This window comes from Anomaloglossus baeobatrachus (assembly GCF_048569485.1).
Source record: "Anomaloglossus baeobatrachus isolate aAnoBae1 chromosome 5 unlocalized genomic scaffold, aAnoBae1.hap1 SUPER_5_unloc_14, whole genome shotgun sequence".
NCBI lineage: Eukaryota > Metazoa > Chordata > Amphibia > Anura > Aromobatidae > Anomaloglossus > Anomaloglossus baeobatrachus.
In genome coordinates this window covers 449,116-593,294 of record NW_027441789.1, presented here as the reverse complement: position 1 = coordinate 593,294, position 144,179 = coordinate 449,116, and the positions used below count along the sequence as shown (strand labels likewise).

Here is a 144,179-nt window from a genome sequence, read left to right as displayed (position 1 = left end):
TTTCCTGCCAGGGGTGCCTATGGACCATCCATTTCTGGGGTAGACTTGTTCAGCCACAGTCATCCAGGCTCTCTCCACCATCAACCTGTCGTGGTATCCATCCACACGTGTGTCCCACAGCTCTGGATGCCTCTCTACTTCCCCAATCAGCCTCTCTGTATCGATCCTTGGCGCCATGCTCAGTACCTGTGGTGTTGAAGCTGCTAATTGTTCCCCTGCAGAGAGGACAGGTGCCCAGCTGCTGTCTGGCGTGCAAATGAGACAGGATATGACTGTTTGGCGCCAGAATTAATGGCCTTCAATTGACCTGATAGATTAGCAACAAGTGTTTCTAATTTTTTAATGAAAAACGGACACGGACAAAACCGAAACGTGCTGAACACGGACATGCTCCGTGTGCGGTCCGTGCAGGCACGGACCCATAGACTTTAGCGGGTCCGTGCCTGCGTGCTGACTGCCAAAAACGGACATGTCGTCCGTGCAGGAAAACGTAAACACGTACTTATCACACGGACACACGTTCCGTGTGATATTACGCGTGTGGCCATCACCCATTGAATAACATGGGTCTCTGTGTCTCCGCTACGTGCAAAAACGTACCAAACTCGTACCGGAAACACGGATGTATGTTGCGGGCCTAAGATATACCAGTTCTCGAAATGCTCCTGTGTATAACCTCACCCACACCACTGATTGACAGCTGTGTACAATGAGCATAGACAGAAAGCTGCCAATCAGTTGCGGGCGGGGTTATGCAGAGCTAATGGAGATGGAGGGTACATGGCAGCAGTTTTTCTAGCTCTGTAGTGATAATCCCCTAGTGATAGTACAGTAATTTTATCAAAACTACAGCAAGCAGTAAATGACACATCATTGGAATCAGTCACTGTCTGTCACGGATAACAGACAGTCCTGCGGTGTCCGACAATAGAAGGTCACAGTGTTTGGCTGCGCAAAATGCTCCCTGACTTTCTATTATTTCTGCTGTTAGTATTCAGTGTACTCGTATCTCCTCTGCTGGGTTTTCATCCTTTTTTCTTTAGGACCCAGGGGAGCTCCTCTTTACTTCAGCTGCTAATAATCTTTATTTCCCATTGGGCTTAAATACTCTCATTTTCCCTGGACTTGTGCTGGTGATATTCAGTTCTTTCACAAGCTGTGGATGCAAGCAGGCAGCTTATACACACCAGTAGGATCTTTGATGCCCTGTGTGTCCTTTAGTACCTAGTGGTATTGACGAAGAGCTCATCCCATCCGCTCCCTACCTAGGGCCCAGATCATGGTCAGCCTAGGGTCAGTTATCTGGCTCGGCTAAGAACCTATCTAAGGCCCGCAACACACATCCGTGCCTCCGGTACGTGTTTGTTACGTTTTTGGAGACACGGAGACCCATGTTATTCTATGGGTGATGGCACACACGCATAAAATCACACGGAACGTGTGCCCATGTGATAAGTACGTGTGTGCGTTTTCCCGCACGGACATATCCGTTTTTGGCGGTCAGCACGCAGGCACGGACCCGCTAAAGTCAATGGGACACAGAGCATGTCCGTGTTCAGCACGTTTTGTCCGTGTGCGTTTTTAAACGAGCGATTTTTTTTTTTTATTATTAAAGTCAGTCTACTTACATTTTTTTCTGCTGTTCTCAGTCATACTTACATTGGCGCTCGGTCTGTTTCTTCCCCCGGCTCATACTTACCAATCCCCGATCACCAGCGCGGCGAGGAACAGCTGTGCCAAAAATACGCGGCTTCAATTCATTTGAAAATGCCGGCTGCTCATTAATCAATCTCGTATTCCCTGATTCCCCCGCCCACAGGCGCCTATGATTGGTTGCAGTCAGACACGCCCCCACGCTGAGTGACAGCTTTCACTGCACCCAATCACAGCAGCCGGTGGGCGGGTCTATACTGTGCAGTGAAATAAATAAAAAAAAGGCGTGCGGTCCTCCCCCCCCATTTTGATTCCAGCCAAGATAAAGCCATACGGCTGAAGGCTGGTATTCTCAGGATGGGGAGCCCCATGTTATGGGGAGCCCCCCAGCCTAACAATATCAGCCAGCAGCCGCCCAGAATTGCCGCATATAATAGATGCGACAGTTCTGAGACTCTACCCGGCTCTTCCCGATTTGCCCTTGTGCGTTGGCAATTGGGGTATTAAGGAGTTATTGGCAGCCCATAGCTGCCAATAAGTCCAAGATTAATCATTGCAGGCGTCTATGAGACACCCCCAATGATTAACCTGCAAGTTAAAGTTAATAAACACACACAGTGAAAAAATCCTTTATTTGAAATAATAAACAATAACAAATACTCTCGTTCACCAATTTTTTAAGCCCCAAATACCCATCCATGTCCGGTGTAATCCACAGAGGTCCCGCGACGCTTCCAGCTCTGCTACATGAAGGTGACAGGAGCAGCAGAAGAACACCGCCGCTCCTGTCACCTCCACGCAACAACTGAGGTGAGTAGCGCGATCAGCTGAGCTGTCACTGAGGTTACTTGCGGCCACCGCTGGATCCTCCAACTGTGACAGCAAGTCGCCCAAGTGACAGCAAAGAAGTCACAGGTGAGTTGCGGTCACGGGGGGAGGATCCAGCTGGCCGCGGGTAACCGGAGTGACGGCAGCGCTAATCTCGCTGCTCAATTCAGTCACTCAGGGGATTAGCGGTCACCGGTGAGTCCTTCACAGGTGACCACTAATCAGTACGCGACACAGACAGAGCCGCGACAGAGCCGCGGTATGACAATGAAGACAGGTGAAGTTCACCCGAGTTCATTCTCATCGCGCAACTCTGTCTGCTGTCAGCCGACATGTAGCAAACGACATTTTACCACACACACGGACATTTCACACGGACATTTCACATACACATACAGTTAGGTCCAGAAATATTTGGACAGTGACACAATTTTCGCGAGTTGGGCTCTGCATGCCACCACATTGGATTTGAAATGAAACCTCTACAACAGAATTCAAGTGCAGATTGTAACGTTTAATTTGAAGGTTTGAACAAAAATATCTGATAGAAATTGTAGGAATTGTACACATTTCTTTACAAACACTCCACATTTTAGGAGGTCAAAAGTAATTGGACAAATAAACCAAACCCAAACAAAATATTTTTATTTTCAATATTTTGTTGCGAATCCTTTGGAGGCAATCACTGCCTTAAGTCTGGAACCCATGGACATCACCAAACTCTGGGTTTCCTCCTTCTTAATGCTTTGCCAGGCCTTTACAGCCGCAGCCTTCAGGTCTTGCTTGTTTGTGGGTCTTTCCGTCTTAAGTCTGGATTTGAGCAAGTGAAATGCATGCTCAATTGGGTTAAGATCTGGTGATTGACTTGGCCATTGCAGAATGTTCCACTTTTTTGCACTCATGAACTCCTGGGTAGCTTTGGCTGTATGCTTGGGGGTCATTGTCCATCTGTACTATGAAGCGCCGTCCGATCAACTTTGCGGCATTTGGCTGAATCTGGGCTGAAAGTATATCCCGGTACACTTCAGAATTCATCCGGCTACTCTTGTCTGCTGTTATGTCATCAATAAACACAAGTGACCCTTTGAAAGCCATGCATGCCCATGACATCACGTTGCCTCCACCATGTTTTACAGAGGATGTGGTGTGCCTTGTATCATGTGCCGTTCCCTTTCTTCTCCAAACTTTTTTCTTCCCATCATTCTGGTACAGGTTGATCTTTGTCTCATCTGTCCATAGAATACTTTTCCAGAACTGAGCTGGCTTCATGAGGTGTTTTTCAGCAAATTTAACTCTGGCCTGTCTATTTTTGGAATTGATGAATGGCTTGCATCTAGATGTGAACCCTTTGTATTTACTTTCATGGAGTCTGCTCTTTACTGTTGACTTAGAGACAGATACACCTACTTCACTGAGAGTGTTCTGGACTTCAGTTGATGTTGTGAACGGGTTCTTCTTCACCAAAGAAAGTATGCGGCGATCATCCACCACTGTTGTCATCCGTGGACGCCCAGGCCTTTTTGAGTTCCCAAGCTCACCAGTCAATTCCTTTTTTCTCAGAATGTACCCGACTGTTGATTTTGCTACTCCAAGCATGTCTGCTATCTCTCTGATGGATTTTTTCTTTTTTTTCAGCCTCAGGATGTTCTGCTTCACCTCAATTGAGAGTTCCTTAGACCGCATGTTGTCTGGTCACAGCAACAGCTTCCAAATGCAAAACCAAACACCTGTAATCAACCCAGACCTTTTAACTACTTCATTGATTACAGGTTAACGAGGGAGACGCCTTCAGAATTAATTGCAGCCCTTAGAGTCCCTTGTCCAATTACTTTTGGTCCCTTTAAAAAGAGGAGGCTATGCATTACAGAGCTATGATTCCTAAACCCTTTCTCCGATTTGGATGTGAAAACTCTCATATTGCAGCTGGGAGTGTGCACTTTCAGCCCATATTATATATATAATTGTATTTCTGAACATGTTTTTGTAAACAGCTAAAATAACAAAACTTGTGTCACTGTCCAAATATTTCTGGACCTAACTGTACACCGACATTCCACACGCACACACAGATAGCATACGCCATCACATGAATGTCATACGTACCGGAGAAACGCCCCAAAAAAAGGAACACAGACCCGAAAAACGGACCGTGTCACTCGTTCGTTTTTTATGCGGAAGTGTGTTTTTGGCCTAAGGCGGTGAGGGAACCCAGGACTCAGCGGTAAGCTTGATCAGAGGTCACCATCTCCCCCTTTGCTACACACAGGGTTTCCCTTTCGCCATTCACTTGGTATTTCCCCGTACCTAGTGTGACACTGTCTTTATATTATCTTGATTTTTAATTAAGGGGTAAACACTTAGTGACAGAATCCCATAAAATTCACAAAACCCCAGCATAGGTATCATAAATGTTACTTGCTTTTCACAAAGAGATAGACCCCTTTTAAGTTCTGGTCTCTTCTACACCCATAATATAAACTGTAATAAAGGTTTGTGGGCAGAGGTGAATGAATCTAAATAATAAAATTCGGTGTTTGTACCAAATACAGACTTTATACAAAAAATCAGTGTTAGAGTTTGGAGTTCGGGTGCTTCATGTATCCTAACCACTTGATCTAGCATCGCTGTGCTCGGGTACGCTCAGTGCTCAGCGCGAGCCGCTTGCAGTGTGTGAATGGCTTTCACGGGGAGGTAAAAACATCGTTATAGGATGTACTATATTGTGTACAAGGAAAAAACTCTGTCATCCCTCCCAAGATACTAAATACTCTGTTTAGGGCTAGTTGCATGTCGGCGGAGACCCGAGCTGCCCAATCAGTGACTTCCAATGGGGTTCAGGACAAGTCCGGTTCCTGAACTAAAACTTTATCTAAAGTCCGACTGAAAAAGATGAACCCGAACTTCAACGGGTCCGCTCATCTCCATTTGTTGCTATCCCCCCCAAAAAAAACAAACCCTTGAATATCAGACATATTAAATCCTTTAGTTTCTTTATTACAACAATTATCCTTTGTAAAGGGATCATTTTTATAACATAAATGGCCTAATTTATGCGGGGGCCACTCCTGGTTCATGAAGTGGTGCATGACTCTTCATGAATCTGGAGCGTTTGACGAGTGGCATGTGCCTCCTTGTGCCATGCTAGAAACATTACTTCCTTCAGAGACTGGAGTGAGATTTCTGGCATAGGGAATGCCACAGCTCATCATGAATTAAAGAACTTTTGTTGTCATGACCCTGTCCAATCCAAACGTTGCCAATTTTGGAGTGAAAATGCAAAAAGCCGCCACACGCCACACGCTGACACAACTTTCCGTATTTGTGAGACTTTTCAGAGCTTTTGTGACAAATTTTTTGACATAAAAGCTTTGATGAATTCTGACCAGAGTATCTTAACAACTTCCACATATCTAGGATGCATAATCTGATTCAATTCTCCCCTCACTATTTTTGTGTGAAATGCCTACAGGTCTGCGCCAACTCCAGAGGTTCTGAGGCAAAATCATCACATCTAGACAATAGAGAAAGCTAGGCAAGAAGAATATATATATATTTTACAAGCATTTATTAACAAAACAAGTTTTGAAATGCAATTATATACAATGTGATATACTTCAGAGTTCCTATCTCCAATCTGGGGCTGCACTTTTTAGTAAATAAAGCAGTGGGCAACCAGGGATTAGTGAATTATCTAAATATAATCCAGTATCAAAACTATTCAAAAATATTCCTAAAGGCTCTCAAAAGGGCTAACAGTGTGCCAGCTAAAAAAGAAACTGAATATTCACAGCTCCCCACGCCATAATCCCGCCCACCTCTAGGCAATGAAGCCAGTGCCAACCAAGAGATGGGCGGTATTATTTGTGTGGGGAGCAGTGAATATTCATTCTCTTTAATATTGGGTACACATGATCACCCAGCCGCCGGCTTACTGCTGTGACTGGGCGATCACTTGTGTCTATTAGAGAATGAATATTCACTGTTCTTCAAGCACATAATCCCGGCTGTGGGGAGCAGTGAATATTCCGGCAGCTGATGTCCGCGTGTAACTTGGGGCACATGGCAGTAATGTCATGTGCTGCTTACATGCTAAAGTCACTTACCAGCATCAGAAGAGAACACTGTGCACAGGGAGAGCGGAGGGATGGTGAGTATAATCATTTATTTTCTTATGTGTGCAGCGTGATGGGGAAATATATACAAGAAAGGGCCGGAGATGAGGGCCATTTATACAAGGATGGGGACATATATACTAGGACAAGAGCCATATATACCAGGATGGGGATCATATATACCAGGATGGGATAAAGATAGGCGACATATATACCAGGATGAAAGACATATAAAAGAGTATGGGAGACACATAAACCTTGAAGGGGTCCAGTATGGGGGACATTAGTACAGAATTGGGGGATTTTATCCCCATAACAATGTCAGCAGCAGATCCCCCTCCATAACAGTGCTTCATGACCACATTTTTTGCATTATTTTTTTCTCTATATTCCTCCTTCAAAACATAGGTGTGTCTTATGGTCTAAAAAATACAATACTTTCTAAAAAGAAAGAAAATGGTTCTTTATCTCACAAATTCTTACTTAAGGAACTGTAGCCGATTTTATGATAAAACCCTTTGAATTATGGTACATCATGATGGCTTCTCCCGTGTGACTCATCTGACAACAGAACCTGATTAATGATAAAAACATTTGGCAAATTCTGAAAGCAAGAATGGCTGCTCCGCTCTGCTGGTTTTCTGATATTGGCAAGACTTGATTTACCAGTTAAACATTTCAATTATTCACGTGATAAAGGTTCCTTCCCTGTGCGGCTTCTTCAGATGTTTAACAAGATCTGATTTCTGAGAATTACATTTTCCACATTCAGAACATAAAAATGGTTTATTTTGTGTGATTTTTTTTGGTGGTAAACAAGACTTAATTTCTTAGTAAAACATTTCTCACATTCTCAGGATAAAAATGGCTTCACCCCTGTATGAGATCTTTGATGAACAGCAAGATCTGATTTCTGAATAAAACATTTCCCACACTTTGAACATGAAAATGGCTTCTCTTCTGTGTGAAGTTTTCCATGGTCAACAAAATTTGATTTCCTAGTAAAACATTTACCACATTCCAAGCATGAAAATGGCTTCTCTTTAAACCAAATTATCCCAATAAAGATAATAAGTTAATACAACGTTTTTTTATTGATGGTATATTAAAAACATAAACACAGACATAAGTTAAAAATCAAGGCAGGGGGAGCAGTACTAACCCACAGTGGGAACCATATACATTAAATAACCTTAGTCCCAGCAGGTCACATGCAGCTATAATATATAACAAGAGCATTAATTAGGCAGCTGAAATCATCCCCATATAATAATAACAATAGTCTCCATTAGATCGCTGCCCATTAAAGTACTCAATTCAAAATAATACCAGACCTGCTGTCATATCAATAGTACAAAGACCTGCTCCCCTGCCAGCCACTCCAACACGTGTTTCACACCGCTTCCTCAGGGAGTGATCATCATTGAATTGAGTACTTTAATGGGCAGCGATCTAATGGAGACTATTGTTATTATTATATGGGGATGATTTCAGCTGCCTAATTAATGCTCTTGTTATATATTATAGCTGCATGTGACCTGCTGGGACTAAGGTTATTTAATGTATATGGTTCCCACTGTGGGTTAGTACTGCTCCCCCTGCCTTGATTTTTAACTTATGTCTGTGTTTATGTTTTTAATATACCATCAATAAAAAAACGTTGTATTAACTTATTATCTTTATTGGGATAATTTGGTTTAAATAGCTGTTGGTTTATCCCAGTTGAATCTTGAATATTTGTGATTTATGGTCAACTCTTCTAATTTTGGGTTTATGAAAATGGCTTCTCCCCTGTGTGAGATCTTTGATGCCTAACAAGATTTCTGAGTACAACATTTCCCACACTCTGAACATGAAAATGGCTTTTCCCCTGTGTGAATTTTCTGATGTCTAACAAGGTCTGATTTCTGAATAAAACATTTCCCACATTTTGCACATGAAAATGGTTTCTCCCTTGTAGAAGCCGTTTCATGTTCCCCATCCCTTCTTTAACTATTATTTTGCATACAGTTCTGTGATAAATTGGAATTTTGGACTTGTATGAAAAGATCAGATGATAGAGCTTTCCGAGGAAGGACTGGAGGTATATCTGGGACAACAGAATGATCTTCATATGTTTCATGTGGGATACTTTCATCGTCTGTTTTAAATTCTGAAGATATTAGATTTCCATCTGAAGTCCCAATACAGTCATCTGCGAAAAATAAGCACAATCTTAATATTTTTTTTAGATATTATCTTGAAAGTACATTTATTTTTTTAAACCATAACATCAAAAATTAAATTAGGAAAAAATGTATTGTGAATCTGTTGTCCAATTTCGACATCTACGAGTTACATCTTCATTACTTCGGATCTCCCATTCCTAGCACCAGTTCTCTGGAATGTGGTATAGTAAATAATCTGATTGATTGTCACAATGTGACTGCAGGATAATGAGGGACACCTAAACTGTCCCTCATGCTAGGGGACCCTAAGCTATTCCTAACCTCTGGATTACCCCTGAAGGTGGAGATGACCGAGTCATGTGCCTTACTATTCTCCTGACCAAATCTATTCTGTTATCCCCCCAGGGAAGGAAGGGGCAGAAATATGATGGAAACACAGATTAACACAGATGGGAAACAGAGATTAAGACAGATGGGACACATTGCAAATTCACAGAAATAAACAGTGAGAGACTAAGGAGAAAAGCAAGAGCAGGAAGGCAGCAACAAAAAGACAACAAGGGTTAACACCACAACAGCTCACAATAATAATGCACAACCACCCGTAAGTCTGGATCACAACACGTCACCAGACTAGTATAGGTAAACTATAGCTGGCATTAATGAGACAATTTTCAAAGAGATTTTTTTCAAGGATGAACATAAAATAGTTACAGACAGATGCCAGATATTTAATAGGGTTGTCCGGGACTGTAAAATTTATGGCCCATCCTTAGGCTTTGAAACCAAAGCAGGTAGCAGCGTCTTGCAGTCTGTGCAGATAAACATTAGTTCTCCAATTCATCAAGACTGGTGATGGACACTGAAAAATTATGTCAGGGACTGGAGTGAGATTCTGGCATAGGGAACGCGGCAGTTTGTTATGAATAAGAGAAGCGGTGGCATCACACCCTTCTTCTGGCCAAGCTCTGCCCATTTTTGCAAATTGGTTCAAATTGGCATAAAACCTACAAAAGTCACAATTTTTTTTCACAACTCTGTGTTGCACAAAAATTATTGAGAACTTTTGAAGTGATTTTTGCCAGAATTCTGCCATAATTGCTCTGATAAATCAGGGTCTAGGTGTCAAATCTCCTTCTGTAGGGGTCTCCATTCCTTCCAGGGTAGTTCTCTAGTAGTTCACATTCTCTAAAGCAATTACTTTATTACATCTTCTTTAGTAGTTGAAAACGTTTGCATTTCAGTGTGCGGCTGTAACTCTGCCCATTTTGGCAAATCTGGTTAAAATTGGTGTTAACACACACACACACCAGCCTGTCTCCTCTTCAGCTGTAGACTCCTGCAATTGAGACCTTTGGTCACATGACGTGTCAAAAAGGTCCTTAACCAGTCCTATAATCGGTTTATATAAACACTGGGCCCCTAGGAAAATGGGGGCCCTGTGAAATTGTCCAGTTTGCTCTCCCTTTCCCCTAATACCAGTCCTGCATGCCAGCCTGTGTCCTGTTCAGTTCTTTTAGACTGATGTAATTAAGAGACCTTTGGTTACATCATGTCACATGGCTTTGAAGTCATCATTGTCCTTAAACAATCAACCTTAGAATACAACTGATGGGGACCTTAAGAGAGTGGGGTTCCTGAGAAATTGCGCAATTTGACTCCTCCTAACGCTGGCCCTGACTGTAACTAGGGCTTATTTTTGGTGTAGGGCTTATATTTCAAGCATTCTCCAGAAATCCTATAAAATCATGTTAGGGCTTATTTCTGGTGTAGGTCGTATTTTCGGGGAAACAGGGTATTCATGAACCCTCTGCAGGTTTTTGAGTTTCCTTCATAACAACATAGAGAAGGCACTAGAAATAAACAGCAGAAGAAGCGGAAGGAAAAAAAAACACAGCTCAAAAAAACAGCAGAAAGCCTAAAAATGTAAACACAAAATGAGTGCAGAAAGTACATGAGTAGATATCTCTTACTGGATAGAACTGGAGGAAACACATCCTGAGGAACATCGGGGTCTTCTTGGTTACAGTCCTGTGGGAGAAGAGGACGGGGACATCTCTCTGGTGTTGTCCTCTTACTGGATAGAACTGGAGGAGACACATACAGGGACTGAATTCATTGCTTACATACAGATAATTATAGGCCGTGTGTATTTAGTCCTGTCTATTACCTGGTGATGTGAGGGGCTGGGGATCCTTCATCATGACGTCCTTGTACAGATCTTTGTGTCCTTCTAAATACTCCCACTCCTCCATGGAGAAATAGACGGTGACGTCCTGACACCTTATAGGAACCTGACACATACAATGATACCGTCACCCCCGATCCCTTCATAGCGTTACTGTATAATGTCCCAGCATTCCCAGCAGTGTCACCTCTCCAGTCAGCAGCTCCATCATCTTGTAGGTAGGTTCTAGGATCTTCTGGTCATTGATGTCCTCATGTATCGGGGGGTGAGGTGGAGGCCCCGTGATTGGGCTCAGGGGTCTTCCCCATCCCTCAGACACAGGGGCCTGACAGCGGTCACTAGAGGTCTTCTTCACTACTGTGTAATCCTGGTTATGGAGAGACACAGTAATAAATCTCACTCCAGACATTTCCAGAGTCCTCACCTCTCCAGTTCTGTCCATCTGTTATTCCCATAGATAAGAATGATGTAATGTGACGTCATCAGAATCTCTCACCTCTCCAGTAAGCCGGAAGAGGATCTCTAGGGTGAGGTGTAATATCCTCTCCGCCATCTTGTCCCTGTCCATATCCATCCTTCACGGGGCAATCAGGAGAATTCTCTTCTATAGAGCGATTGTTCTCCCCAGAATCTAATGTGTATGGAGCCTGAGCCCAGTAATGGGGAATCTCCACACACCTCCACCTGCAGAGCCGCACACTAGATATATAATACCCTGCACCTACCTCCACCTGCAGAGCCGCACACTAGATATATAATACCCTGCACCTACCTCCACCTGCAGAGCCGCACACTAGATATAATACCCTGCACCTACCTCCACCTGCAGAGCCGCACACTAGATATATAATACCCTGCACCTACCTCCACCTGCAGAGCCGCACACTAGATATATAATACCCTGCACCTACCTCCACCTGCAGAGCCGCACACTAGATATATAATACCCTGCACCTACCTCCACCTGCAGAGCCGCACACTAGATATATAATACCCTGCACCTACCTCCACCTGCAGAGCCGCACACTAGATATATAATACCCTGCACCTACCTCCACCTGCAGAGCCGCACACTAGATATATAATACCCTGCACCTACCTCCACCTGCAGAGCCGCACACTAGATATATAATACCCTGCACCTACCTCCACCTGCAGAGCCGCACACTAGATATATAATACCCTGCACCTACCTCCACCTGCAGAGCCGCACACTAGATATATGGCTGCTCTGTGCTTACAAGACCTGTGATGATGTCACGTGGAGGGGAGGAGTCAGGGGTCACATGGTCAGCTCCTCAGTGTATGCACGATAGTGATGGGTAAAATGCGTTTTTTTGGTGAGCCGGGTCTTTTGGCTCCGAAAACGGCTCTTCATTTCCTTTTACCTTTGGCTTTAAATTTGAAGCCAAATTCTGATATGTTTTAACCCATGATTGTACCTTTTAGTAAAAATCTACACGTGCCACTTTATGACATAAAACAGAATAGTTTCCAGAATATCCGGATTTTATATTATTTGCTGTAAAAACTTTAACAAACACAAAATGAACATGCAAAATAGCAACAAGATCCTAATTCTCAGCGCCACATTGTAGAGCCCCATTCACACTTGGCGAGTTCGCTGTGGGCTGTGTCTGCTGCAAACAGTCTGCAGCAAATCTGCAGCGTCAGATGTGGCCTCTGCATCCAGGCGGATTTAGAGAAGGAATCTGCTGCGGAAGTCCCCCGTCCATTGACTGCAATGAATGTGGCATATCGGATACTCTGCACATAGTGACGCTGCTGAAGCCAGTTTCACACCTCACGTCAGATTCTGAAGTTTTCCATGAAGTGAGAATGTGTTTTGGATAAAAACCATTGCCGCTGTCGGCTTCTGTAAATGCCATGGAATTTCCACGCTGATGATCTGCATGGAAACTCCGCTGCAAATCCACAAAGTGTGAAGGCAGCCGAAAATTGTCTTTAGGGCCCATTGGATAGATAAACTAAGTGCCATAGCCTGGATGGGCGGATTCAGTTTATTTCCTCTGTTATTATCTGTTTTGGAAAAGACTGTTTTTTTGGTGTCCCATCAAGGACCAATTAAAGGGGTTGGATCACATGGGCACGTGCCATTAATTGAAGAGAACTTTTTAAAATAGGTATATTCTCCATATACTTATTTTAACAATTCTGCTTCAATCCTGCTGGTATTCCATAAAAACCTATGTAACTGTTTACATGGGTTTCCATGGAAGTTTTCCTGTGCCGGAGCCCTATTCAGCAAAAGACACACAGGATGTGACCATGTTGTCGGCCAGCGCTCGCTGACTGACCGCATGTGTCGCGGGCGGAGGAGGGGACGCTGCGCTCTCCCACTGCTCGGGTCCGGCTGCCGCTGCTGCAGCCGCTGCTGCTCAGTGGTGGCTCGAGCGATGGGCCGGATCCCGGGGACTCGAGCGGCGCTCCTCGCCCGTGAGTGAAAAGGGGATTGGTTTTGGAGATTTATTGTCCGTGACGCCACCCACGGTTGTGGTGATTGTGTGGACACCACCGCTGCTCTGTATGGGGATCCCGGGAGCGGTGACAGGGAGCAGCTTTGTTGTTATTTCTCCCCTCCGTGGGTAGGGGGTTGGTTGTCCCGGGGCCCGGTGATGGGGTAGGGGTGGATGGCAGGCCGGGTGCGGGGCCTGGTGAGGTTCAGGGTCGCGGGGGCAGCGCTGTGCCGTACGGCACGGTGGTACTCACTCAGCCTGAGACGTTGACACAGTTCTCGGTAAAACACACGGCTGGAAAGACAGTTCCCACGGACGGTTGCTGTTGCTTTTCCCTGGTAGTTAACGGTGACTGTCTCTTTCCCTGCACCTAGTACTTCTATTGGTTGCAATGGGTTCCCACCGGTAACCCGCTCCCCGACTTGGATATGGGCCGGAGGAGCCCCTCTTTGTCCGCAGGCGCTGGCCCTGAGAAACTGGTGCCTTGGCGGTGGCGGTGTCTCTCTCATACGGTTGGACTGTTGCCTTCAATCGGGACTTAGTTGTTTGGAGACCCGGAGGTCCCCTTCACTGACGGATTTGGCAAATTTACGGCGACTCCTAGCCTTGCCGGGATCCGAAAGGCCCCTGCCAATGGTGCTGGCTTCTCCTTGTGTACCGGTCCGGTACCGCCGGGTCACCACCCGTCCACGGTCCTCACGGCAACTCCGATAGGCCACTCCTGCAGATGGTCACCGCCGTTCAACTACTTTACTACTTTCCTCCTTCTACTTCAACCTCCACAACTAATCTGCCTGGTTTTCCCGCCTCCAGGACTGTGAACTCCTCGGTGGGCGGGGCCAACCGCCTGGCCCACCCCCTGGTGTGGAAATCAGTCCCTGGAGGAAGGCAACAAGGGTTTCTGGTCTAGCTTAGATGTACCTATCCGGGGTGTAGGGTGTGGTGATGTCATTACCTGTGACCCCTGGCTTGTCCAGGGCGTCACACATGGACCATGCAGCACCCGTTGTGGGCCGGGCGGTGACAGCACAGAGCTGTGCGATCGGTCCCCGGAGGCCAATTACGGAGTTCTGTGCGCATGTCATGCGTGCGCACAGAACTGCCTGTCGCATCTCCGGCCCCAACCCCTGAGGCAGGGGCATAAGAGAAAATGCAGCGCTGGAGCCGGGAAAGGTAAGAATTGAGCCTACCCCTTTAAACTTGATAATTTCCAAAATAACATTTTGTGTACTCTGTTTAGTATGATAACATTAACAAATATAAAATGTGCAAAAATATAACAAATGCTCAAAACAGCAGCAGAAAACCATTTTTAAAAGTGCAACATGTTAAGATTGTCATTAGGGCAGATTGGCATTAAGAAAGACCAAGTGCTGGAGCTTGGATGGGCTGATCCGATTTCTTCTCTCTGTTATTATTTGTCCTGCTTTGGAGAAAATCCTCTCTGAAGGGACTGATGTGGCTACGATGCACAGTCTTCTGGTCATCACCTTGACAAGCCGTGGGTATATTGAAGCCTTGCTCTCCCACCACGTCAATGGGTCTGCTGCTCTTTGGATCAAGGGTTCCTCAAGATATGATCTTACTTCTAGCAATGCATCTGCTTAGGGGTTTCTTCTTGCAGCATCTCCTGTTGCCAGGGCTGTATTTTGCCTTCATGCTGCCCTAGGCACTTTAAGTGGTCGCGCCCCTTAGTGACAACGTAACACTATGAGTTTTCGCACACGACATCTGTTTAAGGCAAATCTACTCTGTAAAACATTTGAAAAAGTATCAAGGAGAAACGAAGGGCAATAACCCCCCGCAATGGGGATCACCACAGGCACATCAAAACATAGCATGAGTATAAAATATTCCCACCATCCCCACTTATATACTGTGACTGTCACACTGCCCCTAATAAACTACACACTGCCCTCCCTTATAAATTATACCCACCACACCTTCCTCAATTATGAAATATGATCTTCACATTGACCTCACATCATGCTGCCCCCTCCTCACAATGTCCCATGCATGCTGCCCCCTCCTCACAATGTCCCATGCATGCTGCCCCCTCCTCACAATGTCCCATGCATGCTGCCCCCTCCTCACAATGTCCCATGCATGCTGCCCCCTCCTCACAGTGTCCCATGCATGCTGCTCCCTCCTCACAATGTCCCATTCATGCTGCCCACTCCTCACAATGTCCCATGCATGCTGCCCCCTCCTCACAGTTTCCCATGCATGCTGCCCCCTCCTCACAATGTCCCATACATGCTGCTCCCTCCTCACAATGTCCCATGCATGCTGCCCCCTTCTCACAATGTCCCATGCATGCTGCTCCCTCCTCACAATGTCCCATGCATTCTGCCCCCTCCTCACAGTGTCCCATGCATGCTGCCCCCTCCTCACAGTGTCCCATGCATGCTGCCCCCTCCTCACAGTGTCCCATGCATGCTGCCCCCTCCTCACAATGTCCCATGCATGCTGCCCCTCTCCATGAGCTCCTAATGCTGCCTTCCTCTTTTCCATAATGACACCTCCATGCTGCCCCATTCATCATACTAAGACCACCACATTAACGCTTATGCTGAGACACCCCCCCCACACACACACTACCCCACTCTTGATATTGACTCCTCTACGTTGCTCCACTCCATACTGAGCCCACACATGCTGCCCCTTCTCCATAATGAGCTCCCAATGCTGCCCCCCTCTCATTCTGAGTCCTTACACTCCCCCCATCGATTTTGTCATTGCACTATCCCTCAACCCTTGTCCTCTGTCTCTAGCATTGGCCCCTCTCTCCCATTCCCCCAGCAGCAGCCTCTCTCCCCCGCCTTCAGCAGCAGCCTCTCCCCCAGCATCAGCCTCTCTTCCCCAGCCCCCCCAGCAACAACCTCTCTCCCCCCAGCGTCCCCCAGCATCAGCCTCTCCCCCCCAGCTTTACCCAGCATCAGCCTCTCTCCCCCAGCTTCCCCCAGCATCAGCCTCTATCCCCCAGCTTCCCCCAGCATCAGCCTCTCTGCCCCCAGCATCAGCCTCTCTGCCCCCAATATCAGCCTCTCTCCTCCCAGCCTCCCCCAGCATCAGCCTCTCTCCTCCCAGCCTCCCCCAGCATCAGCCTCCCTCCTCCCAGCCTCCACCAGCATCAGCCTCCCCCAGCATCAGCCTCTTTCCTCCCAGCCTCCCCCAGCATCCGCCTCCCTCAGCATCAGCCTCCCTCCTCCCAGCCTCCCCCCTCCCAGCCTCCCCTAGCATCAGCCTCCCCCCTCCTAGCCTCCCCCAGCATCAGCCTCCCTTCTCCTAGCCTCCCCCAGCATCAGCCTCCCCCAGCATCAGTCTCCCTCCTCCCAGCCTTTCCCAGCATCAGCCTCCCTCCTCCCAGCCTCCCCCAGCATCAGCCTCCCTCCTCCCAGCCTCCCCCAGCATCAGCCTCCCCCAGCATCAGCCTCTCTCCTCCCAGCCTCCCCCAGCATCAGCCTCTCTCCTCCCAGCCTCTCTCCTCCCAGCCTCCCCCAGCATCAGCCTCCCTCCTCCCAGCCTCCCTCAGCATCAGCCTCCCCCAGCATCAGCCTCTTGCCTCCCAGCCTCCCCCAGCATCAGCCTCCCTCAGCATCAGCCTCCCTCCTCCCAGCCTCCCCCAGCATCAGCCTCCCCCCTCCCAGCCTCCCCCAGCATCAGCCTCCCTTCTCCTAGCCTCCCCCAGCATCAGCCTCCCTCCTCCCAGCCTCCCCCAGCATCAGCCTCCCGCAAGACCCTCGAAACAGCAGACATTTATGGTTGTTGTACTTGTGGAGCCCCTGCTCCCACTTCATCTTCTGGGCCTCCTGATGGAGGTGGCTGGCTGGTGAGGCTGCATCTCGCTGCTGCTGTTATTCTTTGCAGTGCCTCATCAACAGCTCTATTATCACTAAAGGTCAGCTTTTTGAACCTCGGGTCAAGTAGTGTAGTTTCTGACAGTATAGTGTTATATTCCATTCTTTGGAACTTTCTTTCCATAGAGGCACACAGGGCAGCTACCAACTCTTTTACTTTCTCTGTATTTATTGCTCCATCTCTCTGGTTGGCTGTCACTCTCTGCAAACCCCTGCACAGCAGCAGCATTTTAGAGGCTGTAACATAGCTGCAAATGGATAAAACAGTTACTAAAAAATTTGTAATGTGAACTTTATTTCTTATGTAGTATTACTGCCATTGACCTCTACCATACAGTCAGTTATATGATGATAATCTGCAGTATTGCATTGACAAAACAGGTTATGAAACTTGGGGTCATTCAGTCTGGAAAAAAGAGAATTTTGTTTACTTACCGTAAATTCTTTTTCTTATAGTTCCGTAATGGGAGACCCAGACCATGGGTGTATAGCTTCTGCCTCCGGAGGACACACAAAGTACTACACTAAAAAGTGTAGCCCCTCCCTCCGAGCATATACACCCCCTGGTTAACCAAATATAGCCAGTTTAGTGCAAAAGCTGAAGGAGAGTAGCCACCCACAAGTAGAGATAGAGCAAGAACCGGAACAACCGGAGCCTCTGTCTACAACAACAGCCGGTGATAACACGCGGAACAAGAAACTGCCAACAGGGAGGGTGCTGGGTCTCCCATTATGGAACTATAAGAAAAAGAATTTACGGTAAGTAAACAAAATTCTCTTTTTCTTCATCGTTCCTATGGGAGACCCAGACCATGGGACGTCTCAAAGCAGTCCATGGGTGGGAATAAACAGAAAACTGAGAAGTAGGCGAAACCTAACTTCGCAAAAATGGGCGACAGCCGCCAGAAGGGTGCGTCTGCCCAAGCTCGCATCTGCCGAAGCATGAGCATGCACTTGTAGTGCTTCGAAAAGGCATGCAGACTAGTCCAAGTGGCAGTCTGACAGACCTGCTGAGCCGTAGCCTGGTGCCTGAAACCCAAGAGGCACCGACAGCTCTGGTCGAGTGTGCCTTGATCCCCCGGCGGGGGGAGGCACTTGAGTACACTGGTAGGCATCGGAAATGGCCGACATAATCCAACGAGCTAGGGTCGGCTTAGAGCCGAGAGGCCCTTACGCCGACCTGTGGTCAGCACAAAAAGAGAGGTGCACCGCCTAAGAACAGCGGTGCGAGACACATAGATCCGGAGCGCCCGCACCAGATCCAGGATATGCAACGCTTTTTCAAAGCGATGAACAGGAGCCGGACAAAAGGAAGGCAGGGAAATGTCCTGGTTAAGGTGGAAGGAGAAACCACCTTAGGGAGGAAGTCCGGAGTCGGACAGAGAACCACCTTGTTTTGATGAAAAACCAAAAGAGGTGACTCCGAGGAGAGTGCAGCCAAATCAGAGACTCTCCCGAGGGAAGTTATGGCCACTAGAAAGACCACTTTCTGTGAAAGACGAGACAAAGAAACCTCCCTAAGAGGCTCAAAAGGGGGGTTTCTGGAAGCCGTGAGGACCAGATTAAGGTCCCAGGGATCCAAAGGCCGCCGGTAAGGTGGAATGATGTGAGATGCGCCCTGTATGAAGGAGCGCACCTGAGCCAGCCGGGCGATACGCCGCTGGAAACACACTGGCAGAGCCGAGACCGGTCCCTTGAGGGAATTGAGGGATAGTCCTAGCTGCAGACCGGACTGTAGAAAGGACCGGAGGGTCGGCAAGGAAAAAAGGCCAAGAAGCATGGCCGGAAGGGCGACACCAGGACAGGAAAATTCTCCAGGTCCTGTGATAGATTTTGGCCAAGGAATACTTCCGAGCCCGAGTCATAGTGGAGATGACTTCAGGAGGGATACCAGAAGTCGTCAAGATCCAGGACTCAAGAGCCACGCCGTCAATCTGAGAGCCGCAGAATTCTGGCGGAAAGACGGACCTTGTGAGAGAAGGTCTGGACGGTCCGGGAGATGCCACAGCACCTCAACGGACAGATGGAGCAGGTCAGGGTACCAAGCTCGCCTGTGCCAGTCTGGCAATGAGAATGACCCGACGGCCCCCCATTCTGAACTTGCGCGGGTCTCTGGGCAAGAGCTAGAGGGGGAAACGCGTAAGACAGACGAAACTGGGACCAATCTTGAACCAGCACGTCTGCTGCAAAGGCCTGAGGATCGTGGGAGAGAAGATCCACTTCCGGAGTGCCCCACTTGCGGCAGATTAAACGAAACACTGCCGGATGCAGAGCCCACTTGCCGCTGTCCACGGTTTGACGGCTGAGACAATCTGCCTCCCAGTTTTCCACGCCTGGGTTGTGGACTGCGGATGTGGTGGACCTGGAATCCTCCGTCCACTGAAGGATACCAACAGTGCCAGGCGGCTGAGTGTCACGCCCTGGTGTTAATGTAGGCAACCGCTGTGGCGTTGTCTGACTGGACTCGAATGTTCTTGCCCGCCAACAGGTGGTGAAAGGCCAAGAGAGCTAGAAGCACAGCTCTGATTTCCAGCACAGTGATCGAGAGGGCTGATTCGGACGGAGTCCAAGTGCCCTGCGCTCTGTGGTAGAGATATACCGCTCCCCAGCCGGATAGACTGGCATCCGTGGTGCGGATCACCCAGGACGGGGCCAGGAAGGAGCGTCCCTGAAGAGAGAGGGGCCGAAGCCACCACTGAAGGAAGTCCCTGGTATGTGGCGACAGAGCCACTAACCTGTGCAAGAAGGAAGTCCGCTTGTCCCACAGCGGAGAATGTCCAGCTGCAGTACGCAGATGGAACTGGGCAAGGGAACCGCTTCCATTGACGCCACCATCTGACCCAGCAGCTGCATTAGGTGCCTGATGGAATGACGGTGGGGCCTCAGCAAAGAGCGCACCGCTAGTGGAGGGACTGCTGTTCGACTAAAGGCAGCTTCACAAGTGCCGGCAGAGTCTCGAATTGCATCCCTAGGTACGTGAGCTTCTGGGTCGTAGTCAGAGTGGACTTGGGCAGAATGACAAGCCACCCGAATTGGACTAGAGTGGCGAGAGTGAGCGAGGCACTCCGCTGACGGTCTGCACAGGATGAAGCCTTGACTAGAAGGCCGTCCAGGAAAAGGGATGCCAACCCTTGGAGGTGCAGAACCGCAACCACTGCTGCCATGACCCTGATGAATACTCGAGGGGCCATGGCTAACCCGAAGGGAAGAGCCATGAATCGGAAATGTTCCTCTCTGATTGCAAAACGTTGCCAACGCTGGTGCGAAACTGCAATTGGCACATGCAGATAGACATCTCTGATGTCGAGGATGCAAGGAATCTCCTTCGGTCATTGAGGCAATGACTGATCGGAGAGACTCCATGCGAAAAAGCCGCACCTGAACATGCTTGTTGAGAAGCCTGAGATCCAGGATGGGCCAGAAGGAACCGTCCCTTTAGGGGACTAGGTAGAGATTTGAGTAGAAACCTCTGAACCGTTCCCAGGCGGAAACCGGTACAATTACTCCGTTGGCCTGCAAGGATGCCACGGCCTGAGAGAAGGCGGCGGCCTTGGAGCAGGGGGGAGTTGACAGAAAAAAATCTGTTTGGCGGGCTGGATAGAATTCTATCCTGTAGCCGTGGGAGATGATATCCCGCACCCACTGATCGGAGACGTGTTGAAACCACATGTCGCCAAGCGGGAGAGCCTACCACCGACCAAGGACGTTGCTAGCGCGGCCAGATAGTCAAGAGGAGGCTGCCTCAGTGGCAGCAGCTCCTGCGGTCTTCTGAGGACGCGGCTTCGTGCGCCAGTTGGGTTTTTGGTCCTTGGCTGAGTTAGTGGACGAGGCCGAGGGCTTAGAGGACGACCAGTTGGAGGAACGAAAGGAACGAAACCTCGACTGGTTCCTGCCCTGTACAGGTTCCTGGTTTTGGCTTGTGGCGTGGAAGTACTCTTCCCGCCAGTAGCTTCCTGAATAATTTCATCCAGTTATACACCGAACAGCCTGGGCCCAGCAAATGGGAGCCCAGCAAGGAACTTCTTTGAAGAAGCGTCTGCCTTCCACTCTCGAAGCCACAGGATCCTATGGATAGCGAGAGAATTGGCCGAAGCCACCGCAGTGCGGAGCCTCCAGCATGGCAGACATGGCATAGGATGAAAAGGCTGAAGACCTGGAAGTTAAGGCAACCATCTCGGGCATAGAGTCCCTGGTGAGGGAATGCATCTCCTCTAGAGAAGCAGAGATGGCTCTGAAGCCCACACTGCTGCAAAAGATGGGGAGAACGAGGCCCCTGCCGCCTCATATACAGATGGCGGACAGTGGAATCCTTAAGGGAGTTGCCATCAGCCACTGATACAACTTTCCGGGCTGAGAGTCTAGACACCGGAGGGTCTACCTTTGGTGAATGAGCCCACTCCTTGACCACCTCTGGTGGAAACGGAAAACGGTCATCAGAACCACGCTTTGGGAAGCGTCTGTCAGGACAGGCTCTGGGCTTGGTCACAGTGGCCTGAAAAGCTGGAGTGGATAAGGAACACACTCCTTGTTCTCTTAGGCAAGGTATACTGATGCTTTTCTGCCAGAGAGGGTTGCTCCCCTGATACAGGCGGATTGAGGTCCAGTACAAATATAATGGACGCAATTAAATCATTAGCATCTGCGTCAGTTTCGGACAGATCAATGAGGTACATGGAGTAGCGTCCGAGCCCCCAGTAAAGGCATCCTCCTTGTCCTGCGAGTCAGCTCGTGAACCAGAGCCGCGGGACGAGGAAGGAAAGGGGACCCTGCGTCTCCATTTTAGGAGGACGGGGTCTGAGACCAGATGAAGAATCCTCTGTGAGCTTTGCTGAGCGAGCCGTAGCAGCAGAAGCGCCCTGAGAAGGGGGCTGATGCATGCTCAGCAGTGTCCGGGACAGCTGTCCCCTGGAGAGAGGGATTCTACCCAAGCCGGGGGTTCAGCCACCGGAGCCGGAGCAGCCGGAGGGACCACTGGGGATGAGCCTCCAGGCTGAGGCACCACTATGTTAGAGCAGGCATCACAATGTGGTTATGTGCTCGGTACAGGCAGTACGAGCCTACATGCAGTGCATATTAAGTACAGCCTTGCAGCCTTGCTCTGATGTGAGACATGCTGCTGAAGTGGGGGCTCTGGCCAGAATGACCCCCAGCAGAGTATATAAACAGTGTATATAAGCAGGTCCACAACCGGAGGTTGTGGCTTGCCAGACCGTTTGACATAGAGACATCTCTGTGCCCTCCAGATCCCACAGCCCGGACCCCCAGAGAGATGGCCAGCGCCGATCGCTGTCACAATGTGGTTATGCAGACATGCATGAGAACGCTGATAAAATGGCGCCGGAGCGAGGAGAGGGGGCGGGGCCAACTCTAAGAGCGGGATCGGAGGGCCAAGGAGGTATACAGGGGAGGGAATCTTTCCTCAGAGAGGAGTGTCCCTCCCCTGTTCTGAACAGTCGCTGGGCGGAGCCGCACTGTCCCTCTGCATGATTGGCATGCAGGGGCAGTGAAAACGAAACTAGGCCTCAGGCGAAGCCGGGGCCTAAATTTAACGATGCGGCCGGCGAGCAGGCACCATCGGCGCGGTTCTCAGGTAAAAACCAGAGAACCGGCCGGAAATGTCACAATAGATACACAGCACACTCTCCCCAACAATAAAGTACAAGGGACCCCCCGATAATAACGTCTCAGATACTTAGCTTGTGAGACGCAGGGCCAGGTCCCTGAGGGATGAGTGCTCCGTCCGGCGGGATCCTGAAAGGGCTGCGGATGGAGACCGTCTCCTGCAAGGCAGGGAGAACCGTGCTGGCTCCCAGTTCAAGCCAGAGCCCCGGAGGGATGGTGAAGGAGCGCGGCATGTAAGGCTCCAGCCCTGAAATCAACCTTAACAACACCACCGACACAGTGGGGTGAGAAGGGACATGCCGGGAGTCCAGGCTTGGACCCGCTTTTCTTCAAACTCTTTCCAAAAATCAAAATCAGATGAGAATGCATGTGTGGATGTATGCCTCCTGAACACAAAGCATTGAACTGGCTATATTTGGTTAACCAGGGGGTGTATATGCTCGGAGGGAGGGGCTACACTTTTTAGTGTAGTACTTTGTGTGTCCTCCGGAGGCAGAAGCTATACACCCATGGTCTGGGTCTCCCATAGGAACGATGAAGAAAAAGATGTACACCTATATGTACAGATATATAAATAGACAGTACAGAAGAGATTTTCCTACTGATCTTTTGCCTTCTACTCCTGTACTAGTGGCATTGTCATCCTATACTTCTAGAGAAAAAATGCTTCACCATCATCAGGGGATTCTTTACTGTAAGAGCAGTGAGATTATAGATCACTCTGCCACACAATGTGCTAACTAATTCATTATCACCCGCCTAGACTACTGCAACACCCTCCTCGGCGGTCTTCCTTCCAACGCTCTAATCACCCCTTCAATCTATCCTCAACTCCGCTGCCCGGCTAATCCATGAGCAGAGAAATCATTTGTGCAATAATTTCTCCCATCGTTTGCTTCTAAAGGGAACCTGTCATCGGAAATTTTGCTTTAAACCTAAAAGTTTCTCCCTCTGCAGCTCCTGGGCTGCATTCTAGCAAGGTTCCTGTACTTTTTGTGGCCCCTTTTAAACCAAATTAAATACTTTATAAACTTGTACCTTTTGCTATGTAAATTTTGTAAATGGTCCATGGGGGCGGGCTCTCTGGTGACCGTTGCTGTTCCTCCAGCAGATTTACGCCGCCCCCCAACGCTGAATTTCATATCTCAGGACGCCGCCCCTGGGCGCCCGTGGTCCCGCGCATGCGCTGTGCGACTGTAGCGGGACTGTGCACTGTGTGCACGTGTCAGGGCAGGGAGGACTGGTAAGCCCAGAAGGTGGATCCACTGGACCGAGTATCCCACCGGAGGGCAGGGTACACGGCAGCCGGAGCACTGGCGTGGCCGGGACAGGTATAACCAGGTCAGCAGAGTCACAAAGTTCTTCAGGACGGTAAGGAAGACAGGCACAGGTACCAGGGAGCAAAGACAAGAAGTCTACAGGACACGGCACCAGGGGGCCTGAGCACCTAGCACAAAAGACAAAGCTTCTAGACACGTTGATCAGGCAACGCCCCTATGGAAAGGCCAGTCTTATATATCCAGCACAGCCGTATGTCACATCCTGCTTCAGGTGTGCTGGGTCCATAAAACCAGGAGAGTGGGCGCGGCCTGGTCCTATACAGAGGCATGAGGCTAATACTCAGAGTCAGACTCATGAGACCAGGAGCAGGACACAGGAGAGCACGAGCGGCAGCCATGACCGGTGGACACGTGGAGTGGATCAGTGGGTAAGGAGCAGTGCAATGACGGTGAGGCCGGATCGGTGGGTACGGAGCGGTGGTGCGATGCAGGTGCGACTGGATCAGTGGGTACAGAGCGGTGGTGCGATGCAGGAACCGGCTCAGTGGGTAAGGAGGGCTGCTGGGACACCGGGAGCGTGACAGCACGTGTGACCGCTGCTGACGTTTTGCGCAGGCACGAGGTTATGGGCGGCGCTGTGTGTCATCAGCAAGTGCCGCCCATAACCTCGTGATCGCACTTTCCCCTCTTCCTCCAGCGTTCTGCGCAAGCACTTGCTGGCCAGATGACCCGACGTCACCTATTTCCCATCTTGTCCTGCTGCACGAGATTATGGGCGGGCACTTGCGATGCAATCACAGCGCCGCCCATAATCTCGTGCTTGTGACACACGTCTGTTATGATCCGGAACCATGGAAGACCACCACAAATCATTGTCAAAAGGTGACAAGAGCATTGGCAACTAATCTGGCCGCCATCCCCTTACTAACCATCACAACTAGAAGTAGCCGAGGGGTGAACTAACATCCTGTACACCGCGAACCCAGCCGGAGAAGCTAGCTATCCTAAAGGTAGGAAAGATGAATAACTCTCTGCCTCAGAAAATAGACAAGAATAGCTAGCCCCCCACATTCAAAGACTGCGGTGATATAGGAAAAACACAATACACAGGTAGATGACAGGATTAGCAAAAGGTGAGGCCCCCGCTGACTAAAATAGGAAAGGACAGGAAAGGGACTGATGGTGGCCAGAGAAAAACCCTGCAAAATTCCAACTTCCTGATAGTACAAAAAGGCCCTCAGATCGCACGATTTGAACTCCGTCCTATACCAGGTGCCCTTGTCATACCAATGAACAGAAAACAAGAATCATAACAAAGTCAACAAGCCACAAACACATGGACCCAAAGGAGCTATACTCCACACAGAACTGCAGGGAGTTCCTCAAAAATCCACTAAGGGGGAAAATCCCTGCAAGCAAATAAACTGAAACCAACCACAGCAAATGACAAACCCAGATAAACAAAAGAACCAGACAATAAATAAAGAGCAAACACGTATCTGGGGAAGATGTGGTGTAGAGCAGGATGAAGCAGGCTGGAGATACAAAGAACAACTAACATCCGGCAACAGCCTGCAATCAGACCAGGATTTAAATAAGCAGATAGTTAGCAAAGGAAACACCCACTGCACAACACACCTGGTCCAAGTCCAAACCATTCCCGGCCACCAGAGGGAGCCTCCCAGCAGCCAAAACATAACTAACATTCACAACAGTATCCCCCCCTTGAGGAGGGGTCAACGAACCCTCACCCACGCCACCGGGTCGCTCGGGATGAGCATGATGGAAGGCGCGAACCAACCTGTCCGCATGAATGTCAGAAGCCACAACCCAAGAGTTATCCTCCTGTCCATAACCCTTCCATTTCACAAGGTACTGAAGCTGATGCCTACTGCGACGGGAATCCAGAATTTTTTCAACCTCATACTCCAGATCCCCTTGTACCAAAACAGGGTCAGGAGGCGCTGCTGCAGGAACTGCTGGCTCCACATGTTTCTTCAACAAGGACTTATGGAAGACATTGTGAATCTTAAATGATGCAGGCAGAGTCAAACGGAAAGATGCCCAAAGACTCCAGTTCAAAACAGTAACCATGACATACAAAGCCATCCACAACCTGTCTCCTCTTTACATCTGTGACCTAGTCTCCCGATACCTACCTGCACGCAACCTCAGATCCTCACAAGATCTCCTTCTCTACTCCACTCTTATTTCCTCTTCCCACAATCGCATACAAGATTTCTCCTGCGCTTCCCCCATACTCTGGAATGTTCTACCCCAGCATATCAGACTCTCACCTACTGTGGAAAGCTTCAAAAGGAACCTGAAGACCCACCTATTCCGAAAAGCCTACAACCTACAATAACCCTCAGGCTAGTACACCAGTGCGCAACCAGCTTTGGCCTCACCTATTGTACCCTCGCCCATTCCCTGTAGACTGTGAGTCCTCGCGAGCAGAGTCCTCTCTCCTCCTGTACCAGTCTGTTTTTGTAATGTTCATGATTATTGTACTTGTTTTTTATCTATAAACTTTTCACTTGTAAAGCGCCATGGAATGAATGGCGCTATAATAATACATAATAATACTGTAGTAATAACATAGGATTGCCTGATTAAAGACTCTGACTAACGAGGGGGCTAGAAGATATTAATACTTTTTATAGTAATCATTTGACAAACCGTCCAAGCCAGGAGATTTACCAAACTTTAGTTCATCAATAGCCCTTATGACTTATTCTGCTGCGAAAGGCGCATAGAGCGAGGCTAATTGACATTTGGTGACAGTTGGAAGGTTTATTTAAAAGGAGCGAAACTACCTTGGTGGTCCAAATGTAATGCTTCATGTTCTTTTATTGTGTGTTTTATAAATGGACCTAGGTCATTTTTTATCGTTGAATTTATTAAAAGTTACATTTTAGGACTTTTTTATTGTTCTATTCCTTATGCTATGTGATATCACTCTATTCTGGTGTTAAGGATTTTTTTCCACGTTATGGTATCTTGCTATGTAGTTTATATCACATTACCGGGCCATTTGTGCTTATTCCCCTTGTGATAATTGGATATCTGTAGTGTTAATATGCTCACTGCACCTCTCGATGAATTCATAGAGGGGTTAAGTTTGTAAAATGGGGCCATTTGTGGGGGGGTTTCTGCTTTTCTGGCACCTCAGGGGCTTTGCCAATGTGACCTGGCACCTGCAAACCATTCCAACTAAATCTGAACTCAAATATGGCGCTCCTTCTCTGCCGAGCACTGCCACATGCGCCTTAACAGTAGATTTCTGCCACATATGTAGTATTAGCGTACTTAGGAGAAATTCTGCAACACTTTGTAATAATGTTATGGCTAAAGTAACATTTTTGTGGGAAAAAGTACAATTTTAATTTTTTCCTTCCATATTGCTTTGGTTCCTGTGAAGCACCTAAAGGGTTAATAAACTTCTTGGAAGTGGTTTTGAGCAGTTTGAGGGGTGCAGTTGTTAGAATGGAGTCACTTTGTGGAATTTTATGTCACCTAGGCCTCTCAAAATCACTTCAAATGGGATGTTGGTCCCTAAAAAATGGTTTTGTAAATTTTGGTGGAAAAATTAGAAATTGCTGATGAACTTTGAACCCTTCCTAACAAAAAAAAAGGGAATTTTGTTTACTTACGGTAAATTCCTTTTCTTCTAGCTCCTATTGGGAGACCCAGACAATTGGGTGTATAGCTTCTGCCTCTGGAGGCCACACAAAGTATTACACTTTAAAAAGTGTAACCCCTCCCCTCTGCCTATACACCCTCCCGTGCATCACGGGCTCCTCAGTTTTGGTGCAAAAGCAGGAAGGAGAAAACTTATAAATTGGTCTAGGGTAAATTCAATCCGAAGGATGTTCGGAGAACTGAAGACCATGAACCAAAAGAACAATTCAACATCAACAACATGTGTACACAAAAGAACAACCAGCCCAAAGGGCACAGGGGTGGGTGCTGGGTCTCCCAATAGGAGCTAGAAGAAAAGGAATTTACGGTAAGTAAACAAAATTCCCTTTTTCTTTGTCGCTCCATTGGGAGACCCAGACAATTGGGGCGTCCAAGAGCAGTCCCTGGCTGGGTAAAAGAATACCTCAATCAAAAGAGCCGAAAACGGCCCCCTCTTACAGGTGGGCAACCGCCGCCTGAAGGACTCGCCTACCTAGACTGGCGTCTGCCGAAGCATAGGTATGCACTTGATAGTGCTTCGTGAAAGTGTGCAGACTAGACCACGTAGCTGCCTGACACACCTGCTGAGCCGTCGCCCGATGCCGCAATGCCCAGGAAGCACCTACGGCTCTGGTAGAATGGGCTTTCAGCCCTGAAGGGAGCGGAAGCCCAGAAGAACGGTAGGGCTCGAGAATCGGTTCCTTGATCTACCGAGCCAAGGTTGACTTGGAGGCCTGAGAGCCCTTACGCTGGCCAGCGACAAGGACAAAGAGCGCATCTGAATGGCGCAGGGGCGCCGTGCGAGACACGTAGAACCGGAGTGCTCTCACTAGATCCAAAGAGTGCAAATCCTTTTCACACTGGTGAATTGGATTAGGGCAAAAGGAAGGCAAGGAGATATCCTGATTTAGATGAAAAGGGGATACCACCTTAGGGAGAAATTCCGGGACAGGACGCAGAACCACCTTATCCTGGTGAAAAACCAGGAAGGGGGCTTTGCATGACAGCGCTGCAAGCTCAGACACTCTCCGAAGTGATGTGACTGCCACCAGGAAGGCCACCTTCTGCGAAAGACGGGAGAGAGAGACATCCCGCAGCGGCTCAAAAGGCGGCTTTTGAAGAGCCGTCAGGACCCTGTTAAGATCCCAACGGACGTTCCAACGGACGTTTGTAAGGTGGGACCATGTGGCAGACCCCCTGCAGGAACGTGCGGACCTGCGGAAGCCTGGCTAGACGCTTTTGAAAAAACACGGATAGCGCCGATACTTGGCCCTTGAGAGAGCCGAGGGACAAACCCTTGTCCATTCCAGATTGTAGGAATGAAAGGAATGTGGGTAAGGCAAACGGCCATGGCGGAAAGCCGTTATCAGCGCACCAGGATAGGAAGATTTGCCAAGACCTGTAATAGATCTTGGCGGACGTTGGCTTCCTGGCTTGTCTCATGGTGGCAATGACATCCTGAGATAACCCTGAAGACGCTAGGAGCCAGGACTCAATAGCCACACAGTCAGGTTGAGGGCCACAGAATTCAGATGGAAAAACGGGCCTTGTGACAGCAAGTCTGGGCGGTCTGGAAGTGCCCACGGTTGACCCACCGTGAGATACCACAGATCCAGATACCACGACCGCCTCGGCCAGTCTGGAGCGACGAGAATGGCGCGACGGCAGTCGGACCTGATCTTGCGTAGTACCCTGGGCAGCATCGCCAGAGGGGGAAACACATAAGGCAGTCGAAACTGCAACCAATCCTGGACTAAAGCGTCCGCTGCCAGAGCTCTGTGATCCTGAGACCGTACCATGAAGGCCGGGACCTTGTTGTTGTGTCGCGACGCCATGAGATCGACGTCCGGCGTTCCCCAGCGGCGACAGATCTCTCGAAACACGTCTGGATGCAGAGACCATTCCCCCGCGTCCATGCCCTGACGACTGAGAAAATCTGCTTCCCAGTTTTCTACGCCCGGGATGTGAACTGCGGAGATGGTGGAGCCTGTGGCTTCCACCCACTGCAGAATCCGCCGGACTTCCTGGAAGGCTTGACGACTGCGAGTGCCGCCTTGGTGGTTGATGTAGGCAACGGCAGTGGCGTTGTCCGACTGGATTCGGATCTGTCTGCCCTCCAGCCACCGATGGAAAGCCAATAGGGCTAGATATACTGCCCTTATCTCCAGGATATTGATCTGAAGGGACGATTCTATCAGAGTCCAGGTTCCTTGAGCCCTGTGGTGGAGAAAAACCGCTCCCCAACCTGACAGGCTCGCGTCCGTGGTGACCACGGCCCAGGTTGGGGGTAGGAAGGATTTTCCCCGAGACAGAGATGTGGGTAGGAGCCACCACTGAAGTGATGTTTTGGTTGCAAGGGAAAGAGAGATGTTCTTGTCGAGGGAAGTCGCACTCTTGTCCCATTTGCGAAGAATGTCCCATTGGAGTGGCCGTAGATGGAATTGCGCGAACGGCACTGCCTCCATAGCTGCAATCATCTTCCCCAGGAAGTGCATGAGGCGCCTTAAGGGGTGTGACTGACTCCGAAGAAGTGATTGCACCCCCGCCTGCAGAGAAAGCTGTTTGTCCCGCGGTAGCTTGACTAACGCTGGCTGGGTATGAAACTCCATCCCGAGGTAAGTCAGTGATTGGGTCGGTGTCAACTTGGATTTTGGGAAATTGATGATCCACCCGAACTGCTGGAGAGTCGCCAGAGTGACGGTAAGGCTTTGTTGACACGCCACCCAAGAAGGGGCCCTGACTAGGAGATCGTCTAAGTAGGGGATCACCGAGTAGCCCTGAGAGTGCAGGACCGCCACGACGGATGCCATGACTTTGGTGAAAACCCGTGGGGCTGTCGCCAGGCCGAAAGGCAATGCCACGAACTAGAGGTGTTTGTCCCCGATGGCGAAACGCAGGAAACGTTGATGTTCGGGTGCGATCGGCACATGGAGATAAGCATCCTTGATGTCGATCGATGCTAGGAAGTCTCCTTGTGACATCGAGGCGATGACCGAGCGGAGAGATTCCATCCGAAACCGTCTGGTTCTCACATGTCTGTTGAGTAGCTTGAGGTCCAGAACGGGACGGAATGACCCGTCCTTTTTTGGCACCACAAACAAGTTGGAGTAAAATCCGCGACCACGTTCCTGAAGGGGAACGGGAATCACAACTCCTTCGATCTTTAGAGCGTCCACTGCCTGAAAAAGTGCTTCGGCCTGTGCGGGGGGTGGAGAGGTTCTGAAGAAACGAGCCGTAGGTCGGGAGCTGAACTCTATCCTGTAACCATGAGACAGAATGTCTCTCACCCATCGGTCTTGAACATGTGGCCACCAGGCATCGCCAAAGCGGGAGAGCCTGCCACCGACCGAGGATGTGGCTAGGTGAGGCCGAGAGTCATGAGGAGGCCGTCTTGGAGGCAGTGCCTCCTGCGGCCTTTTGGGGGCGTGACTTGGACCGCCACGCATAGAAGTTCCTCTGGCCTTTCTCCGGCCGGTTGGACGAAGAGGATTGGGGCTTGGCGGAGGGACGAAAGGACCGAAACCTCGATTGGATTTTTCTCTGCTGAGGTCTCTTAGGTTTGGACTGGGGTAAGGAGGAGTCCTTTCCCGAGGATTCCTTAATAATCTCATCCAATCGTTCGCCAAATAAACGTTCGCCAGAAAAAGGCAAACCAGTTAAGAACCTTTTGGAAGCAGAGTCTGCTTTCCATTCGCGCAGCCACATGGCCCTGCGGACTGCCACGGAGTTAGCAGATGCTACAGCCGTACGGCTAGTGGAGTCCAGGACGGCGTTCATGGCGTAGGACGAAAAAGCTGATGCCTGAGAGGTCAAGGAAGAAACATGCGGAGCAGAATTCCGTGTGACAGCATTAATCTCAGTCAGACAAGCCGAGATTGCTTGGAGAGCCCACACAGCCGCAAAGGCCGGGGAGAAAGACGCGCCCATGGCCTCATAGATAGACTTCACCAAGAGCTCTATCTGTCTGTCAGTGGCATCCTTCAGGGATGAGCCATCGGCAACAGACACAACGGACCTAGCAGCCAATCTAGAGACTGGAGGATCCACCTTGGAAGAGTGTGCCCAGCCCTTAACGACTTCAGGTGGAAAGGGATAACGCGTGTCAGAGTGCCTTTTAGCAAAACGCTTGTCCGGGACCGCTCTGGGCTTCTGGACAGCGTCCCTGAAGTTAGAGTGATCAAAAAACGTATTGCGCGTACGTTTGGGGAATCGAAATTGGTGTTTCTCCTGCTGAGAAGCCGACTCCTCTACAGGTGGAGGCGGGGGAGAGAGATCCAACCCCTGGTTGATGGACGAAATAAGATCATTTACTAAGGCGTCCCCCTCAGGGGTATCAAGGTTGAGGGCGAAGTCAGGGTCAGAGCCCTGAGCTCCCACGTCCGCCTCGTCATCCTGAGAGTCCTCAAGCTGAGATCCAGAGCAGCGTGAGGAGGCCGGGGAAGAGTCCCAGCGAGGCCGCTTAGCCGGTCTGGGACTGCGATCCGGGCAGGAGTCCTCCGCCTGGGACCTAGGGGCTATCCTGGGAGCGCTCTGCGGCGCGGACCGAGAAGGCCCTGGAGGAGACAAACTAACAGGGGCCGGTGCCTGTGAAGAGCCCGGTCTGGACTGCAATGCCTCAAGGAGCTTAGATGACCATTTGTCCATAGACTGTGCAATGGATTGAGAAAGTGACTGAGAGAGTTTCTCAGCGAAAGAGGCCAATGACGGTGACTCTGTCCCTGCAGCCTGCTCAGGAGGAGCAGGGGGATCTACATGAGCCGAGGGGCCCACAAGTGTCCTAGGCTCCGGCTGAGCAAGCGTGGCAGGAGTCGAGCATTGATCACAGTGAGGGTAGGTGGATCCCGCAGGCAACATAGCCCCACAAGAGGTACAGGCTGCGAAAAAAACCTGTGCCTTAGGGGCTTTGCTCCTTGTGGACGACATGCTGTAAGCAATAAGTGTCCCTCAGGAGAGCGACCACTGAGGGTATATGGGAAAGGGTTATACAGCCGTTCCGAATATATATAATATATATATATATATATATATCTCACGGCACCCTAGGGGAACCAGCACCGGGTGATCGGTGCGGCTTACCAACCGCTGGTGTCCTCCAGATTCCCTGTCGTGGGTCCCCCGGAGCTGTAGAGCTGTGCAGCTGCAGCATACACCGGCAGAATGCCAAACATGGCCGCCGGAGCTCTCAAGGGGGGAGTGGAGCCATGGGCGGCGCCGGCCAAAGGCGGGAATCTGGAGGCCCCATAGTGGTCCATTAGAGGGGAGGGGAGACATGCAAAGATGCTCCAGCCCTCTGTCGGTAATCCCGCCCTTACCCCTGACAGGCAGGCCCGGGGCGGGATTTTTCGCGACTAGGCCGCGATGAAGCCGGGGACTAAATTTAAGGCCGTGCCCGGCCAGCAGGCACGGTCGGCGCGGAAGTCCGATGAAAAAACAACGGACGGCGCTACTGGGGAGAAAGGCGACCTCTCTCCCCGTACCGTCCCCACTTGGGGACACAGAGTACCTTCAAGGTGCAGGGCCCGGTGCCTGGGGATGAAAACGCTCCGGTCCAGCAGGTTCCACCAGGGGCTGCGGATGGAGCACGGTCTCAGCAGGTGAATGACCGGTGAGGCTCCTACTTCTCCCAGAGCCGCATAAGGGATGGCGAAGGAGACGGCATGTGGCTCCAGCCTTTGTACCCGCAATGGGTACCTCAACCTTAACAACACCGCCGACATAGTGGGGTGAGAAGGGAGCATGCAGGGGACCCCATAGGGAACCTCTTTTCTTCCATCCGTCATACTATGTATGAGAAATCTTTTTTTTTTTTCTATGAGTGGATGTGTGCCTCCTTCCACACAAAGCATAAAACTGAGGAGCCCGTGGTCCACGGGAGGCTGTATAGGCAGAGGGGAGGGGTTACACTTTTTAAAGTGTAATATTTTGTGTGGCCTCCAGAGGCAGAAGCTATACACCCAATTGTCTGGGTCTCCCAATGGAGCAACAAAGAAAAATGTGTTTCACAAATTCCGCTGATGTAAAGTAGAGATGTGGGAAATGTTATTTATTAACTAATTTTTTACATAAGTTTCTGGTTTAATAGAATAAAAATGAAAAGTTTGAAAATTGCGAAATTTTACAAATTTGACCAAATTTACGATATTTTCACAAATAAATGCAAAAAAAAAAAATTGTCCTGAATTTACAAATGTCATGAAGTACAATATATTTCGAAAAGAGGATCTCAGAAGCAGTGAGATCTCTTGAAGCTCCAGAGTTATAACCTCATAAAGTAATACTGGTCAGAATTGCAAGAAAAGGCCGGTCACAAAGGTGAAAACAGGCTGGGGATGAAGGGGTTAAAATCATAGAAAATGTCATCAAGGACCTTGTGTGGTGAAATAAACAGCCGAGGAAAGGAAGGAAAACAACGAGGAGGTCATATTATCTAAAAAGAACAAAAACAAAAAGGCCAAGAGAATAGGCTTACATTATTATGTCAGGCCTTACAGAGGAATAATGGATATACTTGTGGAAAAATTAGTGAACACTTAAAGCTTTGTTAGTGAGAAATTGTAGTAATAAGAGTATTGTATCCAAGATATATAATGCCATAATGAGGGAACAGGTTAGGCGACCAAAAAGTAAATGGAGGATCAGAAATGAAGAACATTAGTTTAGATACTCAGACTTTATTGGGAAAAAAATGTTTTGGATGTCAGGTTATTGGGGCAATTTAGTAAGTATGAGGGGCTGCTGATAAGTCTTTGCTTTTCCCAGAAAGAAACGAGATAGGATGATGAACTTTACATTCATTCCACACACTCTCCACTGATGTCAACACACTTCTTACATCGGTATTCCAAGTTCTGTAAGCCAAGCAAAAAGAAGAATTTTAGTTGTGCCTCAAACCAGGCATCCGTAGCAGCCATGGCATCAGAAATGGTGTGACCTTTGGTACCCATGAGGTGTTTCTTTAGGTTTTTAAACAGATGAGTTGGAGGGAGCTAGATCTGGTGAATAAGGTGGGTAGTCAACCAGCTGAAAGCCCAGCTCTGCCAGTTTTGCCGTGGTCGCTTGTGCAGTGTGAGCGGAGGCGGTGTCTTGCAGGAACAAGATTACTTTGGATAGTTTGCCACGCCTTTGGCCTTCAGAGCTGCCTTAAAAGGAAGGTGTCATAAAAAAAAATTTTTTAAATAACTGATAAAAAGGAAAGTATTAATGTTTTGTTTAAATAGTATTATTTGTTGTTAATTGAGCAAAATATAAATAAAAAAATAAATGATATTTTCCACTCTTAAACACTAGGGGGAGCAGCTGCTGAAATCCTACAGAAATCCCACTGTAGAAATATCTCACATTACAGCTGCAGTAAAGTGGGCAGAATCTGCTCTCCTGTGTGTGATGTCACCTCCCCCTCCCAACCTTGGGGTTTCCAAAAGGATAAGAGAAGGTAATTTAGGATCACAGTGCGGAGCCATTTTGCTTGTGAGCAGAAATGTCTAAAGTGTCACCACAAAGGCAAGGAACCTGTGGGAAAAAAAGCACATAGGGTCTTACCCTGATAAACAGGGGGTATAATGAGAAGTAATCCTACTCACCGATTGGGGTTGTGAAAGGCACAACTCCTGTAACCGCATATATAGATCAACGGCAGCAGTACCCCGATTTGGCAGATAACAGAGAGAGATAGCGGAGAGGGGTTTTAGATAACCGCGCCAGAGATCCCAGATGTAAGCTTGAATCAATGTACTCTTTATTTCAGCATAGGTCTACGTGTTTCAGGGGTCTCAGCCCCCTTCCTCAGGACCAGCAAGCACAAGATACACAAGATTGATGTATCTTGTGCTTGCTGGTCCTGAGGAAGGGGGCTGAGACCCCTGAAACGCGTAGACCTATGCTGAAATAAAGAGTACATTGATTCAAGCTTACATCTGGGATCTCTGGCGCGGTTATCTAAAACCCCTCTCCGCTATCTCTCTCTGTTAAAGTGTCACCAAGGATAGCATTAGATACACAGCTCAGCAGACAGTATCACACAGGATAGGATTAGATACAGCAACTCGGCAGACAGTACCACACAGGACAGGATTATATACACAGCTCAGAAGACAGTATCAGACAGGATAAGTTTAGATACAGCAACTCAGCAGACAGTATCACATAAGAGAGGATTAGATACACAGTGGCAAGGGAGGGGCAACGGTACTCACGCACTGCTTTGCATGCACGCTAGTAGTGGCTGCAGTAAGGAGAGTGGGGGGATGTCATTGGAGACGGTAGCAGCGGCACTGGGGGGAGGGGCACCGGTACTCACATGCTCTGCATACGCGCACACAAACACACACACAGCTCTGCTGCATGCACGCCAGCGTCGGGGAGAGAGCGGGGCTAGGTAGAGTGAGGGGGAGGGGGTGTCATTGGAGAGGGTAATCCACTACTGCATGCCGCTCCTTAACCGCTGCACGCCGCTCCAGCTGTCAGTAACGGCACTGTTCTAGGATCTGTTAGGATGGTACTGCTTGCTCTTTCAGATCCTGGCTGTAGGGGAAAAATGCGGCCCAGCCCAAAGCGTGAGCTATGGAAAAACGTTGGCTGAACACACCCACGGCTGTGAATTGGGCAGCCCACATATGCGTTACCGTTTCACAGCAGGACAGTTGTAATAGAACTAATAGGATCGGAATCTGACCACTTTCGCCTATGTCCATGAGGTGCTGTAAATCGAGCCTGCACTGTCGTGCTAGAACTTGGAATGTAAAATGGCAGCCCCCATTGCCAGCTTTCCCGGATTATAAAAACGGAAAGACATCTTTATTTAAAGCAAGATAACATTATAACTGCATGTTACCTTACAAGTAATCATTGTTTGGATTATATAAATCCGCGACACCTTACCTTTAAATTTAACCAAAAGTTCAATGTAATACCTTGGATTGATGGTGGAACCCTTTTGAAGGTAGTCCACTAGCAGCACACCCTCTTTATCCCAGAACACAGACGCTATCACCTTAGTGGCTGATTTGTGCCCCTTGAACTTCTTTGGACGAGGAGAACCACTGTGCCCCCACTCTTTTGATTGCTGCTTGTTTTCAGGGTCATACAAATAAATCCAGGTCTCATCCATAGTAACCAGTCGATCAAGGAAGTTCTTATTAGTCCGGAAACACTGACAAATGGACCGGGAAGTTTTCACTCGCATGCTTCCCTGATTTCTTGTCAAACATTTGGGGCCCACTTTGCAGATAGCATGCATTATGGGGATTTCCCGTGAACATGTTTGTCTCATTATCCATGAACATTTGGACATGAGGAAGCTCTTACTTTAGCTGAAATTTGTTGATTCTCCAGTATGAGATTGTGCACAGCATCGATGATCTCCGGAACAACAACCAGTCTCGGTCGTCCAGGACGTTCCTCATTATTGGTGCTGAAGTGGCCAGTTTTAAATTTGGCAACCCAGTTCGTAACTGTGGAATATGAAGGGTATTGATTCCTCAATGTCTGCGACATATCACCATGAATATCCTTTTTGGACTTTCCTTGCAGAAACAAGAATTTTATCACTCCTCTGCTCTCAGTTACTGAGAATATTGCATTAGACTCCGCCATTTTGTTTTCCCTCGTGTGTAAACACTGTTGCCATAGGCAACAAACACAAAAGTTTGAAAACATATATTAGACATCTAAGGCTTTCATGTGATGTAACATTCGTTACCATAGAAACAAAAAAAATCACAAAGTCAAAGACTTATCAGCAGCCCTTCGCATTTACAATTAAAGTCCCCTTAGAACCTATAATATGTGTATTGGGGAATAGAGAAAGGAGTCAGTTCCCAATGATGAGGAAAAAACTACTAAACTTAGTGGAAAGTGATTATAAAACTCGATCACATCAGATGTTCCCACAAAGAAGGAATGGATTGTAGATGGAAATAGTAATTTGTAATATGAACATGTTTATTATTGTAGTATAGAGAAGTTACAGACATTGTTCAGACATGGAGATTATGCGCTGAAAGTAATGCGGGCTTTACACGATGCGATCTATCGTGCGATTGCACGAGTGATCGTACCCGCCCCCGTCGTTTGTGCGTCACTGGCAAATCGCTGCCCGTGTCGCACAAAGTCATGAAACCCCCATCACACGGACTTACCTGCTGAGCGTCCTCGCTGTGGGCAGTGAACATCCTCTTCCTGAAGGGGGAGGGACGTTCTGCGTCACAGCGATGTCACACAGCCGCCGGCCAATAGAAGCGGAGGGGCGGACATGAGAGGGACGTAAACATCCCGCCCACCTCCTTCCTTCCGCATAGCCGGCGGGTGCCGCGGGATGCAGGTAAGCTGTGTTCATCGTCCCCGGCGTGTCACATGGAGCAATGTGTGTTACCACGGGAATGATGAATAACCGGCGCCATGTTAAATAAACAATATTTTAAAATTAAATGACGAGTACACGACTCACGATTTGTGAGCGATACTGCGTCGCTCGGAGGTGTCACACGAGACGTCGTGAACGATGCCGGATGTGCGTCACGAAAACCGTGACCCAGACGACGCATCGCACAATAGATCGTCTCGTGTAAAGCCCGCATTACTGTAATGAATGGCAGATCACTAAGATTGGGAGTTAGGAAGAAGAGGGAGGAGGAATGTTTGGTATTTTGGGGGGAGGGTTATAATACTCTTGCCAAGAAAGAGAATATATAAATATATAACAATGTGAAATGTTTGATGCATATGGAATATTGCGTTTTATTAGATTTTTAGAAAAGACGTTTATTAGTAACTGTATATATTATAATTCTAATGTAACTGCTAACATGCTTTCCCTTTCTCGTTTACTTACTTGCCTTTACTCTGACTGTTTCTGTTGTGTTTTCTTGTTCAATTTATGAAATATATATTTTCGCCCTGTGTGAATTTTTCTTAGTGGTCGATTAATTAAATTTGAGTAAAACATTTCTCTCCTTCTATGTATGATAATGGCTTCTACCCTTGTGAGTTTTGTGATGTTGAAAAAGATTGGATTTTTGTGCAAAACATTTCCCACATTCTGAACATGAAAAAGGCTTCTCCCCTGTGTGAGTTCTCTGATGTGTAACAAGACACGATTTTTGACTAAAACATTTCCTACATTCTAAACATGAATATGGCTTCTGCCCTGTGTGAGATCTTTGATGTGTAACCAGATATGATTTATGTGCAAAACATATCCCACATTCTGAACATGAAAAAGGCTTCTCCCCTGTGTGAGTTATCTGATGTGTAACAAGACACGATTTTTGACTAAAACATTTTCCACATTCTGAACATGAATATGGCTTCTGCCCTGTGTGAGATCTTTGATGTGCAACCAGATATGATTTATGTGCAAAACATATCCCACATTCTGAACATAAAAAAGGCTTCTCCCCTGTGTGAGTTCTATAATGTATAACAAGATTTGTTTGATCTGCAAAGCATTTCCCACATTCAGGACATGAAAAAGGCTTCTCCCCTGTGTGAATTCTCTGATGTGCAACAAGATTTGATTTACGGGCAAAACATCTTCCACATTCTGAACATGAAAAAGGCTTCTCCCCTGTGTGAGTTCTCTGATGTTCAAAACATGTTGATTTACGGGTAAAACATTTCCCACATTCTGAACATGAAAAAGGCTTCTCCTCTGTATGAGTTTTCTGGTAACTAACAGACTCTGAAGAAAATCTTCTCTCCCCTGTGTTAATTTTTTTATGGATTTTTCGATATTCTGAAGTTGAAAACTGCTTCTTTGCTGTAAGAACATTTTGATTTTTAATGCCCGTTTTGTGAGATTTATTTTTCTTAATAGCCTGTGATGAATCAGAAGGTAGGACTTGTTTAAAAGAAACTGATGATAGATCTTTGCTGTGAAGGAATGATGGTATATCTGGAATAGTGGCATTCACTTCAGTTATATCTTGTGTGATATCAAGGCCATGTGATTGAAAAATTGAAGATGTCATTTGTGCCTCTATTCTCCTGGTACACTCATCTGCCAACAATAAAAAAAATATTGTAATATATACAAATTTAAGGATATCATTGATAAAATAGCTTGTAACACATTTACCGGCGTCCCCACAAGGTCCTGCACCCTTTCCCTGCTGGGGACTCCAGCACACTTACCCTCCTAGTCACTCAGTGGGGACTTCCGTGACCCTGGTCACTGCTGCCATCTCCCAGGGCCTGCACACATGTTAAAAAATATACTCTTAAATATATTTTTCTTCAAATACGTAAAGGCGCATGAAAGAAAAAAGTTCAAAAATGTAAAAAATAAATGTATTTTATCTATTTAAAAATGGTTGTCAGGGTTCAGTTACAGAAAGGAAAAATAATATACTTTGTTAGCTTAGGTAAAAAGAGTTCATTTAGTCCATACTGATCAATGGGAAGTCTTTACCCATCTCTCTTTGGTTCCTGAATGGCAAGGCAGGGGGTGTCATCTCTTAGGCCGGACAGCGTGTCTCATCTTGCAGCACTCCAGTCTTCTGACAGCAGGCAATGTGGAGGAGCGAGCACTAACCCCCTCCATCGTGTGTTATATGGCAACTGTCCAAACCATATAGGGTGTTTTAACTGAACACAGTTCCATGACATAATCTTCTAGAAGCTTCTGGAAGAATATAAATATATCCTTCCATGCTCAGCACATATATATACAGTTAGGTCCAGAAATATTTGGACAGTGACACAAGTTTTGTTATTTTAGCTGTTTACAAAAACATGTTCAGAAATACAATTATATATATAATATGGGCTGAAAGTGCACACTCCCAGCTGCAATATGAGAGTTTTCACATCCAAATCGGAGAAAGGGTTTAGGAATCATAGCTCTGTAATGCATAGCCTCCTCTTTTTCAAGGGACCAAAAGTAATTGGACAAGGGACTCTAAGGGCTGCAATTAACTCTGAAGGCGTCTCCCTCATTAACCTGTAATCAATGAAGTAGTTAAAAGGTCTGGGGTTGATTACAGGTGTGTGGTTTTGCATTTGGAAGCTGTTGCTGTGACCAGACAACATGCGGTCTAAGGAACTCTCAATTGAGGTGAAGCAGAACATCCTGAGGCTGAAAAAAAAGAAAAAATCCATCAGAGAGATAGCAGACATGCTTGGAGTAGCAAAAGCAACAGTCGGGTACATTCTGAGAAAAAAGGAATTGACTGGTGAGCTTGGGAACTCAAAAAGGCCTGGGCGTCCACGGATGACAACAGTGGTGGATGATCGCCGCATACTTTCTTTGGTGAAGAAGAACCCGTTCACAACATCAACTGAAGTCCAGAACACTCTCAGTGAAGTAGGTGTATCTGTCTCTAAGTCAACAGTAAAGAGAAGACTCCATGAAAGTAAATACAAAGGGTTCACATCTAGATGCAAACCATTCATCAATTCCAAAAATAGACAGACCAGAGTTAAATTTGCTGAAAAACACCTCATGAAGCCAGCTCAGTTCTGGAAAAGTATTCTATGGACAGATGAGACAAAGATCAACCTGAAAAAGAATGATGGGAAGAAAAAAGTTTGGAGAAGAAAGGGAACGGCACATGATCCAAGGCACACCACATCCTCTGTAAAACATGGTGGAGGCAACGTGATGGCATGGGCATGCATGGCTTTCAATGGCACTGGGTCACTTGTGTTTATTGATGACATAACAGCAGACAAGAGTAGCCGGATGAATTCTGAAGTGTACCGGGATATACTTTCAGCCCAGATTCAGCCAAATGCCACAAAGTTGATCGGTCGGCGCTTCATAGTACAGATGGACAATGACCCCAAGCATACAGCCAAAGCTACTCAGGAGTTCATGAGTGCAAAAAAGTGGAACCTTCTGCAATGGCCAAGTCAATCACCAGATCTTAACCCAATTGAGCATGCATTTCACTTGCTCAAATCCAGACTTAAGACGGAAAGACCCACAAACAAGCAAGACCTGAAGGCTGCGGCTGTAAAGGCCTGGCAAAGCATTAAGAAGGAGGAAACCCAGCGTTTGGTGATGTCCATGGGTTCCAGACTTAAGGCAGTGATTGCCTCCAAAGGATTCGCAACAAAATATTGAAAATAAAAATATTTTGTTTGGGTTTGGTTTATTTGTCCAATTACTTTTGACCTCCTAAAATGTGGAGTGTTTGTAAAGAAATGTGTACAATTCCTACAATTTCTGTCAGATTTTTTTGTTCAAACCTTCAAATTAAACGTTACAATCTGCACTTGAATTCTGTTGTAGAGGTTTCATTTCAAATCCAATGTGGTGGCATGCAGAGCCCAACTCGCGAAAATTGTGTCACTGTCCAAATATTTCTGGACCTAACTGTATATATATTCAATATGGGCATTTTAATACTTCTCCTTATAATAACTTAATTAATTAACTATGCCCTCCAACATAAACAGAACTATGAACTTATATGTCCTACTATAAAATATTTGATAACTAGATGTATTAATTTTAATGTTTTTACAAACCCCCCTTGAAGCGGGTGGAGTAACCCCGAAAATTAATTAATACATCATTAAAACAACAAATCTTCTTTCCTTATTTGGTGATAACGGATTAATATTAATAATAATGATGAATAATAATTAATTTGCATTATTCATGTTGTAAGTTCAATAATATAATAATGTTGATTCCTGTTATGATAGGCCATGACTGATCAATCATATAAAAATATATAACTATACTTTGCTAGACCTAAAAAGAAATGCAAAAAAACAAATCCGGTCACCATATGATGTCCTCTGAGTTGATGTCTTCTTATCTCCGATGTAATCCGGCATAAACACAGTCTCTTAGAAATAAATCCTTTGATAAAAATGGATGGTTACCAATTTATACAGTCCCATATTGCGTTTATCATCGTTAGATCGAGTCCATAAACTTTATTCTTTATTACAAAGTCCATAGCCAATGTTGATAAACCACAGTTCATGAGTGTAGAAGAATAGCAAAAGTCTTTGATGTATGTGCAGTGTAATTTGCATTAGTCACCTTTTATCCTTCATGCTGCCTGTTGTCAAATCTGGAACAGATGTTAAGACGTTCTTGGTCAGCACGACAGGGGTTAACTTTAACACGTCATTGTTCTTCTTAGTATCTGTAGGGAGGTCTTAATGCACAGACCATGTGTCATTGTCCATCCTTGAACCATAGGACTATTGTGTTTCTGAAGTGCAAACGCGGTAAGTGTATTTTGTATGTTTCACAGTCTTATTTGAGACGTTACCTTTTGGACCTTTTTGCAGAATCCCTTTTAACTTTAGGAAAATTATAAAGTCTTTTTATCTTCTGTAATCTTGATTGAAGACTGATTCATTCCCTAATCTAGATACCAAATATGGCAATAACTATCACTAATAAATGTCACAGCGTATCATAACTCTAATACTATAATACCATGTCATTATTATTATCGTAGAAGTATTAATATAATTGATACTTAGAATGATAAAATACTGCATAATGGTATAGACAATAGTATTTTCTTGTAATGACCTTTTTGTCGTTGGTGCATTACCCTTACAAACCCATAGGTGGCAATGTGTTGAATGTAACCAAAATATAATATAAAATATGAAACAATATAATGTGTACCTATAACATGTATCATATTATAAATATGAAAGGCAACAATGTGGCTTTTTAGTTAGATCATTTGTAAAATTATAAACCAAAGCAAATAACCTTTTGGAAAAGACTGGATGATTTCATCAAAACACAATAATACCCATTATAAATTATTATTGATTGAAAATATAATATATATAGGAAGGTAAACCTAGATGTACCTTGATCTTCCATCTTTATTACTTTAATTTAATTTATTTGATTTGTCTATTATTTATTAAATAACCTACTATAAGGAAATGTGTAACTATAAGTAATATTTCATCCTTATTGTGTTAACATACTAATATAAAAATAATGTATTACTAGGAAGTAGACAATTGTATATATTGATGAAGGAAGTATATTTTCTTCCAAAAAATGGAACTTTTCCCTTTTAATATGATTCATATTTAATAAAGTAATATTCTTATATTAGATATTACTGAACTAAATATTGAAGTGTTTTCTCAATTGAGATATTTAAAATCTGAAGAAAAAGTAAAAATTGTAAAATTAAGATTTTGATTAAAAATGTGAATATTAAATAATAATTAATATAAAAAAATAGGAATCAAAAGAAAAAATGAAAATCGGAATAAAAAATAAAAATTGAAATAAAAATAAGGCCTTCTATGTATATAACACCTATGTCTTTAATAATACATAACCTTAATGTTACCAGTATCTTATAGGATTACCATACCCATCAGTAACCTATAAAAATAATTAAGTCATGTAACCTTGCAAATAATACACTTCTCTTAGTATATAAATGCATTATGACATACTTCAAATATATTTTTTTATTCCCAATTCTTCCTTTGTACTTGAAATATTAATTATTAAAGTATCCTGTAAACACATATATTATCAAATATAAATGGGTGTGATTGAGACCAAACCTCTCCCTTTCAATATCATGAAATATGATATTATAAAAATTAATATATGTTTAGATTAAATTAAATTAAAATTTGTGTGATATATCTTCAAGACCATATTATAAATATCACTTCCATATTTGAAAAGAAAAATGTTACCAATTTATGTATCAGTAAAAGAAGTGACTAACACAAAAGATCCTAACATCTCTATATTAAAGAAATATGTCTAAGAATAATATATATATCCGGTATAAATTCCTTCATTTATACTTATGTACTATAACTTATTATCTAATAGTATACATACATATATTATAACCTCGAAGTTAAAACAAAAATTCCCTTTTTTTTTTTTTTTCTGGATCCAAGTACTCTGACTTTAGCAGCTGCTCAGACAATCAATCATTCATAGACACATCTATGCACACAAGACTGCCATGGTTCTTTAACATATACTTCTACAGAGAAACTGACAAACACATATCCCTTTTTTTTCCCCAATATTCTATGCGCATTTCAAAAATTATGTTACTAATTTGAAGTACTTCTTGAAAAATACAAATTCCAATGTATTACATACTGTACATTTGACCATGGAACCGACAGACATTTATTATTAGCTTTAGTAATTCAAAAGTCACATGCTCTGGTACGCGCAAAGAACACCATTCCAAAACAGCAAGCAGTTTTACTACACTCCAAAGCTCAGATTACATTTCTAATAACTCTAAAGAAGATATATATTCATAAAAGAAACGTTAAAGTAATAATACTCTGGCAATTGGTACCTGAGAAAATATTAATTATTATTAATCGTTCTTTCGCGATTATCCTTACCCAATAAAATATATGTTACCTGATTGAGGACAAGAACAAATGTATAAATAAAAAGTTAATACTTCATCAATCTGCTTTACTGATAAATTCTGAGGGAAATAAAAAGAATAAAATTATTATCATATTTATGATAAAAATGAAACACTTAAAATCTGTTACTTTCTCTTATTACTTTATTTTAAAAATTATTATTCATATACAGAGATCAAATTATTAATTTATAACATTAAACTATCATTTTACTAAATGAAAATATGACCTTCATTTACTATCACTACCTTTAATATATATATATATATATATATATATATACATATATATATATATATATATATACAGAAATTCACTGTATATGAATAAACATATTTATCAAACAATAAAATTAATTTACCCAGAAATCCACTTTATCTTGCTGAAGACCAAACCTAATTTTTTCTTCAAAGATTCGCTTTATTAAATTCACTTTGAACTTATAGGAATCTCGGAACTTATGTAATTTAAGGTTTTCTGTTATATGAGAAAGAATGTCTCTCCCTGAAAGACCACCCAGCTGTCGCGGACTATCAAATCCTAACCCAGGGAGAGGATCTCCACAAGACACCTGTTTCTGTCTTTCAAAGCTTTTACTCAGAATTTGTCTGGAATCCTCAATCCCAGTGACCGATCCCGTCACTGGTGACAAGGGTTTTTCCTGTGGAAAAAGACTTTTAGATGACAAAAATTGGGGTGGATTGTATGATTTGTAACACGTATGCATCTTCCTGCGAATTTCATACACCCTGTCACAAAAATATCTGGATCTGGGAGACACTGTTGGTTTTTCACGGAAACTCTCCCTTTTTTGTGTTGGTTTTTCAGAATTAATTAATTTCTGTTTTGATTGACTTTGGCGATTTCTAACAAAATCGATAAATGTCGTACATTCGAATAGGGACTTTTTATTTAATGCCACCGCACAGGCGGCATTGTCAAGGAAATTAAATTTCTTGATGAATAAACGTATCATTCCATCCAATCTGACATTTGGAATAACCGCCCTATACAAACGTTCAAAAACGGACATAAATGAGAACGTACTCTCATTCTGTTCAATTTGTAATTCCTTCATCATCTCATAATTTGGATCAGATTCATTCCTTGTACAGAAGATGAGATTTTTCAGCCTTATGATATCATTATCATTTGAACAATCAAATGTCTCATTGTCAGAAGACTTTTTTAATGCCAAATGTCTAAAGAAATGCTGAGGTATCCACATACGGAATAACTGATTCGTCTCACTATTGGTTAAATTTAACTTCTCAACGGAACTTTCAAATATCTCTGAATTTCTGCAAACATGTATTTTAGGATTATATGCGGGAATTTATTTGCATATGTCCAATAAATTTTTTCTAAGTTTAATCCCTAACTTAGCCTGTTCTATTTTTAGAAACTGATCATCGCCATTTTCTCTCTCCACGTGTCCTTTCTGCACGTGTCCCACTCTGGCTCCTCCCCCTTCTGGCTTCTCTACGTCATTTCCTGCTTCTTTCCCAGTGTCCTGAAAATGACCTTGATTACGTAGCACATGTCTGCCGCCATTATCAAAATTCTGATTTGCAAAATTACAGCCAACATTACAGTCAGAATTCACAATATCACTGACTGACATTCCAAGTTCTAAGCAGTCTTCGGATTTCTCTATCACTGACTCTCCTGACAATTCAGGTTGTCTATTTCCACCATTTTTACATTTTTCTACGATTAACTTGTGAAAATCATAGACTAAATGACAGACATTTCTGATTTTCTGTTTCTCTCTATTAAAAGACCTTAGACATTCTATACGTGAATTCTCAAGTTCACACTCCTCATAAAAGCGTAACCAAATCTCTTCCACATTAGAAATATCTGGATAAGTGAACTGAAGTTTACTTTGCTTAACATATGAAGAGATAAAATCCATTTTCTTACCTGAAATGATCAGATGATCTGATGGATGATCCTGTAAGACTTGATTCACCTTGTTCAGCACGTCCAATACTTCTTATGGACTGACTTTATCTTTCTTGCTCAAAAATACGTCAAAAGTTAACTTCTGTGGCTTTGTAAAAACTTTAAAGTTCATTAAAAAAAAAACTTTCATGCAACTTGACTTATACGTATTTCCTAGGTTCTGCGTGATTTTTTATAAATTGTCGATTCCTGATCCTTTGCAGGAGATACTTGACCCCCCTTATGCAAAGTGAAGGAACAACAAAAAATGCAAAAAAATTACGAATGGGTGGCTCACCAAATGTTAAAAAATATACTCTTAAATATATTTTTCTTCAAATACGTAAAGGCGCATGAAAGAAAGAAGTTCAAAAATGTAAAAAATAAATGTATTTTATCTATTTAAAAATGGTTGCCAGGGTTCAGTTACAGAAAGGAAAAATAATATACTTTGTTAGCTTAGGTAAAAAGAGTTCATTTAGTCCATACTGATCAATGGGAAGTCTTTACCCATCTCTCTTTGGTTCCTGAATGGCAAGGCAGGGGGTGTCATCTCTTAGGCCGGACAGCGTGTCTCATCTTGCAGCACTCCAGTCTTCTGACAGCAGGCAATGTGGAGGAGCGAGCACTAACCCCCTCCATCGTGTGTTATATGGCAACTGTCCAAACCATATAGGGTGTTTTAACTGAACACAGTTCCATGACATAATCTTCTAGAAGCTTCTGGAAGAATATAAATATATCCTTCCATGCTCAGCACATATATGTATATTCAATATGGGCATTTTAATACTTCTCCTTATAATAACTTAATTAATTAACTATGCCCTCCAACATAAACAGAACTATGAACTTATATGTCCTACTATAAAATATTTGATAACTAGATGTATTAATTTTAATGTTTTTACAACACACCATGCAGAACTCTTGGGAGAGTGCTTAGGGCGCGAGCACCTATTTTTAAAAGGCCAACGTGCCCTAACCAGGTAGTCAACCTATGACTGAGAGGCACTGGGTATTTAAGGCATCCTTCCCCTATGGGAAGTGCCAGGGCAACATGGTCTATCCTTAGAGATGTGTTGCTAGTTGTCAGCTCCGTTTCCTGAGTGTTACATTGTGGGTGTGAACACGTGTCTGTATCCTAGTATCCGATGTTTACAATCTAACAGTAGACCTCAGAGCAGGAACCAGTAGACCATGATGTTCAACCCTCTATGTTCATTTTGCCTCCCGTATATTTTATTAAGCCATCAAATAATGTTTTGTAGGCCAGGTTATACCAAACTGCTACTCCGACAGTTGAAAAATGGAGGGTTTCCACAATGGTTGTAGCTGAAAGACTCTTGATTATAAAGAGATATGGCTTCTGTCATTTAGACTAAAGCAGAATACGGTAAATGCTATTTAATTACTATATTTTGCGGTATTTTTTTTGTTTTAAGAGCATTGAAATGCAATGTTTGATCATTTCTAATTCTTTTACATTTTTGGCAAATTTCAGGTTTGTTTGTTGTTTTTTTAATAAATGCAAAACAAATTAACCTAACAGTACAAGTAAGATAAAGTACAAATCTCAGAAACACTGAGATCAGATTAAAAGTAACTCATCACCAGATTTGGCCCCTATAAGCTGCAGCCACTACCAATAGGCTCTTAAATTCAGCATTCTAGAATACTGTATATAAGAGTCTATGCTGCACTGTATAACATAAAAAAGCACTTTTATAATACTCACCTAGAGGCGGTCCGGTCTAATGGTGTTGATAGTCTCCGGTCAAGTAAATTCTGCCCAGCTTCATGTGGACTACGCGTCCTACGTCATCCACACAGGGCGGTATTGCAGTCCTGCGCAAGTGCACTTTGATCTGCCCTGCGGATGCTAGTTCAAAGTAATGTAATAGCGCATGCACGGGCAGTCTTAAACCTTTCCTTTCACCTGCGCATGCCATTACTTTGACCTGCCGTTAGCAGGGCAGATCAAACTGCACCTGCACAGGACTGAAATACCGGCCTGTGTGGATGACATAGGACACATCATCCATACGGGCCTGAGAACAAGGAGAACGCACATCTTAGTAGAGGAGGCACCGGACTGGAAAGCAGCAACACTCATCGGACCAGACTACCCCGTAGGTGAGTATAATAAAAGTGTTTTTTACATTATACAGAACGGCCTGGGCTCTTACATACAACATACTAGAATACTGTATATAAGAGCCAACATGTGATGGCCGCAACTAATAGTGACCAAATCTGGTGACAGGTTCCCTTTAACATTACAAAGGTGTCATCATGTAAAGTGAGAGATGTCAGATTGGAAAAATGGGGCCTGGATAGGAGCAGAAAACTGGCTGCAGTGGAAAGCCATGAAATAAGAGCGGCTTTGGTACTAACTATTATAGAGGAAACTGTGACTATAGACAATAACACATCTACTAAAATGACCACTCTCCACCGCGACAGCCTTCACCGTCAGTGATTTAGTAACTAGAGGGGACACATCTGGAGTAATTACAGTATGTGGCTCGGGGGCTCTCGGCAATCCAAACTATTGTAGGGGCCAATATCTTCTGTCAGATGAGTTTTTTGAAGAAATATTAGACATTTACTTTCTGCCTCTCGGACTCCACAATGGACGGCTCCAGTACAAGTTCTTATATAATGGACCATTTGTAGAATTCAGAGAAAATATCTTTCAGGCTCTTGAAGATAAAATTTCAGATCTTTATGTGTTAATTACTTTCCTTTTTTTTTCTAATTACATTTTGGAAATCATATGGGTGGGCTGCCCGGCCTCAGTGTACCCACTGTGGAATAATCCTAACCTCCCTCATATGTTACAGTTACCCTGTGCCAAACTTTGGATATAAACGCCCCTATCAGCACATTCATCAGAAGGGAGAGAAGGAAGATCCATCAATAAGATGCCGAGATTCTAGGAAGATGGAGTCATTGCTCTCAGTGGAGAAACAATAAGAATCTTGTAGTTATGATACTTATTAATCGTGAATAAAGATAAAATAAATGATGTTACAACAGAAGGCTTTCCAGACTACTGAGGTCTCTTCATCAACTACAAGATTATTATTTTGTTTCTCCCACTGAGAGCAATCAATCTTTATTCACCTGGTGAACACGGCACCAAACTAAGAATCTAGGACGTCACCAGCATCATTACTCTCCGCTTTCTCTTAGTGGTCCACCATACTGATTAGATTGTTCTTTGCAGATTAGAGATCTGGGCAGCTAAGGGTCAACGTCTTCTAATTTTAGTGGATAGGATGGATCCTACCTGTAAGATCTGGCTGATCTGATACAGATCTCACTCCAACGGAAGAGCGTCCAATGCCCAAAATAATGGGGACAGTTTTGGGTGGAGGAGCATGTGGTGGTCTAGCAGCAGAATGGTGACCATTTGATATGGCCGGACTACAACCCTGATAAAGCAGCCACAGCCGGTGACTGAGAAGAATCTGTGACTTCTCTGCATTTAGTGTTCACTACTCACCTGGGCGGTTATCTGTAGAAATCTCCTCTTTACTCCGCTCATCACCCCTCACATATGTCTCTGTAGTATTAATATGGGGCAGATCTTTCCCCTGAAACAAATATTGTAAAAGTCACAGACAGATGGAGAAGTCCCATCTATGATCAGCTCTAATCCTGCCATCTCCACCGCTCTCATTACACAAGTAAAACACATATAATACTGGAGGATAAAACAAGACTGAGCACAAGACCTTCACAGCGTCTACACATCATAGGGAGATTTCATGGCACCTTCTCTCCATCTACCTGATGATCCTGAGGAACATCGGGATCTTCTTGTTTACAGTCCTGTGGGAGAAGAGGACGGGGACATCTGTGGCGCCCCTGACCTGGTCAGGCACCACTGAGTACTGCACCCATGCTGGGGACAGTACAATACAGGTAATCCAGAAGGCTGACTGGGGTGTGGAACACAGGCGCATAGTGACCAGGTCTCACACATGTACCCATGAGAGGACCCCTGGGGATCCCAGGAGGGGGCAAGCCTTCACCTTCACTGGAATAGTGGAGGGGGTAGAGCCTCCATCTCCTCTCAAGGGGTGTGGTGGAGAGTCTGGTTGCTAGGTGGCGTAGGCAAGAACAGGAGAGGAGGAGCAGTGAGCCAGTTCAGTGTAGAGTCCAGGGAGCTCAAGTGAGGAGCAGATCCCTGGAGCTGTGCAATCTGACAGCGTCCGCGCAGTGGCTACAGACGGGGGAGAACGGTCAACTAGGAGTGCTACCTGAAAGCCAGCTTCAGCTAGGGAGTGCAACGGAGTGGGAAGTAAGGAGACTGCTAGAGAGCACCAGGCCCAACCGGGCGGCAGATCCCGAAGCGAAGATAGATCCAGCTTTCTTCTGCTAAACCTGCCGGTGTGGGGCTCTCAAAGCCCACACCACAACACCACAAAAGCCGCAGCCACGTAACCGCAGTGAGGGCCCATAGGTCACAGGAGGCAAGCAGCTGGAGTGGCCTGGTCCGGGGAACAAGCATACGGCGAACGAAGGGGAGAGAGAGGCTGCAGCATCTTCCCTGGGTGACCCCCATAGGGACTAAAAGTCGGGGTCACCCCAAACCACCAAGGGCTAAGGAAGGCGAGTCAGTAGTCACCCTCATAAAGTCAGCCTGAAGGATACCTGGTTCCCACCTGGTTCACCCCAGCTACGCCCGGGTTACTCACCCTGCCATCTAATGTGAGTAAAAACCCTAAAAGACATCCTGCCTGTGTGGTCATTCTGCGACTTGTGGTACTACGCACCTATACAGGGCCCTGGGGCTTGCCTCACTCTCAGGAGGCTACTACATCCGACTGCACCCACCATCAGCCCCAGGCGTCCCCTAACCTGCAGTGGCGGTCCCCACTGACCGCAATACTGAGAGTGGCGTCACGATCAAAACAGAAGATTTCCTACCAGTGACGGAGATCCAGCCGAGTGGAGTCCCTGAAGGTAATGCACCGACACCGACACTACACCTGCGGGGCTTCACACATCTCTCTGGTGTTGTCTTCTTACTGGATAGACCTGGAGGAGACACATACAGGGGCTGAATTCATTCCTTACATACAGATAATTATAGGCCGTGTGTATTTAGTCCTGTCTATTACCTAGTGATGTGAGGGGCTGAGGAACCACCATCATGACGTCCTTGTACAGATCTTTGTGTCCTTCTAAATACTCCCACTCCTCCATGGAGAAATAGACGGTGACGTCCTGACACCTTATAGGAACCTGACACATACAATGATACCGTCACCCCCGATCCCTTCATAGCGTTACTGTATAATGTCCCAGAATTCCCAGCAGTGTTACCTCTCCAGTCAGCAGCTCAATCATCTTGTAGGTGAGTTCTAGGATCCTCTGGTCATTGATGTCCTCATGTATCGGGGAGTGAGGTGGAGGCCCCATGATTGGGCTCAGGGGTCTTCCCCATCCCTCAGACACAGGGTACTGACAGCGCTCACTAGAGGTCTTCTTCACTACTGTGTAATCCTGGTTATGGAGAGACACAGTAATAAATCTCACTCCAGACATTTCCAGAGTCCTCACCTCTCCAGTTCTGTCCATCTGTTATTCCCATAGATAAGAATGATGTAATGTGACTGTCACAAACCACCGGGGGGGGGTCACTCAGAAATCCCCCGCGCTGGCTACCAGTACGTCACAATCGGGGGGTAACAAGTGGGGGTCACCCCTCCTTTATACCTCCCGACCGACAGACAGAGCACGTGACGCGCTCTCTAGCGCCCCTCTTATAGTCAGGCCAATTATGGAATTGCCCGACAATAAGCAAGGAGGCCGCTATACTACTTATGCCGATTATTGAAGGGTCCCCGGTGAGAGTAGGGTATATATTCCCCCGACCTCCACGGGCGGAATATATAAAATCTCCCCGAATCTCACTGGCCTCCCCACAATAATCCTTGGCACAAACTCGCTGCCACCAACCGCTTCACGGTAACTATTAGCCGAACACACAGACGTGGGATTCAAGATCGAGATAACAGAACAGCCCAAGATTAATTATATAATTTAATCAGCCTAAAGCACACTAGAAACTACAATATATACAATAGGGAATCTACAGAATATACATATGTCAGAGTACAGTTACAATCAAAGCATGGGTTACAAACAGGCATACACAGTTCCAGCAGTTACCTTGTTGCGTCTGGCCACAGGGGGGCGCTGTACCCAGGTTTCTAGGATCCTTCCCACAGATGTTTCCTGCACGTGCCCCCAGCGAAAGAACGCTGGAAAATGGCCGAAGTAGGGTTATCAACCTGGGCAGATCCAGGTCCCCTCCTACCTTAGTGACCTCACAGGGAAGCACTGCTCCACCCCTGGCTTGAGTTATGGACAATATCCCAACATGGAATATGGGCCATAACTTTGCCTGGGAGCGTCGTAGGCGGACGCCAATGCTCTCATTGTGACAGTTATGAATTTAGCTACAGAACGAGGGGACTCATGACCTGTCTGCCAGTTCCCCATTGGCTGATATCACGCCTGGGGCATTTCCCAATGTCCTGCTCCCATAAAAAGGGTGTGCCGGCATCGTCCACATGCGGAGACACCATTTTTACGGTTGCCATATTTATCGGAAATATGGCTTGCGAGATATGAACCATTTTTTACTGGAGTCGTTCTGTCTGGCTATTTCCATAGCCTTGCTAATGAGATACAACTCTTGTTACAGGGTGGCGGCAGGGAGTCATCCTGTGTCCATTGTTCCCACACCACCTCATTTCCATATCACAGGACATGGCCATGGAGGTGTAAGTGGAACACTGAGAACAAGAAGGGAGGGGGCACTGCCAGGGAGTGATGAGGGATTATGACTGGAGTCATAATTCATCTTCATATCCCGGGATTTGCCTCACACCTCCCCCCTTTTGAGGGCGCTAGGGGGCAGCACACTCCGGTGTTCCCCCGTGCGCCCGTCCGCGACCTCTCCTTGTCGGGACAGCCCGTCTGCGTTACCGTGGTCACGGCCCCTTTTGTGGCGAATGGTGAAGTTGTATTGCTGGAGCGCAAGGCTCCATCGCAACAATCGCCCATTCGTCCCAGAGACGGTGTGCAACCAGCTGAGGGGATTGTGGTCCGTCTCCACGATGAAGTGGCGCCCGTATAGATAGGGTTGCAGACGCTGCAGGGCCCACACTATGGCCAGGCACTCCTTCTCCATCGTGGAATAGGCAACTTCCCTTGGTAACAGCTTCCTGCTCAGGTACAAGACCGGGTGCTCTTGGCTCGCAGAGTCCACCTGGCTGAGCACCGCACCGAGGCCGAAGTCACTGGCGTCGGTCTGTACTACAAACGGCCGCGTGAAGTCGGCTGCCTGTAGCACGGGCGGGCTGGACAGGGCGTCCTTTAGGGCCCGGAAGGCTGTCTCGCAGTCCATTGTCCAATCGACTGCAGAGGGCAGCTTCTTCTTGGTGAGGTCCGTCAAGGGCTTTGCCAGGCTACTATAGCATGGAACAAACCTCCTATAGTACCCAGCGGTCCCCAAGAAGGACATCACCTGCTTCTTGGTCCTGGGGGTGGGCCAGGATGCGATGGCTTCCACTTTCTCAGGCTCGGGCTTCAGTGTTCTCCCACCTACCCGGTGACCGAGGTACTGGACCTCGCTCATGGCCAGCTGACACTTTCCCGGCTTGATGGTCAAACCTGCCCGGTGGATCCGCCTGAGCACCTGTGCTAGATGCTCTAGGTGGTCCTCCCAGGTGGGACTGAAGACGGCAATGTCATCCAGGTACGCGGCCGCGTACCCTTCAAGTCCCTTGAGCAGGGTGTTGACCATCCGCTGGAAAGTGGCAGGGGCATTCCTCATCCCGAATGGCATCACCGTGGACTCATACAGTCCAAATGGGGTAATAAAGGCAGAGCGTTCCCTGGCCTTGCGAGTCAGGGGGATCTGCCAATATCCCCGGCTCAGATCCATGATGGTCAGGTACTGAGCCCCGGCCAACTGATCGAGCAGGTCATCGATGCGTGGCATTGGGTACGCATCGGCGACCGTGACCGCATTGAGCCCCCTGTAGTCCACGCAGAACCGAGTGGTTCGGTCCTTCTTAGGGACGAGGACTACAGGTGAGGCCCAAGCGCTGTTGGATGCCTGGATCACCCCCAGCTTCAGCATCTCGTCAATCTCCTGGCGCATGTGTTGCTGCACCTCCAGGGAGACCCGATATGCTGAACGCCGGATCGGGGGATGATCCCCAGTGTCCACGTGATGGACAGCCAAGTCAGTCCTTCCGGGCTGGTTGGTAAACAACCCCCGGAAGGGGAGGAGGGTGGCCCACAGCTGGGACCGTTGGTCTTCCAAGAGCTGGTGGCCAACCTCCACATCCTCAATGGATCCGCCTGCCCTAACCTGGGCTAGCATATCCAAGAGGGTTTCCGCTTCTCCCTCCTCGGGCAGGTTGCACACGGGAGCGCACTTGCCTCCCGCTCATGATGTGCCTTCATCATGTTCACATGGAAGGGCTTCCGCCTTCCACGGGCAGGGTCCAGGGTGACCAGGTACGTTACAGGGTTGAGCTGCTGGTACACGAGGTATGGGCCTTCCCAGGCTGCCTGAAGCTTGTCCTGTGGTACGGGGACCAGTACCCACACCTTTTGACCCACTTGGTAGGTCCTCTCACAAGCGTTCTGGTCGTACCAACGCTTCTGATCGGCCTGGGCTTGAGCCATATTGTCGTGTACCAGTTGCGTCAAGGCCTGCATTTTGTCCCGGAAGCGCATGATATACTCGATAACCGACACTCCAGGGGTGGCCAAATCCCCTTCCCAAGCCTCTTTCACCAGAGCCAGGGGGCCCCGCACACGTCGCCCGTACAGGAGCTCAAACGGTGAGAATCCTGTTGAGGCCTGTGGAACCTCCCGGTAAGCAAATAACAGGTGTGGGAGATACCGCTCCCAGTCACACCCATGGGAGTCGACCACCATCTTAAGCATCTGCTTTAAGGTGCCATTGAACCGCTCGCACAGGCCATTAGTCTGTGGATGGTACGGGCTGGCCACCAGATGTCGCACCTGGACTTGCTTACAGAGGGCCTCCATCAGCTGGGACATGAATTGGGTCCCCCGGTCAGTGAGCATTTCCTGGGGAAAACCCACTCGGGAGAAAATCTCCAGCAATGCGGTGGCCACCTTGTCAGCCCGAATGGACGACAAGGCCACTGCTTCTGGGTACCAGGTGGCATAGTCCACTACCGTCAGTATGAAGCGTTTCCCGGAGCTGCTGGGGATGGCCAGCGGGCCGACCAGATCCACAGCCACCCTCCTGAAAGGCTCATCGATGATGGGCAGAGATACCAGTGGGGCTTTGGGGCGTGGCCCCGCCTTCCCCACTCTCTGACAGGTTTCACACGAACGGCAGTAGGCAGCCACATCGGCCCCCATTTTTGGCCAGTAGAAATGCTGGTTTAACCTGGCCTTGGTCTTAGCGATCCCTAGGTGTCCGGCCATCGGAATCTCATGTGCGATCCGCAACAACTCCGTCCGGAACGGATAGGGTACCACTAACTGTCGGTCCCTGGGCCACGCCTCCGGTGAACCCTGCTGGACCGTGGCCCGGTACAGCCGTCCTTGGTCCCAGACCACTCGCTCCGGGTCCGAGTCCGAGGGAGGCTGTGCCGCCTGCTCCTTAAGAGCTTTCAGGCTGTCGTCAGCTTCTAACGCTGCCTGAAACCCCTGACTAGATGTGGCCAGAATCGACGAGACTGTCACATCTTCAGTCAGTACCCCGGGACCTGTGTCCTGGCCTCCACCTGACTCGGCTGCCACTTGGTCAGAAGGGGAAGAGCTATCGGACCTCCGGGAGGCCCCTTGGCTTCCAGCACTCCCACTGCGGGTGACAGCGGCCACAGCCGCTGCGACCGTGGGTCGTGCCTGCTCCTCCTCCGTTCCTGACCAAGTCGCCGGTTCAGGCAGACCTACCTGGCTTCCTGACACCCCGGTTGTGGGGGAACCATGCACCGAGATCTTACCTGGGAGCACTTCCGCTCCTGGACCGGCCCCAATCTCACCTGCCTGTTCCCCTCCTGCAGCAACAGAACCCCGCTGTGAAATCTCTGGGGACCCCACATTTGCTGTGGTAGCCCCCACCCCACACACTGGTCCTCCCCCTGCAGCACCCTGCTCTCTGCTTATCCCTGCAGAGGGCAACAGATCCCAGCTCACAGGCTGGTTACTTGTAGAGGCATTGTCACACCTTTCTCTGACCCCCTCCCCTCCTGTCACAGCTGCAGCTGAGTGTGTGTCTATGGTGTCTATGCAAGCAGAAATATCAGAGTTCACTCCCTCCTCCCTTACATCATTCATAGATAACACATTAACATTGTCCGGAGGCATGTCAGTACTGGCTGAAGGTTCAGCCCTTGGTTGGGGCCCAAACTGGGAGGTTATCTGCCCCAAATCTGTCCCAAGTAGCACGTTTGCAGGGATCCGATCAGTTACCCCCACCTCCCTCACCCCCCGCCCTGCGCCCCAGTCCACATAAATGTCAGCAACAGGCAGCGCCGGGTCAGTGCCTCCAATCCCGGAGACAGCGAGGGTTTTTCCAGGGATCAAGTCTTGGGGGGACACCATCTCAGGCCGCACCAGAGTCACCTCCGAGGCGCTGTCTCGCAGTCCTATGGTCACAGACCGGCCGACGGTGACAGGTTGGAAGCTGTCCAGGGACCTACCACCATCCCCACCCACACAATACACCTTGGGCGGCCCTTGGGACGGGGACGGAGCCGGGGCCTTGGGACGCTGAGGGCACATGGCCTTGAAGTGTCCAGGTAGGTTGCACTGGTGGCACCGTCTTGGCTCTGCCACGGGCCTGGAGAGGGGAGTTGAGGGGGACACCCCCTGCAGTCTAGGGGCAGGTGGGGCAGTCGCAGAATTCATCTTACCCCCTCTCCAGGTGCTGCTGGTGGCTGCTGTCCTGGCTTCAGGAGCCCGATTGTTGGTGTAGTCATCGGCCAGGGCAGCTGTAGCCGTGGACCCCTTTGGCTTCTGGTCTCTGATGAACTGGCGGAGATCCTCAGGGCAGTTCCACAAGAGTTGCTCCGTGATGAACAAGTCCAGGATCTCCGGTCCGGTGGAAAGCTGCAGGCCTTGGGTCCAGTGGTCGGCAGCTCGGGCAAGTGCCCGCCTGTGGTCAGCCCAGGAGTCCTTTGGTCCCTTCTGTAGGCTCCGGAACTTCTTGCGGTAGGACTCTGGGGTGAGGTTGTACTGTTGGATCAGGGCCCGCTTGATGGTGTCGTAGCCCTGATCTGCCTCAGCAGGCAAGTCCCCAAGGATATCGAGGGCCTTACCCCTTAAACGGGGGGTCAGGTATTTGGCCCACTGCTCCTTGTCCAGATGGTGCTGCAAGCAAGTCCGTTCAAAAGCAGTCAAGAAAGAGTCCAAGTCTCCATCCTTCTCCAGCACTGGGAAGTCCTCAACACGGACCTTTGGAAGTTTGGTGTCTTGAAGGTCACGTGTGGCTGATGAGGGCTGGAGCTTGGCTAGATGCAGCTGGTAGTCACGGTCTGCCTGTCGCTCCGCAGCCTCACGCTCTGCCTGGCGCTCTTCACGCGCTGCTTGCCGCTCCGCAGCCTCAGCATCACGCGCTGCCTGCCGCTCTGCCCTGCGCTCTGCCAGGAGTTCCTTGTAGCCCTTCTGGTCTCCAGCCTGGAGAAGGGCCATAGCCATTTGAAGAAGGCTATCCGAGCCTCCCAGGCTCGGTGGAATGGCACGTGGTGATCTGCGGCCCGCTGCGGAGCCTGGTGCTTCACTGTCCCTTTCAGAGCGGAGGGCTGGCATCTGGCTCGTTGAGGAACCTTGGGTGAGCTCCTCCTCATCTTGTCCAGCAGTGCCAGGTTGCGCAATGTCCTCGGCAGAACGGTTTTCTGGCGTCGAGCTCCTGGAGGACTCGTGGGCAACCTCCTCATTGCTGTCCACAGCACCGTCCTCCCTCTCTTCGGCTCCTGCCTTAGCATTGGCCAGTTGCATAGCTCTGCTCCTGGTGCCATCAGCCATTCTTGCAGACTTTTGGTCACTGACACAGAACTGACACCTGATGCCTCCACACACCTTACAGTATCTGCACTCTGACACTCTAGTGTTGAGCTAGTCTGAAGACCCCAGCAGCCACAGCTGCTGCAGGCAGTCTTTAGTGTCTGGGAGTATGGGTCTCACACTCACACACACTATTATCTCGATCCCACCGCTATGCCACCAATATGTCACAAACCACCGGGGGGGTCACTCAGAAATCCCCCGCGCTGGCTACCAGTACGTCACAATCGGGGGGTAACAAGTGGGGGTCACCCCTCCTTTATACCTCCCGACCGACAGACAGAGCACGTGACGCGCTCTCTAGCGCCCCTCTTATAGTCAGGCCAATTATGGAATTGCCCGACAATAAGCAAGGAGGCCGCTATACTACTTATGCCGATTATTGAAGGGTCCCCGGTGAGAGTAGGGTATATATTCCCCCGACCTCCACGGGCGGAATATATAAAATCTCCCTGAATCTCACTGGCCTCCCCACAATAATCCTTGGCACAAACTCGCTGCCACCAACCGCTTCACGGTAACTATTAGCCGAACACACAGACGTGGGATTCAAGATCGAGATAACAGAACAGCCCAAGATTAATTATATAATTTAATCAGCCTAAAGCACACTAGAAACTACAATATATACAATAGGGAATCTACAGAATATACATATGTCAGAGTACAGTTACAATCAAAGCATGGGTTACAAACAGGCATACACAGTTCCAGCAGTTACCTTGTTGCGTCTGGCCACAGGGGGGCGCTGTACCCAGGTTTCTAGGATCCTTCCCACAGATGTTTCCTACACGTGCCCCCAGCGAAAGAACGCTGGAAAATGGCCGAAGTAGGGTTATCAACCTGGGCAGATCCAGGTCCCCTCCTACCTTAGTGACCTCACAGGGAAGCACTGCTCCACCCCTGGCTTGAGTTATGGACAATATCCCAACATGGAATATGGGCCATAACTTTGCCTGGGAGCGTCGTAGGCGGACGCCAATGCTCTCATTGTGACAGTTATGAATTTAGCTACAGAACGAGGGGATTCATGACCTGTCTGCCAGTTCCCCATTGGCTGATATCACGCCTGGGGCATTTCCCAATGTCCTGCTCCCATAAAAAGGGTGTGTCGGCATCGTCCACATGCGGAGACACCATTTTTACGGTTGCCATATTTATCGGAAATATGGCTTGCGAGATATGAACCATTTTTTACTGGAGTCGTTCTGTCTGGCTATTTCCATAGCCTTGCTAATGAGATACAACTCTTGTTACAGGGTGGCGGCAGGGAGTCATCCTGTGTCCATTGTTCCCACACCACCTCATTTCCATATCACAGGACATGGCCATGGAGGTGTAAGTGGAACACTGAGAACAAGAAGGGAGGGGGCACTGCCAGGGAGTGATGAGGGATTATGACTGGAGTCATAATTCATCTTCATATCCCGGGATTTGCCTCACAGTGACGTCATCAGAATCTCTCACCTCTCCAGTAAGCCGGAAGAGGATCTCTAGGGTGAGGTGTAATATCCTCTCCGCCATCTTGTCCCTGTCCATATCCATCCTCCATGGGGCAATCAGGAAAATTCTCTTCTATAGAAGATCTCCACTGAGAGGATCCGATATTATAAGGCCCTGAATGGGAAGGAGATGAGCCGATATATAACATTAACCCCTTAGTGACGGAGCTAATTTTCACCTTAATGACCAGACTAAATTTTGCAATTCTGACCAGTGTCACTTCATGAGGTTATAACTCTGGAACGCTTCAACGGATCCCGGTGATTCTGAGATTGTTTTTTTGTCACATATTGGACTTCATGTTAGTACCAAATTTAGGACAATATTTTTTGCGTTTATTTATGAAAAAAATTGAATTTTGGCAAAAATTTTAAAAATTTAGCAATTTTCAACTTTTGAATTTTTATACCGTTAAACCAGAGATTTCTGTGGCACAAAATAGTTAATAAATAACATTTCCCACTTGTCTACTTTACATAAGCACAATTTTGGAAACAAAATTTTTTTTGTTAGGAAGTTAGAGGGGTTCAAAGTTTATCAGCGATTCATCATTTTTACATCAAAATTTACAAAAACCATTTTTTTAGGGACCACAATCACGTTTGAAGTGACTTCAATATGCCTAGATGACAGAAAATACCCAAAAGTAACACCATTCTAAAAACTGCACCCCCCAAAGTACTCAAAACCACATTCAAGAAGTTTATTTACCCTTCAGGTGCTTCACATGAACAAAAGCAATGTGGAATGAAAAAAAGCAAAAATTAAATTTTACCTAAAAATGTTGCTCTAACCCAAATTTATTCACTTTTAGAAGAAATAACACAACAATATGGACCCCAAAACTTGTTCCCCACTTTCTTATGAGCACGCCGATATGTGGTCAGAAACCTCTGTTTGAACAAATGGGAGGGCTCGAAACAGAAGGAGCAATATTTGAATTTTGGAAAGCAAATTTGGCTGAAACAGATTGCGGGCACCATGTTGCATTTACAGGTCCGCTAAGGTACCTAAACAGAAGAAACTGCTCACAAGTGACGCCATTTTGGAAACTAGACCCCTCAAGGCTTCTGTCTAGGGGTATAGTGAGCATTTTGGATCCACAGGTACTTCACAGATTTTGTTAACGTTACGTTGTCATATTGAAAATTTTAATAATTTTCTCAAAAATGTTGCTTTAGCATACATTTTCTCACTTTTTCAAGAGGTAATTCCAAAAATGTGACCTAAAGGTTTGTTACCCACTTTTTTATGAACGTGGTGATACCTCACATGTGGTCTGAAACCTTTGTTTGGACAAATGGGAGGGCTTGGAACGAAAGGAGCAATATTTGAATTTTGGAAAGGAAATTTGGCTGAAAAAGATTGCGTGCACCATGTCGCATTTGGAGGTCCCCTAAGGTACCTAAACATCAGAAACCCTGCACAAGTGACCCCATTTTGGAAACTTGGCCCCTCAAGGAATTTATCTAGATGTTTGGTGAGTACCCTAAACCCCCAGGTGCTTCACAGAATTTTATAACGTTGAGCCATGAAAATAAAAAAATAAAATTTTACCACAAAATTGTTATTTCAACAAGGTAGCTTTTTTTCACAAGGGTAACAGGAAAAAAATCACCATGAAATTTATTGTGCAATTTCTCCTGAGTTTGGCGATACCTTATATGTGGTGGAAATCAACTGTTTGGGCACACGGCGGGGCTCGGAAGGGAAGGAGTGCCATTTGACTGCAAAATTGTCTGGAATCAATAGCGGACGCCATGTTGCATTAGGAGAGCCCCTAAGGTGCCTAAACAGTGAAGCTCCTCAACATGTGTCCACATTTTGGAAAATAGACCCCACAAGGAATTTATCTAGATGTTTGGTGAGTATCCTGAACCCCCAGGTGCTTCACAGAAGTTTATAATGTTGAGCTGTGAAAATAAAAAAATACATTTTTACCACAAAATTGTTATTTCAACCATGTAGCTTTTTTTTTTTACAAGAGTAAAAGGAAAAAATTCAGCATAAAATTTATTGTGCAATTTCTCCTGAGTTTGGCGATACCTTATATGTGGTGGAAATCAACTGTTTGGGCGCATGACAGGGCTCGGAAGGGAAGGAGTGCCATTTGACTGCAAAATTGTCTGGAATCAATAGTGGACGCCATGTTGCATTAGGAGAGCCCCTGAGGTGCCTATACAGTGAAGCTCCCAAACATGTGGCCCCATTTTGGAAAATAGACCCCTGAAGGAATTCATCTAGATGTTTGGTGAGTAGCCTGAACCCTCAGGTGCTTCACAGAAGTTTATAATGTTGAGCTGTGAAAATAAAAAAATACATTTTTACCACAAAATTGTTACTTCAACCAGGTAGCCTTTTTTTTTACAAGTGTAAAAGGAAAAAATTCAGCATAAGATTTATTGTGCAATTTTTCCTGAGTATGCTGATAACTTATGTGTGATGAAAATAAACTGTTTGGGTGCACATCAGGGCTCGGAAGGGAAGGAGCGCCATTTGACTGCACAATTGGCTGGAATCATTAGCGGACGCTATGTTGCATTTGGAAAGCCCCTAAGGTGGAGGTCCCCCACAAGTGACCCCATTCTGGAAACAAGACACCTCAAGGCTTTTATCTAGGTGTATAGTGAGCAGTTTTAATCCAAGAGTACTTCACAGAATTTGATAAGCTTAGGTTGCCATATTGAAAATTTTCATTTTTTTCACAAAAATGTTGCTTTAGCATCAAATTTCTTACTTTTTCAAGAGGCAACAACAAACCGTGGACCCAACAGGTTGTTATCCAATGTCTTATGAGCACAGGGATACCCCACATGTGGCCAAAAACCTCTGTTTGGATAAATGGGAGGGCTCTTGGAATGGAAGGAGCACCATTTGAATTCTGGAAAAGTTGAAATAAATTGCGCGCACCATGTCACATTTGCAGGGCCCCTTGGGTACCTATACAGCAGAAACCCCCCATAAGTGACTCCATTTTGGAAACTGGATTTTATTCAGGAGTATAGTAAGCATTTTGAATCCACAAGTACTTCACAAAAATGTTGCTGTAGCAACAAATTTCTCACTTTTAAGCTATGTGGCCATGATCCAGCGACACGGCGTCTAGTACACAGTGTCAGCCTTCCTGCAGAGATGTGAGTGTTGTCCACGGGAGAACGCAGCTGCCCATGCTCACGATTTGGGTTCAGGCTGCTGTGGAGCTCTATGCTACCTGCAGAGAACACTCTTGTCTCCGCAGCATAAATTGACATGCTGAGGCTCGGGAAGCTGCACCACAGGTCAGTGTATGCTGCAGAGAAGAGAAGCACAGTGGGCACGGGATTTCTAAAAATCCTTCCACTGTGCTTCTACTGCACAACGCAGCATTATGGACGCAGGGAAAACACTCTGCGCCCAAAACGCTGCAAACCCCGATTGTGGGCGCACAGCCTAAAATGCTACAATGGATGAATGGATAGATGTCAAACAAATATAACGTCCCACCACCTGCATATTCTAAGCTGGCGCACTTTAGTGCCTTTTATGTGGCACTAAAGGGTGCCTAGCCTTGTATTTAGCCCCCCCAAAAAATTAATAATTAAAATAAACGACATGGGGTCCCCCCTATTTTTGGTAGCCAGCTAGGGTAAAGCAGACAGCTGTAGCCTGCAAACCACAGCTGACAGCTTCACCTTGGCTGGTGATCAATTTGGAGGGCTCCCCAGGCGTTTTTTTAAAAAAAACCCAAACAAACGTGGGGTCCCCCCCAAATTAGATCACCAGCCAAGGTGAAGCGGACAGCTGGGGTCTGGTATTCTCAGGGTGGGAAGAGCCATGGTTATTTGACTCTTCCCAGTCTAAAAATAGCAGACCGCAGCCGCCCCAGAAGTGACGCATCCATTAGATGCGCCAATCCTGGCGCTTCGCCCCAGCTCATCCCGCGCCCTGGGGCGGTGGCAAACGGGGTGATATACGGGGTTGATACCAGCTGTAATGTCACCTGGCATCAATCCCTGGGGTTAGTGATGTCACGGCATCTAAACAGATACCCGACATCACTAACCCAGTCAGTAATAGAAAAAAATAAAGACAAAAAAAAAAATTATTTCAAAAAACACTTCCCGAAACATTCCCTCTTTCACCAATTTATTGAAAATAAACAAATTCCGGTCGCTGTAATCCATTTTGGAGGTCCCACGACGACTCTGGACCTTCTAGAATATGGGGGGCACGTTCAGGGAACGTATCCCCCATTTTCTGGAAGAGCAAGCTCTCCATGAGCAGTGTGGGTGCAGTAATCTGAGAATACTGCACTCACACTGCCCCGGTCCAACCTAGGGCAGAGTGACCTGCAGTAACCTCATTCCAGAATATGAGGGGCACACTCACAGAACGTACCCCCCATTTTCTAGAACAGCAGGCTCTTCATGTGAGGAGTGTGGCTGCAGATTACTGCACTCACGCTCCCCTGGTCAACAGTACAGCAGCATGTGCAGCAACGAGGTCAGCGTCCCTGCTTGCAAGGATCCAGCTGACAGCCGCTGTCTGCACATGCGCCGCCAGCTTTCCAGAAGGAGGCGGAGTGATCGCGGGGACGGAACAGCAGCCAGGTAACGGGGAAGACCGGGGGCTGATGGGGGGTGATGGCGGGAGACCTGGCGGGACCTGGGGACAACTTTTCTGTCGCATGTGACGTGTCACATGCGGCAGAAAGAGCAGGATGAATGTGGCCACGCGCTACTGTGCGCTGCGCGCCGCCATCTTGCATGCTCCAGAGGGGAGAAGGGGGGCGGCTCTGGAGAACCGGAGGGGGCTCTGGGGGACCAGAGTGCTCCGGTGTCCCGGAAGAGGGGTCAGGGGGAGGACATTTCCCTGCGATCTGAAATGTTTGATCATTTCAGATCGAGGTAAATGAATGCAGAGCCGGCGGCAGTTTTCGGTGCACTTCGGTGCCATTTTGAATGTTCCGGAGGAGGGGTAGGGGTGGGGGGGAATCTCAGGTACCGGGGGCCTTGGGGGCACTAGGGGCTTATATTTCTTTATCATCTGACATGTTTGATCATGTCAGATGAGAAAGAAATCAGTATTATTTGCCTTTTTTTTTATGTGATTGGCGGTATACGGTGTATACCGGCGATCACATTATCGGGGTCCAAAGAAAAACACCCAAAAAAAACACCCCGATTCATAATCTTAGGGGTGTCAGCTAGCTCCGTTAGCTGAAACCCCCAAGATTTTCCGTCACTGGGGGGGCGCTACAAGCTTTTTCCGGCCTGACGTCTCAAAGCGTCGGAACAGAATAAGTACCCTGTTTTTCCGACGTCTTGAGACGTTAGGCCGTCGCTATGGGGTTAAACTAGGATTTGGGGGGAGGGAGTGTAGTGGAACAAATAAGGGAATAGATAGAGCATATAGAGACAGTGAAACAGTAGGGGTCAATGAAGGATTAGGGGGGTCTGGGACATGCAAGGAAAGTTGGGAGGCAAGGAGTGAGGAATGTGTTAATACTATTAAATGTCTACTGGCAAATGCAATAAGTCTTGCAAAGAAAATGAATGAATTGGAGACTAATGTCATGCATGGATTATGATGTGGTGGGCATTATGGAAACCGGATGAGAGCCATGACTGGGTGACAAACGTAGAGGGTTATACTACATTCATGAAAGACAGGAAAGACAAAAATGGTGGAGGGGTGTGTATATTTATAAAATCTAACCTAAGACCTGTGCTCAATGATGACATTGGTGGGAACTGCAACAATGCAGAATCAGTATGGGAAAATGTACATGGGGAGGGGAATAACGGAAAGCTACTAATTGGAGTTTGCTATAAGCCTCCTAACATACCTGAAAGGTAGAGGGTGAAATACTGCAACAAATTGAAAAGTCATCAAATAATAATAATAATAATCGGGTCCTTTTTATGGGGGATTTTAACTATCCAGACATTCAGTGGGACATAGAATCTTCTGGTTGTGCTAAAAGTTGTAAGTTCTTATCTACTATTCAAGACAATCTCCTCTCTCAGATGGTAGATGAACCGACAAAGGGAGATAATTTGGTAGATCTGGTCCTGTCAAATAGACCGGATACAATTTCAGATCTACAGGTCCGAGAGCACTTGGGAACCAGAGATCATAATATGGTAAGCTTTAAAGTAGTATTCAATAGAACATTTAAAAGGGGAAATCCTAAAACCTAGAATTTTGGGAAAGCTGATTTAACAAATTAAAGGAAGAGCTTCATTGTGTAGATTGGGACAAAGTCATAGTAACTGGGGATACTGAACATAAATGGGGTAAGTTTAAGGATATACTACTAGAGTCCTCTAAAATACCGTATTTTTCGAACCATAAGACGCACTTTTTTTCCCCCAAATGTTGGGGGAAAGTTGGGGGTGCGTCTTATGGTCTGACTATAGGGCTGCGGCCGGGAATGAGCGTGCTGCGGTGGAGCGGGTCATCGGGGGCACGAGCAGGCTGTAGCAGCCTGCTGTGACCACGTGGGCCCGCTCATTACATATACACGCCCATCCTCCCGCCCATTTCTCAGCGCAGAAGCCGACACTGACAGGTGGGCGGGAGGACGAGCGGGGACGCGCGCATAGTAAAGAGCCGGTCCGCATGATCACCCCTGGCAAATACAGCCTGGAGTGATCATGTGCGGCTGTATTCACTGCCCTCCGCGCGTCATCATCAGTGCGGGGTGCAGTTAATCAGTGCACTCACCTGTCCCCGTGTGTGGAGCCGTCCCCCTGCAGCACGCGATGTCTTCCTGTCTGTGCCGATCAGCTGATCTGTGCTGATCAGCTGATCGGCACAGACAGGAAGACATCGCGTGCTGCAGGGGAACGGCTCCACACACACAGATCAGTGGCGCAGATATGAAGATAATCGGTGCTGGATGGAGTGAGGAACAGGTGAGTATAAACGTTTGGTTTTTTTTTTTTTTCCAATTTAAAATTTCATTAATTTTCAAAAGAATACAGTATTAGAACACACATCCATGTTGTATCAATGATGCTAATCAAAAGTCAATGCAATGCTAAGCCTTCGCGGGCTTTGTAATATTCTATGGATGGCAGAAATGGTACACAGATAATCATTTAAGGCCTTAGATAATGATAAAACAACAAGAGGAGGTTAAGGCAAGTAAAGTCATAGAATCCAGAGAAGAAGGGGTAGTTCAGAAGAGGAGGAGGAGAGATAAAAAGCAGAATGAGAGTAAGGTGAAGCGACCGGGACTGATACAATGTCTATTGAGCTAAGATTTGTTGAAAGTGTGGCGTAAGCTGTCTGAAAGATAGAAAAAAAAAAAAAAAGAAACAAACCAGAGTGCCCCCCTTCCGGAGATCAAATTAGGTCCAGAAATTTTTTACTAGATAGGAAAGATTCCCACTGGAACCACTTAGTGGCTGTCTCCACCGTTTGCCCACGTGACTGGGCCATCACCATTTCCATGCGGTGAATCACATTTACTTCAGTTACCCACTCGTCAAACGTCGGAGGGTTAGAATCTTTCCAGCGCCGAGGAATCACTGTCTTAGCGGCCTGGAGAAGGTGGCCCAAGATAGATTTCTTAAAAACCCTTTCCGCTATGCTACAGATGTACAATAAGACTGCCTCCGGGCGACTGGGGACTACGATCCCTGTGGCCTCCTGTATGGCTGCCAGTACTTTGCTCCAAAAGGCCGACAGGCTCGGACAGTGCCACCAGATGTGAGACATGGTGCCACCTTGGGCTCCACAGCGCCAGCAAGTGTCAGGTATTTCGGGGCACCATGCATGAAGAGACGCCGGAACCCTGTACCACCTGGAAAGTATTTTATAGCTGGTTTCTTGCATCCTAGTGGCAACCACGGACCTGTGGGTCAGGCGGAAACACCGCTCCCATTGATTCTTGGAGATCATTTGATTGAGCTCTGACTCCCATGCTTTACAAAAGCGAGGAGGTGACACCTCTACTGCACTCGTCATAATCCTATACACTCTTGATATTGCATGGCGCGTATCAGAGGTACCAGTGCAAAGGTCTTCAAAGGGTGTTTGGGACGGAGGGTGGGCCACGACAGTGTCTTGTGAGGTCAAGAAGTGTTTGAGTTGGGCATATTCAAAATGGAATCGTAGTCTGAAATTATGGCTCTCTGTCATCTCCCGTAGTGGGAGGAGGGACCCCCCGGGGCCACCCGGTTTAGTCTCAAAGGATTCAATTTCGTGCTTCCCAGAAAATTGTTTGATGATGCTCCCGGTAAAAACTCCGGGTTATCGGTCAGTGGCATAAGGGGCCCTCTAGGCTGGATCAGGAGATTGCGTGATGACACAGAGTGGACCGTTTTCAATGTTTGTTTAGTACTATAGGACATCTCAATCTTATGCTTGGTGAGGAGCGGCCAGGTTCAGGGCAGGGTCGGTAATGATAAGGGGCACATACTTTGTGCCAGACTAACCCAAAGCTTAGAGCCAGAGTTATGTAAAAGGTCTAGGACCCTGGCATGGGCGGCTGCCAGGTAGTACCTTCTGCAGTCAGGCAATCCCGCTCCCCCCGCACCCTTAGTCCTAGTTAAGATGCTACTCCCTATACGGACGCGCCTTCCAGACCAAACAAATCGACCGAATATACGTTGCATCTTGGCCCAATAGGTTGCCGGTACATAGACCGGGACCGTCTGTATCAAATACAACAATCTTGGCAGGGCCGTCATTCTAAGTGCACTGATCCTGCCGAACCATGAGAGAGTGCCCCTATGCCACAGAGCTAAATCCTCCTCAAGCCGTGACAGGAAGCTTTGGTAGTTTAGTTGAAAGAGCCTGGACAGGTCAGAAGGGATTTTAATGCCTAAATATCCAATACTACCATGAGGTGGCCATCTGAAAGGAAAGTTTGGTTTTATAACATTCACAGTTGATTGGGGTAAAGATATATTTAGGGCCTGTGATTTATCGAAATTGATTTTAAAATTGGACCACTTGCTAAAACGGTCTAGCACTGTCATTAAGGATGGGAGGGATGTGGTAGGGTTACACAGATATAAAAGGAGATCGTCGGCGAAGGCAGCGCACTTATGTTCCCGATTGGCGATCTTGATGCCCTGTATGTCCGGGTTCGCCCGGATGGCCGACAACAAGTGTTCCATAACTAAGACATATAATAGCGGTGACAGGGGACATCCCTGTCGGGTCCCGTTTCGAATGGAGAAGGGTCTCGACAGAGTGCCATTAATCTTAAGGTGGGCAGTCGGGGAATTATATAAAGCCATAATTTTAGACGAGAAAACCGGTCCCAGGCATATATGCTCTAGGGTCTGAGAAAGCGACTGCCAGGAAACCCTGTCAAAAGCCTTCTCAGCATCCAAAGACAGCAACATCAAGGGGAGTTTCTTAGTGTGTGCGTGTTGGATTAAATCTAGAGTTTTTATGGTGTTGTCCCTTGCCTCTCTACCAGGGACAAACCCGACCTGATCCAAGTGGATCAAGTCAGGGAGTAGGGGGCTAAGTCTATTTGCCAAAAGCTTGGCATAGATTTTTAAATCTACATTGAGAAGCGATATTGGTCTAAAACTACTACACGTCGTGGGGTCTTTTCCGGCCTTACGGAGCAGCGAGATATGAGCCGTGGTGGACTGGGACGGAAAGGGGACAGATTCTGAGATTGAATTAAAGGAAAGGAGCATAAGGGGCGCTAATTGTTCTGAAAAAGATTTATAAAATTTAGCGGGGAGCCCATCGGGACCAGGATTCTTATTGCCAGGAGTGTCGCGAATCACTGCCAATAAATCCTCCAGTAGAAACGGGCTCTCCAAGCTATTGATTACAGAGCTATCGAGACATCTAAAAGGTGAGGGCATTGAAGGGTACCCCTCACCCGAGCTAGGGGGTTCAGCAGGTATATTATATAACTTTGAATAATAGTTGTGGAAGGTGTTTGAGATGTCTGGGGTGGCGTAAAGTAATTCGTCGCGTGAGTTCTTAATGCAGGGGATGAGGGTGTGGGCTCTCTCTTCCCTCAACGCGTTTGCCAACAGTCTGCCGGGTTTATCTCCAAACTCGTAAAACCTCCCCTTTCCCACCTGCATTAGACGTTGATATGAGGAATCAAGCAATTTTTTAACCTCAAACCTAGCTCGTAGGAGGGCTTGTAAATTTGTGGCCGATAAGGCTCGCTTGTGGATGAGCTCCAGTTCAGAAACCCTATGGAGAGCTTTTACTATATCCTGGGCCTTTTCTTTCTTGATTCGGGACCCGTGCTTAATAAAAATACCTCGTAGGACACATTTCAATGCTTCCCACTTATAAGTGGGGGCTGTGTCATCTACCGAGTGGTCTTCCATGAACCTTGCAATAGAGGTTTGGATATCAGAAACACAAAGCTCATCCAGTAACAATGACTCATTCAGCCGCCACGACCCTCTAGGGGTCGAAAGAGAGGGGATCTCAATCGTGCAATAAACCGGCGCATGATCTGACCACAATATGTTATCCATTTTTGTGTGTTGGATCCAGGGGAGCGCGCTATGTTGTATTAGTATGTAATCAAGGCGACTATAGGAATCCTGGGTGTGGGAGTAGAAACTATAGTCTCTGTCCGATGGGTGCTGTATTCTCCAGGTGTCGAACAATTGAATGCGCAATAAAGCTTTTTTAATACGTTTAATGGTAGAGTATGCAATGCTAGATTTCCCCTTTGAGTTGTCTAAGGTAGGGTCTAGGGTGACATTAAGGTCACCACAGAAAATCACTGTACCCTGTATCAGGGGAATCGCGACGTCGATCAAACGGGAAATAAAACTGTCCTGTCGTTGATTTGGGGCGTATGCGTTAATTATTGTGAAGATGTGGGTCCCCACCCTCAGCGAAAGAATTATATATCTTCCAAGACTATCTGTCGTGCACTTTAGGATCTGATGTGGGAGGGATTTATGGATGGCTATTGCCACCACTTTAGAGCGGGAGTCAGGGTTGTCCGAGGACACCCACGTCTGGTAATATTTATTTTTGAGAATAGGGGCATGTCCTTGTTTGAAGTGTGTCTCCTGGAGACACGCTATCCTCACCTTCCTTTTATGGAGATGATACAATATCTGTGACCTTTTCTCCGGAACATTGAGGCCCCTGGTGTTGAAAGAAGCGATGGTTAGGTCCGCCATCTATAAAAAAAATAGGATATTAGAAATATATAAGAGAAGGGATCGAACACGATCAGCCCAGCCGCTGAAGATAGAAAGAAAAGAAGACTTAAGGAATGCAGAATGTAGCAGGTAATAAAGGAAGAGAGAGAAGAGAACAATAAGAACAACAGGCAAAAAAAGCCTAGCACAACAAACTAAATCTGAACAAACGTTCCTAGGGAACATATCCGCCTCATCTAGGCAGGACAGGGGATCCCAACCTATTTGGGGAGAAAGGATGTCAGACATAACCGAGCAGAGCTCCATATAAACTAAAAAACATTAAGGATAACCATAGACACCGGTAAAAGTGACAAATGCTTATGTAATACGGGCTATGAAAAGACTGGAATGCAACGTGTGGAAGCCCAGCAACTCAAAATACTGTAAAATACTGTAAAAAGAATAAGTCATATAGGCGTATTCAGCTATTAATTTCCTCCATATTGGTTACCGCGGACGGCCCGCCCTGCGGCCCCGTTCTCCTCTTGGAGGCAACCCCCTGCTGGACTCGAAAGGGGGAGTTGGTCTGGAAGAGGCAAGCCGTTCCCTGGGCACCCAAGGCTGGAGTAGAGTGGTTGGCCAGGCTGCAATAGAGATTGTTGGCAAATTCAGACTCTCAGTAAAAGCCGGGAGGTCCTCTGGGAACGTAGGACCATCCATCGGGAATCTTTCTGTACCGAAAGGGAAAATGGAAATCCCCACCGGAACGGTAAACCCCTCTCTTTTAGGACATCAAGAAGGGGCTTAAGAGTCGCACGTTGGGCCAGAGTGTGTCGTGAGAGATCTGGCATTATGCGGATAGTAGAGCCATTGTATGACAGATTCTGTTTCCTCCTGGCTGCTTGTAGAATGGCCTCTTTTATAGCGAAAAAATGCACTCTGCATACAATATCTCTCAGGCGGGAGTCATTTGGATCTGGAGGGCGTAGAGCCCTGTGGGCTGTATCAAGTTCAAGGGCAGCTCCCGGTGGTCTCTTTAGCAGATTGTTAAAAATGGCACGGAGAGCAGCGGGAATATCAGGAGCAGCAATAGATTCCGGGAGACCTCTAACTCGTAAATTATTCCGTCTGTTTCTATTTTCTAAGTCATCCACATGTTGTTGAAGGGCAAATAGTTGCTTGGATTGGTTTTCTACAGTCTCCTGGATAGATTGAATGGACATCTGGGAATTTGATTGTTGCTCCGCCAGGGTGTCAACCCTATGAGTAAGTGAGGAGAGATCCTGCCGCAGCTGGATAAATTCCTGTTTACACTCCGCCACTACTTGATTGGCCAATGCTGCAATGTCGTTCTTGGTGGGGATTGCTTGTAACAGTGCCCGCAGGTCTGCCAGGGATGCCGGGCGATCCTCGCCTCTCGAGGCGGCAGCGTGAGGTATAGTGGGGTATGCATAGAAAGAATCCTGCAAGGCTGGACCATATATTAGCGTTTGTGTGTTTTGGGGGTTCTTTATATCGTCCCATACTTGTGGCATAGATGCATGACAAATTGGTGGTGACCCCAGTACCCTGGGACCCCCATTCATGGGGATCAATGGGCCCCTTTCTAGGTTCCCGCCTGCGGCAGTTGGGCTCTCAGCCCAGGAGGATCCGGTGGACCACTGATCTGGGGAGGGAGGGGGCACTTCCCTCTGGGGTATCCCCCAGGACTCATTGGCAGCCATCCAAAGTTCATGGGGCCCTCCACTATTTCCAGGTCCTCCTGGGGGTCGTGTGTCTCCTGATAAGAGGCTGATGCCGCTACTCCCCCTTCTGGCTCGGGTCCCGCTCCCCAGCTCTTCCTGAGACCCCTGTACCTGGGCTTTATAGTTCAGCAGGCCACCAGTACCGGCTCCTATTCCCCTCTCACCTCTGGTCGCTGCGCCTGTGGGTGAGGACAGGGCTGCTGGTGCCTGCAGTGCAGCTTCTTCCTGCAGCACCTGTTTCTTCAGTGCTCGGGCCCGCAGCGGTGACTCATCTTCTGAGCCCGAGCACCTGTGTGCCCCGCGCCCACACGCCACACTTCCCCCAGCTCCACCAGCGCCGGCTGCAGGCAGGATGGCAGGGCTCCCCGGCTCCGTCAGAGGCGCAGCGGAGGGCAAGGTGGGTAGAGCCGCGCTCGTGGTCGGTCCGGCCTCCAGCCCTGGTCCGCCTGCTAGCGTCTCCAGGTCGCGGCCGCCATCTTGGAATGGCGCCGCTGGCGGTACCGCGTCTCCCGTTGTGGTGGATCCGCCAGCTCCCGCCGCCGCCATGGGTCTTTTGGAGGGTCTTCCCGGATCGTGGGGGGCCTCTGCTGCTTCTTGTCTCCTTTGGGACTCCAGGCTTGTCGCCCCCTCGGGCACCGGGATGGTGCTTCCTTCAAGCCCTGCAGGCCGCAGTTCCCTTCCTGGCTGTGGCAGGGTCCCAGGCTCCCTATTACGGGTGAGGTAAGCCCCAATTTTGCCCTGGGATGCAGGGGGCTGCCCTGAGGTGCTGGGCTTTTTCTTCTTTGGAGCAGATTTGCCCATTATAGATAGTACACCGGCACTATAGGGGTTTATTTAGAGGAGCTCCAGCAAGTAGCGTCCTCACTCGGCCATGTCCAGCTCCGCCCCCCCGTTTGTTTTTTTTTCTCTGTGCTATAGGATACAGACCATATACCAGGATGGTATATGAGCACGATGGGGGCATAAAGCAGGATGGGAGTATATGAGCAGGATGGATGGGGGGTATATGAACAGGATGGGTGGTATATGAACAGGATGGGAGTATATGAGCAGGATGGATGGGGGGTATATGAACAGGATGGGGGTATATGAACAGGATGAGGGTATATGAACAGGATGGGGTATATGAACAGGATGGGAGTATATGAGCAGGATGGGAGTATATGAGCAGGATGGATGGGGGAATATGAGCAGGATGGATGGGGGGTATATCAATAGGATGGGGGTATATAAACAGGTTGGGAGTATATGAACAGGATGGGAGTATATGAACAGGATGGGGATATATGAACAGGAGGGGGATATATGAACAGGATGGGAGTATATGAGCAGGATGGATGGGGGAATATGAGCAGGATGGATGGGGGGTATATCAATAGGATGGGGGTATATGAACAGGATGGGGGAATATGAGCAGGATGCTGGTATATAAGCAGGATAGGGGTATATGAGCAGGATGGGGGTATATGAGCAGGATGGGGGTTTATAGCAGGATCATATACAAGGCAGGGGGCTCATTACCAGGATGGGGTACCTTAGTAGAGAATTTGGGGACATTACCCCCATAACAGTGTCAGCAGCAGATCCTCGCCCCATAACAGTGTGTCATAACCACATTTTTTTGCTTAAAGTTTTATTTTCCTATTTTCCTCCTCTAAAACCAGGGTGCGTCTTATAGTCCGGTGCGTCTTATAGTCTGAAAAATACGGTATACCTCCTAGTAAAAAATGTCTAGGAATAAAAACAACACCTCTATGGATAAATAAGACTGTACAAAGTATATGTTAGGGCCAGGTGGATGGGCAGACCCAGGAGGTGGATCCACTGGGCTGAACACCTTACCGAAGGCAAGGTGCCCGGTAGCCGGAGCACTACGGGTAGCAGGACAGTCCGTTCAGAGGAGTGGAGTGTAGAAGTCCCTGGGACCACGGAGTCACTGAAGGTGGTCCGGGTGACGGAGCTCAGGTTCGGAGGCCGAGATGACGTCAGGCAGAGTCCGGAACCGACGGAGCGAGAAGACGGGTCACCACAGGGATTGGAGATGGTATGAACTGACGGGATGGCAGACCGTCACCGTTCGGGGTTCGGGTATCGTCAGGACCGGTTGGCGAGGCAGGAGCGGCTCTAGGAAAGAGATAGGTAAGTATACCACAAGACACAAGGAGACCTGACTCCTAGCTTAGCAAAACACGAAGAACAGGCCCCACCCACTTGGAAAGGATCTCCCTATATACCCTGTACCTGATTCTTCAATATCCTGTTGGAGGACACTGGCCCTTTAAGAGAGGGTCAATGACCGCGCGCGCGCCCTAATGCGCATGCGCGAGGCCCGGGTGCCAGAAGCCAGAGCAGGGAGCGGTGAACAGGAGGCAGGAGAGCCGGGCTGGGGCAGAGTTGCCAACGGGCGCCGGGAGCGGGGACCGGGCTGCCTGGGGACCGCAGGTGATGGGGCATGGAGGCTGTGGAGCGGGGGACGCCTGGCAGAGGAGCCGGGGAGCGAGGCAGGGGAGCCGGGGAGCGTGGCAGGGGAGTCGGGGAGCGTGGCAGGGGAGCCGGAGAGCGTGACAGGGGAGCCGGGGAGCGTGACAGTATAATAAAAGAAAAACAAATGGCATTCAAAATCTTGAAGGGTGAGAATACAGAAATAGCATTTCAAGATCATAAGGATCTCAATAGAAAACGTAAAAAAGAAATAAAGGAAGCAAAATTAGCTACTGAAACAAAAATCGACAAGGACATTAAAATAAATCCCAAAATTTGTTATAAATACATTAATGCCAAATAAGAAAACAAAGGATGGTATTGGTCCGTTAAAATATAGTAACAAGTTAATTATAGAGGACAAAGCAAAGACTGAGATATTAAACAGTCACTTCTCATCCGTGTTCACCAAGGAAAAGACTGTTTCAGGGATCATTCAACAAGTCAAAAATCAAAGTTCACCACCTGATATTAATTTAACACAAGAAGAAGTACGCCTGCGTCTGAGTAAATTAAACATTGACAAATCCGCTGGGCCAGATGGCATTCATCCACAAATATTGAGGGAACTGAGCTCAGTAATTGACAGACCACTGTATCTCATCTTCTTAGACTCGCTTGTAACAGGATTTTTTCCTCAGGATTGTTGGATTGCTGATGTGGTACCGATATTTAAGAAAGGTAAGAGGGTGGATCCAGGCAACTACCATCCAGTAATTCTGACATCAGTAGCATGCAAAGTTTTTGAGGGCATTTTAAGAGATGACATGGAAAAATATTGAAAAAAATAATATAATAACTGACAGACAGCATGGATTCATGAAAGATAAGTCATGTCTAACCAACATGTTGAGGTTCTATGAGGAGGTAAGTGCAAACCTGGATATTGGTAATGCAGCTGATGTGATTTATTTGGACTTTGTAAAGGCATCTGATACTGTACCACATAATAGCCTTATACTAAAGCTCCAGTAATAGGGACTAGGGGAAACTATATGCACATGGGTAAGGAATTGGCTAAAAGATAGGAAACAAAGAGTAGTCTTAAATGGTATATTCTCTAAATGGGCTATAATTAGCAGTGGGGTACCGCAGGGATCTGTGCTAGGACCAATCCTTTTTAATCTCTTTATTAATGACCTTGTGGATGGGATTGATAGTAAAGTGTCAGTCTTTGCTGATGACATCAAACTATGTATGATATTAAAAACTGCCCTTGATAGTAAAATGTTACAAAACGATATGGATAAGATGTCAGAATGTGCAGATACTTGGCAAATGAGATTTAATGTTGATAAATGTAAAGTAATGCACCTAGGACAGAGTAATCCTGTAGCTGCATATACTTTTAATGGAAGTAATCTTGGGCTAAAGAACAGAAGGACTTGGGTATTCTGATTACAAATAAGCTGAGCAGCAGTACTCAATGTCAAGCAGCAGCTGCTAAAGTAAACAAGATTTTAGGGTGTATAAAAAGAGATATTAGATCCCGTGATCCCAATGTATTGTTACCCCTCTATAAATCACTTGTAAGGCCACATCTGGAATATGGGATCTAGTTTTGGGCTCCACATTTTAAGAAGGACATACAGAAGTAAAGGCTACTTTACACACTGCGATATCGGTCCCGATATCGCTAGTGTGCGTACCCGCCCCCATCTGTTGCGCGACACGGGCATATCGCTGCCCGTGCCGCACAACATCGCCCAGAGCCGTCACACATACTTACATGTCCGACGACGTCGCTGTGACCGGCGAACCGCCTCCTTTCTAAGGGGGCGGTCCGTGCGGCGTCACAGCGACGTCACTGAACCGCCGCCCAATCGCAGCGGAGGGGCGGAGATGAGCGGGACGTAACATCCCGCCCACCTCCTTCCTTCCGCATAGCGGCCGGGAGGCAGGTAGGGAGACGTTCCTCGCTCCTGCGGCGTCACACGCAGCGATGTGTGATGCCGCAGGAACGAGGAACAACCTCGTTACTGCTGAAGTAACGATAATTGGGAATGGACCCCCGTGTCGCCGATTAGCGATTTTTCACTGTTTTGCAACGATGCAAAATCGCTAATCGATGTCACACGCAACGGCATCGCTAATGCGGCCGGATGTGCGTCACGAATTCCGTGACCCCAACGACTCCGCATTAGCGATGTCGTAGCGTGTAAAGCCCGCTTTAGAGTCAGTTTAAAGGCGGGCAAGTAGACTACTACAAGGAATGGAAGGCCTCCGATATGATGAGAGGCTGAAAAAGTTAGATATGTTTAGCTTAGTAAAATGACGTCTCAGAGGAGATCTCATTTATATGTATAAATACATGTGTGGTCAATATAAAGGACTGGCGCATGACTTATTTCTTCCAAAGATAATACTAAGGACCAGGGGGCACTCACTGCGAGTGGAAGAAAAGCGATTCCGGCAGCTAAATAGGAAAGGGTTCTTTACAGTTAAATCAGTCAGACTGTGGAATGCCCTACCACAAGAGGTAGTAATGGCACATACTAACAGCTTTTAAAAAAAGAGTTGGATTTCCTCAGTACACAACATTGTCGGTTATAAATGACTTAATATCAAAATGTAAAATTGGTGGAGGAAAGTTGAACTAGATGGACCAAGGTCTTTTTTCAACCTATGCAACTATCTAACATGACCTCTGTGCAAAGAGAGAGGAGCTCACAGCAGAGCAGGTAAGTAGTTGGTATCAACCTACATGTATCTATGTAGCGTAATAGTTACTAAAAAGATGGATAAACCCCTTAATCTGTCCATCTTCTCCGCACCTGTTATTTGATTCTTGCTTATGATGGAATCTAATTATAGTGAATGACACTCGGCTCCACACTCGAGTCTGATATATGAGAAAATATACAACAGTGTGAGCACGCTCTAAGGGAAAGGCCTTGAAAAACGTCTACGGAGACGCCCCAAATCTATAACACAGAGAGTGCAGGACCCCTGGGACTGAGCGCAGGCCAGAGAAATGGGGCTGTAAGGCCAAAAACAAAATAATATGAGGGTTGAATGAAAAGTAATATCTCCACCTTCATAACTCCTCTCAGATGGCAGCGCTGGTATGGGGCAGGTACTGGACTGTTCAGTAGACTCTCCTCTACAGCTCCAGTTGACAGGAAACCTTATCAATGAACGGTTGTGTTATTACAGTGTAAAGAATGAACCCTGTGCAGACGGTCGGTCAATGTGATTTAGACAACGTGCGGTCATTGAATTCTTGACAGCAGCAGGTGTCACCCCAAAGGAGATCCATCAGAGAATACAAGCGGTGTATGGTGATTGTGCTGATGTGCACTGTGCGTCGTTGGGCCAGTAGTAAGATTAAAGATGGTGAGGCGGGAACATCTAACTTGTGTGACAAAGAAAGAGTTGGACGTCCTGTGACAGCAACCACGGAGTTACACATGGAAAACGTAGACTCAGGATGATGGTCATATCACTCAGAGAGAAATTGTAAGCACAATCGGCATTTCACAGGAACGTGTAGTCACATTATTGCTCTGCTTGGTTATGGGAAGATCTGTGCACGATGGCTGCCCCGGATGCTGACGTCTGACATGAAAGCCACAGACGAGAATGAAGGTGACGCCTTTCTGCATTCAATTGTGACAGGAGATGAAGCTTGTGTACTGCACTACGGACTGGAGCCGAAACGTCAGTCCATGGATTATCAGCACAAAGGCTCGCCCCAGAAAAAGACATTCAAGACCCCGTCCTCAGCCGGGAAATCCTGGCCTCAGTGTTTGGGGCGCAGATGACGTTATCCATGGGGATTTCCTACAACGTGGAGAACAATCACTTCAGAGCGTTACATCACAACGCTGCCAACTGTGAAACAGCGAATAACATACACTGAGGAGCTGACCATGTGACCCCTGACTCCTCCCCTCCATGTGACATCATCACAGGTCCTGGAAGCACAGAGCAGCCATATATCTAGTGTGCGGCTCTGCAGGTGGAGGTGTGTGGAGATTCCCCATTACTGGGGCAGGCGGCATTAACCCCTTCAGCTCTGAGACTATTTGGGGCGGGGGAGGTTCCTCTCGTCTCCTCAGATATAATGGCGGCGGCTCTATCTGTCTCGGTCACATACGTTCTGCTGATATTCTGGCCTCTGTACTGGGAAATGTCGTCTCCATCTTGTTCTATTCTCAGGGTTTTCCCTATAGTGAAGGAGATTTCTTGTATCTCCAGTAATTGTATTATTACAGCGGATTCTTTATGATGTTCCATCGTCATCTTCTCCCCATTCAGGTCCCTACAATATCGGATCCTCTCAGTGGAGATCTTCTATAGAAGAGAATTCTCCTGATTGCCCCGTGAAGGATGGATATGGACAGGGACAAGATGGCGGAGAGGATATTACACCTCACCCTAGAGATCCTCTTCCGGCTTACTGGAGAGGTGAGAGATTCTGATGACGTCACATTACATCATTCTTATCTATGGGAATAACAGATGGACAGAACTGGAGAGGTGAGGACTCTGGAAATGTCTGGAGTGAGATTTATTACTGTGTCTCTCCATAACCAGGATTACACAGTAGTGAAGAAGACCTCTAGTGAGCGCTGTCAGGCCCCTGTGTCTGAGGGATGGGGAAGACCCCTGAGCCCAATCACGGGGCCTCCACCTCACCCCCCGATACATGAGGACATCAATGACCAGAAGATCCTGGAACTCACCTACAAGATGATTGAGCTGCTGACTGGAGAGGTGACACTGCTGGGAATGCTGGGACATTATACAGTAACGCTATGAAGGGATCGGGGGTGACGGTATCATTGTATGTGTCAGGTTCCTATAAGGTGTCAGGACGTCACCGTCTATTTCTCCATGGAGGAGTGGGAGTATTTAGAAGGACACAAAGATCTGTACAAGGACGTCATGATGGAGGTTCCCCAGCCCCTCACATCACCAGGTAATAGACAGGACTAAATACACACGGCCTATAATTATCTGTATGTAAGGAATGAATTCAGTCCCTGTATGTGTCTCCTCCAGGTCTATCCAGTAAGAGAACAACACCAGAGAGATGTCCCCGTCCTCTTCTCCCACAGGACTGTAAACAAGAAGATCCCGATGTTCCTCAGGATCATCAGGTAGATGGAGAGAAGGTGCCATGAAATCCCCCTATGATGTGTAGACGGCTGTGAAGGTCTAGTGCTCAGTCTTGTTTTATCCTCCAGTATTATATGTGTTATACTTGTGTAATGAGAGCGGTGGAGATGGCAGGATTAGGGCTGATCATAGATGGAACTTCTCCATCTGTCTGTGACTTTTACAATATTTGTTTCAGGGGGAAGATCTGCCCCATATTAATACTACAGAGACATATGTGAGGGGTGATGAGCGGAGTAAAGAGGAGATTCCTACAGATAACCGCCCAGGTGAGTAGTGACCACTAACTGCAGAGAAGTCACAGATTCTTCTCAGTCACCGGCTGTGGCTGCTTTATCAGGGTTGTAGTCCGGCCATATCAAATGGTCACCATTCTGCTGCTAGACAACCACATGCTCCTCCACCCAACACTGTCCCCATTATTTTGGGCATTGGACGCCTTTCTGTTGGAGTGAGATCTGTATCAGCCAGCTCTTAAGCTGGGTTTACACACTGCAACATCTCAAACGACATCGCTGTAACGTCACCGGTTTTGTGACGCAATAGCGATGTTGTTTGCGATGTTGCAGTGTGTGAATCCTATCAGCGACCCGGCCCCTGCTGTGAAGTTGTAATCGTTACAAATCGTTCAGGACCATTCCTAGGTCCTTTGTTTCCCGCTGTGCAGCATGAAGTTTCAGTGTGTGAAGCCTTTTCAGCGACTTTGTTAGCAACTTCCCTTTCAAAAGGCTGCTTATCAACGTCCCCAACAACCAGCTAGGTCGCTCTGCAGGTCCGGATCGCTGTTGAGTTGTTGGCCAGGTTTGCCTGTTTGAACGCTCACCAGAGACTTAGCAGAGACTTAGGGAGGTCGCTATTGCGTCACCAAACCGGTGACGTTACAGCGATGTCCTTTGCGATGTTGCAGCGTGTAAACCCAGCTTTACAGGTAGGATCCACCTTATCCCCTGAAAATAGAAGATGTTGACCCTTAGCTGCCGAGATCTCTAATCTGTAAAACCAAATGACAGCGTACTTACAATATGCCGTCAACTAAGAAAATCATGGGAAGAAGAATCTAATCTGCGAAGGGTAATGATGGTGATTAGTGATGGTAATGATTAGTTTGGTGCCGTGTTCTCCAGGTGAATAAAGATTGATTGCTCTCAGTGGGAGAAACAAAATAATAATCTTGTAGTTGATGAAGAGACCTCAGTAGTCTGGAAAGCTTGCTTTATAACATCATTTATTATATTCTTGTTCACCATTAAAAGGTATCATAACTACAAGATTCACTGGCGGACATACCACGATGCACAGAAGCCCTGAGCGGGAGGGGGCCCCGAGGGCCTGAAAACACATGGGAATTTCCTTTGTTGTCAGTGGCAGCTTCAATACTAACAAGAAAAACAGGGGCCCAAATCAGCTGAATGCATATGATTATCTTGAGCTGACATGGGCCCCTTCCCTCCCCTGTTAGAGGCCTGCAGGACGGAGGATTCATCACCTCTGCAAAAGCTGCCGGCCGAGTAGAGGATGTCTGTGTCTTAGGCCCCTTTCACACGTCAGTGATTCTGGGACGTTTGTGCTTTTTTTTAAACGTACCAGAATCACTGACATACGCAGACCCATTATAATGAATGGGTCTGCTCACACGTCAGTGATTTGTCACTGCACGTGTCTCCGTGCGGCGTACCCGCGTGTGCGTGATTGCTGCACGGAGACATGTCCATTTTTTTATGGCATCACTGATGTCCCACGGACCACGCAGTGGTGTGGTCCGTGAAACACGTGCCAGAAAAAAACGTACTTTTAAAATAAAAAACATTTTAACTCACCCGGCTCCAGCGATGTCCTCTGCAGCCCGTTCTCCCTGCTCCTTCTGTGCCGGCTGATTACTGTCGCGCATATTCATTATGCGCGACACAGCCGACCCGGAAGCAGCTCCTGCAGGGGTCACCGCCGGCCGGATGCTGCGTCGCGGGAGGATTCAGCACCATGGACAGCGGGAGCGGGCGCAGGTGAGTGAATCTCTAAGTGCAATCACGGGCCACGGAGAACGGAGCCCGGATTGCACTTAGACAACCTACGTGTGCCGTGATTTTCGGCACATGCAGGGACATGTGCGTGTTTTACACGCCAGTGAAAAACGTCTGTGTTTTTCACTGACGTGTGAAACGGGCCTTAGAGCTACAAAGGTGTCTCCAACCACCAGCTACATCTGCAGCAGAGCAGATAGGCCGCGATATAACAGACAAGGCCCCTGCCTCCCCTCATGGCTGAGTTGCCCCCCCCGTCCTGCACTGAAATTATTTCAAGAGAAAACGGCATTCGAGCACCAGGAGGAGGGGAGGCTGCCCCACAAGAGAAGATGGAAGTGCAGGCTCCAGAGTGAAGAACCTGCTGTGCTTGGTACCATGTGCAATCATTTACAGAGAGGGTGAGTCCAACTGTAATGTGTTGCTATCTATCTATCTATCTGGTCATCAGAGATACGGGAGAGCAGTGATGTCACTGAGAAGAGAAGCAGAACAGTGCTGGACACCGGAGATACGGGAGAGCAGTGATGTCACTGAGAAAAGGAGCAAAACAGCGCTGGACATCAGTGAGAGCAGTGGTAGGTGAGTATATTATCATACTACGTGCATAAACACACATTCCATCAGTAAACAAGTTAGTGATGGCTTCTTTAATGATGTCTATGGTGTGGCTGTTCTTTCTTGTATTTCCTCTGTTTCTCTGGTGTACCCACCTGTCATATAGAGCGCTGCTTAAAAGGATCCAGCCAGCGGATACATGTCACCCATGGATCGAGCAGCGTGTATCAGACATCACATCTATACGACGATTAGTATTATAGTATTAGTTGCGGCTTAGTCCCAGACATCTATGAAAGTGTTTTCTCCTCTGAATCTCCGCAGCACTTTAGGGTCACATATACCTGGCTGTGATCATACAACCACTGCCTGGTACAGGCTGTCCACCGCTCATGGGTCTCAGCTGTCAGGGTCACACACAACTGGCTGTGATCATACAGCCACTGCCTGGTGCAGGCTGCCCATGGCTAATGGGTCTCAGCTGTCAGGGTCACATATACCTGGCTGTGATCATACAGCCACTGTCTGGTACAGGTTGCCACGGCTCATGGGTCTCAGCTGTCAGGGTCACACACCCCTGGCTGTGATCGTACAGCCACTGCCTAGTACAGGCTGTCACGGCTCATGGGTCTCAGTTTTCGGGTTCCGTATAAAGGAGTTGTGTGAAATAATACATGTACTGTAAAGACATTGTCTGGCAAAAGGATCTAATAGGGGTTCAATTTTGTAAAACTAACAAAATAAATTATTCACACCTGCAGTCACCCTCCTGGATCCAGCGCAGGCCGTCCTGTGGTCTGTGCCAGCATTAATTATGTCACCGTTCTACCAGACACAAGACTGCTGCAGTTTGTGATAGGCTGCAGCGGTCAGGTAACATGATCTGCAGGTATCACAAGCTGCAGCGATCCTGTGTCTTGTAGAACGGTGAGATAATGCTGGCACAGAGCACAGGACGACCTGCGCTGGATCCAGGAGGGTGACAGCAGGGGAACGCAATTTGTTTTGTTATTTTTACAGAATCTGGTCTCCAGGTAATGACCTTTGTCTGGACAATCCCTTTAATAAACTATCAATCCTCATCTTTGTTGCACCTGACAGCTCTAGTGTTAAATTCCATGATGCTTCTGTTTACAATGGCTGCAGACATCACAGCCCAGGTGCCTCATGTGACCGCTGCAGACAATCATTGGCTTCAGACTCTTGAGCCATATACCACTGACAAGCTGCAAACCACACACAGTATACAGCTGTGCCATCTCCAGCAAATGTAACTAGATGCATTGGAGACAGCGCTAAAGCTGCAGCAGATAGAAGAGTGGCAGGACTGGTCTGTGTTATATTCAGATAGTAAATATGGAGCTTATTTATTGTTTTGTATAATAGCAAAATACCAAATGTATAACTCCTCAGAAGATATAGTCAAAAATAGCAATGAGGGGTTTCTTACTCATCTCAAAAAGAGACACAAAATAAAACTTAACATTTATTAAGAAATCAATAAGAAGTGAACAGGGTCACTAATAAAACGTGAATATTAAAAGAGTACACACATATGATACCTGGTCACCAAGCTCAAACGGACCAGTACCAATGTGTGAGGCACACAAAACACACCCATACGTGCAAAGACCATAAGCAATGGCTGCGCACAACCCAAAGCAAAACCTATCGAGGAACCGCCTCCAACAGGTGGGCTATGGGAAAATACAATGGGAAGGTGAAAGACCTAAAGCAGTTTTTGTGGCCTAGGAAGCCATCTTTACCATAAATGGATCCTGCCAAAAAAGAAAGGTCTCACCAAATCAGACGGGCTCATCAATGCACCAAAACCTGGGACTTCATGACTCCACACGTATCATGTAACGTCCTTCCTTGGTTTTATTTCAGATGCAGAGGAAATTAAAATGATACAGCATGAATTGAAGTATAAAATAAAGGAGGCCCAGGAAGTCTTCAGAATGAAACTTGAAAATAAACTGTCCCACAATAATTCCAGGGAGGTTTGGTCAGGAATGAAATTACTGACTGGGCTTAATGTCTGTGCATGGGGGAGGAAAACTGGACAAGGCTAATGAGATGAATGAGTATTTCAATAGATTTAGCAATACATGTGTAACACCAACTGACAGAGGATGTGATTCTGGTGCAAATTCTGCAACATTGATATTGGAGGATGAGCAGACTAATTTCAGAGTCTCTGAAAATGATGTGAGGAGGCAGTTTAAGTCACTTAACATTGGTAAAGCTGCAGGGCCAGATGGACTCAGTCCACGTGTCCTTAAAGTGTGTGCAGACCAGCTGTGTACGGTCTTTACACACCTATTTAATGGAAGTCTACAAACACAGAGGGTACCAATGTTATGGAAAACTTCCTGTCTGGTTCCGGTACCCAAGACTACTCCTGCAACCCTAAATGACTATCATCCTGTAGCCTTAACATCTCATGCTATGAAGGCCTTGGTGGAAAGATTAGTGCTTGCTCACTTGAGTCCCAGGGTGAGGGCTTTTATTGCCCCCTACAGTTTGCTTACCGACATAGATTGGGGGTGGACGATGCTATTCTTTCTCTGTTACATACTGTACATTCATTTTTGGAGAATGACGGAACCACTGTGCGAGCGATGTTCTTCGATTTCTCGAGTGCATTTAATACCCTGCAGCCTCTTTTACTACACAAAAAGATGACTGATATGAAGGTGGAGGAGGGGATGAGAAATTGGATAACTGACTACCTATCAGACCGGCCACAGTTTGTACAGATGGGAGCAGTTGTGTCTAGCAGATTATTGAGCAGTGTAGGTGCCCCTCAGGGAACGCTGCTAGCGCCCTTTCTATTCACACTGTATACATCAGACTTTCAGTATAAATCTGATTTTTGTCACCTTCAAAAATTCTCGGATGACTCCGTGGTTGTTGGATGTATTAGGGGGGACCAGGGTGATAAGGAATATAGAAGGGTGGTGTCAAATTTTGTGGATTGGTGCCATGGTAACTATCTACAACTAAATGTTAAGAAAACTAAGGAGTTGGTGGCCAACTATAGCAGGAGAAAGATGGAATGTTTACCGATCACTATTGCTGGTCAGGAGGTGGAGCAGGTGGAGAGTTACAAATATTTGGGGATCCACCTGGATAGCAAACTGGACTGGAGATGCCACTCAGAGATGGTCTACAAGAAGGGGATGAGCAGACTGTATTTCCTAAGGAAACTGAGGTCTTTTAATGTGTGCAGCAAAATGCTAGAAATGTTCTACCAGTCTGTAGTGGCGAGTGCCATCTTTTTTGCACTCATATGCTGGGGTAGTAGTGTGCGGGTCTCTGATGCTAATAAGCTGAATAAGCCTATCAAGAAGGCAAGCTCCGCTGTTGGCTGCAATCTGGACTCTTTTGCGGAGGTAGTGGAGAGAAGAACTCTGAAAAAGTGTATGGCGATTATGATTAATAATGCACATCCATTATATGAGCTATTCATGAGACAGAAGAGCACCTTCAGTAACCGGCTAATCCTTCTGAGGTGTAAGAAGGAAAAATATAGGAAATCATTTGTGCCAACTGCTATGGGAATGTACAACAATAACATTAGTGTTAAATCATCAAGGTGAATGTCTACTTTATTTCTTCTACTTTCAGTTCACCCGCTGTGTATGTCCTAATCTAATGTATAATGTTCTTCTGTCAACTCTACTGTCTTGTCAATTATGTAATTCATGTTATTATTTAAGTTGTGCTGCTGTGATACTATAATTTCCCACGGGATCAATAAAGTGTATTGTATCGTATCGTAAATGCTTCCGACGCGTTTCAATAACTCTTCAGGGAAGTCATCATCAATATCAAATATTTCGCATTCTGTCAGTGCACCTGAATGCTACTGACCATAGTATATAGATGCCCTTGATGGACGCATGTGTCCTCAACACCATGACAAATTCAAATGTGCCGCATCTGAAATAAAACCAAGGAAGGACGTTACATGATACGTGTGGAGTCATGAAGTCCCAGGTTTTGGTGCATTGATGAGCCCGTCTGATTTGGTAAGACCTTTCATTTTCGGCAGGATCCATTTATGGTAAAGATGGCTTCCTAGGCCACAAAAACTGCTTTAGGTCTTTCACCTTCCCATTGTATTTCCCATAGCCCACCTGTTGGAGGCGGTTCCTTGATAGGTTTTGTTTTGGGTTGTGCGTAGCCATTGCTTATGGTCTTTGCACGTATGGGTGTGTTTTGTGTGCCTCACACATTGGTACTGGTCCGTTTGAGCTAGGTGACCAGGTATCATATGTGTGTACTGTTCACTTCTTATTGATTTCTTAATAAATGTTAAGTTTTATTTTATGTGTCTCTTTTTGAGATTTGAGTAAGCAAGCCCTCATTGCTATTTTTGACTATTTATTGTTTAGATTTGGTAGTGGTGTCCTAAACTAGTAATAAACAGTACAGTCTATATGTTTACATTATTTTGTTACAGTATGAAGGGGGGGCCCAGAAAGATTTCTTGCATAGGGGCCCCCTGCAGTCTGTGTCCACCCCTGACAAGATTCTTATTGTTTCTCCACTGAGAGCAATGAATCCATCTTCCTAGAATCTCGGCATCTTATTGATGGATCTTCCTTCTCTCCCTTCTGATGAATGTGCTGATAGGGGCGTTTATATCCAAAGTTAGGCACCGGGTAATTGGGTCATTCCGTGTCAAGTGGACCAGTGGTCCCCACTCGACGTTCTCCGATTTTGCTGAAAATTTATAAGGATGTACATGTATGTTTGAAAAGAGGTTCTGTAAATTTTTAGGGCCAGATCTCAAATATATTGGGCACTGTTGACCTTTCACTGGAGGCCCCCCCAAGGCTGCGGCTTCAGCTAAGAGGATTTTGCAAACTTTGGCACATAGCCATTAGAGTTCTATACTGGCTATGATGCTGAGATTTGGCATACTAGCTCAACTTTTGCTGCTAAACGTGATAAAATTATTACCGGCTATGACAAAACAATATTTCGGCCGCAATTTTGTGTCAAAGTAGCTTGCAAAACGTGTCGCATAAAATTTATGCCAAACTTTGCCCATATATAACTCAAGACCAAAAACCAATAGGAACTGGTGCTTTACCCTGTACAACAAACATCTTCATGACTTTGCATTGCTGCAATATCACGGTCAAAGCATATGTATTTGTGGAAATATTCACACCCACATATGATGAAAAACTTAAAAAAAACGAATTTTACCTATTTTTAGGTCAAATTTCCCAAAAAGGGTCCCCCTAAAATATATTAATTCTGTTATCATTTGAAAGAGCACATTTTTCTCTACAAGGATCATTGGGGGTTTTTTTGGAGTCTCTCCATTTAAGAAAAGAAAAATGCCACTGAACTTGGTGTTATTTATTAATACGCAATGAATGCTAACTGCACTATTCAAACCCTTGCGTTGGTCCATGGTGGTTATACTGTCGCGGGCGGAGGATGGGACGCCGCGCTCTCCCACTGCTCGGGTCCGGCTGCTGCGGCTGCTGCGGCCTGCTGCTGCTCGGTGGCTCGAGCGATGGGCCGGATCCCGGGGAGTCTAGCGGCGCTCCTCGCCCGTGAGTGAAAGGGGATTGGGTTTTGGGATATAGTTTATTGTCCGTGACGCCACCCACGGTTGTGGTGATTTGTTGGCACCACCGCTGCTCTGTATGAGGATCCCGGGAATGATGATATGAAGCAGCTAGTTGTTATGTTGCCCCTCCGTGGGTAGGGGTTGGTGATCCCGGGGCCCAGTGATGAGGTGGGAGATGCAGGGCCTGGTGGATGCAGGGACGCGGGGGCAGTGCTGTGCCTTGCGGCACTGTGGTACTCACTCAGCCTGAGACGATGACACAGTTCTCGGTAAAACACACGGCTGGAAAGACGGTTCCCACGGACGGCTGCACTTGCTTTCCCCAGTAGGTGACGGTGACGGTCCCTCTGTCCTGCACCTAAGTTGATGATGGTTGCGATGGGTTCCCACCGGTAACCCGCTCTCCGGCTTGGATATGGGCCGGAGGAGCCCTACTTTGCCCGCAGGCGCTGGCCCTGAGAAACTGGTGCCCTGGCAGTGGCGGTGTCACTCCGTAACGGTCGGACTGTTGCCTTCAATCGGGACTTGGTTGCTGGGAGACAGTCGTCCCCTTCACTGACGGATTTGGCAAATTATGGCGACTCCTAGCCTTGCCGGGATCCGAAAGGCCCCTGCCCTGGTGCTGACTGTTCTTTGTATACTGCTCCAGACCGCCGGGCCACCACCCGTCCGTGGTCCTTCCAGCAACCTCCGAGCAGTCCCCCTGCAGACTATCACCGCCGTCTGCTGACCTTGCTGTCTCAGTCCGGGGCACACACCCGGACCAACTTCAGGCTTTACTACTGTCACTTTTCACTTTAGCTCCACTACTACTTCACTTTTTTCTACTTTTACTTCCTTAACTTGACTCCTTGCTTACTCCTCTCACTTCCTCCTCCAAACTCTATCTGCCTGGTTCTTCCCGCCTCCAGGGCTGTGTACTCCTCGGTGGGCGGAGCCAACCCCCTGGCCCACCCCCTGGTGTGGACACCAGCTCCTGGAGGAAGGCAACAAGGATTTCTGGTTAGCTTAGGTGTTCCTAACTGGGGTGTAGGATGTGGTGGTGTGATGACCTGTGACCCCTGGCTTGCCCAGGGCGTCACAATACCACAACCAATTCCCTAAGAATTGGTATTATAATCCTATTAAGAATTGTAATAATGCTGTCTTTCGAGAATTGGCAGCCCCATCGCCTAGGAGCCATGGCCGATAGCCGTGCAAGGCAAGTCGCGGGTGGTCTCTTTATCGCAGGTTCCAAAGCCTGAGGGTGGGTGTCTTTGCCTAGGATCCCAAGCCTGATATTGGGTATCTTTTGTTGGTTCCCAAGCCATAATGTTCAGTCTAAGTAAGTGGTCTGGAATTGTTGCTGAATTTGCAACATAATCGGTTCAGAGAAGCTGTATTGTCGGCCCATTGCTGTTGCAGCTGGTGCTGGAATTATTGCAATGATCGACTGTTCGGGAATCCAGCATGTATCATTTCTCACAGGCCAGTGACAGAAGCTAGCTGGTCCATGAGGATGCATAAAATGTATTAATGCATCATGGTCGTCGACTGAAATTTCAGAAATATTTCCAATCCACCAGTTCCTATCGTAAATGCAGGCAATGTATTGCCCTGGCTGGAGGTTTGCAATTGGCACAAAAGGCATTTCTGATCTGACAGATCCATCTACATGGGCAATGAAAGATGAAGGATCATTTCACACCCTTGAAATGCGAATCTTTTTGTCATCAATTTCATTCTCCATCACTAAAAAATAAATAATATATGCATTAAAATGTAACAATAGTCAATAGGTTTATAGGTTTTTGATTATAATAGACATTGCTAGCAACAATACAACTCTGTAACATGTGATAAGAATCTGAAAATCAAACACAAAATCAATGCATTACGTGCATACATAACACCATGTTCCAGTGGCATTTTTCTTTTCTTAAATGGAGAGACTCCAAAAAAAACCCAATGATCCTTGTAGAGAAAAATGTGCTCTTTCAAATGATAACAGAATTAATATATTTTAGGGGTACCCTTTTTGGGAAATTTGACCTAAAAATAGGTAAAATTCGTTTTTTTTAAGTTTGTCATCATATGTGGGTGTGAATATTTCCACAAATACATATGCTTTGACCGTGATATTGCAGCAATGCAAAGTCATGAAGATGTTTGTTGTACAGGGTAAAGCACCAGTTCCTATTGGTTTTTGGTCTTGAGTTATATATGGGCAAAGTTTGGCATAAATTTTATGCGAGGCGTTTTGCAAGCTACTTTGACACAAAATTGCGGCCGAAATATTGTTTTGTCATAGCCGGTAATAATTTTATCGCGTTTAGCAGCAAAAGTTGAGCTAGTATGCCAAATCTCAGCATCATAGCCAGTATAGAACTCTAATGGCTATGTGCCAAAGTTTGCAAAATCCTCTTAGCTGAAGCCGCAGCCTTGGGGGGGGGGCCTCCAGTGAAAGGTCAACAGTGCCCAATATATTTGAGATCTGGCCCTAAAAATTTACAGAACCTCTTTTCAAACATACATGTACATCCTTATAAATTTTCAGCAAAATCGGAGAATGTCGAGTGGGGACGATTTTTAAAACTGGTCCACTTGACACGGAATGACCCAATTGTAACATATGAGGGGGGTTAGGATTATCCCACAGTGGGTACGTGAATGCCGGGCAGCCCACCCACATTTCCAAAATGTAACTTCTTCACCCCTGGGCGATTTTTTTTTTTTTTCCTTTTCCAAGAAACATAACTTTTTTTATTTTTCAGTCAACATAGACATACTATATAAGGGATTATTTTTTGCGGGATGAGTTGTACTTTTGAATTACACTATTCATTTTATCATATAGTGTGCTGTAAAATGGAAAAATTCCAAGTGCAGTGAAATTGCAAAAAGTTAGGGGAAGTACGCAATGTCTTTTATTTACCATGTTCACTATATGTTCACATGTTTAGACTCTGACGGTGAGGAAAGACTTGTGCTGGGAGGTAGCTGCCAGATGTTACGCCACGGAGACTTGGTACTGTGACGGCTGACCCCAGGGGTCGGCGATTGGATACTGACAGTCACTGATGTGGTCGTGTACAGTCTAGACGACTGGTGTAGGCAGGTGCAGTGGATATGGCTGATAAAACTGCTGCAGTAGATACGGCTGGTATAGATAGATGTAGCAACTACAGTGGGCACAGCGTATACTAGGAAACAGACATGTGTTATCACACGCAGCATGAGACTCAGAAAACAGAATGGGAACTGACAACCAGCAACACATCTCTAACAATAAACCACATGGCCCAGGCACCTCCCATAGGGGGAAGATGCCTTAAATACAACTATAAGAACACTAGCACTTACAGTCAAGGTGGTTATGTGGCAGGTTGGATACTAAAGGATAAGGGACAGGATTGTTGCAAGGGCCTAATAAGCGGCAATACCTGTTGACTTACTGCTTATCCAGCCCAACAAGATGTTTTACCTGCTCAAGTTTTGTTCTACAGCTCGCTCATTAACTTACAAGTTAAGCACAACTGAAAACAGTTTTAGGGTAAAACAATATAGACTGTTTATTTAACCTAGATTAATACATTGATTAGCATTAGCATCTCATTAATAAGCATAAATCATAAAGTAAGCATCAATACTTCAGCAGATATTGTAGCATCACTCCGTGATCGGGGGACTTCAGGACGATCTCATCATGAGGAATCCGGGAAAAACACAATCAGCACGTCTGCGTGACCACAGGTTAAGTCCCGCCTTCCCTCGGAGAGTCTCGAGTCTATATCCCACTTGAAAACAAATTGCTTGCATAAACATGGTTAGATGACAGTTATGAATGGGCGGCTAACCTGCAAGGATATGAATTGTTTAGGAGGGATCGTAAAAACAGGAAAGGGGTGGAGTCTGTCTATATATAAAGTCCAGTTTAAAGCCCAGACTAAGAGAAGATATCCAAGAGGGAAATGAAGAGGTGGAGTCTCTATGGGTGGAGATACAAGGAGGGAAACCTAATAAAATCCTCATAGGGGTTTGTTATAAGCCACCAAATATAACAGAGACTACTGAAAATGTATTATTGAAACAAATAGACAAAGTAGCAAATCACAATGAGGTGATTATTATGGGGGACTTCAACTACCCCGATATAGACTGGGAAACTGAAACCTGCGTATCTCAGAAAGGAAACCGGCTTCTGTCAGTAACTAAGGATAATTATCTGTCCCAACTTGTGCCGGGCCCAACTAGAGGGGCAGCCCTTCTGGACTTAATTTTAAGCAACAGGCCAGATAGAATAACAGACGTACGAGTGGATGGGCACCTAGGGAATAGTGACCAGAATATAATACAATTCCACTTGTCCTTCAGTCGTGTGCCTTGGAGGGGGATTACAAAAACGCTGAATTTCAGGAAAGCAAAGTTTGATCAGCTTAGAGAAGACCTTCGCCAAATTGATTGGGACAATGTCCTCAAAAATGGGAGCACAGAAAATAAGTGGGAAATTTTTAAATCGGTATTAAACACCCACTGCGAGAGAGCCATACCGTACGGAAATAAAAGGGCTAGGAACAGGAGAAAACCAATGTGGCTAAATAAGGATGTAAAAGGGGCAATGAATAATAAGAAAAAGGCATTTAAAAAGCTAAAACAAGAAGGCAGCGAAGAAGCATTAAAAAGATATAGAGAAAAAAATAAAATGTGTAAAAAAAACAAATACATTTAGCAAAAGTAGAACCTGAGAGACTCATTGCTAAGGAAAGCAAAACAAATCCCAAACTATTCTTTAATTATATAAACAGAAAAAAGATTAAAATTGATGGTGTTGGCCCTTTAAAGAACAATGAGGGTAAAATCATAGAAAGCGATGTGGGAAAAGCAAATGTTTTAAATACTTTTTACTCAACTGTGTTCACACAGGAAAAGCATATGCCACGGGAAATGCAGAGTGATAATGTAAACGCTTCATTAAGTATGACCTGCCTTACCCAGGAAGAAGTGCAGAACCGACTTGGTAACATTAAAATTGACAAATCACCAGGCCCTGATGGCATTCACGCTCGGGTATTAAGGGAGTTAAGTAACGTGCTGGACAGGCCTCTATTCCTTATATTTAAAGACTCTATAGAAACTGGGTCTGTTCCACTGGATTGGCGGCTAGCGAATGTGGTACCAATATTCAAAAAAGGGTGTAAAAGGGAACCTGGAAACTATAGGCTGTTAAGCTTAACATCTGTTCTGGGTAAAATGTTTGAAGGGTTTTTAAGGGATACTATTATGGAATGTCTCAATGTTAATAATTGCTTAACTCCATATCAACATGGATTTATGAAGGATCGCTCCTGTCAAACTAACCTGATCAGCTTCTATGAGGATGTAAGCTCTCACATGGACCGAGGAGAATCATTGGATGTCATTTATCTCGACTTTGGTAAAGCATTTGACACTGTCCCACATAAAAGACTGCTAAGTAAAATGAGAAAGCTTGGGCTCGGGAAAATGTGTGTAGATTGGTAGGTAGCTGGCTTAGTGGTAGAAAACAAAGAGTGGTTATTAATGGTGCATACTCAGATTGGACCAGGGTTACTAGTGGGGTGCCACAGGGGTCTGTATTGGGCTCCCTACTATTTAATATATATATTAATGATCTGGTGGATGGTTTACAGAGTAAAATATCAGTAAGGATAAACACCCTCTTGGTTACGGCGGATATCGAATCTCTCTATACTAACATTAGTCATAATGACGGCCTGGAGGCAGTTCGCTTCTTCCTGAGCAATACCAACCGTGATGGTCACTTATGTGAGCTGATCCTGGAGCTGCTCCACTTTATCCTGACGCACAACTTTTTTATTTTCAAAGAACGGTTTTATTTACAGATAAGGGGCACTGCGATGGGCGCGGCCTGCGCGCCTTCGTACGCAAATCTGTTCCTCGGCCTATGGGAGAGGGGCATTTTTGGCGACGAGGGCGTGCCGGCGGCTGCCCATGCGCAGTGCTGGTTAAGATACATCGATGATGTGTTTATTTTGTGGCAGGGTACAGTGGAGCAGCTCTCGGATTTTATGGGAGTATTAAATCATAACTCGTTAAACCTTAAGCTCACTTACAGATATGATTTACAGCAGATTGATTTTTTGGATATTATGATTGGGGTTGACCGCGGTCGGCAACTACAGACTGATGTCTTTGGGAAGCCCACCTCGGTCAACTCCCTTCTTCATGCTTCATCTTCCCACCTTTTTAGTACTATTAAAGCCATCCCGGTTTGCCAATTTCTCAGGATGAAGCGAATTTGCTCAACATCTGAGAACTTTATGACCCAGGCACATGATCTAACATCTAGACTAATGGAGAGAGGGTATAGCCGCCGTATAATCAAGAGGGGTTTTAATAGGGCCAAAAATACTCAGCGGGTGGCCCTTTTGCAGCCATCTGGTGGGGCGGATAGGGGGGTGGGTGAGACTCGATTCATATCTGTATATAACCATGAATGGCATAATATGCGTTCAATCTTGAACAAACATTGGCCAATTCTAAAATCGGATCCTGTTCTTAAGGACCTCCTCCCTGACTTTCCTTTAATGACGGCACGACGTTCAAGGAACCTCCGTGACCACCTTGTACATAGCCATTATGCCCCAGTGACTCCACACCCTTTTGGGTCTACTAATCCAGTTCGTGGTTGTTTCCCTTGCGGTCACTGTATTGCCTGCACCAAGGTCTCTCGCAGTAAGACTTTTTCCACTGCCGATGGTAGTCGGACCTTTGACATCAGGACTTTTATTTCATGCGCTACTTCTTACGTTATTTATTATGCGACATGCAGCTGCCCTAAAATATATATAGGGTTAACATCTAGGGAGCTGCGAGTAAGAGTACGCGAGCATGTGAGAGACATTGGTGCGGCCAAGACAGTGATCGATATTTCCACCCTTAAGACCCTTCCAAGACATTTTCGAAATTTCCATGATTGTAACCCAAAATCATTTCGGGTCATGGGGATTGATGTTGTCCAATGTGGCAACAGAGGTGGGAACACCAAAAAAATCCTGGCTCAGAAGGAAGCAAAATGGATTACGATACTGGGGACAATGGTTCCGTCCGGTCTTAATGAGTCCCTTAGCTTCGCCCCCTTCCTGTAGTCCCTTCTTCTCCCCATGTCTCCCCTTTCCCTATATATATATTTTTTCAGTGGGTCTCTTTCTCCCATTTTTATTCCCCTTGTACCTCTGTTGTTATTTTATTTAATTGTGCTGCATCATTTTTATGCTATTTCTGTCTTTTTGCTTGCAGCCCTTTTTTCCTGTTCTTTTTGGACCTTTGCCATCTATATGCCTGAATACGCCATAACAAGAACCAATTACACATGTGAACACATGAAGACTCCCTTCATTACAGCCTCTACTGAAGCACTGGATTGCATGGCTTCGATTATGATGATTATTATATATTACTGTTATTATGCCATTCAGTCCTTCATGGGTTTCTATGCATTTCTGTCGTATTGGGAGTTTCCGTTCCCTTGTGTTAGCAGCAGATGGGCGCGCCTGCGTGATTCACTCCTTCTCCCTGGCATGCTTTGCGGTGTCTATGGGGTGGAGCTGCGCTCGAGTGGGGGCGGTACCTGATTTTTTGGGATTCCCCCTCGAGCTCTCCTCTACCTGACGCCGCTCGCAGTGGCTGGGGATTCTGATGTGAACTGCGCATGCGCCGATACAAACATCGCTGATTGGCTGCTTTCACCCATGTGATACCTCACATGGTGCATACAAAAGGTCCTTGGATAGAGGAATCTTTACCCCTCCTTCGGTCTGATGAAGCGTTTATCTAACACGTGAAACGCGCGTTACCACTCAGGGGGGGACCTCTGGTCCTGTTGCCTTGCACTCGGCACTTTAAAGCTACCTTTAAGCTATGCTGCTGACTCTTTTTCTACTTTGATACTGCTTTGGTATGTCTTTCCACTAATGATGTGGTTTTAGTGTATACTGCTTTATATCGGCAATTGCTGTATGTTAACTCTTGTGTTACCAGTGATCACCCTGGACAACCGTATGGTCTATGTAGGCTGATTAACGCCATGTTACCTGGCTGATGCCTTGTATATTTTGTGATATAGCCCTGGTACGGTTTTGTATGGTATTGCACTGTATATTGCACATTAGCTTTTGCTGTATGCCAACTTCTGTCTCACCAGCGAATATTTTGGACAATCACATGGTCCACAGCTTTCTATTTGTATAAATTCACTTATGCCATGTGACAATCTCCATTTTTCAGTGCCTTGTGCAACCTCTGTCTCTTTTTATCCTTACTGTACTTATTGTGCACTACTATAATTGCATGTATTATTAAATTTTGATACATATTGTTGCATTTCAACCACTTTTGTGTCCTCTTGTTTTTATGCATTGAATTCCAGTGGTTTGCATCCTTATTGTTTATGGTAGCCCACACAGGCCTTCCATATGATGTTTATAATGCTTACTAGCATATTATACTTATGATTATTACCCCGTTATCACTCCCATGGATACTTTTGTATTTCAGAGTAAAATATCAGTATTTGCAGATGATACAAAACTATGTAAGGTAGTTAACACAAAGGAGGACAGTTTGCAACTACAGATGGATTTGAGTAAATTGGAGAATTGGGCTGAAAAATGGCAAATGAGGTTTAACACAGATAAGTGTAAGGTTATGCACATGGGAAGGAGAAACAGATGCTACGATTACTTACTAAATGGGAAACTGCTGGGGAAATCAGACATGGAAAAAGACTTAGGCATCTTAGTCAATAAGAAGCTAAACTGGAGTGCCCAGTGTCAGGCAGCAGCCACCAAAGCAAATAGGGTGATGGGATGCATTAGAAGAGGTCTGGGGGCACGAGATGAAAACATCATTCTCCCCCTGTACAAATCACTCGTCAGACCACACTTGGAATATTGTGTGTAATTTTGGGCGCCGGTGCTCAAGAAAGATATTACTGAACTTGAAAGGGTTCAGAGGCGGGCTACTAAAATAATAAATGGAGTGGGTGCATTACAATACACGGAAAGGTTATCAAAATTAGGTCTATTTACTCTAGAAAACAAAAGACTCAAGGGAGACCTAATAAACATGTACAAATATATCAGAGGGCCATATAGAGATCTCTCCCATGATCTGTTTGTACCAAGGACTATGACAAGAACAAGGGGGCATTCTGTTCGATTGGAGGAAAGAAAATTCCTACATCAGCATAGAAGAGGGTTCTTCACGGTAAGAGCAGTGAGGCTCTGGAACTCTCTTCCTAAGGAAGTGGTGATGGCCAACTCACTGAATGAATTTAAGGGGGGAATGGATGCTTTTCTTGATAGCAAAAGTATAGAAGGTTATAAATAGCATAATCTTACAGGTAGATAGAAGAGCGACCAAGATTATTAGAGGAATGGGTGGGCTGCAACACCAAGACAGGTTATTAAACTTGGGGTTATTTAGTTTGGAAAAACAAAGGCTTAGGGGGGGATCTAATCACAATGTATAAACATATGAGGGGACAGTACAGAGACCTTTCCAAAGATCTTTTTACACCTAGGCCTGCGAATGGAACACGGGGGCATCCGCTACGTCTTGAGGAAAGAAGGTTTAATCATAATCACAGACGAGGATTCTTTACTGTACAAGCAGTGAGACTATGGAACTCTCTGCCGCATGATGTTATAATGAGTGATTCACTACTAACATTTAAGCAGAGCCTGGATGCCTTTCTTGAAAAATATAATATTAACAGTTATGGCAGGGTGTTGATCCAGGGAACTAGTCTGATTGCCGTATGTGGAGTCAGGAAGGAATTTTTTTCCCCATTGGAGCTTATTTGACACATTGGGTTTTTTTTGCCTTCCTCTGGATCAACATGTTAGGCTACGGGTTGAACTAGATCGACTTAGAGTCTCCCTTCAACCTTAAAAACTATGAAAACTATGAAACCAAATGTTACAAAAACTCTAAAGGCTCCTTTACACACTGAGACTTTCTAGCGATCCCGACCTGGCTGGGATCACTGGAAAGTCTGTAAACAGTCGCTGGTGAGCTGTCAAACAGGCAGATCTGGCCAACGACGCAGCAGCGATACGGACCTGCAGAACGACCTCTCTGGTCGTTGGGGATGTGTCACACAGTAGCTATTTGACGACTCACACCTATGTTAGGGGCGTGGTGTTTAGCGCTGAAGCCACCTAGGTGTCCTTTTTACACACCCCACTCAGCTCCGATTGGTGATCGCTAGTGCGTTCTTATTGGCGACCCCCAGCTTGAAAAGATTTTACAAAAGTCTCGCTTGTATATCCTTTGTTCCTGAGCTTCTGTTGCTTAGTGGATCTTTGTAGAGTTCTCTGTGCAGCAACTCCACACTGGTTTATCTATACAGCATCAATACAGCTTCAATCAAATGAAGCTTACCGTATAGGCTTTATAGTATTGCAGACTGGGGAACTCTCTAATGATCCACAACCCAGCATGCTCAGGAACAAAGTAGCTTTAAAACAAAGGACGGAAGTGCTAAAGTTGCCTTTTCAGTGAAAGCTGCCCAATCAGAACGCAACAGCGACCACCAATCGGAGGTAAGGGGCGGGAAAATGAACGCTATAGCATGCCTACGGGCTGGGTTCTAAGTTGCTTACGATGTCGTAACGGTGTCAAACACACCGATGCATGCTGCGCAGCGGGAAACAAAGGACCAAAAAATAATCCTGAACGATTTGTAGCGATCAGCGACCTCACAGTGGGGGCTAGGTTGCTGATGCGTGTCAGACACTGCAATGTCGCTGAGAAGGTCGCTATTGCGTCACAAAACTGGTGATGTTACAGCGATATCGCTAGCGAAGTTGCAGTGTGTAAAGGGGTTCCATTTGTCCAATATAGTATCCCTCTTCTGAGTGGCCAACTCTTTAGATGCTAAAATACACTGGACAAATGTGTCATCGGATGAGACATGTCAAAAAGCTCCTGGTTTCACATGTTTTACCATACTATAAACATGTACAGATTCTCAGTAAATATTGATAAGAAAACTATGTGGGATTGAGTGATTCTCACTAGAATTAGAACTCCAGGTATCTGGGAATACTACAGAAAAGACCTGTTTTTCTCAGTAGAATATAACTCCAGGTGTCTGGGAATCTTACAGAGAAACAAGCTAATATGAACCATCCTAATATCTTAAAGGGTTTCTTAAAGACAGACTTCCAATATGGATTCCTGATGGCCACTAATTTGTTAGCACTACACAAGAAAAACGTGGGGAGCTGCCAGAAAGCTGCAGGTAGTAGGCAGCATCCGCGAGTAACCTGTCTGAGAGTAGTAGACAATCTGGCAAAATTAAAAAGTGCAGCTACTGCGCTACCTGGCAGGGGTCAGTGAAATATAGTTAGTGGGTGAATGTTGATAAAATAGGCAAGTGTCAAAGATAAATAAAGGAAGGCAGAGATAAAATTGTTAAATTAAATAAGTGTTTATTTCATACAAAATAATAAGTTAAAAGGGTTTAAAAGAAAGTTAAACACCACTGACAGGAAACAAGTATCTGAACAGGGATAAGGATGGCTGGATCTGTGTAGGACCTGAAGAGTGAAGGAGAAATGAGAGTATATGTGTTAGATGGTATGTATGCCTAATATGGTAGATGTAGTAGTACCGGACTCAGTAAATGTAAAATTACCTGAGTCCTGCAGATGAGGGAGAGTATGGGAGTAGACAAAACAAGTGGAGCACAAGGTAAGTGCGCAACTGACGAATCCTGAAAAATGAAGTGTAGGCTGGTCAGTAGATGAAAGCCAGGGGTATGATTAAATGTAAATTGAGCTGTGTCCGTAAAAAACCTACCGATGGCTGACAGACATAGGTGGAGGTCACCTCTTTATTTAGGGTGCTGGCTATGAGTGCCTAAAAGTGCCAGCAGCTAATATTCGGCTAAAGGCCGCTTTACACGCTGCGATATCGGTACCGATATCGCTAGCGTGGGTACCCGCCCCTATCTGTTGTGCAACACGGGCAAATCGCTGCCCGTGGCGCACAACATCGCCCAGACCCGTCACACATACTTACCTGCCTAGCGACGTCGCTGTGGCCGGCGATCCGCCTCCTTTCTAAGAGGGCGGTTCGTTCAGCGTCACAGCGACGTCACAGTAGCGTCACTGAACCACCGCCCAATAGAAGCGGAGGGGCGGAGATGAGCGGGACGTAACATCCCGCCCACCTCCTTCCTTCCACATTGCGGCCGGGAGGCAGGTAAGGAGAGCTTCCTCGTTCCTGCGGTGTCACACGGAGCGATGTGTGCTGCCGCAGCAACGAGGAACAACCTCGTTACTGCTGCATATGAGATTTAATGCATGGGTATCATATAATTTTGACCACCCCTCCTTGGTCTGACGAAGCGTTAACACCACAAATACGTGAAACGCGCGTAACCTGCTTTAGGGGGGACTGTTTTGGTCTTTGATTCCTGCACTCTGGCACTTTAAAGCAATCACTGGTGATCCTCCTGTACTCTATACAGCCGCTGGTAGGTACCGTTGTCCGGACGTATTCATATGTCTAGCGTGCTGTTCAATTTACTCCTAGTTTGGACACCAGCTACTTTCTGGTTTCACCTGGCAATACATTTTGTAACCGATATGCAATGTTTTGTATTTTGTCTTCCATTGTACCTGCCATGTGATTTTTCTGACCAAATTTTGCTTAGTGCCTTAAGTGCCCTCTGTCTTTTTGCATTAACTGCATAAATTTGTGCTGCATCTAACAATAGATGAGCTAATAAACTTTGATATATGTCTTTTGCAATATAACCACGTTTGCTCTCCTGTTTGTTCATCATCTCTTCAGTGGTTTGCATGCTCTTCATAGATAGAGGCCCATACAGGACACTCTATATTTTGTATTTATACTATTCAGTCATGTTACATTTCTTATTGAATTTGTATACGTTTTCCTCATGGATATTTTTGTCTGTCTAATTGCGGCCGGGAGGCAGGTAAGGAGAGTTTCCTCGTTCCTGCGGCGTCACACGGAGCGATGTGTGCTGCCACAGGAACGAGGAACAACTTCGTTACTTGTGCAGTAACGATAATTGAGAATGGACTCCCATGTCACCGATGAGCGATTTTGCACGTTTTTGCGACGATGCAAAATCGCTCATCGGTGTCACGCAACAACATCGCTAATGCGGCCGGATGTGCGTCACAAATTCCGTGACCCCAACGACTCCGCATTAGCAATGTCGTAGCGTGTAAAGCCCCCTTTAGAGAAAGGAAAAGTTCCTATTAATTACTGCAAATGCTAGAAAGGTATTTGTACTAAACAAGAAAGAAAAAAAGGAAAAGAAAAGGGTAGTCCGCAGCATTACCTGGATTTATGTTACTGTGGAAACTGTGACCTGGTAGCGGAAGAATCCAATGTGTTAATGCTGGTGAGACTGCACCTGAAACATAAGTGGTCAAAATGGGAGGCTAAACAATCCTTTCCCTATAGTAATACTAGGTTAGGGATAGTTACCTGGATAGATGATGGGCAAATACCAAATGTTAGTGGTGGCCAATCTATGTTGAGGTTAAACTTTAGGTTGAAAATACCAGTGGCTGGTTCTTGCTCCTGGAAATGGGGAGCTCCTGGATTCTTGTCTGTTATGGAGGGGTTTCCAGGTAGAGGATAAACTGGATTTGGGATTTGATGGGTTAGCTGCACCTATTGAATAAGTAATTAGATTAGGGTGCTGTTTAATAAATGATGTGCGGTAGTGAATTAGGGATATTTACCTGAAGGGATGATGAATGGATGTCATATGTTGAATGGTATCAACATATGATGGAGACATTAGCTTGGATTAGGGCTGGAGCGCACCTGCTGAGGTGGTTTCAGCCCCAGTAATATTCAATCGTTTAAGCAGGAGCACGTGCTGGCCAGAGGGAAGGTAGTCAGAGGTGGCTGGACGAGCACTGATCTGGGAGTCAACAGTAGCTTGGTGGGGGGTAGAAAGTGTTAATAGGGGGTTAAATACAGGGTGATCCAGGAAGATGCTGGGCACTCGTCAGCCTGTAGTCGCTGTAGAGAGAGTAACTGTGAGGATAAATACAAAGCAGTCACGGTGGGTGCTGAATGGAAGTAATAGACTTGCCATTCAGTGTCTGCAGAATGGTCTGGAAGGTGCTACTCCGGGGGCTTACCTGACAAGCAGGCGGTCGTGGAGAAGGTTGGTCTGTCCTACGGTCTGTCGGTGAATTCATACGAAGAGCACCTTAGAGATGCTGCCTGGGAGTGCAGCGTGTTGAGACGCCGAGCAGAAATGGATGGTCGGTCCCGGCCAGAGAATCTCTTCTGCTCTGGCGTGCTCAAACACTAGGTGATGTCACGGGGGTAGTGCGAGAAATTCAAAACTTGAGGATGCCTTAAATACCTAGTGCCTCTCAGCTGTACATTGTGAGGCACTTCTGGGTAAGGGCACTTTGGCCCTTTTAGAATATATAAATGGGCCGTAAGCGCCCTCCCAGGAGACCTGAACCGGGGAAAGGCTGCAGGGCACGGCGGAGAAACCAGTATTGGCATTACAAGCTATTTTATAAATTATATCCTTAAATTTGTATATATTATTGTAAATAATTGTCATTCTTTGCAGATGCCTGTACCAGGAGAACAGAGGCACAACTGACATCTTCAATTTTAAAATCAGATGACCTTGCTATCACACAAGATATAACTGAAGTGAATGCCTCTATTCCAGATATACCATCATCCCTTCACAGCAAAGATCTATCATCTGATTCTTTTAAACAAGTCCTATCTTCTGATTCATCACAGACTATTAAGAAAAGTAAATGTCACAAAAGCAGCATTAAAAATCAAAGTGCTCTTACAGCAAAGAATCCATTTTCAACTTCAGAATATAAAAAAAATAATAAAAAAATTAATGTAGGGGACAAAAGATTTTCTTCAGAATCTATTAGTTACCAGAGAATTCATACAGGGGAGAAGCCACTTTCATGTTCAGAATGTAGTAAATGTTTTAACCGAAAATCAAATCTTGTTACACATCAGAAAACTCACGCTGGTGGGAAACTTTATTCATGTTCAGAATGTGGGAAATGTTTTAACTGGAAAACAAATCTTGTTACACATCAGAGAACTCACACAGATGAGAAACCTTATGCATGTTCAGAATGTGGGAAATGTTTTAACTGTAAAGGAAATCTTGTTAAGCATCGGAGAACTCACACAGATGAGAAACCTTATGCATGTTCAGAATGTGGGAAATGTTTTAACTGTAAAGGAAATCTTGTTAAGCATCGGAGAACTCACACAGGTGAAAAGCCATATTCATGTTCAGAATGTGGGAAATGTTTTAGCCGAAATTCAAGTCTTGTTACACATCACAGAATTCACACAGGTGAGAAACCTTTTTTATGTTCAGAATGTGGGAGATTTTTTAACCGAAAATTACATCTTGTTTCACATCAGCGAACTCACACAGGAGAGAAGCCTTTTTCATGTTCAGAATGTGGGAAATGTTTTGCACATAAATTGCATTTTGTTTCACATCAGAGAACTCACACGGGTGAGAAGCCATATTCATGTCCAGAATGTGGGAAATGTTTTACCCAAAATTCAAGTGTTGTAACACATCGGAGAACTCACACATGGGGAGAAGCCTTTTTCATGTTTAGAATGTGGAAAATGTTTTGCACAGAAATCAAGTCTTGGAAAACACCAAAGAATTCACAGGGGGAGAAACTGTTAAAAATACTGTTGACGTGACATATGCTAAGCCAGTATATTAATGATCGGAGAGAAATAGGTGCAAAAACATATGTGGATTTATTCAATTAAAGTTAAAGTCATTACAGAAAAATAATGTCTTGGCTTTAGTTAGTGAAGAGAAATAGATAAGATAGAGAAAAAGAGAGTTCATTTATCTTACATAGCTGTGATGTTGTGATAAGCCGTCGTCTCTCTGGATCGTCTGGTGAGAATGCTCCCATTCTAACCCTTTGAAGTGTGGTCTGCTTATATAATTCAAACCCCACCATCTGATTCTCCTTGTCTCTTTAAATGGTCTGTCAAGAACTAACTATCATTTTTAGCTATGCATTATGTCATATCACGTGATCCAAAATCAGCAAAATAAGTGTCCTGCGCCGTGGAGACTTGTAAAACTAAACCACTTTACCATAGAATGCAAAATATATAGACCCTTTTGAAGCTCGCTGACCCTTTGACCTTAGTGTAACACTAAGAAGACTTTCAATGCTAATTTAAGGTCTTTACTCAAATACCAGATAGAATATAGCACTAAGTTGTCAGCTACTTGATGAACCATGGCAGATGGCTTGGTTCTACCCATGTCAGATATCTCTGGCTAGAAACCTCAACTCACAGGCTCTCTTAAAGGGATGGGCGAAATACACACATTTTATGAATGTATGTAATCAAGTTTATGAATCAAATCTCCATAAACTCACTATTTTACAGTCCCTCCTTTTGAAGATTTGATGAATCCCCGGGAAACTCTAACTCATTCATCATCATTCGTATCACATACATTCTTGTTGAAAATTCTAGACCAATATCTGACTTGATAAACCAATCTGAAACTTTCTGTCAAAAAGTCATCTTGCGATTTAACATTCCTCTAAGAATGTTATCTTCCTTTTTCATTTCTATTTTTATATTCTTATATATCTTCTGAATTCTACACATCACAAAAACTTGATAAATAATACACATCAAAACTAATAAAAATATGATTATGATGGGATTAAATAAAACATTTCCAACCGCTGACTGAAATGATGACTGAGACCAGGAATGTACCGATTTCCCAAAACTTTTCCACCAAGTTCTACCTGACATTCCATTCCATTCGTGTTCAATATCACTTAATTGACCTTGTTCATGCCTGAATATAATTTCTGCTTCCTTTAACTGTTTCGTTAATAAATCTAACAAACCCTTATCTTTCTTTATTTCACTTGTCCACATATCCCAAGGAAAATCATTTATTTGTGATAAATTGAATTGTATGGGAAATGCCGTTAGGTTTCTCTTTCCTATAGAAGTGATATTAAAACTTACTTCCTTCTTTGAAAGAGATCTCACATTTCCTTCTATACAATACAAACCCATAGGTAAATTTTCCTTATGTACACAAGTAGAATAGAAAACAGAAACCATTTCTGTCTCAGACATGACCTGGAAACAAATCTTATTTGGACTTACTGGAGTCACCAGATCATGTAGTGTCTGTACAGTCTCTATTCTCGCATGACAAGAGGACTGATTATGAAAACATGAATGATAGATCACCTTATCCTGTCCAGGTAAACACATCACCTTAGAAACAAAATGTAAACATGAAGAAATGTCTACTTGTTCAGTGTTCACTCCATCAAATGCAAAATCTGTGTACTGCAGTTGATAGAACACTTGTTGTGTGTTACTCACAGGTATACCCAAAACCGATCACTGGGATTAGTGATGTGCCAACACAAATGTTTCGTTCACATCCTAACCACTTATTTACCCACAAATCCATATGATTCAATGCAAAATCGTACTCTACAGGTATATTTCGCAGTATTCCCAGTGGAGTAATTCCACTCTGTAAAGCTTGCGCAATCAGCTTCAGATTAGAAGAATACTCTACCTGTATCTCCAGGCACGCTTTAGCTACTTGTGTTTCGTGTGTGCTTTCCACGAGAGCTAATGTAGCATCCTGTAAATGTGACACGGAAGACCCTAGTACAGCAGCTGTATTCATTACCATCTTTTCAAGGAGTTGATTCAAACTCTTCTGAACCTTTACACCTTTTCCTCCAATAAAACCAATATTATCCAAATCTGACTTAAGTGTCTGTATATTCATGGCATTAGTCAGACTTCCCACTGTCCCAATTCCTCCCAGAATTCCTTCTAACACTCCTCTCTTACTCCTAGTCTGAGTTGTTCTTCTCCCAAACCATTGTTCTATCCCCATCTCCATGTTTATGAGATGTGATAGACACTGAGGAAACCTGGTAGAGATTTTCCAATGAGACATATTGAAAGTCCATACCATTGTCATAAATTCTCCATCCCTTAATAAGCACTTAGACTGAAATTGATTAATTTGGAAAGGAGTAGACGGCATGAATCTCGTGTTTGTGCATGCACTATCTGCTGCTGACCAAATATTCACACTAACGTCTTTACAATGTCTGTAATGTGTCTTTGTTTCAACGCAACACTGGTAAATTCCAGAGTCCCTGGAAGATGGATTCTCTATGGAAAAAATGAAATTATCATCCATCCATCTGATATTACCAATCTGACCCCTGTGGATGACATTAGTTGGACTGTTTAAAAAACTTCCCAAAAATGATGAATTTTTGGTCCATGTCAACAGAGACTCAGAAGGCAATTTCATCCTTGTGTTACATTTTAACATTATAGGAAATGTATTTTCTTTGTTATGTACTGTCTGTGGTGAAACCCTTATTTCCAGAACTATAGTGTTAGTAACGGTAAACACTACAGATACCTGAACTTGTACAGGTTCCCGTGTTATCTGGAAATTCCATGTTTTGACCCAATCTTTATCTCCTTCTGTAATGGAGAGTAAAGAAGAATCCAGAATTTTCCCAAAAACCTGAGTTTTTAACAAAATTTCTGTTTTGGATCTTCCAAACTTTCCCCTTGCAATCATGTCATTTGTAACATCACCGGACCATACAGCAGGTTCATCACCTCTGATCTCTATGTTCCAGTATAGTACATCTGTAGGAGAACATTCCCATGTACCCGTTTTATTATTGTGTACATATTCTCCTTGTAATTGTGTGAATCTAGTTTTAGGTCCTGCAATAGCATGTAATATTATGTCTGTGTCGTGTATGAAATGTAATTCAATGCAACATTTTGTTCCATATCCCATGCAGATATTCCCTGTTATCTCCACAGAATCATCCGTGATGTTCTCTGTCAGTAAGTTCAGTGTCTCTGATCCTCTCGGTCTTCGTGAATGTTGAATCTCTCTAGTCCGCTCATTCACATCATTGGCGATTGTTCCTTGATGTAACTTGTAAACAATGACAGAAATAAAGCAAAGCAGCAGGAAAGTAGATCCCATCACATAGAAGCTTGTCTTGAGCTTGGGAAGATGTTCTTTCTCCAGAAGGCTTGATGTCATCTTTCCTTCAAAGTCTTTAGGTTCCCTATTCCAGTTCTTATAGGAATCCATTTCTTCCTGGAAAGAAATGCAGTATCATTATTTTGTCACAAATATTTTGCACTGGTCAACGTGAACCCACACTTTTTGTGTTTTCCGGGTCTTTTTTACCACATTTGACACTCGTTGCACAAGAATCATGACTTGTCCCATAGTCTCAAGGACTTCAAAAGGACCTTCCCAATTACACTCCCATGGACCACTCTTGCGAAAGGTTTTGATCATCACTAGAGCACCTTTCTTGAATTTGGACTCATAGGGTGGCTCCATTTTCTGCATTCTCGATGCCGCATATGGCAGAATCGCTTTCAGGTTCTCCTGTAGCGATCTCAACCATTGGGACCTTGAGATAGCATCTTTTTGTGGAGTGGATAAAAATGGCTCATGTGGAAACCACAATGGCATTTTTCTTCCCGTCATCAACTCAAACGGAGTGAATTGAGTTGTAGAAGAGATTGAAACTCTTATACTCATGAGTATGAAAGGTACTTTGTCAACCCAAGTGTTACCTTTGTCCAAAAGCATCTTTGCAATTCTGGATTTGATTGTTCTATTCATTCTTCCGCAGATTGTGGATGATAGGGGACATGAAATTGCTGTCGTGCCCCTAGAATAGCACAAGCAGTTTGCATGATTTTACCTGTGAAATGGCTTCCTCGATCGGAGGTAATCATCCTTGGGATCCCCCAAGTGCAAAAGACATGTTGTACCAACTCCCTTGCTGTAGACAAAGCATCATCTTTCCTAACAGGTAATATTTCTACCCATTTTGAGAACACATCTACCACAATCAATGCATACCTGAGACCATGTTTACCTGAGGGTAAAGGACCAATATAGTCTATCTGCAGAGTAGACCATGGACCATCTGCAGGTGCGATTCGTAGAAGTGGTGGCTTCTGTCCTTTAGGTCTTGGATTTATTTGGGCACAAATGAGACATGATAGTACAACACTTTGAACTGTTTCGTCCATTTTTTCCCAATAAAATTTCTCCTTGAGAATGACTAACAATTTCTGTTGTCCCAAGTGACCTAAACTCTCATGGTTGTATCGAGTGAATTCTACCTGCAAATGTTTTGGTACAACGGGACGCAATTCTCCATTTGAATTGTGACACAAAACCCCATTTTCACAGATAAAAGGAGGTTTTGGATCATCCTGAGAAGTAACAAGAGAAGGATCTTTTCTCTGTTCTGCAAATGAAGGTATGTACGTGTCTGCTCTTTGAACCGCTGAATTCTCAGAAGGTTCAGAGTCAAACACTTCCTCTCCTGTCAGGGCAGCTTCTTTGGCTAGAGCATCTGCGGTTGCATTTCCTACAGATAACTCATCATCAGATCTTTGATGTGCAGCGACTTTCACTATAGCAAATCTATTTGGGGCCCTAGATGCCATCTCAAAAATTGATTCTAGAGTATCGCGGTGCACCAAGGCTTTGTTAGAGGAATCCACGTAGCCTCTCCTCTCCCAAACAGGCAGATAATCGGTTAGGGATCTGACAACATAAGAGCTATCACTGTAGATTACCATTGGAGTTTGATCATCAGCTTCATTCAGCTGTAGGACCATTCTTACCGCTTCTATGTCTGCCCTTTGAGCTGAGAAATGACTCGGTAACTTGTGTTTTACCACTTGTCCTCGCTTGGAATAGAAAATTCCATATCCTGTGTGATAGTGTCCTTCCAGAAAAAATCTAGAACCGTCTACAAACACAGGTTCATCTGCGTCTTCCGACTGTCGTCTGAAGAGAGATGGACTTGGTTCTTGGAACGTTTGTAGGCAATCATGGGTTTGTCCTTCATACTGTATCAATTGAGGAAGAACATATTTGGCCTTATAATCTACCTCAATTTGATTTGGAGACAATGAGAGCAACCAATGGGCAAATCTCTGATGTGACACACCTGGGATACTTTTCTCAAAGAGAAGTTTCAGTGTGGAATGTGGCGTTTGGAGAATAACCTTTTGGAACCCGATGATGTGTTGAGTGATTTTTATCGCAAAATACACTCCCACCAGGTGTCTTGCGCACACCTCAAACCCCCTCTCAACAGGTGAGAGAAGCTTAGAGAAGTAACCCAAGATTCTCCATTCCCCCCCTTGCAGCTGCAGCAAAACCACAGAGATACTTGTCTCTGAAGTGTGTGCTTGAAGCGCAAAAGGTGCGTTCTTTTCCACCATACTTAACGCAGGTGCGTGTTGTAGATCATGTTTCAATTGTGTGAAGGCTTTTTCCTGTTCGACACCCCAGGGACCAAAATAATCATCATTATCACCTTTTAAAAGATCATACAAAGGTCTGGCTTTGTCAGCAAAATTTTCAATGAAATCCCTCGAGTAATTTACAAGTCCTAAAAATTGTCTTAGTGCCTTGTGTGATGTTGGAATTGGAAAAGATGCAATTGCCTCTATTCTGTCCTGTAGGGGTCGCCGTGTACCTGGATTTAGCAGAACTCCTAAAAACCTGACCTCAGTCTGCATCAGCTTGACCTTTTTGGTATTCAGTTTTAAACCTGCATCATGCAGCAGCTCAAACAATTCTGCAAGCAGAGTCACGTGCAACTCCTCATTCTCCGTACTCAGCAATATATCGTCCACATATTGCAATAAACATTCCGGACGAGAAAATTTCGACAAAACGTTTGCTAGCGCCTGATGAAAAATGCTTGGCGACATACTAGCGCCTTGAGGAAGCCTACAACATACGTATTGTTGATCCAGGTGGTTGAATGCAAACCTATATTGACAACTTTTCTCAATCGGTATACTGAAAAAACCATTACTGATATCCAATACTGAGAAATACTTTGCCTTAGCATCCAATCTCGACATCATGTCATGTGTATCAGCTACAATCGGTGCAACATTGGGAGTATACTTATTGAACATCCTCAAGTCCAATAACATCCGATAGCTACCATCGCTTTTCAGAACACACCACAATGGATTGTTACAGACAGAATTTGCCTTACGTATCACACCTTGAGCCAACAATTCCTGAATAATCTTAGACATCGGAGCAACTGACTCCGGAGGCAACTTATACTGACGCTGTGGAGGCGGATCTCGGCCTTCAATTTTAACAACAACATCCTTCATCGTTCCAACCTCATTCCTGTACTGAGCCCATAAAGAAGGAAACCGCTGTACTATCTCAGTCAATACTTCATCACCACCAGTTTCAGGCCACAAATGATTTGCTGACACTACATCGGTCAAACAAATGGTCCCGACATGACTATATTCATTTGGATCAATAACTATCGCCTTACAACCGTTAGAGTCTTTCCAAACTGTTTTGTTACCCAAATCAATAATCCAGCCATGCTTTTCCATAAAATCAGTGCCAATTATATTCTCAGTATCCTGACAACACCAAATATCCATTTTCGTTTTCAAAAAACCAGGTATTTCCAAAGAAACATCCTCCGCTAATGTCACCTTTGTTCCATTTTTACCACTGAAACCAACAATTGTACATACAGGGGAATCTGGCTTTAAATGTAAATCAACATTTGTGACACTCAATTGCGCACCTGTATCAAGGAGAAATGTTACTTCCTGACCTTCAAGATTTACCTTTAAAAATGGTCGACCACAGCTATCCATTGAAACTCGAGTGACAAATTCCAGTGGATGGAGCCTGGGGACCGGCTTTGCTAGTCAGGAGGATGGAGAAGGGAGAAGATCAGCAGGTGTCTTGCTCCTTCCATCCAATCCCTGTATGGTCATTTCCCTTATTTGTCTGGTCAGAGGTGCATATGGTGATTGGTTATTTCTGTTGTCAGTATGAGTGGGCGTGTATGAAGGTGGAGGTGCTGAAGATGGGGGAGGTGCACTGGATGTGTTTGGCATCAGTCCATTTTCTTTACCTAGCCTTTCCTCAGCTCCCGCCCTCAGGAATTTCTTGCATTCCCACTTCAGATGTCCGGGTTGGCCGCAGTAGTAGCAATGTATATTGCTCTTACTGTTACCCCCCCTGAATTCTTGTTTTTAGAATTCAACACCGGTTTTTTGTTTTTGATCTGTTTTTCCTGGGATACTAATGTGTCAGTGTTCCCTTCTATCATGGCTATTTTTTATTTTACCTGATTTTGCTTCATTCGTCTACGTATTCTACAATAAATGACGTGGCCTCTTGTAGACTTTCCATCTTAGAAGCTATTTCGAATGAAGCAGGGTCCAAATATTTAAACTTTTTAACAAAGGCCTTGACCATGGAAGGCGGTTCTTGATCAGGTCCGATTTCCATTATCAAACGATAGCCTTGTTCGAATTTCACTAAAAATATGTATGGATCCTCCTGTATGTGTGTCTTAAGGTTTTCTAACAATTCGACTGTTGGGGTAGACTCTCCTGTGGTAAAGAGAATTAACTGTCTCAGCCTATCTTCCTTTGTGTCATGGATCAGGTCATCGTGTTCGTTTGGCCTAGGTGTTGCTTGTAACCTTTTTGCCATGTGGGAGGGAAGCCATACCCTGAATATCTTGTTTCTCTGTTCATTCGTTAGATTATATTTATCCGAATGTGACTCAAAAATGTCCGCATTATGAAAGGCGTCCATTTTATCATCATATTTGGGCATGTCTTTAATGATTTTCATTAATTGGTCATGGATTTTAATGTTAAGACGGGCTGCCTTATCATGTAACTTCTTTTTTCGAAGTCCCTCCTCATTTAGACTCTTGTCCTCGGCTGTATCCAGCCTGTCCAGTATGTCGGAACCTGAGGCATGTGACGGGGAAGCATCTGTCTTTTTCTGCCTCGTATTAACAGATACATATTTAATATCTTTCCGTAATTTTGATATTTAATATGCTCTTGTTTCCAACTGATCTTCCAGATGTTCGATATGTTCTGCTAATATCAAACAATTTGGACAATCTGTTGTTTCTGCATCTGTGATGTGTGTATCTGTTGTATTAGGTGTATCTGTAGTATTGGGTGTATCTGTTGTATTAGGTGAATCTGTCACCATGCAGATGGTGTGTGCATATGGCTGTGCCCCACCCACCATGGAGTTGTAAGTGTATACCATACCCAATACATTCTGTATCTTTTTCTGCAACCGTTTCACAGTAAAAAACTTCTTATCTAGCTTAGCATTCTCAAGTTCACATTGCCGGTACAGATTTGACCATAGCTGTGCGTCACTATGTGTATGGTCAAAAGAATACCCTACATTACTTTTATTAGAATAATGATGAATGAAATCCATATCTCACCGATATGTGATGCTTGTCCTGGAATGGCTCCAATCGTCTATGGGTCGATCGTCCTGGAATGGCTCCAATCGTCTATGGATCGATGGTCCTGGAATGGCTCCAATCGTCTATGGGTCGATCGTCCTGGATTGGAAGTCCTCAGATGTCCGTCAAGGCTTTGACACATACGACCTCCGTGCAGCTTGTCACGTTTAAACCTCTCTAAGGTTCCGTGATGTAGACACAGTGTATAGTCTTTGCCTGCAGTACTTGGACAGAGATTTTACTCCTACTGACCCCCCTTCTCGGACAAAGGGCAGGGAATGATGTAAGAAAAAAAGTCTTCCAGCAAAAGGCAGTGTGAAAAAAAAAAAAAATCACCACGCACAGAAAACAGCTGTGCCTCTCAATCATTCAGGCTGATGCTCGCCAAATATGTTAAAAATACGGTTTGACGTGACATATGCTAAGCCAGTATATTAATGATTGGAGCAAAATAGGTGCCAAAACATATATGGATTTAATCAGATAGAAGTTAAGTTAAAGTCATTACAGAAAAGTTTCTGTCTTGGCTTGAGTTAATAGATGGGTAGATAGATAAGTAGAGAAAAAACAGAGTTCATTTATCTTACATAATTGTGATGTTGTGATAAGCCGTCTCTCTGTGGATCGTCTGGTCGAATGCTCCCATTCTACCTCTGAGTGAGTCCGTCCTTCTCCTTCACCCTCCTTCTTCTTCTGACCCTTTGAAGTGTGGTCTGCTTTTATAATTCAAACCCCACCCCCTGATTCTCCTTATCTCTCTACATGGTGTTACAAGAACTAACTATCGTTTTTAGTTCTAGCTTATGTCATATCACGTATTCATATTTTCTGCAAAATAAGTGTCTTGCGCAGTGGAGACTTGTAAGACTAAACCACCTTGACATATATATAACTCTTTTGAAGCTCGCTGAACCTTGACCTTAGTGTAACAGAAAGAAGATTCTCAAAGCTAATTTCAGATCTTCGCACAAATTCCAAATAGAATATAGCACTACGTTGAAAGCTTTGATGAACAATAGCAGGTGGCTTTGGTTCTACCATGTCAAACCTTGGTTAGTATTTCCAACTTACAGACATCTTAAAGGGATGGGCAAAATACACACATTATATGAATGTATATATTCAAGTTTATGAATCAAATCTCCATAAACTCACTATTTTATAACCCGCGTGTGCGTGTTTGCCGCACGGAGACATGTCCATTTTTTTCTGGCATCACTGATGTTCCACAGACCACGCAGTGGTGTGGTCCGTGAAACACGTGCCAGAAAAAAACGTGCTTTTAAAATAAAAAACATTTTAACTCACTCGGCGTCCAGCGATGTCCTCTGCAGCCCGTGCAGCTTGCTGCTTCTGAGCCGGCTCATTACTGTCGCGCATACTCATTATGCGCGACAGAGCCGACCCGGAAGCAGCTGCTGCGGGGGTCATCGCCGTCCGGATGCTGCACCGCGGGAGCGATCAGCACCATGGACAGCGGGAGCGAGCGCAGGTGAGTTGATTTCTAAGTGCAATCACGGGCCACGGAGAACGGAGCCCGGATTTCACTTAGACAACCCACGTGTGCCGTGAATCACGGCACATGCAGGGACATGTGCGTGTTTTACACGCCAGTGAAAAACGTCTGTGTTTTTCACTGACGTGTGAAACGGGCCTAAGATAGCCAAATCTAAAAAAACCCCACTCCAACTTCCAAAAATATTAAGCTTTGATATTTATGAGTGTTTGGGGTTGATTGAGAACATAGTTGTTGATCAATAATAAAAAAAATCTTCTGAAATAAAACTTGCCTAATAATTCTGCACACAGTGTATGAAGAATACTGATCAAACACTGCACTCTCACTTTAGTATAGGATAGAAAAAGGAGACTAAACAAGTTTGTTTTTCTTTTGCAAAAATATTTGTATATTTTTATTTATTCATGCAAGTGGAGAGGACTAGGGACGTTTCGGCCCAAATGTAGGCCTTCTTCACGCCAAGTCTCACTAAAAGAGCGTGAGAAAACAGTATTCACTATTTACAGTATTATACAGAATTCATATATTTACAAGTAATGTACAAAATAAAAAAACAAAGTAAAAAAGTCCCATGTTGAGATTGGTATGGGCACCTTTAGATACAATAGTAAAAGCATTGACGGTTACAATAAGGTTATTTCTCAGAGGAAAATATAAGAAAAGGACATAAAAGCAGCAGTATCGGAATGGGATATACAGGTAAAAGACATACCTTCACAATAGAAAAGCCTATTTTCAACAGGACTTTTTGAGATCTGCAAGTGTAAAGAGAGAGATAGCGAGGAATTCCACCCGGGAGTTACAGAGAGCAAGCCCTGTGGGTAAAGGGTATGATTATAAATAAGTGGTATCAGTATATAAGGTTATATGTGGATTGTATGAGAGTAGAAACAGTTACCTTGTTAGTGTTTTTATTATGGGATTGTTCAATTTGATCACATTTTGGGATATGCCATATAGAATGGGGAAAGTTTTGTGACTTGTAGTCCCTTAATAAATAAAAGATATGTGATCAAGAAATAGGATAATGTGTCTATGAGTTTCCACAGTATTACATTATATGGTGTTAATACCTTAGGTCTGCAATGAGTAGTTATAATCACATGACGTATAGGTTTGCTTAAGGTAACAGGGAGCTCGCTTCCATCTAGAGTAATGATAATGACATGTATGATGAAGGACGTTCAACAATACTAATCTCAGGTATTAGTGCTGGTAATGGGAGAAAGTGACAGGTATAAGTTGTTCTTTGTTGAAACATATCCAAAAAACAGAGTTATCTGGAGAAACACATATTACCTGTGTGTCGTTTATTCAGGGTATATATGTAAGGGTGGATAGATACTTCCTCTATAATGCAAGAATAGGAATGAGGGGTTATTCAAGTGGAGGTAGGTAAATAGTGTAATGGTACTGTTCAGTGTAGAATAGAGGCGCCCGCACATGCGCAGTATGTGAAATTCCACACTTAGATGTGAGGTTGTCATGAGAGGATGTGAAATGTTGGTATAGGTGATATGTGTGTGTTGCTGCTGTGAAGTACATGATTATGGAGAGGGAGGGAAGCTATTAGGAGTCTGGTATGATAAATAGGATAATTAGAGGACATGACAGTATATATGCCTGAGGGGAAGGACAGATGGTATGTATGGTAACATGATAAGCACATAGTAATAACAAGTATGTAAAAGTATATAGGGACATAGTCAAAGGGAATAAAGGTACATGGTCATGTAGAACATATTATCATTACAGTTCATGAACATTTCATTATACTAAACACCTTTCAATCATAGATGACATTTAACATATACTTTGACATTTTTTATCTACTTTGAGGTCCAGGAGGAGAACATGACCTAAAATGAAGGTTCGGTTAGAGAGAAAAGGTCCCAATATACTATCAGCCTATAACATCATTGCTATATAGGGTAGATTAGACTATATAGAAAGTGATAATTTATACGTTACCATCTATCAGTGAGTATACAATGGAAGAAGAGGAAAAGGGGAGGATGACGACTCTCAAGACTTCTGTAAAGAATATCACAATATAATTAATATGACTCTGTACGAATAATGTAATGACGTTATAAGCATTGGTTATAATGGCCAATCCATCTCTCTGTTAAGACCTTTTGGTGTTAGAGTTTGTAATTTATGTATCCAAAAGCTCTCTCTTTTTTTGAGGAGCTCAATGTGGTTACCACCACGTCTAGGTCTATATACTTTGTCAATAACCTGGTACCGCAATTGTGCTATAGTATGCTTTGCCTCATGAAAGTGGTAGGGAATAGGTAGCCATAATTTGCCACACCTGATCGTGGATTTGTGACTAGCTATGCGATCACCAACGTGTTGGATTGTCTCACCGACATAGAGCAGGCCACAAGGGCATTTGATTATGTATATAACAAAATTACTTTCACAGGTGAAATATTACTTAATTTGAAAGCTTTTTCCAGATCTTGGGTGCGTAAAGTGATCTCCTTTTATCACATTTGAATATGATGCGCAGTTTAAACAAGGGAAGGTCCCAGTACGCCTTGATGCTAAAAAGGTTTGTGTGTCAGATTTCTTGTCACTGCCGATATCTGCCCTGACCAAAGAGTCTCTGATGTTCTTAGGCCTCTTTTTACACATAAGAGGAGGGAGTATGAATGATCCTATTTCCGGATATGCTTTCTTAAGTAATGGCCAGTGGCGAGTGATTATATTATAAATCTTAGACATGGAGGGATGATAAGTGTGTATGAAAGGTACCCTGTCCAATGTTGTTTGATCTTTCTCAAGGGGAGTGGTTGTTAATGCCTTCTCTCTTTCTGCTTTCAACAACGTTTCTGGATAGTTGCGTTCCAGGAACCTGTTTGACATCTCCTCTAACCTTTTTTCTCTGACAGTTTCGTCTGATACTATTTTTGTAATTCTTTTAAACTGAGATCTCGGTAAGCTGTTTTTTGTTGATTTTGGATGACAGCTGTTGTATAATAGCATACAATTGCTTTCAGTTAGTTTCCGAAAAAGGTCAGAGGATAGATTGCCTGATGTGTCCTTTCTAATGCATGTGTCAAGAAAGTTTATTTGATCTGAATTGTGGTTTAGTGTAAAATTCAATTCTGGCCATACCGTGTTGATGTAGTTGTCAAAGGCTAACAAGCTTTCCAGGTCTCCCTGCCAGATACAGAACACGTCATCTATGTACCGGACCCATAGATGGGATAATTCGTCGAAAGATGGAAAGGAATATATATAGCGTACCTCGAAATAGTCCATAAATAGCTTTGCATACGCGGGGGCCATATTTGACCCCATTGCGGTCCCGTGTTTCTGAATATAATAATCATCCTTAAAAAGGAAGTAGTTCTCATTTAGGACTATTTCGAGGAGGCCTATGGTGAAGTCAACAGAATCTTGACTCAAATTGGTCCTGTCAAGTGCTAGTTTGGTAGCCTTGGTGCCTTTATCGTGTGAGATTGAGGTATATAGGCTACTCACGTCCCACGTGCAGAGGAGGCTGTTAGGGGGAACCCTGTTAAGGTTTCTGATTTTTTGTAAGAAATTATTTCTATCCAATATGTAGGATCTGGTATTTTTGGTCAGGGGGGTGAGTATTTTTTCCAGATAGATGGATAAAGGTGAAAGAACAGATTCTGTAGATGCTACAATGGGCCGGCCTGGGGGATTGATAAGTGATTTATGGATTTTGGGTAATGTATAAAATACAGGTGTTACTGGATGTATTTTTGTTAGGAAGGTACTGGTAGTTTGGTCAATGGTGCCTTTATCTAGGTAGATAGATAGTAAATTTTTAATTCTCTGTTGGATTTTAAATACTGGGTCAAATGGTATTTTTTCATATGTGGTAGTATCATTAAGTTGGCGCCTAATTTCTTGGATATAGTCATGTGTATTTTGGACTACAATAGCTCCTCCTTTATTAGCGGGTTTTAATATTATTGTCTTATTGTTTTTGAGGGAGGTTATTGCCAGTTTTTCAGAAGCGTTTGTATTATTATGTGTTGGGTAAAACCCCAGTGAATGCTCATGAATATTATCCTTGATATCTCGGTCAACTAAGGCTATGAATGTTTCGGCCGCATGGTAAGTCTTGGGTGGCATATATTGGCTAGGGTTGCGTAAACCTAATGTTTTAATGCTGATTTCTTTTGGAGGTGGTTGTAGGTCTGTGTTGTGGTTAGGACTTAAATGAGTCTTTAATCTGATTGACCTATAGAACTTCTGCAGGTCATTTTCAAGGGAGAAAGCATCCCATTTGGGTGTGGGGCAAAAGGTTAATCCTTTATTGAGTACAGACAGTTCATTGGGTGCCAGGGTATAGTCAGAAATATTCACAACTAGATTGGGACCCTTACCTTGGACCTCAGCGTCATCCCCCAGTCTCCCAGCGTTAAATAGCCTGCAAACCTGATAGTATACTGCATTAAGCCACAGTCTGGGAAGACGGCACGCAGGTATGTAACAAAATAACCCCTCTATTACACTATTTACCTACCTCCACTTGAATAACCCCTCATTCCTATTCTTGCATTATAGAGGAAGTATTTATCCACCCTTACATATACAGTGCCTACAAGTAGTATTCAACCCCCTGCAGATTTAGCAGGTTTGATAAGATGCAAATAGGTTAGAGCCTGCAAACTTCAAACAAGAGCAGGATTTATTAACAGATGCATAAATCTTACAAACCAACAAGTTATGTTGCTCAGTTAAATTTTAATAAATTTTCAACATAAAAGTGTGGGTCAATTATTATTCAACCCCTAGGTTTAATATTTTGTGGAATAACCCTTGTTTGCAATTACAGCTAATAATCGTCTTTTATAAGACCTGATCAGGCTGGCACAGGTCTCTGGAGTTATCTTGGCCCACTCCTCCATGCAGATCTTCTCCAAGATATCTAGGTTCTTTGGGTGTCTCATGTGGACTTTAATCTTGAGCTCCTTCCACAAGTTTTCAATTGGGTTAAGTTCAGGAGACTGACTAGGACACTGCAACACCTTGATTTTTTCCCTCTTGAACCAGGCCTTGGTTATCTTGGCTGTATGCTTTGGGTCGTTGTCTTGTTGGAAGATGAAATGACGACCCATCTTAAGATCCTTGATGGAGGAGTGGAGGTTCTTGGCCAAAATCTCCAGGTAGGCCGTGCTATCCATCTTCCCATGGATGCGGACCAGATGGCCAGGCCCCTTGGCTGAGAAACAGACCCACAGCATGATGCTGCCACCACCATGCTTGACTGTATTGATGGTATTCTTGGGGTCGTATGCAGTGCCATCCAGTCTCCAAACGTCACGTGTGTGGTTGGCATCAAAGATCTCGATCTTGGACTCATCAGACCAGAGAACCTTGAACCAGTCTGTCTCAGAGTCCTCCAAGTGATCATGAGCAAACTGTAGACAAGCCTTGACATGACGCTTTGAAAGTAAAGGTACCTTACGTGCTCGTCTGGAACGGAGACCATTGTGGTGGAGTACGTTACTTATGGTATTGACTGAAACCAATGTCCCCACTGCCATGAGATCTTCCCGGAGCTCCTTCCTTGTTGTCCTTGGGTTAGCCTTGACTCTTCGGACAAGCCTGGCCTTGGCACGGGTGGAAACTTTCAAAGGCTGTCCAGGCTGTGGAAGGCTAACAGTAGTTCCATAAGCCTTCCACTTCCGGATGATGCTACCAACAGTGGAGACAGTTAGGCCCAACTCCTTGGAAAGGTTTTTGTACCCCTTGCCAGCCTTGTGACCCCCAACGATCTTGTCTCTGATGCCCTTGGAATGCTCCTTTGTCTTTCCCATGTTGACCAAGTTTGAGTGCTGTTCACAAGTTTGGGGAGGGTCTTAATTAGTCAGAAAAGGCTGGAAAAATAGATAATTAATCCAAACATGTGAAGCTCATTGTTCTTTGTGCCTGAAATACTTCTTAATACTTTAGGGGAACCAAACAGAATTCTGGTGGATTGAGGGGTTGAATAATAAATGACCCTCTGAATAAACTTTTCACAATTTAAAAAAAAAAGAAATAACATTCTTTTTTGCTGCAGTGCATTTCACACTTCCAGGCTGATCTACAGTCCAAATGTCACAATGCCAAGTTAATTCCGAATGTGTAAACCTGCTAAATCTGCAGGGGGTTGAATACCACATGTAGGCACTGTATACCCTGAATAAACGACACACAGGTAATATGTGTTTCTCCAGATAACTCTGTTTTTTGGATATGTTTCAACAAAGAGCAACTTATACCTGTCACTTTCTCCCATTACCAGCACTAATACCTGAGATTAGTATTGTTGAACTTCCTTCATCATACATGTCATTATCATTACTCTAGATGGAAGCGAGCTCCCTGTTACCTTAAGCAAACCTATACGTCATGTGATTATAACTACTCATTGCACACCTAAGGTATTAGCACCATATAATGTAATACTGTGGAAACTCATAGACACATTATCCTGTTTCTTGATCACATATCTTTTATTTATTAAGGGACTACAAGTCACAAAACTTTCCCCATTCTATATGGCATATCCCAAAAGTGATCAAATTGAACAATCCCATAATAAAAACACTAACAAGGTAACTGTTTCTACTCTCATACAATCCACATAAACCTTATATACTGATACCACTTATTTATAATCATACCCTTTACCCACAGGGCTTGCTCTCTGTAACTCCCGGGTGGAATTCCTCGCTATCTCTCTCTTTACACTTGCAGATCTCAAAAAGTCCTGTTGAAAATAGGCTTTTCTATTGTGAAGGTATGTCTTTTACCTGTATATCCCATTCCGATACTGCTGCTTTTATGTCCTTTTCTTATATTTTCCTCTGAGAAATAACCTTATTGTAACCGTCAATGCTTTTACTATTGTATCTAAAGGTGCCCATACCAATCTCAACATGGGACTTTTTTACTTTGTTTTTTTATTTTGTACATTACTTGTAAATATATGAATTCTGTATAATACTGTAAATAGTGAATACTGTTTTCTCACCCTCTTTTAGTGAGACTTGGCGTGAAGAAGGCCTACATTTGGGCCGAAACGTCCCTAGTCCTCTCCACTTGCATGAATAAATAAAAATATACAAATATTTTTGCAAAAGAAAAACAAACTTGTTTAGTCTCCTTTTTCTATCCTATACTAAAGTGAGAGTGCAGAGTTTGATCAGTATTCTTCATACACTGTGTGCAGAATTATTAGGCAAGTTGTATTTCAGAAGATTTTTTTTATTATTGATCAACAACTATGTTCTCAATCAACCCCAAACACTCATAAATATCAAAGCTTAATATTTTTGGAAGTTGGAGTGGGGTTTTTTAGATTTGGCTATCTTAGGCCCGTTTCACACGTCAGTGAAAAACACAGACGTTTTTCACTGGCGTGTAAAACACGCACATGTCCCTGCGTGTGCCGTGATTCACGGCACACGTGGGTTATCTAAGTGCAATCCGGGCTCCGTTCTCCGTGGCCCGTGATTGCACTTAGAAATCAACTCACCTGCGCCCGCTCCCGCTGTCCATGGTGCTGATCGCTCCCGCGGTGCAGCATCCGGACGGCGGTGACCCCCGCTGCAGCTGCTTCCGGGTCGGCTCTGTCGCGCATAATGAATATGCGCGACAGTAATGAGCCGGCTCAGAAGCAGCCGGCAGAACAGGCTGCAGAGGACATCGCTGGATGCCGGGTGAGTTAAAATGTTTTTTATTTTAAAAGCACGTTTTTTTCTGGCACGTGTTTCACGGACCACACCACTGTGTGGTCCATGGAACATCAGTGATGCCAGAAAAAAATGGACATGTATCCGTGCGGCAAACACGCACACGCGGGTACGCCACACGGAGACACGTGCAGTGAAAAATCACTGATGTGTGAGCAATATAGTAGAAAAGCCTGGCTCAACTGATAGGAAGAAAAAAATATAGGTGCTCGGAGAAAATAAGTCCAAGTTTTGAAAAAAATCCGGCACACAAAGATGATTCGTTTGAAAATTTATTATAATTTTTATATTCTTATGGGAAATGTTGAAGACATATGTAAATAAGGTCTATTGAAGAAATATGCAAACAAAGCCCACGTTTCGACCAAAAATCATCGGTCTTTTTCAAGGACTGGAAAACATGAAACAATATAACAAAACAAGAAAGTTACATGGAGTACATACAGTAGATACTGTTCATTCACAATATAAACTTTTTCGCGTACAAAGAAAAGAAAAATAATTTTTTCAATAATGAAAAAACAGGGATTGTAATAAGTTTTTCCCAAAGAATCCAATTATACAATAAATGCATTTTTTTGAAGTATAATAGTATTTCTTACATCATTTTGAAAACATGTTTGGACAAAGCAATATAGGAGGAAGTTACTGAGTGTAAAAGGAACAAACCTCAATAAAATGTAGTCTGGCGCATATCGCGTAGAAAAGTCACTTGCATACAATTATAATATTTCATCAGTATAGAGCCTATGGCCAAAAAAAGAGAGGAATGCACTTTATACTTTTTTATATATAGATATGACCAAAAATTCTATAAGGTATAATGGAGGGGGTACAATCACGTGAGTCGACTAAAATAGTATTGGACCAGGTAAGAGTAATTACCTTAGTCTCCTCATATGGATGGGAAGATGCCCAACGTCCTCTTATCTAACCCGTGCAGGGTGCTATATAACCAATAACACAGGTGTTATGAGTGCAATAAACTTCATTGTATGAAAAAAAGCATGATGAGAATATGCATATATATGCATACATATATACATACATGGTCGTCTGACTATCCGGTTAGGGACAGAGCACGTCTCCAACGAGTCTCATGTAAGATATGGGAAGTATGTTTAAAGGCACAACCAACACTTGGTATAGAGTTAGAACACCTGCCGCTTATAATCTAGAACAAGTAATAGATATAAAAAAACACCTGAAATGGACATAAAATGTTCATAAAATGAACAGCTGTCACATCACCAAATGCCATATCGGTATATTATCAATGCTAGACATAAGCACAAAAAAAAAAAAAAAAAAAAAAAAAAAAAAAAAAAAAAAAAAAAAAAAAAAGTAATCACCTGTGGGAGTTCTATGCTTCAGGCAAAAAAATATATTTTTTAAGGTAGAAGGTATGGCCAGGCACCTATGTAGAAATGAGGTAATAAATAGACACATAAGATTTGTCCAAAAAGGATAGTGATGGGAGCAAAAACGAGGTTGAGATATTAATATATAAAAGATGCAGCACTTACCCAAGAGGGTGAGGATAATGGAAAAAATGTCCTTTTTGTAATCAAGGGGCCTGTATATAAAAGAGCGTATAAACAACAGGTGCTATAAAGACCTAACAAAGATCTGTGGGCCAAAGTGAATCTATTGGTAGCCATACCTTAAGCCTGTGTGTCGTGGTGACCGTATCCGTAAATGCCTGGAGGTAGTGCATGAACTCCCAGTGTGTGGCTTAAAAAGGCTGTGGGGTTGATGGAAAAAAACACCCATTCGCTTCCTGGGTATTGGCCAGAATGAGGCGTGGAACGCACGCCGCACAGGAGCCTCCCGGAGGTCCGGAAGGCGCATGCGCGGCAAACGAAAAACATGCAACATGATGCAATGGCAGATGATGGAAGGTGGAACGCAAGAGGAGCGCGTCACGCGCACGCGACGCCCGGTAATCGGGCAGCGCATGCGCGGAAGGCACCACACCTCGCGTGGGAGAAAGAAGCACATAAAGACATAACTATGGCCGTGACGCGTCTCGCGCAGGCGCAGCCAGAGATGCCGGCGGCGCCTGCGCGGCAGGCAGCACAGTCACAGCACATGTGACCAGAGGTGGAGCGCAAGTGGAGCGCATCACACGCATGCGCCGTCCGATAAACGGGCCGCGCATGCGCAGAAGGCACCCCACCCAGTGTAAGTGTGAGAAACACATAAAAAACAGTACTGCGGATGTGAGGCGTATAGCGCAAGCGCAGCTAGAGACACCGGCGGCACTTGCGTAGCAGGCAGCACAAACCCAGCATGTGGCAGACATTATAATATAATATGATGATGGTAAAGTCTAATGCAAGTGTCGCCTTACCTCATATGTGGAGATACGTTACTTGTCTAATAAAGGTCTAACCATTGATTTACTTACAACCTGTAAGGCTGATATATTGCCAAATGCATATGGTATTTGCGATTCATTTTAATCCCTTTTTTTTCTTCCTTCTTCTCATCAGGTTCTCTCTACTTGATTTCACTGGGAACTGCATACCACTTGGCACTTCTACCTCTGATTGTCCTGATGTCTCACTGGCACCTTCATTTTTATGTTTTAATAACTGCACATGTATTTCTTTCTATTTAGCATGTTTTTCACTGATGGTGTACTTTGGTGCTTGGGCCGCCGGTCACACGGCGACACTTGCATTAGACTTTACCATCATCATATTATATTATAATGTCTGCCACATGCTGGGTTTGTGCTGCCTGCTACGCAAGTGCCGCCGGTGTCTCTAGCTGCGCTTGCGCTATACGCCTCACATCCGCAGTACTGTTTTTTATGTGTTTCTCACACTTACACTGGGTGGGGTGCCTTCTGCGCATGCGCGGCCCGTTTATCGGACGGCGCATGCGTGTGATGCGCTCCACTTGCGCTCCACCTCTGGTCACATGTGCTGTGACTGTGCTGCCTGCCGCGCAGGCGCCGCCGGCATCTCTGGCTGCGCCTGCGCGAGACGCGTCACGGCCATAGTTATGTCTTTATGTGCTTCTTTCTCCCACGCGAGGTGTGGTGCCTTCCGCGCATGCGCTGCCCGATTACCGGGCGTCGCGTGCGCGTGACGCGCTCCTCTTGCGTTCCACCTTCCATCATCTGCCATTGCATCATGTTGCATGTTTTTCGTTTGCCGCGCATGCGCCTTCCGGACCTCCGGGAGGCTCCTGTGCGGCGTGCGTTCCACGCCTCATTCTGGCCAATACCCAGGAAGTGAATGGGTGTTTTTTTCCATCAACCCCACAGCCTTTTTAAGCCACACACTGGGAGTTCATGCACTACCTCCAGGCATTTACGGATACGGTCACCACGACACACAGGCTTAAGGTATGGCTACCAATAGATTCACTTTGGCCCACAGATCTTTGTTAGGTCTTTATAGCACCTGTTGTTTATACGCTCTTTTATATACAGGCCCCTTGATTACAAAAAGGACATTTTTTCCATTATCCTCACCCTCTTGGGTAAGTGCTGCATCTTTTATATATTAATATCTCAACCTCGTTTTTGCTCCCATCACTATCCTTTTTGGACAAATCTTATGTGTCTATTTATTACCTCATTTCTACATAGGTGCCTGGCCATACCTTCTACCTTAAAAAATATATTTTTTTGCCTGAAGCATAGAACTCCCACAGGTGATTACTTTTTTTTTTTTTTTTTTTTTTTGTGCTTATGTCTAGCATTGATAATATACCGATATGGCATTTGGTGATGTGACAGCTGTTCATTTTATGAACATTTTATGTCCATTTCAGGTGTTTTTTTATATCTATTACTTGTTCTAGATTATAAGCGGCAGGTGTTCTAACTCTATACCAAGTGTTGGTTGTGCCTTTAAACATACTTCCCATATCTTACATGAGACTCGTTGGAGACGTGCTCTGTCCCTAACCGGATAGTCAGACGACCATGTATGTATATATGTATGCATATATATGCATATTCTCATCATGCTTTTTTTCATACAATGAAGTTTATTGCACTCATAACACCTGTGTTATTGGTTATATAGCACCCTGCACGGGTTAGATAAGAGGACGTTGGGCATCTTCCCATCCATATGAGGAGACTAAGGTAATTACTCTTACCTGGTCCAATACTATTTTAGTCGACTCACGTGATTGTACCCCCTCCATTATACCTTATAGAATTTTTGGTCATATCTATATATAAAAAAGTATAAAGTGCATTCCTCTCTTTTTTTGGCCATAGGCTCTATACTGATGAAATATTATAATTGTATGCAAGTGACTTTTCTACGCGATATGCGCCAGACTACATTTTATTGAGGTTTGTTCCTTTTACACTCAGTAACTTCCTCCTATATTGCTTTGTCCAAACATGTTTTCAAAATGATGTAAGAAATACTATTATACTTCAAAAAAATGCATTTATTGTATAATTGGATTCTTTGGGAAAAACTTATTACAATCCCTGTTTTTTCATTATTGAAAAAATTATTTTTCTTTTCTTTGTACGCGAAAAAGTTTATATTGTGAATGAACAGTATCTACTGTATGTACTCCATGTAACTTTCTTGTTTTGTTATATTGTTTCATGTTTTCCAGTCCTTGAAAAAGACCGATGATTTTTGGTCGAAACGTGGGCTTTGTTTGCATATTTCTTCAATAGACCTTATTTACATATGTCTTCAACATTTCCCATAAGAATATAAAAATTATAATAAATTTTCAAACGAATCATCTTTGTGTGCCGGATTTTTTTCAAAACTTGATGTGTGAGCAGACCCATTCATTATAATGGGTCTGCGTATGTCAGTGATTCTGGTACGTTTAAAAAAAAGCACAAACGTCCCAGAATCACTGACATGTGAAAGGGGCCTTAGGAGGATATCTGTTTTGCAGGTAACTATTACTGTGCAGAATTATTAGGCAACTTAATAAAAAAACAAATATATTCCCATCTCACTTGTTTATTTTCACCAGGTAAACCAATATAACTGCACAAAATTTAGAAATAAACATTTCTGACATGCAAAAAAAACCCCCAAAAAATTAGTGACCAATATAGCCCACTTTCTTTATGATGACACTCAACAGCTGACCATCCATAGATTCTGTCATTGCTTGATCTGTTTACACTCAACATTGCGTGCAGCAGCCACCACAGCCTCCAGACACTGCTCCCAGAGGTGTACTGTTTTCCCTCCCTGTAGATCTCACATTTTATGAGGGACCACAGATTCTCTATGGGGTTCAGATCAAGTGAACAAGGGGGCCATGTCATTATTTTTTCATCTTTTAGACCTTTACTGGCCAGCCACGCTTTGGAGTAGTTGGATGCATGTGATGGAGCATTGTCCTGCATGAAAATCATGTTTTTCTTGAACGATACCGACTTCTTCCTGTACCACTGCTTGAAGAAGTTGTCTTCCAGAAACTGGCAGTAGGTCTGGGAGTTGAGCTTCACTCCATCCTCAACCCGAAAAGGTCCCACAAGTTGATCTTTGATGATCCCAGCCCATACCAGTCCCCACCTTCACCTTGCTGGCGTCTGAGTCGGAGTGGAGCTCTCTGCCCTTTACTGATCCAGCCTGTGGCCCATCCATCTGGCCCATCAAGAGTCACTCTCATTTCATCAGTCCATAAAACCTTTTGAAAAATCAATCTTAAGATAATTCTTGGCCCAGTCTTGGCGTTTTATCTTATGTTTCTTGTTCAGAGGTGGTGGTTTTTCAGCCTTCTTTACCTTGGCCATGTCCCTGAGTACGGCACACTTTGTGCTTTTTGATACTCCAGTAATGTTGCATCTCTGAAATATGGCCAAACTGGTGGCAAATGGCATCTTGGCAGCTTCACGCTTGATTTTCCTCAATTCATGGGCAGTTATTTTGCGCCTTTTTTGCCCAAAACGCTTCTTGCGACCCTGTTGGCTATTTGACATGAAACACTTGATTGTTCGGTGATCACACTTCAAAACTTTGGCAAATTCAAGACTGCTGAATCTCTCTGCAAGACATCTCACAATTTTAGACTTTTCAGAGCCCGTCAAATCTCTCTTCTGACCCATTTTGTCAAAGGAAAGGAAGTTGCCTAATAATTAAGCACATCTTATATAGGGTGTTGATGTCATTACACCACACCCCTCATCATTACAGAGATGCACATCACCTGGTTTACTTAATTGGTAGTTGGCTCTCAAGCCTATACAGCTTGGAGTAGGACCACATGTAGAAAAAGTATTAGGTGATCAAAATACTCATTTGCCTAATAATTCTGCACACAGTGTATTGTATTATTCACCCCATAGTCCTTAATGTATTCTAATGCAGCCCTATTGTCCATGTATAAGGTAACGCCATTACTCCTCATATAATGCAGCCCCCATAATCCTATATGTATTATAACACATCCCCATAGTGCTTCATATTGTATTATGCAGCCCCATAGTTCTCTATGTATAATGCACCCTCACATTCCATGTATAAGGTGTCCTTCATATTGTATTATGCAGCCCTATAATCCTCCATATATAATGCACCCCTAAAGTCCAGGTATAAGGTAACCCCATTAGTCCTCCATATAATGCAACCCCCTAAGTCCTATATGTATTAATATGCACCCCATAGTCCTTCATATTGGATTATGCAGCTCCATAGTCCTCCATGTATAATGCACCGCTATATTCCATGTAAAAGAGATCCTTCATATAGTATTATGCACCCCTTATATTCCTGCATATAGTATTATGCACCCCTTATATTCCTCCATATAGTATTATGCACCCCTTACAGTTAGGTCCAGAAATATTTGGACAGTGACACAATTTTCGCGAGTTGGGCTCTGCATGCCACCACATTGGATTTGAAATGAAACCTCTACAACAGAATTCAAGTGCAGATTGTAACGTTTAATTTGAAGGTTTGAACAAAAATATCTGATAGAAATTGTAGGAATTGTGCACATTTCTTTACAAACACTCCACATTTTAGGAGGTCAAAAGTAAGTGGACAAATAAACCAAACCCAAACAAAATATTTTTATTTTCAATATTTTGTTGCAAATCCTTTGGAGGCAATCACTGCCTTAAGTCTGGAACCCATGGACATCACCAAACGCTGGGTTTCCTCCTTCTTAATGCTTTGCCAGGCCTTTACAGCCGCAGCCTTCAGGTCTTGCTTGTTTGTGGGTCTTTCTGTCTTAAGTCTGGATTTGAGCAAGTGAAATGCATGCTCAATTGGGTTAAGATCTGGTGATTGACTTGGCCATTGCAGAATGTTCCACTTTTTTGCACTCATGAACTCCTGGGTAACTTTGGCTGTATGCTTGGGGTCATTGTCCATCTGTACTATGAAGCGCTGTCCGATCAACTTTGCGGCATTTGGCTGAATCTGGGCTGAAAGTATATCCCGGTACACTTCAGAATTCATCCGGCTACTCTTGTCTGCTGTTATGTCATCAATAAACACAAGTGACCCAGTGCCTTTGAAAGCCATGCATGCCCATGCCATCACGTTGCCTCCACCATGTTTTACAGAGGATGTGGTGTGCCTTGGATCATGTGCCGTTCCCTTTCTTCTCCAAACTTTTTTCTTCCCATCATTCTGGTACAGGTTGATCTTTGTCTCATCTGTCCATAGAATACTTTTCCAGAACTGAGCTGGCTTCATGAGGTGTTTTTCAGCAAATTTAACTCTGGCCTGTCTATTTTTGGAATTGATGAATGGTTTGCATCTAGATGTGAACCCTTTGTATTTACTTTCATGGAGTCTTCTCTTTACTGTTGACTTAGAGACAGATACACCTACTTCACTGAGAGTGTTCTGGACCTCAGTTGATGTTGTGAACGGGTTCTTCTTCACCAAAGAAAGTATGCGGCGATCATCCACCACTGTTGTCATCCGTGGACGCCCAGGCCTTTTTGAGTTCCCAAGCTCACCAGTCAATTCCTTTTTTCTCAGAATGTACCCGACTGTTGATTTTGCTACTCCAAGCATGTCTGCTATCTCTCTGATGGATTTTTTCTTTTTTTTCAGCCTCAGGATGTTCTGCTTCACCTCAATTGAGAGTTCCTTAGACTGCATGTTGTCTGGTCACAGCAACAGCTTCCAAATGCAAAACCACACACCTGTAATCAACCCCAGACCTTTTAACTACTTCATTGATTACAGGTTAACGAGGGAGACGCCTTCAGAGTTAATTGCAGCCTTTAGAGTCCCTTGTCCAATTACTTTTGGTCCCTTGAAAAAGAGGAGGCTATGCATTACAGAGCTATGATTCCTAAACCCTTTCTCCGATTTGGATGTGAAAACTCTCATATTGCAGCTGGGAGTGTGCACTTTCAGCCCATGTTATATATATAATTGTATTTCTGAACATGTTTTTGTAAACAGCTAAAATAACAAAACTTGTGTCACTGTCCAAATATTTCTGGACCTAACTGTATATTCCTTCATATAGTTTAATACACCCCTTATATTCCTCCATATAGTAGTATGCACCCCTTATATTCCGCCATATACTAGTATGCAGCCCCCATATAGTGCACCACCATATTGTGTACCCCAATAAAATATTGTGCGCCAACATATAGTTATATGCAGCCCCATATACTATTTTGCAACCCCCCAGTCCTCTGGAATTCCTGTCAGCAAATCACAGACATACACACAGCTACGTGGATTTTTGCCAGACAAGCAAGGGCATGTGTCTTAGGCTGTGCATGTCACATGTCCTTGCCTTATAAGATACGGCCATTTTCCCCTTCGCTGCTATTATCTGTCTTCAGCGTGTGGGTGATAGTCACCGCTCACGCTGCTGCTGCTGCTGTGTGCGCTAGTGCAATCTACACAGCGCTTTAGGGATTAGGGACTGCTGGTTATTTCAGCTCTTTTCAGGGCTGATTTACAGGCTTTCATAGCCATAGCTGCTAGGCAGGTCCGTGCAAACGCTGTGTAGGGCTTTAGATAACAGCATCTGGCTACCTCAGCTCAGGCAATTCCTTGCTGCATGTTTTCATTAGCAGGGATAGAAAGTGAGGCTTCCTTTGCTGTCCTGCTCCCCAGAGCACCCGTGCATTCTACCCACATGCCCATTTTTGCCACGCTATTTTATTTGCCCAAAGAGCTGACACTTTTTGTACCATCCTAAAAGTGTCTGGAATACTAAGTTAGTGTTCCTTTGCTGTCCTGCTACCCACAGCACCCGGGCATTCTACCCAACTGCCCATTTTTGCCACGCAATTCTAACTGAAAACTGTACTGCCACTGTTAGGGGCATACTAAAATTGTCTGGGATAGTTAGTGTTGGTTCTTCAGCTGTCAATAAAGCTAGACCACCTCTGCAATCTACACCACCTTTCCATTTTTGCTACTACATTTTAAGTGTCCAATCTTGTTGCTAACAAAATGAGTGGCAAAAGGACAGATGCAGGTGGAAAGGGGAACAGGCGTGTTGGAAAAGGAAAAAAAGTTGGTGTCCGTGGGGTAGGTGGGAAAGCTACATTAACATCTGCTGAAGAAATGCCATCTTCCAGAAAAAGTAAGATGTCTACTACTTTCCGTGGACAATCTGATGTGCTCCCTTTTTTACAGAACCGAACAACTGTAACAAAGGTAGATGATGCACAAAAAAAGAACAAGCTTGAATGGATCTCAAGTGCTCCAACAAGTGGCCTCTCCGCCACCTCAACTTCAACATCCAAAAAACAACAGTCCTCTCAGTTGTCACCCCAATCGTACTTGCTTTCTCCCAGCTCTCAAGTCTCCACCCGCCCTGCAGAGTATGGTGTAACAGAGATGGCTGAGTCTGCAGAGCTGTTCAGTCACACTATAGCCTGGGAATCAGAGGTCTGCTCCCAAGCTACAATGAGTACAGACCAGGAAATGGTCTGCAGTGATGCCCAGAAGCTTTGTGACTCAGATTCATGCCGTGATGACCAAGTTTCTGAGCATAATGTAGACCCTCATTCCCAAACTGTAACACCTGTTGGTAGAGACAATGAGGAACATACTGATGACGATTAGACGCAGATACCAGATTGGGATGACAACTTAACTATTCAGTCAGGGCAGGAAGAGGTTAGGTCTGAGGGCGAGGGGAGTGCAAACACAACGCTTGATGATGAAGTTCTAGATCCCACTTACTGTCAACCCACAGTCAGGCACTCGAGGAGGACACCAGAGGCGGTGGAGGAGGATGCAACTGACGACGAAGTTACCTTGCGCCTTCCTGGACAGAGTCGGAGAACTGGAAGCGCGTCAACAACTGCATTCTCAGCCACAACTCTGCCTCTGAGCACAAGTCGGGGTGGCTCTGCAGGTCGCATGGCCTCTAAGCCTTGCCTAGCCTGGTCCTTTTTTGACTTTGCAAAGGATCTCCCAAATCATGTGATCTGTAAAATTTGTTGCCAATCTATAAGTAAAGGCCAAAACCTCACCAGTTTGACAACACGTGGGACGCTCACCGTGCTGCAAAGCGTCCTAGCGGAGCGGGCCAAAGACCGTCTGTCCCTTCAAGTTCCTACGCGCGCTCTTCATCTTCTATGACTGTGGGGACAGCTGTCACACATGTTTTTCCATGCAGACCTTCCACCTCTTTAACCGCAACAGCCAGTTTGCTTGGCAGGTCGTCAGTTGGTTTGGAAGGGGAAACAAGTGCTGGTGTAGAGCTCTCTCAGACATCGAGAGCACCAACTTTGGATGAAGGTAACATCACGTCTCTGCCTGCCCTTTCCTTACAGACCTGCAGTTTTCCAGGGACACCCTACTCACCACCGTCTCCACACAGCAGCCAGATCTCGGTCCCTCAGATGTGGACAAATAAAAGGCCATTTTCTCCGAGCCATGACAAAGCTAAGAGGTTGACTTTCACCCTCTGTAAGCTCTTGGCTACCGAAATGCTGCCTTTCCGCCTGGTGCACACAGAGGATTTTCGAGACCTTATGTCAGTCGCAGTGCCCCAGTGCCAGATACCCAGTTGCCACTACTTCTCCAAGAAAGGTATGCCTGCGCTACACCAGCATGTCGCACACAACATCACCGCTTCCTTGAGAAACTCTGTGTGTGACAGGGTGCATTTCACGACCGATACTTGGACCAGTAAGCATGGACAGGGGCATTACATGTCACTGACTGAGCACTGGGTAACTATGGTGAGAGATGGTGAGGGGTCTGCTGAACAAGTCTTGCCGTCCCCACGACTTGTGCGTCATTCCTCTGTATGTCGAAGTTCCTCCACTGCTTCTGCCTCCTCAACCTCATCTGTGTCCTCCACCTCCGCCCTAACCCTGTGTGGTCAGGCCACCCGCTTTGTAACTGTGCACAAGGAATCCCACACACCTCCTTACTATGCTGGCAGCAGAGCTCAAAGGCATCAGGTGGTCTTTACATTGAAATGTCTGGGAAATAAGAGTCACACAGCTGAGGAGTTGTGGTCAGCTATGCACTCCGAGTTTCGTAAATGGTTGTCTCCACTCACCCTGTAGCCAGGTAAGGCCGTGTGTGACAATGCTGCAAACCTGGGTGCGGCCCCTCGCCGGGGCAAGGTGACACACTTGCCTTGTATGGCTCACGTGTTGAACCTTGTTGTCCAGCAATTTTTAACCCACTATCCCGACCTAGATGGGCTTCTGCACAGGGCACGGTCACTCTCTGCTCACTTCCGTCGTTCAACCACCGCAGCTGACTGACTTGCATCGCTGCAGAGGTCTTTCAGCCTGCCGGTTCATCGCCTGAAATGCGATGTGACGACATGCTGGAATTCGACTCTCCACATGTTACAGCGACTGTGGCAGCACCACCGAGCCCTGGTGCAATACGTTATGACATATAGCCTGGGCCAACGAGATGCAGAGGTGGGGCAGATCACGCTGCTGGAGTGGTCTCAGATCAAGGACTTATGCACCATTCTGCACAGTTTCGACATGGCGATGAACATGTTTAGCGCTGACAATGCCATTATTTGCATGACAATTCCAGTCATTTACATACTGGAGCACACTCTAAACACTATTTGGAGTCAGGGGGCGGGACAAGAGAAAGGGGAGGAAGTACAGGAGGATTCCTATGCGGAAGGGCTAACAAGATCTAGAAGGACCAGACGTTCATCATCACCAAGGCGGCAGGCATGGGACAGTGGGGGAGAGGGATTAACAAGGGCGCATGGTAGCAGCTAAACTGTTTAGGAAGGTGCAGAAGCCCATGAAGAAATGGAGGACGAACTGTCGATGGGCATGGAAGACTCAGCTGATGAGGGAGACCTTGGTCAAATTTCGGTTGTTCGAGGTTGGGAGGATATGTCAGAGGAACGCAGCACGGTTATCACCTCGCCGCCACCAACACAGCAAGGACTTGGTCCGCAGGGATGCGCAAGACACATGAGCACCTTCTTGCTGCACTACCTACAACATGACCCTCGGATTGTCCGAATTAGAAGTAATGATGACTACTGGGTTGCCACACTCTTAGATCCCCGGTACAAGTCCAAGTTTTGCAAAATAATTCCAACCATAGAAAGGGACGCACGTATGCAGGAGTATCAGCAGAAGCTGTTAATCAATCTTAGCTCGGCTTTTCCACAAAACACCAGTGGTGCACAGAGTGAATCTCCCAGTTGTAACTTGACAAACATGGGACTGTCTCGTCATCAACAGTCAAACCGTACCAGCAACACCATATCTGGTGGTAACAGCAGTTTTATTGAATCGTTTCATAATTTTTTTAGACCCTCCTTTGCAAGGCCACCAGAGACAAGAAGTCTGACACATGGTCAATGGCTGGAGAGGATGATACAGGAGTATCTCCAAATGAACATCGATGCCATGACTGTGCAACTGGAGCCTTGCTCATTTTGGGCTTCCAATCTTGAAAAATGGCCTGAGCTTGCCACTTACGCCTTGGAGATCTTGTCGTGTCCTGCGGCCAGTGTTGTCTCTGAATGTGTCTTCAGTGCTGCTGGGTGTGTGCTGACAGATAAGCGCACGCGTCTGTCCAGTGACAATGTGGACAGACTAATGTTCATCAAGATGAACAAGTCATGGATCAGCAAGGATTTTGCTACCCCGGTGTCATCCTGGGGAGAGTAAAGGCTTGTGGATTTGGATTGGATTGTGCTTGATGCAAATCAACATGTGAAGTTTACAACTGGGGCACAAGTGATCCAACTGAAGTGGTGTGTGTGGCCCAATTTTTGGAAAAAAGGGAGACTCTGCTTGGAGTTCCCTTGCTGTGTTTTACATGATTTTAGAAGGGCATGCCATGCCTATATCTGTGTCTCCTCCTCGTTTTCCTCATCCAGCTGTTTTGTTTTCGCATGAGTATATGTCCTTGTCACTTTCCCATGTGTTTGTGGTGTGTTGTGAGTTGTTTGTCACCTTATGGACACCTGTTTTCTATGTGTTTTTATGTGTTTGTGTTTGCCTCCCATTGTTTTCAATGGGGTTCGAGAGGTTAATCGAACGGTTCGTCGAACGGAGCCTTCAGAGGCTCGCTCATCTCTAGTCACCGCACTCCTACATGCTGACACATCAGTGTCTCACAGACACATAGTAGTAGAATGATTAGAAATAGAGTGTTCTGCTCCTCCTCTCATTGTTCCTTTCAATTGTATTGGCATCTGTGATGGTGATGCCGATATAAATGAAAGTGCGATCATCGGCAGGGGGTCCGCTGGGCCCCAGTGACTCACGGGCCCAATCTAGACAGCTCACTAGTGAATCATCTAGAACAGAGTGGCTAAAATGAGGTCCTCAAAAAATCCACTCCGATTCAATGTGTATATTATGAAGACTTTCAGCTGCGCTCTGTTAAGGTTTTTGCTTTGAGGCTCCTCCCACTCTTCGAAAAAATCCATTCCAATCACCTCAGTACCAAATGTACATAATGCAGTGGCTAAAATGAGGTCCTCAAAAAATCCACTCTAATATAGACGGCTCACTACTGAAGCAGCTAGAACGGAGTGGCTAAAATGAAGTCCTCAAAAAATCCACTCTAATATAGACGGCTCACTGCTGAATCAGCTAGAACGGAGTGGCTAAAATGAGGTCCTCAAAAAATCCACTCTGATATAGACGGCTCACTACTGAAGCAGCTAGAACGGAGTGGCTAAAATGAGGTCCTCAAAAAATCCACTACGACACAATGTGGATATTATGAGGACTTTCAGCTGCGCTCTGTTACGGTTTTTGCTTTGATGCTCCTCCCACTATTCGAAAAAATCCATTCCAGACACCTCAGTACCAAATATACATAATGTAGTGGCTAAAATGAGGTCCTCAAAAAATCCACTACGATACAATGTGTGAAATTATAAGCACTTTCTCGGCTGCGCTCTGTTACGTTTTTCGCCGTGAGGCTCCTCCCACTCTTCATAAAACTGAATTTCAGTCACCTCAGTACCAAACTGTACAGAATGAAGGCTACAGAGAGATCCTTAAAAAATCCACTCTGATCCAATATTGTACGTTATGAAGACTGTCAGCTTCGCGGTTCCGTTTTTCCTTGTGAGGCTCCGCCCACTCTTTCAATGTCAGTCCTGCGGCCACGACTCGTGGAAATACGGTAAAATTAAAATTCCAGCAAAACTGAACAATCAGCGCTGTGTGGAATTATTTATATTGCAAAAAGCAATAATAAAATGTAAGTTATAATAATAATGAAAATGAAAATTTGCCCTTTGGAAAAAAATAATAAATATAACAGTTTATCTAATAAATAAAAACATGAAATCATTCCAATTATAAATCTGATTCCAGCCCCTGCTCTGAGGCCTGGAGACCCCGCTGTAGAAACTGAACTGTGCTGTATGGAGAAAAGATCACAGAGATCATCAAAAAATCCACTCAGATCTAGCCACCTCACTGGTGAAGCAGCGAGAACGGAGTGGATAAAATGAGGTGACCAAAAACATGTGACTACAGCGAGGCCTCAAGAAATCAACTCTGATCTAGTCACCTCAGCACTGAACCGGCTAGATCAGAGTGGAGAAAATGAGGACCACAAAAAACCCACTCTGATCTAGACACTTCAGTAGTGACCGGCTACATCAGAGTGGAAAACATGAGGCCTCCAAAAATCCACTCCGATATAGCCATATATATATATATCCATACATATAGCCATACATATAGCCGGCTCACTGCTGAAGCAGCTAGATCAGAGGAGCACAAAACATCAACTCTGAACTAGACGCAACCCTAGATATATGGCTGCTCTGTGCTTACAGGACCTGTGATGATGTCACATGGAGGGCAGGAGTCAGGGGTCACATGATCAGCTTCATGTGTGTATGGAGCAGGTAACTGAGGTACTGGAAGCCTTAGGCCCTGTGCGCACTGGAAAATGGAAATTTCTTAAAGGGAAGGTGTCGCGGTTTTTTATTTTTGTATTAAAAATAGTGATTATGAAATCAAGTATTTCTAATACAAAATGAAAATCGCAGCTTATTTAGTTTTTATGTAATTTTTATTTTACTGGAGGCACTGGGGGCTGCCATGCTGGATTTGCCGTGTGTGTAACGACAGTAACTCCTTCCTTTATGGCAGCCCCTGTGCATAGACTCTTGATAGTCGGGCTCCGACCCCATGCCGTACGTTACAGTGGGCGTCTGCTGTGACCTGGACGCGCCCCCCTGGGCTGTCCAGAACACAGCAGAGGGAGGAGTTCAGCGCCATTATTGTGGAGCTCACAGCGTGTGCTGTTTGCTCCACTTTACCCCTGTCACCCGCCGGGATGTGTGAGTACGGGCCGCCTCCCCTCCCCTCGTTACTGTCTCCGATGACATCCCATCCCTCTGTTCTCCCCAGCTCCTGCTCTGCCCCAGCTACTGACGCCGCCCCTCCCCCCCGCCGTTACCATCTCCAATGACACCCCCCTCCCTCCGTTCTCCCAAGTCCCCGCTCTGCCCGCTGCCGCAGCTCCCCCAGCTCTGCCCGCTGCTGTGTGTGTGTGTCACAAGGTCCCCATCAGGGGTGATTGTGAGTGTGTGTCGGCGCTTGCGATGCTGTGCAGTGAGCTTCCAGGACCTGCGAGAGGATCACATGGGAAGCATGTGATATCTCCGGATATTGTGAGTGTGTGCGCGCGATTGTACAGGTATGTGTGATATCGTGAGTGTGTGTGAGTGTATGCGATCGGATGTGTGAGTGTATGCGATCGGATGTGTGAGTGTATGCGATCGGATGTGCGAGTGTAAGCGATCGGATGTGTGAAATGTCGGCCGGACGCAGGGGAGGATGGCATGCAGCACAGCTGCCTGGAGCGCCCACCGGAGGTCACAGGGAGGAATGATGTGAAAGGTGTGTGTGTGTGTGTGTGTGTGTGTGTGGCACAAGGTCCCCATCAGGGGTGATTGTGTGTGTGTGTGTGTAGCACAAGGTCCCCATCAGGGGTGATTGTGTGTGTGTGTGTGTGTGTGTGTAGCACAAGGTCCCCATCAGGGGTGATTGTGTGTGTGTGTGTGTGTGTGTGTAGCACAAGGTCCCCATCAGGGGTGATTGTGTGTGTGTGTGTGTGTGTGTGTGTGTGTAGCACAAGGTCCCCATCAGGGGTGATTGTGTGCGTGTGTGTGTGTGTGTGTGTGTGTGTGTAGCACAAGGTCCCCATCAGGGGTGATTGTGTGTGTGTGTGTGTGGCACAAGGTCCCCATCAGGGGTGACTGTGTGTGTGTGTGTGTGTGTGTGTAGCACAAGGTCCCCATCAGGGGTGATTGTGTGTGGCACAAGGTCCCCATCAGGGGTGATTGTGTGTGTGTGTGTGTGTGTGTGTGTGTGTGGAACAAGGTCCCCATCAGGGGTGATTGTGTGTGTGTGTGTGTGTGTGTGTGTGCGTGTGTGGCACAAGGTCCCCATCAGGGGTGATTGTGTGTGTGTGTCTGTGTGTGCACGCGCGCGCCACTGCATGTGAGTACCTGTGTGTGTACCGGTGATACTGTCTGCATAGTTGTGTATCTAATCCTCTCCTGTGTGATACTGTCTGCAGGGCTGTGTATCTAATCCTCTTCTGTGTAATACTGTCTGCTGAGCTGTGTATCTAATCCTATCGTGTAATACTGTCTGCAGGGCTGTGTATCTAATCCTATATTGTGTGATACTGTCTGCTGAGCTGTGTATCTAATCCAATCCTGTGTGATACTGTCTGCAGGGCTGTGCATCTAATCCTATCGTGTGATACTGTCTGCTCAGCTGTGTATCTAATCCTATCCTGTGTGATGTCTGCAAAGCTGTGTATCTAATCCTATTGTATAATACTGTCTGCAGGGCTGTGTATCTAATCCTATATTGTGTAATACTGTCTGCTGAGCTGTGTATCTAATCCTATTCTGTGTGATACTGTCTGCTCAGCTGTGTATCTAATCCTATCCTGTGTGATGTCTGCGAAGCTGTGTATCTAATCCTCTGCTGTGTGATATGGTCTGCACGGCTGTGTATCTAATCCTATCCTGTGTGATACTGTCTGCAGAGCCGTGTATCCAATCCTATCGTGTCATACTGTCTGCTGAGCTGTGTATCTAATCCTATCCTGTGATACTGTCTTCTGAGCTGTGTATCTAATCCTCTCCTGTGTGATACTGTCTGCAGGGCTGTGTATCTAATCATCTTCTGTGTGATACTGTCTGCTGCGCTGTGTATCTAATCCTATCGTGTAATACTGTCTATAGGGTTGTGTATCTAATCCTCTCCTGTGTGATATTGTCTGCAGGGCTGTGTATCTAATCCTCTTCTGTGTGATACTGTCTGCTGACCTGTGTATCTAATCCTATTGTGTAATACTGTCTGCAGGGCTGTGTATCTAATCCTGTGTGATACTGTCTGCTGAGCTGTGTATCTAATCCTATCCTGTGTGATACTGTCTGCAGGGCTGTGTATCTAATCCTATCATGTGATACTGTCTGCTCAGCTGTGTATCTAATCCTATCCTGTGTGATGTCTGCAAAGCTGAGTATCTAATTCTCTTCTGTGTGATATGGTCTGCACGGCTGTGTATCTAATCCTATCCTGTGTGATACTGTCTGCAGAGCCGTGTATCCAATCCTATCGTGTCATACTGTCTGCTGAGCTGTGTATCTAATCCTATCCTGTGATACTGTCTTCTGAGCTGTGTATCTAATCCTATCATGTGTGATACTGTCTGCAGAGCTGTGTATCTAATCATGTCCGGTGTGATACTGTCTGCTGAGCCGTGTATCTAATACTCTCCTGTGATACTGTCTGCACAGCTGTGTATCTAATCCTATCCTGTGATACTGTCTGCACAGCTGTGTATCTAATCCTATCCTGTGTGATATTGTCTGCTGAGCTGTGTATCTAATCCTATCCTGTGTGATACTGTCTGCTGAGCCGTGTATCTAATCCTATCCTGTGTGATACTCCTGCTGTCCTTGGTGACACTTTAGACATTTCTGGTCACCAGGAAAATGGCTGTGCATTGTGTCCTTACATGTCATTCTCTGTTATCTGTTGTAAACACTCAGATTGGGAGGGGGGAGGCGTGTCATCACACACAGGAGAGCAGACTCCGCCCACTTTACGGCAGGCTGTAATCTGAGCTTTTTATACAGTGGAAATTCAGTAGGATTTCAGAAGCTGCTCCCCCTAGTGTTTAACAGTGGAAAATATCAAACTTTTTAATTTTTTTTTTTATATTTTGCACAATTAAAAAAAAAAAATAATATTTAAACATTATTACTTTACATTTTTTCAGTTATTATTATTTTTTTTTTTGACGATACCTTCCCTTTAAGAAAATTCCTCAGGGTCTGAAAGATTACCGCACCGCGGTAAAATAAAGCCGCAAACCGCACCCGAAAACCGCATGCGGTTTTACCACGGTATTGCCGCAGTATTTTTACAGCGGTTTTGCCGCGGGTTGGTACATGTGTTTTAATGCATTCAATGCAATAAATTACATTGAAAAAAAAAGTAATTTCTTTCTATGATAGATAGATAGATAGATAACAGATCAATCAACAATCGACTTACTGCATTTCTCCCGAGCGGTAGTGAGTTCACATTACCGGCCGTGGGAAATGACCTGTAATTACCACTCTGCAGGCTCGTTGCGAGGCTGCATTCAGCGGTGTGTGTCAGTCGCGGCTGGATGCAAGCGATGTGGGACATCGCTGTGGATTACGCCGGAGCTGTGTGTTTGGGTTTAATAAAATGGTGAAAGAGGGGCTTTTTTGTGTTTCATTTAAAATAAAGGATTTTTCGGTGTTTGTGTTTATTCACTTTACTTACAGGTTAATCATGAAAGCTGTCTCGTAGACGCTGCATGATTAAAGCCTGGACATAGTGGCAGCGATGCGCTGCCATTAACTCGTTATTAGGCTGGAAACACACTTATGCGTGTAAAATCGGTCCGAGTTGCATGATAAAAAGTTGGACGATTTTAGTTCACTTTTCATCAGTTTGCTGTCAGTGTACTTTCAGTGTGCAATCAGATTTTAACATCAGCAGCTGCTACTCATGTAATGTTATGTACTGGAGCCTTTACATCATTCTCTGCTACTTGCTAGAAATCTATTGTGAAAATCGCATGTCACTAGGATGGTCCGTATGCACCCTAGACTTGCATTGGAGAGACTCGTGCGAGAAACTCACCAAAACACAGCATGCTGCGATTTTTTTCTCAGTCCGATTTGGATGTGGAGCTGCCACATTGATTAACATGTGTCTGAGTGCAAGGCGAGAATTTCTTGCATTGCACTCGTGCGAGAAAATCGCAAGTGAGAAGCCGGCCTTACCCTGGCTTACTTCTAGGGGGGAGATGATTGCCGCCTTTCTCTGCACCATGATAGCCATTTGGCTCATAGCGCAAATGTCGGACAAACACCTTCTGATGTTTTGTAGACATGGTTTGATGCCTTATTCTAAAGGCCCTGTCACACACATAGATAAATCTTTAGCAGATCTGTGGTTGCAGTGAAATCATGGACATATTGTTCCATTTGTACACAGCCACAAACCTGGCACTGATTGTCCACAATTTCAATGCAACCACAGACCTACCACAGACCTACCACAGACCTACCACAGACCTACCACAGACCTACCACAGACCTACCACAGACCTACCACAGATCTACCACAGATCTACCACAGACCTACCACAGACCTACCACAGACCTACCACAGATCTACCACAGATCTATCTGTGTGTGTGTTACAGGGCCTTAAGTGTATATTTATATATATATATATATATATATATATATATATATATATATAATATATTGTGTGCAGAATTATTAGGCAAGTTGTATTTTAGAGGATTTTTTTTATTATTGATCAACAACTCAGGAATATATCAAAGCTTAATATTTTGGGAAGTTGGAGTGGGGTTTTTTAGATTTGGCTATCTTAGGAGGATATCTGTTTGTGCAGGTAACTATTACTGTGCAGAGTTATTAGGCAACTTAATAAAAACCAAATATATTCCCATCTTACTTGTTTATTTTCACCAGGTAAACCAATATTACTGCACAAAATTTAGAAATAAACATTACTGACATGCAAGTTTAGAGCTTCAGTCCCTGCATGATACACAGGTGGGGCACGGCTTGGCAGCCCGCCTGATCTAATAGTATGGGCATCACCTGATAGGCTGCGGGTTTGTGACTGTGTTATCTGCATGTGTGAACAGCGCTCTATGCAAGCCACTAGTGTGCAGTTTTATCATCTAGCAATTAGTGATGAGCGAGTACTAAAAAGCTCGGGTGCTCGAAGCTCGGGCCGAGCCTCCCAAGATACACGTGTACTCGGGCCGAGCAACGAGCCCAATGTTATCCTATGGGAGACCCGAGTATTTTTGTGAAATGACCCCCCGGCAGCATGGAGAAACCCTAAAAATGTCACAAAAGTCTCAGAAGAGTGCTCAAATGACATGGCAACAGCATGGGGAAGACCCCTTGAAGCATTTATCACTGAAAAGTCACAGCTGTGAACAATTTTGTCCGCGTTTTACGCCATTTTTACGGACTCACCAGAAAACCTTCCAAAATGACCCCAAAATGATTTTTCATGGCGGAAATGTTAAGGGCACATACCCAATAGTGAGATAGAGCTGGTGTATGTTACTTTTTGAGATTAAT

At 45.4% G+C, this 144,179-nt stretch overlaps 3 protein-coding genes across 3 annotated transcripts; 1 reads left to right on the top strand and 2 right to left on the bottom strand.

Annotated features, from left to right (window-relative positions):
• Positions 1-8,384: 8,384 nt before the first annotated feature.
• Positions 8,385-11,502, bottom strand: LOC142258865 (uncharacterized). Its single transcript, XM_075331437.1, has 5 exons — positions 11,446-11,502; positions 11,137-11,316; positions 10,932-11,055; positions 10,735-10,848; positions 8,385-8,787 (listed from the first exon to the last, which is right to left on the bottom strand). The coding sequence occupies exons 1-5, from the start codon at positions 11,500-11,502 to the stop codon at positions 8,582-8,584; spliced, it is 681 nt and encodes a 226-aa protein (XP_075187552.1). The 3' UTR covers positions 8,385-8,581.
• Positions 11,503-38,821: 27,319 nt separating this feature from the next.
• On the bottom strand, positions 38,822-60,788 carry LOC142258864 (uncharacterized). Its single transcript, XM_075331436.1, has 4 exons — positions 60,732-60,788; positions 52,521-52,643; positions 52,362-52,439; positions 38,822-39,745 (listed from the first exon to the last, which is right to left on the bottom strand). Exons 1-4 carry the CDS (start codon positions 60,786-60,788, stop codon positions 38,822-38,824), a joined length of 1,182 nt encoding a protein of 393 aa, XP_075187551.1.
• Positions 60,789-67,630: 6,842 nt separating this feature from the next.
• On the top strand, positions 67,631-106,375 carry LOC142258863 (uncharacterized). Its single transcript, XM_075331435.1, is given in 7 exon segments — positions 67,631-67,666; positions 80,620-80,799; positions 80,881-81,004; positions 81,088-81,185; positions 81,383-81,473; positions 104,012-105,027; positions 105,029-106,375. Coding segments are annotated over 7 exon segments (1,647 nt in total). The 3' UTR covers positions 105,131-106,375.
• Positions 106,376-144,179: the final 37,804 nt, after the last annotated feature.

Coding starts and splice junctions, on each gene's coding strand:
- LOC142258865 (XM_075331437.1), bottom strand. CDS start 11,502: ATGGCGGAGAGGATATTACACCTCACCCTAGAGATCCTCTTCCGGCTT. Junction 10,849..10,931: donor CCAGCCCCTCACATCACCAG/GTAATAGACAGG, acceptor TGTCTCCTCCAG/TTCTATCCAGTAAGAGGACA. Junction 8,788..10,734: donor GTTTCCTCCAGTTCTATCCA/GTAAGAGATATC, acceptor TATTTTTCGCAG/ATGACTGTATTGGGACTTCA.
- LOC142258864 (XM_075331436.1), bottom strand. CDS start 60,788: ATGGCGGAGAGGATATTACACCTCACCCTAGAGATCCTCTTCCGGCTT. Junction 52,440..52,520: donor TTGAGCTGCTGACTGGAGAG/GTAACACTGCTG, acceptor TGTATGTGTCAG/GTTCCTATAAGGTGTCAGGA. Junction 39,746..52,361: donor TAGAAGGACACAAAGATCTG/TACAAGGACGTC, acceptor ATACCATCATTC/CTTCACAGCAAAGATCTATC.